Source organism: Megascapheus bottae, chromosome 2, assembly GCF_031878675.1.
Source record: "Megascapheus bottae isolate mThoBot1 chromosome 2, mThoBot2.hap1, whole genome shotgun sequence".
NCBI lineage: Eukaryota > Metazoa > Chordata > Mammalia > Rodentia > Geomyidae > Megascapheus > Megascapheus bottae.
In genome coordinates, this window is record NC_143510.1 from 58277520 (window position 1) to 58399415 (window position 121896).

General features: G+C 39.2%; 1 protein-coding gene and 1 pseudogene across 1 annotated transcript; both read right to left on the reverse strand.

The window, feature by feature from the left end:
* Positions 1–3946: 3946 nt before the first annotated feature.
* LOC150067163 (small nucleolar RNA U3) lies at positions 3947–4022 on the reverse strand (annotated as a pseudogene).
* Positions 4023–55593: 51571 nt separating this feature from the next.
* Wif1 (Wnt inhibitory factor 1) lies at positions 55594–120734 on the reverse strand. Its single transcript, XM_090353622.1, has 10 exons — positions 120581–120734; positions 119828–119967; positions 80487–80595; positions 71504–71644; positions 70386–70481; positions 69219–69314; positions 65993–66088; positions 60675–60770; positions 60016–60111; positions 55594–56402 (listed from the first exon to the last, which is right to left on the reverse strand). Exons 1-10 carry the CDS (start codon positions 120732–120734, stop codon positions 56281–56283), a joined length of 1146 nt encoding a protein of 381 aa, XP_090209748.1. The 3' UTR covers positions 55594–56280.
* Positions 120735–121896: the final 1162 nt, after the last annotated feature.

Genomic DNA, 121896 nt, shown 5'->3' on the forward strand with positions numbered 1-121896 from the left:
AAAAAGCTCAGGGATAGAAAGCCCCACAAATGGTGAAAAAATAAAAAGAGAGAGGGAAATGTCCCTTAGATATTTAAAGTATCATTTAGATACTTCATTCTCAATCTAGCCTGAACTGACTTATCATTGTATTTGAGGAAGTAAATGGTGTAGGCAAATCTCATGAACACAGACTACTAATTGTGCAAGTCTGAGTGGCTTGAGGATAGGTCTGGTGATGGTGGTTCAGGGCACAGGAGGTCCCTAGAAGGGAGGGGATTTGAAGAGGGCTCAGAAAAATGAGTGAATGTTTCCAGGAGAACCGCCTCATTTTGTGATTTTGCCTATGGCCAGCATGGTGAGAGAGCTGGCCTCAGAGAGCCAGTAAACCTAGTAAAGGAGGAGGGCATGTCGAGAACTTGGTGACATCTTGGGGCCATCATGGCAACGTGAACTCAACACGCAGATGATATTTCAGACAGGCTTCTTAAGGAAATGAGAGCCACAATTGCTTCTAGGGAATGGAAATGAATGGAAATGCTAGAGTGCTGGTTTTTCTCCTTAAAAAGAGTCTCTAATGTCTTACTTATAATAAGAATGTATTGATTTTACTATGTCAAAAGGCAAAAGGAAAGATAAATAGTCATCTCTTAGAGATTTTTAAAATATTAAAATTCTAGCTGAATACTACAACTAATAAAAGAGTGGAAAGATAGCATAATGGTTATTATCAAGATACAGTGTCCCCTTTTGCCACTGTGCTTTGCCTGTACAGCAGACTCTGTGTTCCTCATAGGCTGAGATAACAAGGAAAACCTTGCTTTTGTAAAATGCCTCTACTCATGACTATTTTTCTGTCTTCCATGTAAAATTTTGTTTAGTTTCCTTTTCCTTCCTTCCTTCCTTCCTTCCTTCCTTCCTTCCTTCCTTCCTTCCTTCCTTCTTTCCTTCCTTCTTCCTGATTCTCTTACTGTGATTGACTCCTATAAGAAAGGAGCTGTTTAAATCATATTTGCACATTGAGAGCGAGGGGTGGGTGCTACAAATAAGGTATTATGGTCTATGACTCTTTTTTTTTCTTTCTAATTCTCAATCTGCTTCTTTACTAGCATCTGTTGTTTAGTCTAGAAGACACTGAGCAAATGAGGCACCATGGTTTTACATAAGCATTAGTCCAATGCTTTCCATAACTGCAGTTTGTGTAAGAAAAATTGTGCAGAGCTGCAGTGACAGGAGAATTTCATCCGACAATTCTGGAGGGGCATTTTGCTTTCTTCTTCTCTCATCGGAGACTGTCACCCGGGAGAACTACACATGTGACCTGATTTGTACTAGAGAGGGTTTTGTTATTGTGGGGTGTTTCCCCTGCCCCCTTTCTGTCTGTCTGTCTCTCTGTGGTACTGAGGGTTTTAAACTCAGGGTGTCATGATAGCCTGGCACAGTATTCCTGAGCCATGGCTCACTGGTGATGTTAGAATAGGATCACAGGCGATCTGCTTATGATGCCATCATCGCTTGGTGACGACGTGATCCCATTATGGCTGGGATCACAGGAACATGCCACAGTGTTCAGCTTCCCTGCTGTGGCGATTAAGATCTTTTCTGTCTGGGCTGGGCTGGCAGCATAGCCCTCCAAATCTCTGCCATTTCTCTGTACAACTATAGATGGAGAAAGGGTCTTGCTAACATTTCTGTCCGAAGTAGCCTTGAACTCTGATCCTCCCATTCTCAACCTCCTCAGTAGCTCGGACTACAGGTATGAGCTACCAGCCTCTGAAAATGTTGTTATTGTCACAAATCAACACTTGTTTGGTTTCTTCTTAATTATAAGGTTAAAGCGCTCTTTCAAACTTGACAGGAACAACTCATTTCTGGAAAAGAAAATCTTCTTGTAAGTAAGATATAGATGTTCCACTAAAATTAAGAACACATAATTTTAAAAAGTAACAATGTCTATGCACACATGTAATCAACCCATTCAAAACAAATATGTTCTCCCCCTCCCCTTGTTTTGGTAGTGGGGCTTGAACTCTGGGCCTGGGTGCTGTCTCTGAGCTCTTCAGCTCAAGGCTAGAGCTCTACCACTTGAGTCACAGTGCCACTTCCAGTTTTCTGGTGGTTAATTGGAGGTAAGAGTCTAATGGACTTTAGTGCCTGGGCTGGCTCTGAACCCTGATCCTCCGATCTCAGTCTCCCAAGTAGTTAGGATTACAGGTGTGAGCCACCAGCGCCGGGCTCGTTCTTTCCCTTTTATAGAGGAAGCAAAGAAGTGAGAATACCTTTAGGAGCCATTGTCCAGCTGGGTCAATCCTTTTGTCTCATGCTGGAGACTCAAGATCTAAGAAGCCTGGATGCATTTTTCTGGAAAGCAGAAGAGCCTCCTGTCAACCAAGAATGCCCGCATTAAACCATTAAGTAGTAAGAAACAACCTGTCATAGTGCAGAACCACTTATATGTGGAGTTTATTTATTCCCCTAGGTAGGAGACACTTTTTGTAAAGAACCAGATAGGAAATATTTCAGGCTCTATACATTCTCCTCCCACTCTTCCTCTTCCTTTTAAAAACTTTTTTTTTATCAGCAGGATGATGTATAGGGGGGTTACAGTTACATTCATAAGGTAGTAAGTACATTACTTCTTGAACATTGTTACCCCTTCCCATGTTCTTCCCCCACTTTTCTTCCCCCAACCCCTCCCAAGTTGTAAGGTTCATTTCTAACACATGGTCTTGTGAATATTGCTGTTACATTAGTTCATTCTTTGTTCTTTGTCTCATCATCTTGTTTTTCCCCTTCCCTTCCCTAATTCTTTTTTAAAGAATTTATTAACATTGATTTTTACATCATATTTCAAATGGCATATTTAACAAACAAATATTCAAGAAAGGAGTCTCTATATACAATCACTGGCACTTAGATTTTAGAACATAATTAAAATTGGGCTGAGGGTTTGTATGTTATAGATACATATTAATCTATGTAATGAAACATTATATCTATACAGTCATAGATTTTTATGTCTATGTAGTTGTGTTTATATTTGCAATACCATGTCCATAGCATTGGGCACACAAATATTGAGTACTCATTTTTGTACTGTTTGCATCTGATAGCCACATATTAAGGATACCATGCACCTTTTGTTCCTTTGGTCTTGACTTGTCTCACTCAACATGATTCATTCTAGATTCATCCACTTTCCTGCAAATGCCATTATTTTATCTTGTGTATTGGCTATGTAGAATTCCATTGTGTATATATACCACATTTTCTATATCCATTCATCTGCAGTAGGGCATCTGGATTGTTTCCATCACCTGGCTATTGTGAATAGTGCAGAGATGAACATAGCTGAGCAGGTGTCCTTATCATATCTTGGGTTATGATGTTCAGGGTAGATGCCCAGAAGTGGTATGGCGGGATCATAGGGAAGGTCTATTTTCAGTTCTTTAAGAAACCTCCACACTGCTTTCCAGAGTGACTGAACTAGCTCACAATCCCACCAGCAGTGTAGTAGGGTTCCTTTTCTCCACAACCCCTCCAGCAACTGTCATTGTCTGAGTTCAAAATCTTGGCCATTCTTGTTGGGGTAAGGTGGTATCTTAGGGTTGTTTTTATTTGCATTTATTTATGACCATGGATGATGAGCATTTTCTTGTATGCTTTTCTGCCATTTTAACCCCTTCTTTTGATAAATCTCTCTTTAGTTCCTTTGCCCATTTAGTGATTGGTTTGTTGGGTTTGGGGGGATTAGTTTCTTGAGTTCCCTGTAGATACTGAATATTAAGCACTTGTCTGATGTATTATTGGTAAATATCTTTTCCCAGTTGGTTGGCTGTCTTTCTACTTTAGTGGCTATGCTTTTATCTGTGCAGAAACTTTTTATTTTTAGGTAGTCCCATTTATCGAGTCTCTCTCCAATCTGTTGTGACCCTGGGATTCAGTGCAGGAATTTTTTGCCTGTGCCTATGACAGTATGCTACATAATCGAAGGAGTTCCTCTAGTAACACACTATAGAAATGATCCCTGAAAGTATAGTCTTCTTAATTCTTTTTTAAAAGCACTTAAAAGTACAGAAATGTCAGGTGTTGGTGTCTCTTGTCTGTAATTCTAGGTACTCAGGAGGCTGGGATTGGAAAACTGTTTCCCCCCCTTCCCCCCCCCATCATGGGACTTGAACTCTGGGCCTGGGCACTGTCCCTGAGTTCTTCAGCTCAAGGCTAAGGCCCTACTCCTGGAGTCACAGTGCCACTTCCAGTTTTCTGGTGATTAATTGATGATAAGAATCTCATAGACTTTTTAGTGCCCGGGCTAGCTTTGAACCTCAGTCCTCAGCTCTCAGCCTCCTGAGTAGCTAGGATGAAGGATCACCTTTTAAATTCAGAAAGTCTGGACAGGAAAAGTCTTATCTCTTATTTCCAATCAACCAGTAAAAAGGTCAGAAGCCTGGTTCAAGTGATAGAGCACCAGCCTTGAATAATAAAAAAATGTCAACTAAGAGCTCCATGTCCAGAGTTCAAGCCTCATTACTGGCACACACACACACACACACACACACACACACACACACACACACACACACAAGTATAAAACTAACTTTAGCTCACAGGTCACATAAAAACAGCATAGGCTGAACAAATACAAAACAATTGCTACAAAGTACTCATAGCACAAAAATTGTATAAATGATGCATAAGTCATTCCTATTATTAACCAGCAAACTTGGAGGAGTAGGGAGATGATTTCTAGGCCCTGTAGGCCTACCATTCCATCAAGGAGCTAGCTGCACTGTGGTCTTTCCACCTTGGTGCTGAAGTAGTCACATGTCAACATTGACCTAATTGGCTTTCATAAAGCTGAATGATTTGTAAGTGAAAGCCAAAGTAATGCATGCAGCTTCTGGTAAATTTAAGTCCTTACAACCTCAGTCAGATTGTACTGCTGCTTTCCTTACCATGTCTCGGCTTTGTCATTTTTCACGCTAGCATTTATAACTAGCATGTAAAAAAAGTCTGTGTCCTTTGACAGAAAAATAAGCTCTGTGAAGGTAGAGGTTTTTCCACCTTTTGCTCAGTACAGGGTGTAACACAATGACCACTATACAGGAGCTGCTCCATGCTGTGGGAAGAGAGGAAAGAGGGCCACTCTTGTCCCTCTGTTGTCAGTTTAACTCTCTTAGTTGAACTCAGGCCACCTGCTTTGGCAGGTCCTGGAGGACTGTGACCTCCACCTAGACCACTGGTTTGGGGAACTACAGGTGAGCCTCTGGGTGCCACGTACCTTGGAGATACAGCCGTGTTTACCAGGCACCATGCTGGCTGTGATTGACACTGGTTCTTAGCGGCCCATAAGAACACTGGTGTCAGCTTTTACCTCCAGGTCTTTGATCCATTTGGAGTTAATTCTAGTGCAAGGTGACAAAGAAGGATCCAACTTTAGTTTTCTGCAGGTGCTTAGCCAGTTCTGCCAGCACAACTTGTTGAAGAGGCTGTCTTTCTTCCATTCTATTTTTTTGGCTCCCTTGTCAAAGATTAGGTGGCCATAGGTCTGTGGTTTAATATCTGGGTCCTCAGTTCTATTCCATTGGTCTTCAGGCCTGTTCTTGTGCCAGTACCAAGCTGTTTTGAGAATTATAGCCATGTAATAGAGTCTAAAGTTTGGAATTGAAATTCCTCCAGCGCTGTTCTTTCTGCTAAGAAGTGTTTTTGCTATACGGGGTCTTTTATTATTCCATATGAAATTTTGAATTGCCTCTTCTATTTCTTTAAAGAATGCCATTGGGATATTGATGGGTATTGCATTGAATTTGTAGATAGCCCTTGCCAAGATTGTCATTTTCATAATGTTGATTCTTCCAATCCAGGAGCATGGAGGTTTTTCCATTTCCTTAGTTCTGCTTTAATTTCCTTTTTTAGGGTTTTAAAGTTTTCATCAAAAAGGTCCTTTACATTCTTAGTTAAGCTAATTCCTAGGTACTTTATTTTCTGAAAACTTTACAAGAAGGAATAGGAGATACACTAGGTCTCCTTGGCACAGGTCGAAACTTCCTTAATAAGGACCAAGAATCACAACAAATCAGAGAAAGGCTGGATAAGTGGGACTGCATTAAACTGCAGAGCTTTTGTATGGCAAAGGACATAGCTAGTAAATTAATTAGGAAGCCTACAGAGTGGAAGAAGATCTTCACCAACCAAACAACGGACAAAGGCCTCATATCTAAAATATATCAACAACTCAAAAAATTGAATCACTCCAAAACTAATCTCCAAAGTAACAACCATCCCATTAAAAAATGGGCCAAAGACTTAAAGAGAGCCTTCTCTGAAGAAGAAACAAAAATGGCCTATAGACACATGAAGAAATGCTCCACATCTCTGGTCATAAAAGAAATGCAAATCAAAACAACTCTAAGATTCCACCTCACTCCAGTTAGAATGGCCAGGATCAGGAAAACGAATGACAACAGATGCTGGAGGGGATGTGGCCAGGAGGGATCACTACTACACTGTTGGTGGGAGTGAAAACTCATTCAACCACTATGGAAAGCAGTATGGCAGTGCCTCAAAAGGCTAAACATAGAACTTCCCTATGACCCAACAATTCCACTACTTGGCATTTACCCAACCATCCAGAATCTAGGGCATACTAAATCCACTAGCACAACGATGTTCATTGCAGCATTATTCACCATAGCAAAGATATGGAACCAACCTAGATGTCCCTCAGTTGATGAGTGGATCAACAAGTTGTGGTATTTGTACACAATGGAATTCTATGCTGCTGTCAGAAAGAATGACATCGCCCCATTTGTTAGGAAATGGAAAGACTTAGAAAAAATCATATTAAGTGAAGTAAGCCAGACTCAAAGGAACTTAGGCTCAATGATTTCCCTCATTCGTCATAATCAGTAGAAACCTTGGGCTCTATTAGCAGAGATCTCCAATAGAGCAAAACCTTGATACATAAGGCCATATAGTATGAAGCTAATTGAAAGGACCTCCAGGATATTGAAACAAAAGCTATATAACGAATGATTGTTGTCCTTATTGTACTATGTTATCCCTCATCTCCTTTGCTGTCCCTTGGTTATCTCATATTGGTATAGTATCTCACTTTGTTATCTGATATATTGAATTTATTTGTATTTGGTTATCTGACACTTGATAGGGAAGGGGGGAAAACCAATACGGGGAGTGGGTGGTGGGTGGGGGGAGGGAAATGTGTACCAAGACATGTGAAAGGGTATCAATGTATGTGAATTAATGCACCTCTATCTGGCAAATATCATGTAACCCTTTTATTAATTACAATAAAAATATAAAAAAATAAAATAAAATATCCTGTATCTATATATTAAAAAAAAAGAACACTGGTGTGTTTCTTGATCATGAGCTCTGGTTTCAAAGCATCCCTCAAAGTCTCATCTATTGAAGGCTTTTTGTCTCCAGCTTGTGATGCTCTTGTTAAGTTGGGGCCCTCTGGAGGGGAGTCAGGTTACTCTGGGCCTGCCCTTGAAGGGAATTACTGGTGAGCTGCCCCTTTCCCATTTCTCTTTTGCTATCATGAGGTGAGGAGCTTCACTCCTTCATACCCTCTTAGTGACCATGTTCTGCCTCACTGCTGGCCCCAAACGAATAGAGCAGGCCACCTGCGGCTGAAACCCCTAAAACCACGAGCTTAAAACAACCCCTTCTTTAGTTTGATCTATCCCAGGTATTTTTGTCCCAGTGGTGAGGAGAAATCAGATAAGTCAGGGTCGATTGCATTTAAGGTTTTGTGAGAACTGGCATTGAGGAAAACACATGCCTATTGTCTACATCATGATGTTCAATCCTTCAGCTCATGACAGGCTAAAGGTATGGCAGAAGATAACCTATTTGTGTAAAACCAGTGTCACACAATTGAGGAACCTTTGTTTCTGAGTAGACTTGATATATGATCCTTGACAGGAGCCAGATCAAAACCAAACTTGCAAAGACAGAGACTTCTTTCCCATCTCAGAAAAAGATGTGATGACCAAAAATGTTCAAGTAACCAATTATTCATATGGTGTATCTGGAGAGTGAAATTGAATTTTCCATCATTTCTTTTACAGACCAATGAGGCCTGCTTTTTACACTTGGACAATTTACAATTTTATAAGCATTACTGAGTGAAGAAATTAATAATGACTAAAGTATCCATTATCCTTGATAGATCAATTAGAATATTAACATCCACAAAGTTTCAATATGCCCAAGACCACACAGCTAGTAAGAGAGTGGTTACCTAATTCATTTTAGTAAATTAGATCAGGATTCCTTGCCTCCAAGAAAATATCCCCAAAAGGCAGTCCTATTGAGACCTTGCAAGTTCCCACTTCTGTTTCATTCCATTCCTGGTAGTCTCAAGGATAAAATGACTTCATCTTTGGATTTTGAAGACCTACCACAAAGCTCAGCACACCACAGATGCAATAAATATTTGCTAATAAAGCAACAAAAAACTCCTATTAATGTCTCATGTAAATTAGAGTTGACCTATTGATTATTTTTCCTTTGTATGGGGATAGAATACATTTATTTGAATAATTATTGTGATTTTTCCCATTTGCATTGATGGTACATCAATGGTGGATTTCCAAATTTGCTTAGTGCAAACTCTCTGGAGTCATCTTTGCCTTATACTCAATATACCATTAAGTGCTATTTACGCTTGTGTGTGTGTGTGTGTGTGTGTGTGTGTGTGTGTGTTTGCCGATTTGGGGGCTTGAACTCAGGGCATGGGCTTTTTGTGCTCAAGAAGAGCACTCTACCACATGAGCTACAGCAACACTACTTCCAGTTTTGTTGTTGTTGTTACTTAGTTAAGTGGAGATAAGTCTCATGGACTTTCCTGTGTAGGCTGGCTTCGAACCATAATTCCTAGATCTCAGCCTCGTGTAGCTAGAATTACAGGCATAAGCCACAGATGCCTACTACCACCTGAAAAAGCTGTATAGTCTGTCTAATTCTCATCACCTTCCCTGTGAGCACCCTGGTACAATCCACCATCAGCTTCTATTTGGATCCCAGCAACACCTTGCTAACGGCCTCTATCCCAAATGCAGTGGGTTCCCCAAACACCAGCCAGAATAAATCTTATAAAACACAAATCAAATCGCATGGGAACTATTTGACCTGCACCAAACTCTCCATCCTCATCCATGTCTTCAGACCTTATCTTCTATAACTCTCTATCTCTTCTTAGATATTTTTAATTTTAAAGAGATTGATAGTAGCTTCAGCTCTCTTTTCCTTTGGACACTACAACTTGGAATTTGTCTAGATCCAGTAGATTCTTTAGCTTATAAATATTCTTATTGTATTTTATTGCTTTATCTACTTATTATCTCAACTCTGACAGCATGTAAGAGTTCCTGGGGAGTGTTAAAGAGATACCTAGGGGCGAGTTCCATCTATAAATTTCTAAACCATTGGTCCTGGGCAGGGTTGCAATGTTGGGAACCAGTATTTATTTTTAACTCCTTTTGTAGTTGGATGTGGTGGTACTCATCTGTAACTTCAGCTCTCAGAAGCCTGCAGCAAGAGGATCAAGGTCAACATGAGTTACATGCTGAGGCACTATTTTTTTTGTTGGTTGTGGGGCTTGAACTCTGGGCCTAACAGCTGTCCCTAGCTCTTCAGCTCAAGTCTAATGCTCAACCACTTGAGCCACTGTGTCACTTCCAGTTTTCTGATTATTATTTGGAGATAAAAGTCTCACAGACTTTTATGCCCTGGCTGGCTTTAAATTGCTATTCTCAGATCTCAGCCCCCTTGGTAGCTAGGACTACAGCACCCAGCCTGAGGCACTATTTCAAGGCAAAGGAGTCCCAACCTACCACATGCAAGGCTCTGACCTGAATCCCCAGAACCACATAACAAAATGCCTTTCCAATGCTCTATTGAAGTATAATGGCATGAAAACTTCACATATTTAATGTATATAATGAGTTTGAGCATATGCACATACTCATAGAACCTGACCACAATAAAGGTAATGAATATGCCTACCATCTTTAGAACTTTCCCCATGCCTTTTCTTTATAGCAATATTTAACATGACATCTACTCTCAACAAGTTTTAATCTGCCTTATTGAGGTATTAGTGACATATAAAAAGTTGTAGATATTAAATGCATGTAATGCCAGCATTTGGATAAAGGCTTCTCAGGTGATTCTAGTGTACAGTTGGAACTAAGAACACTTACTGAATCCTTGCAAAATTACCTTCTGAAATATGTTTACATAGCCCCATGTCAAGCTCTGGGATAGCAGAGCCCTTTTATAGTTAGAGCTTTATACCCAACAGTGTGCTTGGGTAAGATTATTGCTCATCAATTATTCAACTAGGGGGCCAGGAATTTGGCCTAGTGGTAGAGTTCTTGCCTAGTGTGCATAAAGATCCAGGTTTGATTCCTCAGTACCACATACATAGAAAAAGCTGGCAGTGGTGCTGTGGCTGAAGTGGTAGAGCTCTAGCCTTGAGAAAGCCCAAGGACAATGTTCAGGCCCTGTGTTCAAGCCCCAGGGCTGGCAAAAAGAAAAATCAACCTAGGAATAAGTATTCCTAGGCGACTGATGCTTTAAAGACCCACATAGCTAGGTGCTGGCAGCTCATGCCTGTAATCCAAGCCACTCAGCAGGCTGAGATCATGGTTTGAAGTCTGCTTGAAAACTTCTTGAGACTTTTACATCCAATTAACTTCCTAAAAGCTGGAAGTGGAGGTGTGACCCAAGTGGTAGAGGATCAACCTTGAGTGATAAAACAAAGGCAGAGCTTGAGGCCCTGAATTCAATCTCAGTATGAGCAACCACATGTAAAAAGATCCACATAGCTGGACAAAGGTCAAACAGCTAGTAAATAACAAGATTCAGCCTACATTTGTTTCTACAAGCCAGCTTACATTGCCCTTATAATGTCTTGCTTAGCCCTTACCCTGAGAAGAGAAGGGGCCAGTACCTGACAAGGAAAGTGACTCTGAAGATAGATTTTTTTTATTTCACAACTGCTGGAGTTTTGACAAAAACAACATGTCTTTGTTTAGAAGAGTTAGAATTGAAAATGTTCCAGGAATATTTGCTGAGGCCATCTTTCAGGAGTAGAATAAATTAAGTTAAAGGAAAGAGTAATTTTGTTTCTCTCTGAACAGAACTGACCCATACTATATTTTAGGGGAAAAAAACCCCAAAAACTTTCTTTCAGAATTTCATTTTGTAGTAATTGAACCACAAGTTATTTTGAAGACAACACAAACCTATGTTTCCTGAGATGAAAGTGTATGCCACAAACCACAAGTTGATGTTTCATATATTATAATGTGGTACACAAGTGTGGCTATCTTTGTGAAAGAAGAAGGATTACAGAATAAAAGTAGAAAAAGAATGACACCATGAGCCAAACAGTAGAATCCATAAATACCTTTTTGTTTCAGACTGAATATGTTAATTTCCTCCTAAATTTCTAGACTGGAGCCCTAAATCCAGACCAATGTGGCTGACTTTACAGATGCCACAATTAAGGACATAATTAAAGTTAACTGAGGTCACAAAGGTGAGGCCTTGACACCAAAAGGTTAATTTCCTTACAAGAGACCATATTCAGCATATGCACACACGGAGGAAAGCCCACGTGAGGGCACAGCATAGACCAGCCAATAAGAAAGGCTCACTAGAAACCAATCAGCCAGGACTTTGATTTTGGATTTGTAGCCTGTAGAGCTTTAAGGAAATAAATTGTTGTTTTGTATCCCTCCCTACCCCCTCAGTTTATAGGCTAGGCAGTGACAACCCTAGGTATTTAGGTGGCTACATGGAATGAGCATACACTATTTTGTTAAGATTGCCAGGCTGTAATACTGTGCCAGAGACCCTTATTGCAGCTTATTACCAGAAACTTAACTGGAGAAAATTTTCATTAACTACTGTGGAATTTGTAGAAGTATTCCTAGATTAAATTTACCAAAGCAGATTAGTGTGACATACAAGTTAACCTGTTTGAATAGGGGTAGGATGTTGCAGAAAGAGAGCTCAGGGAAGGGATGACATTGCTCTCATAAAATGCATTGCACTCATAAACTGACAAGCTGAAATGAAACCCCTTTGTACAACTACTTCAAGATAATAAAAAAAAACATGGGGGCTCGAAGGGCCAATGGGAAACTGTCAATAGAATTATTCCCATGAGGAGATATGTATTTCATAGCCCAAGAGAATTTTGAATAATTGATTGAAAAATAATTAATATAGAATTTTTTGCTTATGCCCATCCAGATGTCAAAACTTCTTCATTTGCTTTAACTTTATTAATTTATTAGCCATTCAACCTTCTTTTGTGAATATATTGTATTGCTTTTGCTCCCTTGCCTAAATGTGAGTTTGCAATCTTTTCTTATTCTGTGGTTGGGAAATCAGTTTAAAATAAATGTTGAGAACTCAGGGTTTGTTGGAGTTTCTGCTTTGAGGATAAAGAACATGAAAGATCTTTTTTTCCCCAAGGAAAAAGCAAGAAAACATTTTTTGAAAGTGTTTTCTATGGGTCTAAGGAAAACCGGTGTTCACACAAGGAAGCCTTGACTAACTGAATTTCAGAGAGAAAGAGTCCTTTATAAATAAGCAGAGCCAAGGCAGCTTCTATACCAAGGCCAGCTTTCTTGTCTAGAATAAGTTGGTCCCATAGAGAAACTTGACAGGGTCAAGGAAATGAGCAGGGCTTTGAGCCAAGTAGGACTGTCAAGATAAGTTAGAGTTGAAAAAGCCCTAGAAAGATTGGACCAAATACAAGGCACAGCAACCTTCCTCCTGTCTTTTTCCAGGAAGGTAACAGCAAAGGCTGTAGAGTGAAATCATTTAGTCCTATGCATTCCTGAGTGTCTGGATTCCAGACACAACTGAAGATGAATCAAAAATGTATGAAACTGTAGCCCCTTCAGTTACTGAAAACACAGAAAGGCTGTGACTTGAGAGGCTGCAAATTGGGCTTGATCACATGCAATTTCAATTTTATGAAGCCTACGACCCATATCCAGCTTTATAATACTCTAAAACAAATATGAAGATCAGGTCATCACTCCAGTTGCCAAGAGAGAAGGACTGAGGAAAGAGGTATGCCCTCTGGAAAAGCCAACCAACCCAAACAAAACTAAATACCATACTTCAATCATCACTATTCTTTTATGTACAATCACTAGAATATAGGGAGCATTATGAAATGTGGTATATAGGTTTCATAATCAAGACTGTGGTGAGTAGAAAACTAGAGATTACATAGTGATTGGAATTAGTAGGTGGGGAGGGGGCATAAAACAATGGTTTTACATGCGTATGTTTTTAACTTTAGTGGGAGAAATGGATGCAATGAGTGAAAAGATTGAGTATTCAGAAGAGAACTGAAAAAGTGAAGAAGAATAAAATAGATTTATTTTTTTTTAGGACCAAACATACAGTATCAGAATAAAATAGTCATCAAATGGGCTTAGCATTAGCTACTATAGCTGGAAGGATCAGAGACCTTGAAGAACTGATATATTTACAGTTAATAACAGATGAAATAGACTTGGACTAAGTACTTTTTGAGCAAGAAGCTATTACTAGGGTAGACAAGAACATTTCATTGTGCAAAAAGAAAACAAGAAGAAAGACGATTATTCTAAATTTGTAATTGGCTTCAAAATATATATGGATCAAAATAGAAAAAAACAAATAGATCCACAATTATGATTGGAGTTCACAATACACCTCAGTAGTAGTTAAATAGCTAGCAAATTAGGAAGGATAGATAAAATTTGGAGCACTCATCAGCTGGGTGCAGTGCCTCATACCTGTAATCCTAGCTACTCAGGAGGCTGAGATCTGAAGATGGAGGTTCAAAGCCAGCCTGGCATTAAAGCCAGGGAGACACTTATCTCCAATTAACTACTAGAAAACCGGAAGTGGTGCTGAGGCTCAAGGGGGGTATGTCAATGGCTGTCCTTGAGCTAAAGAGCTCAGGGACAAAGCCCAGGCCTGGAGCAGGGTGATAGACTTAAGTTGAAGAGCTAAAGGCAGCGCCCAGGCCCAGAGTCCAAGCCCCACGACTGACCAAAAAAAAAAAAATTGAACCACTTGTCAATAAACTTAACTTGACATTTATAGATTACACCAAACTACAACATAATACTATTCTTTATCTGTTTAGAATGCTTTTTACTTTCAAGTGCACTTAGGATATTTACCAAGATAGAACACATGCTGGATGATGAAGAGAAGAGAATTCAAAGGACAGAATTTGTACAAAGTATGTTCTTGGAACATCATAGAAAACAATAACAAAGAGACATCTAGAAATATTGCCAAATATTTGGAAATTAAACAATACAGTTCAAAGAAGGAACTGCAAGGAGAACATATTTTACTTGAATTACAATGAACACACAACATATCAGAATATGTAGATGTAGTAAAGCAGTGCTTTAAAGAAAATTTAGTTTTAAATTTGAATATTAGGGGCTGGGAGTTTGGCCTAGTGGTTAAAGTGCTTGCCTAGCATGCATGAAGACCCGGGTTTGATTCCTCGGTACCACATACATAGAAAAAAGCCAGAAGTGGTGCTGAGGCTCAAGTGGTAGAGCTCTAATCTTGAGAAAGTCCAAGGACAGTGCTCAGGCCCTGAGCTCAAGCCCAGGACTGGCAAAAAAAAAATTTGAATATTAAAAAATAAAAGGGGCAGGGATGTTTGGCCTAATGGTAGAGCGCTTGCCTAGCATGCACAAAGACCCGGGTTCAATTCCTTGGTACCACATATATAATAAAAGCCAGAACTGGTGCTGTGGCTCAACTGGTAGAGCACTAACCTTGAGGAAAGCCCAAGAACAGTGTTCAGGCCGTGAGTTCAGTCTCCAGACATGGCCAAAAAACGAATAAATAAATAAATAATTAAATAAATTTAATTAAATAAAAATCAGTGCCCTCATCTTCCAGTTTAAGGAACTATGAAAAGAAAAGGTAAATTAAACACAAATAAAATAAAATAGAAGGAAAGGAATACACAATAGAAATTAATGAAATAGAAAACTGAAGCACAGGCTGGGTGCTGGAAGTTCTTGCTTGTAATACCAGCTATTCAGGAGGCCGAGATCTAGAGGGCTGTGATTGAGGCCAGCTGAGGCAGAAAAAAATCAACCCACTCCATCTTCAAACTAAGCAGAGAAAAGCAGGGCTGAAGGTAAGGAGTGCTAGCCTAGAAAGCATGAAGCCCTAAGTTCAAATCTCAGTACTGCTGAAGGTAGGAAGGAATGAAGGAGATAAAGAAAAATGAAGAAGCAATGGAGCCATAAATCAACTTATTGAAAAAATAAAACAATAAATATAACTATGATTAAGAAACTGTGATTAAACTATGATTAAAAAAAAAGAGAAAATACAAGTTGTCAATATCTAGAATGGCCCTTTGTCTTGTATATAAATGTATCTGGTTTGGGGAGGGGAGGGGGAAGCACAGAGATGGTAAGACAGAGGGTGAAGTAATTTAGCAGTGATACTCACCAGATACTAGGTTCGAAATCAACTATACAACCAGGGGGGTTGGGGTAGGATTGGTCAGGAGCGGGAAAGGTGGGAGAAAATGAGGGAGAGGGTGACACTGTTTAAAGAGAAATGTACTAAATACCTGATTTATGAAACTGTAACTTTTTTGTACAACACCTTTACAATAATAAATAAATAAAATAGCTCACAAAAAAAGAATGAAAGCTTTTATTGGAGACCCTATGATTTAAAGCAGTAGCAAGGAGATGTTGCAATGTGACTTAGAAGAAATCAACAAACCTCATGGGAAATACAAATGAACACATTTGACACACACACACAAAAAAAACAGAAAATGTGAATAGCTATATTTCTGTCACAGGAATTATATTTAAAAACTTAAAGCTCTCCCATCAAGACAATTCCAGGCCCAAATGGCAAATGCAGCCCATATGCTGAGCCAAGTCAGCAGAGAAGGAAAAATGGAGAACAGAGGGTGGATAGTGTATTTTTTAGGCATGGGGAGCAGAGGAAGAACTACCCTTTCAGATCCATCAGTTCAGTCCATATTGTATTATATTAGGAAACCTCTTAAAAGTAGGTTTTACAGTGCATATTGTTAAGAAACTAGGCCTTGCAGCAAGACAGCTTGCAATTGAATGGTTGTGATCGTTAAGTTACTTAATCATGGTGTCTCAATTTCTTCCTTCCAATTAAGTAAATTCATTTAAATTAAATTAAGCTAATTTAATCAATGTAAAGGACAAAGAAAAGTGCTTGGCTTCTGCTAAGCGTTCAATACGTTTTTAAAACTAGTTTTAACTATCTGCTAAGCTTTCAATAAGTTTTAACTATTTTTGAGGAAGCCATCCTTTCAAATCTATGAAGTTCGTTTTTAGAAGCTCACCAGGCAATGTAATATAGGAGACTCTTTGCTTTTCTATAGCTTGGGACATGTGGCATTTAAAAATCATCATAGGCCTAGTGTTAACTATGCCATTTGCCCCAGAAAATGATGTGTATGCATGTGAATTATAGGGCTCTCGTCTGAAACTCTAAACTATGTGTGCAGTCACTTTAATCATACAATATGCTTCCAAGAAGCTTGAGGTGTAAATTATGATGGTGACTAAACACAGAAAAGCTGCAGTTACCAAAAGCAGTAGCAGACTCACTGCACAGGATAAATGATGGGACAGTGGGTAGAGAATGCTCAGGAAGACCAAATGACAGGGAACTCTACTCACGACATGGTTTCAATTTCTCCAAATGCAGTTGGACATGGACCTTGTTAGCTGCTGGGGAGGGGGCAACTATAATTGGTCAGTTCTGAGTGGAAGGTGGTCACTGTGTAACTTTTCGCAGGCTGCTATTTAATGCAGTGTGGTTTCATTTCCTTAAATCAAAAATAATGGGGGAAAGAAGAAGCCCAGAGTGAAACCAGGGAAAGAAAGAAAGAATCAGCTCATGAGAGACTACTACTCACTAAAAGGCTTCTTTTAGGCCAGATTAAAAAAACAACAACAACTGGAATTACTAAATACTGTCTTTACATCAACTCCAGGGGAAACATATCACTACCCCATTACTGGGTGTCTGAGTCACAGCCATTACTTTCCTTCTTCTTGCTGATAGAGTTCCACGTTTCGGCACTTTAATCCCATGACCCCATTCCCCAGCCCCAGGGTTGATCCTGACAAGTTTTTGCCTCCCAAAGAATGCTCAACAGGGTCTGCCTGCTCTTAAACAAGAGACAATTCTAGTCAAAGAAAGGTGTTGAGAAGGCTGAGAATTCGGAGAATTAAGAAAAAGGTGGGCCTTCTGCTTCTGTACATAGTTATACAGAGGACACACGACAGGAAGCAGCCATGTTGTGATCTGGAGAGGAGCCAGCTTGAGGGAAGGTGGGCTGGTGGAGTGCATCTCTCTTTGGACTTTTGATGATGGACATTCTTGTCTAGTCCTTTGGAGGTGGGTTCTATTGCTTGTAGAAAAATCATTCTAATGATATTCTGCTTTATAGAGGATGAAAACACAGACACAGGAAGGTTAAGAAATCTATGTTTGCATGCACAGCAAGGCACAGAGATGGCAGCCTCTGCCTTTTACTAGGAGATATGGATCTTCTAAATAACACACATGTACTCAAATACATGTTATATAATATATATTATATACATATATAATTTCTTTTTTCTTTCCTTCACACTTAACTTTTTTTTTTTTTTTGGTCAAGGCCTAAGCACTGTCCTTGGGGCTTTCTCAAGACTAGAGCTCTACCAACTGAGCCACAGCACCACTTCTGGCTTTTTCTATATATGTGGTACCAAGGTATTGAACCAGGGCCTTCGTTCATGCTAGGAAAGCATCCTACCACTAGGCCAAAACTCCTGGCAAACTTAGCTTTTTAATACTAAAAACTCTAAAATGATATTTATTCATGTATCATTTAAAATTATTTATTGTTATTGTAAGGTATTGTACGCAGTTGTTACCATTACATAAGTCAGATAAAGGGTACGTTTCTTTTCACTTCTTTTGTCTACCTATTTTTATTTATTTATTTATTGCCTATCCATTTTTAGGTTATACTATTCATTTACTTTACGGTTAAAGTTCTTTTTTATTTTTAATTTCATTTTAATGTCACAGTGATATACAGAGAGATTGCAGTTACCTACATAAAGTAATAAGTACATTTCTTGTTACCCCCTCCCTCATTTCTCTCCCACCTCCCCTCCCCCACAGTCCCCTCCAAAGTTGTAAAGTTCATTTCCAACATAATGTCTTGTGAATAGGGCTTTTACACTATTTTAATTAATTAATTTATTTTTAAATTTTATTTTAATGTATAGAGGGGTTACAGTTATATTTGCCAAATAGAAGGTGCATTACTTCACAAACATTGATAACCCTTCTCATGTTTTTGTCCCCATTTCTCTCCCCTACCCCCTCTCCTCATCTTGTTTCCCCCTTCCCTATCCTATCTCAAATAAACAAATAAACATATATACAATATACCCCTTCTCAAGTTTTTGTCCCAACTTCCCTCCCCCAACCCCTCCCTTAATCTTTTTCCCCTCCTATTTCAAATAAACAAATAAACATATGTATATATATATATATAATATACCAGGTAACAAAGTCAGATACCGTAACAATATGAGATTAACCAAAGGGCAGCACAAGAGAAGAGAAAAAAATAGTACATTAAGAACAACAGTCACTGGTAATTAAGCTCTTGTTTCCATGTCCTGGAGCTCCATTAATTCGGCCTCATCCTATATGGCCTTATGTATCTAGGTTTTGAGCTATTGTAATCCTCTGCTAGGAGAGTCCTAGGTTTGTACTGGTTATGACAAATGAGGGAAACCATTGAGCCTTTGTTCCTTTGGGTCTGGCTTACTTCACTTCTAAGTTTAAGCTGTTAATATTTACTTGTTCTGTTGTAAGTCAGTATTATGATGGGACACCTAATATTGATTTGAGCATGTTAAACTTTGAGATAATGTTGCAATGTGTATAAGTAGTTGTTTCATAGAAAATTTTAAATTCTATTTAAGACCTCACAAAATATGAATTGAACATTTGTGTACCCCTTGAGGTCCACGGTAAAATACCCTTCTTAAACAACAACAACAAAAGCAAGCTATTTGAATATCTTTCTTTATTGCCAGTCCTGGGACTTGAACTCGGAGCCTGAGCACTGTCCTTGTGCTTTCTCAAGGCTAGAGCTCTACCACTTGAGCCACAGCACCACTTCTAATTTTTTCTAGTATGTGGTACAGAGAAACTGAACCCAGATCTTAATACATGTTAGGCAAGCACTCTACCACTAGGCCAAACTCCTGGCTCTATTTAAATATCTTTAGTTCTGAGATATATCTCATATATCTGAGTCTTATTTTGATGGGATGGCTGGGAATATGTTTTTTTTTTACCTTCTCCTCATTATCCAGATCACACAGATCATGGAATATATAAGATCTTTTCCTTCAAAAATTTGAAAATTGCTTTATTAGTCTATCCTTTAGGTAACATCCTGTGTTTCATCTTTCGTAGCTCTTTTATCTTTAGGTTGAACTTTAGATGATTTCTTCAGTTTGGGTTTTCAGTTCATTAATTCTTTCTGTAGCTGTGCATTTGAGTAGGTTTCAATAAATGTATTTACTGAATGTACTTACTGAATTTTCTATTTCTAGGACTTCTGCTTTGTTCCTTTCAAAATCTTCTTGCAGCTTAAGCATAATTTTCAGAATGCTTACTGAAATATATTAAGTATACTTCTTTGATGTTGTGATTCTCATGGTTCTGGAATCTGAAGTCACAAAGGACTTAATCTGCTCTTTGTGGTTTCTTTTGCCTATAGTTCTTTGTTTTGTGGGTTTGTTTTTTTTTTGTTTGTTTTCTTTCTTTTTTTTTTTTAAGAAAAGAACTTGTTTGTCGTTGCTTTTACTGGAAACTGTCCATTTTGGAGGATGAAGCTCTGTGAGCCTCTTCCAATATGAATTTGTACTTTTTTTTAAATACGCTGGAAGTCTGGTTCCCTGTAAACTAAATTCTTGCTTTGAGGTTCTTAGAACATTTACTTGGGATACATTTTGTTCTGTTTTTATGGGACTGGCTTCCATGGGAAATTTCTCAAGGCATTTTCTTCTTCTTCCTCTTTTCCCCTCTACTTAGCACTAATGTTTAAAGGCAATTCTTGTCCTAAGTATGCTATATCTTTTTACACAAATGTATTTTCAGTATGATTACAGTCTTGAACATATACATTTAAGATGATCAATTTTTTCCCCTCTAACCATTTTATTTCAGTGGGCACAATGGAAGTCAAAGGAGGAGGTGCTTAAGTTCCTGCTGGTAGTATGATTTGACTTTTAACTTGTAGAGAGACCCCGATGAGTTCCATGACTTAAGCTGTCTTGAGTCTGAAAACAGTTCACTCTTAGAACGTAAACGTCTTTTGGTTCAAACATTTGCTCATGCAGAAGTCTGACCTTTGAACCAACTTGAATGGAACAGAATAACAAAATACTGATTTTGGTAGAGCATCATATTTTTATAGTGTTTTACACATAGTAATCCAGACTTTGAGAACTGTATGGTGGTCAGTTGTTAATATATTTTCCTGGACATGAGTGAGATAATATATCTTTGCAGGATGAGAACAAGATTTTGACTGAATTGAATGGTTGTCCCGCTCATTCCTCCTGGAATGGAAAAGTGAGTGAACAGACTTGAGAGAGAAGTTTCTTTCCAAATTCTGGGTCCAGGAAAGAGACTGGAAAGAACTGCCCTGTATTCAGAGGAAATAAATTCTTAATACTAGCAATAGATTCTTAATTCTTTGTTTTTATTTTTAATCTGAGCAGCAATAGTCACAATTATTTTATACATGTAAGGGTTAGTGTGTAACTTACATATCTAAAAAAAAGATTTACTATGTACTACTATTTTAAAAACATGTTATAAGCATATTTAAGTCTGTTATATCAACAGCATGGGTTTATTGTCAACATGTTAGATTTTGCTATACTTTCACATGTCTTAAGAGTTCATTATACTTTCTTTTTATATTTTCATCATGATCCAATAATAGTATTTGCTACCTTTCTTAGATATCTGGGGAGATTGAGAAGGAAAAGAATTCTTTTTTAGAGCAAATCAGGTTAAAATAGTTATATCTTTGAAGTTCATTCAAATATCAGCCACTAGGTATTTGGTTGAGCTTTGTTTCCCATGGTCTTACTTGATACTTTTATGTCAAACTGACTTTTAAAAAGCTCATGTTTTCTTTTTTTCCATATTTTTTATTGTAATTAATAGAAGGGTTACATTATATTCACTAGATAGAAGGTACATTACTTCAAAACCATTATTACCCTTTCTCATGTCTTGGTCCCCATTTCCCTATCCCCACCTCTGCCCCTCATCTTGTTTTCCCCCCTTCCTTATCCGGCTTCAAATAATCAAATAAATATACATACAATATAACATAACAAGGTAAAATACTGTAACAATATGAGATAACCAAGGGACAGCAAAAGAGATGAGAGATAACATAGTACATTAAGGACAACAATCACTCATTATATGGCTTTTGTTTCTATAACCTGGAGGTCCTTTATTTAGCATCATACTATATGGCCTTATGTATCTAGGTTTTGCTCTATTGTAAATCTCTGCTACGAGAGCCCAAGGTTTCTACTGATTATGACAAATGAGGGAAACCATTGAGCCTATGTTCTTTTGAGTCTGGCTGTCTTCAATATGATTTTTTTTTTTGGCCAGTCCTGGGCTTGAGCTCAGGGCCTGAGCACTGTCCTTGGACTTTCTCAAGGCTAGAACTGTACCACTTGAGCCTCAGCACCACTTCCGGCTTTTTTGTATGTATGTGGTACCAAGGAATCGAACCTGGGTCTTCGTGCATGCTAGGCAAGCACTTTAACCACTAGGCCAAACTCCCGGCCCCAATATGATTTTTTTTAAAAGCTCATGTTTTCTTATATAGATGTCAACTTTTAGTATCCTTCTGAAATGTCCTTTTACAATTTTCTTGGATGACTGTGTATTATCCATTGCCCTACTATGATGAATTGTTTATCCAATAGGTGGTCATTATTAAAAACTTAATTTTCTGCAACAATTGTTTTATAACATGGAAACTTTTAGAAGTTACAGCTCCTGAGGAGGAAATATTATTCTAAAGTGTCATTCACTGAAGCCCTAAGGTGCATAAGATACTGTTTTCCCCCGTCAGGCAAAGATGGTGCCAGAGTGAGCAGAGTCCCTCCCTATAAATTTTAGGATGTCCCCAAGTTGCTCTCCCAATAAGCAATCACTCTAAATAAGAGTAAATATTATCTACTTGCTATGCCAACACAGCTTCAAGAGCCATCTTCCTCTTTCCAAGCTAATTATTGCTTTTAAGTTCTTATCAGACTGAATGTCTGCAGCAGGTGTGAGAATGTAGCTCAGTGGTAAAGTGTTTCTGTAGTATGTGTGAAGGCCTAGATTTGATCTTTAACACACACACACACACACACACACAGAGAGAGAGAGAGAGAGAGAGAGAGAGAGAGAGAGAGAGAGAGAGAGAGAGAGAGAGAGAGAAAGTAAAGAAAAGGGAAAGTTGTCTTTGAATTTTATGTAGTTGCCAGTGAGTGTTGCGATCAGGATGAGGACAATCAGCACTGTCTATGTGAATCTGGGATGGGAACAGAATTTGGTGATCAATCTTGAAGAGAAGGGGTGATGAGAAAATCATAAGAAGAAAGATTTGAGAGGTACAGCCAGTGTGTGGACATAGCTATGTATGGCTAGCTTCTGACTACACTCTTCTTCAGCATTCTTCAGTTGAAACCTCTTCCCTCTACACGCCACATGTATATTTGCACATATATACATATATATATGCACACATACATATACACACATATATATGTGAATGTGTGCTTATATCTATCCCTCCACTATCCATCCCTTCTTTTACTCTTCCACTGAGCTAAATCCCCAGCCACAGCGATCACTTTTGTCACATTGGAAGGAACCATATTCACCTTACATCGCCACATCATTCTTGGTAGCTTAGTGGGGCTGGATTTCTGGATGATGTGTTCACAATTGAGCCTCCTGATGTTAGCAGGCAAGTATAACTTTCTTCCCCTACAGAGCTTAGACTCTGTGCCTCACTACAGCTTCTCAAAGCAAGAACCAATGCTAATTGCACAGAGCTGGATCACTAGCTCAAATCCATTTGCCACCTTTTCTCCAGAGCTTTGCTAAGTAACCCTCCAGAAGGGAGGGTGTTAGGATGCTAGCTCCTGGCCGAGCTGTCTTTCCTAAAGTCTACTGCTTGTGAAGTCTCTGGGTTTTGTGGGGGAGGGTCGTATATTTCCATTCAAAATGCAGAGACTATCCTAAGATGAGAAAATGATCTGGAAGTCTTCATAAGAATGGGAAGGCAGCATCTTGGAGTCCGATGAACTCTCAGTACGTCAGTGCCACATCTGCCTGGTGTTGGATACCTCCTGATCATCCATGCATAATATCCCTGATGCTAAGTTGTGGGTCTTGAAGGAGATTTTATTTATATTGATGAAGTCACACAGAACAGCGATTAACTTTTTCTACCAATACCTTTACATTGTAGGCAACAGCCTCTCCCCTATAACCGATTTCAAAATGAGAAAGAAAAAGCAAAAGACAGCCAGTCTTTGTGCTGTGGCATCGATGCAGTATCCAAACAGCAGCTGAGGAGTTTCTCTGAAACTCTTCTGGATATCAGAAGGCATACTTCATACTTTGCTTGTTGCCCAGCAACTTGAAGATGGAAAACATATCGTTTGATTAATTAAAAGCAAAAGGTTGGAACTACTTACCTTTCCATTCTTTAATTAACAAAGCCCACAGGCCACATGAGGAAGTAATAACACTCATTATGTTGTGATGAAGGAGTGTGATGATTAAGTCCGATGGGACTCCAGGCACGATTCCCTTCAAGGCTTCTCCAAGATGTACCCTGAATATAGACAGATCCTTACTTGTTGAAGAACTCTCTCTCACCAGCCAGGACACATGCTTCTTCAGAGAGTACATTTCCTTTTTAAATTTTTTTTTCAAGGGGAAGACAAGCCCTTAAAACAAAAGGGTCATATTTTAATTAAGGCTCAGCATCCTTGCTGGAATTTCCTTTATTGAAAGAACACCTCCTTTGATTTGTATCTGTTGGTGTTAGTCTTTGGAACAAAAAAAAATGAAAAAGATGGATTGCTTGCAGGCAGAACTGTCTCATCTGAATGATCAAAGGCCATGCCAGCTGACTTATAAACCAACAAATGATTTTCTTATTGTCCCATAACTCATATAGGAAGCATCTTTTGAAAGAGCATCTCCAGTCCTCAGGCTGTGCTCACTAACCTTTATGCCTGCAGGTGGTCTCAAAGTGTTAAAGGAAATAAGGAACACTTCTACTTGCAGTGTAAGATCACCCTCTGTAGATCTGCCTGTACTCCACCCTTTGCTCCTGGGTCTTGGGCTCTCATGCCCAGAGTCCGAAGGGCTTTGTTGCCTGTATCACCAAGGCATCACTGAAATCTACGAGTTAAATAGCTTTCTGCTTTTGGAGCAGGTGAGATCTGAAATTTATTTGCTACTTGCTCCAGTGCTACGCCAGCACTGGAGATGTCTCAGCTATGGGTGTGTGGAAAAGAAGACTGGAATAGCAGGCTCACTTTTCCATTTTTAAGTCCATTCTGATGAGAGTAAAAAATCATTTCGTGCACACGTGTGTGTGTGTGTGCGTGTGTGTGTGTGTGTTGTAACAGGGGATTGAACTCAGGACCTTGCCACTGTCTCTGAGCTTCTTTGCTTAAGGTTGATGCTCTCCCACTTGATCCCCATCTCTACTTCTGACTTTTTTTTTTGAAATAGGAGTCTCACAAACTCTCCTGGCCAGGCTGGCTTAGAGACTTAATCCTTAGATCCTAGCCTCCTGAGTAGCTGGGATTCAAGTGTGAACCATCGGTCCTGGCTCCTGTTATGTTTTAAGGCTCAGAGATCAGGAGGAATTATTTTTCCCCAGAAAAAAAATAAAGACACCCCTAAAAGATTATTTAATTCTGTCCTTTAAACCTTGGAGTGAGCAGAAACTGAGTTTTTGCAAAGGTCAATATATACACTCCCTCCACCCCCGTAGCTCATTTGCTGAATGTCTATAGAGAACTCTTGTTTCTTTACATGAAGATTTTCACTCATCAAATTGATGGTATAATAAAGGTTAAACCTTTTAAGTTAAATGGATGCTAAATAAATGTTTACTTACATTTCCACTCTTGTTTTTAAGAACAAGGTGATTGAGTCTTCCCAGGAAATTTTACAAATGCTTGTGGCCAACTTTGGATGCCATATTGCAGCATGTCGTACATTTTATAACTTTTAAAGCGCCATGAGCAGTAGAAATTCTGACCCTTTCATGATTATCGTAGTACCAATAGCAATGCTATAATCTCTGCCATCAAAAAATCTCATGCTGCTAAAATTTCAGTTAAGATCCAGATTGTACAATCTTTTAAAATTAACTAAGAAAGCCACTTCAAATTCCATGATGTCAGTATTTGCATTTCCCAGCTTGGTTTACCTGCAGAGATGGAAGTCCTTCATGAATGAATACCTTCCATTTCTTTAGAACTGTGAGAACACTTTGGTTCCATGTAAAAGCTCCATCTCAAGTAATAAGCAGCTGGGATGTGAAGCTTGAAATCTCCCATCAAATCTAGTGTCTATTGGACTGAAACTCCCTGATTTACGGCACCCGTAACTCTATTCGTTATTGCCTCCCATCTGACTCCTCTAATCTCACTGTAATGTTTCTCTAATTCGTTCTCACACAACATGCAGCTCTCATCTTTCCAAGAGGACAGGAAGAATAAGTTTATTTTATGCTTTCTTAGATCCTCTGAGAAGCACATGCTAGAACAGGGTTATATATGTTAGAGTTTTAGTGAGCAGAAAGAAGGAAGTAAAAGTGATGGAGAGAACCTTCAGACAGCAATGCTGCTCTAGACTAATATAGGATAGTGTCATGTTGCAATGTAGTTGTCAGAACATTGCATGCTCCTGTGGGTAGTTTCCCTGCAGGTCTCGCCCTAACCTTTTGAGCCCCCTTTGCACTGGTGACCCTTTCCATTCTCATAACTCTACAGATTGCTTCTCACCTCAAAATCTTTCTGTTTTATTTTCTTTGGATGCAATACTTTTCAACTTTCCCAAAATGAAAACAACTAGTGCCTTCTTTTTCCTTCCAAGCTATACTATTGTTATTCAGTGTTGATTGCCTATCAGAATCAGTAAAGCCCACTTCCGGGTGAGTCTCTGCCAGCAGTTTGAAACTCAATTAGATCATGAAGGCTCTGACCTAATGAATGATTGAACAGACTGTTGGAAAGTGATGAAAACTATGGATGGTGGTGATTGACAGAGAGGTGATTGGAGATGTAGTCGTGGAAGAAGATATCTTGTCTAGTCCCTTCCTGTCTTCTGTTTGCTTCTGGGCTACCATGAGTTGAAATTGTGCTCCATTACCCCTTTCCCACAATGGTGGATGAAATCTCTGAAACCATGAGCAAAATAAACTCCTTATAGAATTAAATTGTTTATGTCAGGTATCTGACAATAGTATGAAGGTACCTAACACAAGTATAAGTAGGAGCCAAATTCATCAGGTACTTTTAGATTGCCACAGAGGTTTAGAGAACAGAGAGAGAGAGAGAGAGAGAGAGAGAGAGAGAGAGAGAGAGAGAGAGAGAGAGAGAGAGAGAGAGAGAGAGAGAGAGAGAGAGAGAGAGACAGAGACAGAGACAGAGAGAGACAGACAGACAGAGACAGACAGACAGACAGACAGACAGACAGACAGACAGAGAGAGGGAGGCAGAGGGAGAGAGAGAGAGACAAAGACAGAGACAAAGATACAGAGAGAGAGGGGGAGGGAAGGAGAGAAAGAGAGAGAGGCTAGTGCAGATTATGATTTTGGTGGCTTTTTCTAGTACCTGACATTGAACTGGTTAAAAATTATATATGTGTTCAGAATAGTCAGACAAAAGGAAAACGTACAGGTAGAAAGCGGAGAACATATTATAGTGTACTAGGTAAACAGGAGAGATGAGAAGACTGGATTCCTAAGCTTCTTAGAAGGAATGGCCTGGGTTTGTGTAGGGGAGTTTTTGAGTAGAAAGCAATGAAAAATTAGATTATAATTCATTATGAGAAACTTTGAATTTAAAGAATGCAGATGGGATTCCAGTAATTGTAAGAAGTAGAGATCTGCATAGTGTTTGAGCTGATAAGGGGTAACCAGTTAAGAGAGTTTTGGTCTTAATCACAGGAATCAATTGTTTTTGTCAGTCATGGGACTTGAACTCTCAGTCTGGGCATTGTCCCTGAGCTCTTCAGCACAAGGCTACCACCCTATCCCTAGAGCCATAGCGCCTCTTCTGGTTTTTTGTTGGTTAATTGGAGATAAGAGGCTCCCGGACTTTAGTGCCTGAGCTGGCTTTGAACCAGAATCCTCAGATCTCAGCCTCCTGAGTAGCTAGGATTATAGGCATGCATCCGGCTTAGAAACCAATTCTTACAGAATTAAAGCAGGAGGGAAACTAAAAGGATGTGGAATGTGTCTTTGTTTTCTGCTTCTGTGACACATTGCCTGAGGCTGTTTTGTACATAGAAAAGACATTCTACTCCCATTCTTTCTGGGTACCCCACAAGCCTATGTAGAAAGAGGCCGTGTTAGAGGGTGTCATGAAAGGAGGTTTATTTCTCACATTAAAGTTGAAATGAAACAGATTGATTTCTCATTGACATATTGACCTTCCTAAAAGGTGGTATGTGCGTGTGTGTGTGTGTGTGTGTGTGTGTGTGTGTGTGTGTGTGTGTGTGTATGTGTTTGACTCCACCATTAGAAAGCCATCAATTTTTAGCTTTCCAGATTGAAATTTGGGAAGAGAGAAGACTGGAAGCTGAGTGGCAGAAAATAGTGGAGGGAAAAAAGATTTAAGTAGGTCACAAAATTTTGGTCCAGGAAATTTACAAATCATAAATGCATTATGTCAAAAGCAAGGAAAAACTGTTTCAGCAAAGAACAGAGTGGAAAACCCAGACCAGTCAAGTGTCAAAACATTTGATAAAATGTCTCATGGGGGGGAGGGGAGGGAGGAGGGAAATGGGGACCATGACATGAGAAAGGGTATCCATGTACGTGAAGTAATGCACCTTCTATCTGGTGAATATAATGTAACCCTTCTATTAATTACAATAAAAATATATGAAAAAAATGACTCATCATTGAAGTTCCACACACTCAATTGTGTGGCTCCATCTCCCTCCAGGTAGCAAAACTCTTGCAACAAGAAGTCATTCTCGCAATGTCCTAAGCCCACGGAACTTCCTGCCATCTAACAACCACTGGATTTCCTTCTGTGTTGGAATGGATTCTCGAAAAGAGAGGTCATGAAATTCCATTTTCTCCAGCATCATGGCAAACTTTTGAGTCCATAGCAATGAAATCATCGCCTTAGGTTATCTGTTAATTCCTCTGGCTGAACATGAAGCCTGAAAGCCATCAATTATAAAAGAAAATGGGCTTGAGTATGACATAAAAGTAAACAGTGAAGGGGAAGTTGGACAGGCACAAGGTGAAGCTCTCCAGGGCTCGGGATCCTGCTTCTATGTAGTAGCCAACTCTGGCCTGTTAAATTCAGCAATCAGTTGCAAGAGACTCAGAGAAAATGCCAGACCAAGGCCATCTGTATATACACAATGCCATGTGTATATTGCCATGCAACCATCAACTGTGCAAGGCTGTTTTCTGACTAGCCTGAATTGTAGAATAAAACCTTTTAGTTCCAGTTAGAATAAAAGAAGACCATTTCTTAGTAATTCCTTTATGATGATGGCTCAGAGGGACCATAATGTTGGTTGAGTTGGTATATGAAACTTTTGTACTTTGTGCCTTACCCTTAAGGTAAGTCCTTAGGAAATCTGAGCAAGAATACGAAGGACATGTGAATAATTTTTGGCAGAGACAACTCCTAGACATTCCTTCAGTTTCCAGAGATTGTGGAAGAAGGAAACACTAGAGAGTAGTAGAGCCATCCAAGAATGACAAAGTTCAACATGCAAGAAAATAAATATTAGGGATGACAATTAGCTAAGGGGAAAATGAGCTCTAGAATTCATGAGCTACTCATCAAATAGAAATGAGCTTTTACTCTTAAATCTATTGAGTAAGAGAAGGTTACTTAGCAAGCCCAACTGTATTGCTATCCTGTTGGTAGAAATGATAACATAATATTTGACTTCAAGTTCTCATAAATGCAGTAGCATTCTATATAGTTGGCTGGTGCAACGATGCCAAGGGATGTCTGTGGCTTCTGCTTGGTTTATGGCAACTATGGTGCATGTGTCTTGGAAAAGACATTGGAGGTTGTTTTCTTTTGTTGTTGTTGTTTTTTCTAGCATTCTGTTCCCATCAAGATTAAATGACTTTCCTGGAATAACATAGCTCTTAAAGAACAGTGAGTTCGAACTTTGGGATTCAGCTTAGGGTATAAGAAGCCCAGAAGGACAGTGACACAAATACCACTTTTCAAATTTCTTATAGACCCATCAGAACACTGAGTTCCTGGCACAATCAGCTCATGAAATCTGTGGGAAAACAGATGCCTTTCTGGAGATATGGAATTTTAGCATTTGTTTCAAAGGATGGATCCCACTGTCAGCATTTTTAAACAATAGCTGAATGAATAATAAAGGAGCCACGGTTAACGTGGGATTCATAGCCATTCTTTCTATGAATCTCACCAAGTATTCTGAAAAGATTGGGGGTTGGATGATGAGAGTTCTAAGAAAGGTTTACTCATGGTGGGCATCTCAGAAACAGCTGCCGTCAGAGGAAAGGCCTATGTCCTCCCATCTCCCCTGTGAAGCAAATTCTTAAGTCACTACAATGGTGGTTTTACAACACTGGAGAAACCCAGGGCAACTGGAGGAAAGAAAATACATATGTCAAGAATATTAACAGAGGTAGAGATTTCTTTTTGATGAATTTCTTCATAAACTTGAAGCAGCAAAGGTAAGAGTTAGCGGACTTGAGTTAGCTAGGACAATAGGAACTAACTCATGCTAGCCCATGTGGTGGGCTAGCATGCCTAAAATCTTGAAGCCCTGGATTTGATTCCTCAGTACCACACAAACAGAAAAATCCAGAAGTAGAGCTGTGGCTCAAGTGGTAGAGTGCTAGTCTTGAACCAAAGAAGCTCAGGGACAGTGCCTAGCCCCTCAGTTCAAACCCTAGCATGGGTAAACAAGTAATTAAGGTTAGATTGAAGTTGTGCGAGTGAACTATAATGCAATATGACTGATGCCCTTGCAAGAAGAGATTACAACACAGACAGATAACACAGAAGCAGCTGTTCAGAAGCCAAGGAGGGGACTCTCAGAACAAACCAACATCAATTTCTGTTGTTTAAGACATCCAGATTGTGACACTTTGTTACAATAGCCGTAGCAAACTAGTTCCAAGAAGAAATCTTTCAGTGGTCTACAAGGGCCAGTTTCAACTCATTTTTTCCTCTTCTTGGTACTACTGCAGCCATACTGAGCATTTCAGGTGGGTACACCTGGTTTTGGAACCTATACCTAAGCCATTCCTGCTGCTTGGACTTCTCTGTTCTCTAAAAATACAAGTGGCAATCACTCCTCTTTGGTCCTTCCTTTCCTTGGTTCTTAAAGCCTTAATGTATCTGCTCTGTCACCTTGTAACATAAATGTCTTTATTATATTTATTTCTGTGTTGTAAATATTCTTTGCTCCTCACGATCCACTCTTACACTTACCTTTTGTGTTGCTGTAGGCCTGGTTTGTATTCACTCTCCCTTGGTCTGGCTACCAGAAGCACAACAAAGTATGTGTGTGTGTCAAACAAGGCCACACTAAAGCTACCAGTACAGCCATGTTCAAACCTGATGATTCTCAGCAGACAAATGGATCAAGAAAACATATATATATATATATATATATATATATATACAATAAAATTCCGTGCTTCCATCAGAAAGAATGATATTGTACTATTTGTAAGGAAATGGAAAGACTTGGAAAAATTATATTAAGTGAAGTAAGCAAGACACAAAGAAACATAGGTGGCATGATTTCTCTCATTTGTTGTAACTAGAAAGTGCATATAAATCTACAAGTAAACACAGTGGATGGTAAAAGACACAAAAAAAAATACGGGGATATATCTACTGCTAAAAAAAATGAATCTCTCCAAAACAAATCTTCAAAGAAACAACCATCCCATTAAAAGGTGGGCTAAAGACTTAACGAGAGACTTCTCTGAGGGGAAATAAGAATGCCTTATAGATACATCAAGAAATGCTCGACATCTCTGGCCATAAAAGAAATGCAAATCAAAACAACTCTGAGATTCCACCTCACTCCAGTTAGAATGGCCATTACCAAGAAATATAATAGTGGTTCCTCAAAAGACTAAACATAGAGCTCCCCTATGACCCAACAATTCCACTCCTTGGCATTTACCCTATTGTCCAGAAACAAGGACTTACTAAACCCACTGGCACAACGATGTTCATTGCAGCACTGTTTACCGTAGCAAAGTTATAGAACCAACCCAGATGCCCCTCTGTAGATGATTGCATCAAGAAGATGTGGTACTTATACACAATGGAATTCTATGCTGCCATCAGAAAAAATCATATTAAGTGAAATAAGCCAGACCCAAAGGAACATAGTCTCAATGGTTTCCCTAATTTGTAATAATTAGTACACATCTAAGACTCTCCTAGCAGGCGATTACAATAGCTCAAAACCTAGGTACATAAGGTCATATAGGATAAGACTAAATGAAAGGAACTCTAAGATATGGAAACGAGATCATTATCTTGTGTGATTATTGTTCTTAATGTACTGTTATTTCTATTCTCTCTCTTTTGCTCTTATGGTTAATCTCATATTGTTACTGTCTGTATCTGACTTTGGTACCCGATATATTGTATATATGTTTATTTGAAATAAAAAAAGGGAAGGGGAAAAACAAGATGATTGGGAGGGAATGGGAGGAGGGAAATGGGCACAAAAACACGAGAAGCGGTATCAATGTGTGAGAAGTAATGCACCCACTACCTAACAAATGTAGTCATAACCCTTCTACACATCATCCCAACAATACACACACACACACACACACACACACAAACTGGGATATTGTATATTATGCAGGTCTGTAGACATTCACATAGTGAGACCAAAGGAGGATATTCTTAGGAGAGGATCGCAAAGGTTTAGCAGCTATGTGCACAGGATCATATAAAATGTTATTTATAGACCCGAACTCCAAGAAATGGAAACAAGAAGTTTTATGTCATTTTGCATCTTGTTTGTTTTTTCACCTTTGACATTGTTTTTTTTTTTAATTTCTGTACCTTTTGTCTTGTATGTACGTTTATCTGGGGAGAATAAGGGAGAGCACAGAAATGGTAGGACAAAGGTTGAACTAATGCCGTAGTAGTGATAGTTACTAGCACATGTTGAAAATGAACTGCACAATTTGTGGAAGGGAAAAACAGGGAAAAAAGAAGGAAGAGGTGAAACTATTCAAAAAGACCTGTACTCATTACTGGAATTATATAACTGTAACCCTAATCAAGGTACATCATCTTTACAGTAACAAAAATAGAGTATATACGTATATATATATATATATATATATGGATGTGTGAGAGAAAGAGACAGAGAGATTAGAGTGTGTGTTTCACTATATTTCTCTGCAAAGTATATCAAAGAAAACCATACTAATAAGCATGTTGTCTTTGAGCAGAGAAAGTTCTAGAACTTACATTGGGATTGGGAGAAACAAGAAACTTGAGACTGACAGACTTTTAAGAACCCAGTGTGTTGACATCACTGTAGAAGAATGGTGGTCCGGCAAGACTGTTGCTGACTGTTGAACACTCAGAGAGGAGTGTTGACGAGAGTAAGAGGAGTCCTTGTTTGCCAGACTTTGAGAAGGGACTGCAAATAGTTGCCTGGTAAAAGCAAGTTCTCTGAAATTCATTTTTTATTGACAAATTGAACAGATTGTGATATCTATGAATTTTCAGGACTGCAGCAATCAATCTTGCTGTCAGTTTGTGGCAACTTTACATTCACCTCATTCTGCCATGTGCACTTTGCATTCTCAAGCCTCAATAGCAATGGCTTCCCCCATGGGGTCTTTTCCACAACCAGTGGTCATTAAGCTATGTACATTCTTATCTTTCTCTTCCTGCAAGAATGCAAGCTACACAAGGGCAGGGATTTATTCCCCCTGTTTTGTTCATAGATAAATACAAGTGCATAGGATAGTGTCTGGCATATAATAGATGTTCAATAAATATTTGTGGTTTGATTGATGGGCTCACTCTAGGATTCTTATCAGATAAAAGGTGGACAGGCTCAAATTTTTTGTCACTTTAATAGCAGTGGAATGGCTAAGATTTTACCTTTTTTTCTTACAATATCATCCTGCCCTAGATCAAGCCTTACTTGTTCCCTATAAAAGTTGTTATTAAAAGAAAAAAAAAGACCAAATCCAGTTCCTGCTTGGAACATTAAGATCCAACACACCCAGAAAGCAAATGCACAAATATAATGAAGACTTTGGTTGGTTGAGTTTCTCCTGTTTGTTAGATTTCAAACTCTCTCATCAGTGGTGGCAACCTTCTGAAAGGAAACTTTATTAACTGGAAGTTTTTATCGTGGTAAAATGCCATTGCATGCAGGTAGCTTTGGAATGACTACAATGTAAATGACAGTAATCATTCTAGAGAGACATGAACATTTTTAGGGTGCCTCGTGTGGCAATTAATCTCTGAAGGAATTACTAATATGGCCTCATTTTTAATATAGTCCACATTTTAAAAACCATCTATAAAGTCGATGTAATGTGTGTCTATTGTAACCAGTAAATCAATGCAAAAATATAAAATTAATAATTTCCCACTTTCTTCCCACCCAGTGGAGATGACGTTAACAGCTTGTATGCATTGTTTTCATGCCTTTATTTTCATACAGATATATGCCGGGCTATGGAATTTCTTTTCTTTTTCCTTTCCTTCCTCCTTTCTTTCTTTCTTTTCTTCTTTCTTTCCTTCCTTCCTCCCCCTGCCCCTCTCTCTCATACAAGTACTGGGATCTGAATTCTACCTCAGGCTCATTTGACTTTCTTGCTAATGGCTGGCACTCAACAACTTGAATGACATCTGCAGTGGCATTTTGCTGGTTAATTGGGAATAAGAGTCTCATGGACTTTTTTCTCCCCAGCTGGTTTTGAACTACAATCCTCAATTCCCAGCCTCCTGAGTAGCTAGGATTACAGATGGCTGTACTCAACCACTTGAGCCACATCTGCAGTGGCATTTTGCTGGTTAATTGGAAATAAGAGTCTCATGGACTTTTTTCTCCCCACCTGATTTTGAACTACAATCTGCAATTCCCAGCCCCCTGAGTAGCTAGGATTACAGAAGCTAGGACTGCAGATGTAAGCCACCAGTACCTAGATGAATTAGCTTATTTTTATGACAGAGCTTTATTTTTGCTGACAGTAAAGAACAACTTCACAATTTTTAATCAGTATAACTCATTCATTTAGATGAGTTGGTACGATCTCCTTTGACTTCTCTTAGTTTCTTTGGATATTCGCATTATTTTTGCCCTCTCCTTTTCTCCTTCTTTAGATGTGCAGAAACCTAAGAAGTATATGCATAGAGAGGCTACTTTTGGAATTGTCCAGGATCTTGTTATGGCTTTTCTGGGCTTTCTACAGACCCCTTTTTCTCTTGGGGGTAGTCCACCTTGAAGGAAAGCCAAGGATTTCTGGGGCAGCCTCTGCCTTGCTCCCTTCTTCTTACTGCAAGAGCACAGCTTCTGCTTCTTGTTAGAAATTAGCTTCTAAAAGAGACATTCGCTCTTCTTCTATGAGGGTTCTCCACATGGCCTTCTATTTCTTTAGACTATTTTCTTACATATTCAACAAGCATGGAACATGTACAATGCTCTAAGTATGATGCTATGCATCCAGGACCTATCGTTCACCCAAAGAAACCAACATTCCTGCATTTCAGAAGTTTCTATTCTAGTAGAAGAAAAAGGAAAGAAACAATACATGTACTAAATAAAGAAAGAAATCACATCGCATGTTAAAAGACCATTTAATCTTAACAAAGAAGGATAGGACAGGTGCAATGGAAAGTATGGGGTTGGAAGAGACCTTCACAGTTTACTCAGGGTAAGAGCTCTTCAGAAAGTGAGACGGAATGAAGTTTGGAGGAGGTATTCAAGCTGGTTCTATGGATATATAGGTGAAACTATATTTATGGTTTCAAGGACAAGCAAGAGCAATTGCTAAGACCAGTACACTTAGAGGGCCCCAATAGGAGAGCTTAGGAAAGTGGCGAGGCCCTAAGAGTCTTGTAGGGTTTTTGTTGTTGCTGGATTTATTGAGATCAAACTCAGGGTCTTGCCAATGCTAGGCCATTTATCTACTGCTGAGCTACAAGCTCAGCTCTACTGTTAAGATTATTGCTGTTGTGCTGGTTCTAGGGCTTGAAATCAAGGTCTGGGTACTGTCCCACTATCTTTTATCCCCTTCAAAACTGATGTTCTAGCCGGGCACAGTGGCTCACGCCTGTAATCCTAGCTACTCAGGAGGCTGAGATACTAGGATCAAGGTTCAAAGCCAGCCTGGGCACAAAAGACCATAAGACTCTTATTTCCAATTAACCTCTAGAAAATGGGAAGTGGGGCTTGGCTCGAGGGTAAGGCAGTAGCCTTGAACTGAAGAGCTCAGGGACATTGTGCAGGCCTAGTTCATGCCTCATGACCCACGGAAACCCAAAACAATACAAAGCAACAACAAAAACTGACTGTCTACCATTTGAGCCACAGACTCATTTTTTCTGATAGCTCATGGATTTTCCTGCCTGCACTAGCTTCAAACCTGGATCCTCAGGTCTCAGCCTCTTAAGGAGCCAGAATTACAGGCATGAGCCCCCAGTGTCCAGCTTAATTATTATTTGAATAATTTTTCCCATTAATTTTTTTTTCATTTCTTTAAAAAGCAAGATGTAGCGGAGTGCCAGTGTCTCACACCTGTAATGTTCACTACTCAGGAGATTGAGATCTAAGGATCACAGTTCAAAGCCAGCCTGAGCAGAAAGTTCCTGTGAGACTCGTGTCTTCAGTTCACTACTCAAAAACAGTAAGAGGTGCTGTGGCTCAGGTGGTAGAGTACTAACCTTTAACACAAAGATACTCAAGGATACCACCCAGCCCCTGAGTTCAAGCCCCATATCACCAAAAACAACAACAAAACAAGCAAGATGTATTAAGGGTTGTTTTTTTTTTTGCTATTGATATTAGAGACAGTAATTACTCCAATTTAAAATTTTATTTAAACTTCTTGGGGCTTGCTTCCTGATAGTGATCAATACTTAGTTCTGGGCTGTGGTGAAATATTTCTCGTTTACATTTAGATCTATGCAAGCTATCTTGGTAGAGTGTCAATGTGCCAGGTCAGAGCTAGTGATATCCACCAATTGAATAAGGCACTAGGAGATCATGTTCTGAAAGAGAAACAGCTTTTCAGGGTAATCGTGGAGCTTAGCTCAAAGGCACAGAGGCTCATGGGTGACAGATGTTTTTCTCTAAAAGAATGGCATTCTTGTTTAATACTTGAGTTTTGAGGGGCAGTTGTAAATGGTCATCCTGGAAATTCATTGGAGGAATTTGTCTGATGTACCACATAGAGACACATCAACTCATGAGAAATACTTTATATCTTTAAGTGTGAAGAGTTTTTTTTTCTTCACCAAATCTACTAAGGAGAAAATAAACAGGAGTCACTCCTGCCCAAGCAATTAAAATATTTGATCCCAAATCTTACCTCTTGTAAACTTTATTCAAGCAAAGCCTATTTTCTGAAGGGACAAGAAGCCAGGAACTGAGTCTATACGAAATTACTTCTGTGGGTCCGAACAACTGAGGAAATGTGAGGAACGTGTTGGAAAATGAGAAACTGCTCTATCTGTTAAAAATTAGTTTGTCTTTGTATTGTATATAAGTAAAATCTGCAAAATATCACATTTCTGCAAGGTGGATTAATGAAATTCTGAAACCATCTAAACATGATACACCTCTTGGGCAAACTCACATATGTTAAAATTGTTAACAGACATATTCCCATTCCAACAACTGTGTGTGTGTGTAAAGGAAAAGAATTCATGAAATGAAAGTAAGTCTTGACATGTGGCAAATCCATCAGATACGTGATAGATACTTTTCAGAACTGCATTTTATAGGGCAAGAGTGTTTATCCTCTTGTAGGATGGCTTGGGCTCCTCTGGCTCATAAGTTTAGTGAACTTTGCATCTTTGCAGCAGAACAAAAGTACAGGGGACCTCAGTGGGCAGTCTGTTTCTCTCTGAGCACATATTAAGTTTGCATTTTGAGCTATTTGCCTTTCCCCTACTTGAATACCATGGGGACCATTTACTAGAGCAGACTGCTTTTCTGTGTCTTTCTCTCTTGTCTTTCCATGTCTGCTGCTTGCTGGCTCTGCAGTAGTGTGGCAGTTGGCAAGAGCTGCAATGATGTTCCAGTAACCGAGCAAGCTATTAGAAGGGCCAAACAAATCTTCCTTTTTCTTTTCAGCAAGGATTTTCTGGCTTCTACATAGTCTTTTAAACAATGAACATCATGGAAAGAAACCAACAATAAGCCACTTCTTTCTTTCAGTGAAACAGACTTGAAGCATTCCCTGAACACATACTGAGGATACGATGTTTCAAAACTCAATACTGAAAGGATTGTGTTCGAGTGGTGCGGTGTCGTCCTTTCATCCATCCTATTCCAACACGTTCTGCTCTTCCCTGTTCTGTGCCCCCTGTCCTCTCTATAGCAAGACATATTCAGGCTCCAGACACACACATGGCTAATAGCAGAAGCACTTGGAAATTCCCACTGAGTTTCCGAGAGGCCAGCTTGGAGTGTTAAGAACTGAAGACACCTCTTCAGACATATTGGAAACAAATGACAGATTCATACTGGGGCTGTTAATAGAGTGGGAAATGAGATTTCTTCCATCCTGGAAACAAAACAGATTAGAGCAAAAAAAGTTTTTTTTTTAAATCCCTAAATAGATACAAAAAAAATAAGTGAATGAATAAGGCTAGGCAAGAGCTCAAAGATAAATCTGCACATGGATTCTGCAAGGGCAGAACCAGATGAAATACATTTTTAAGATTTTTTTTCTCAAACCCCTGAAGTTTGATGCTCTTGAAAGTAGCTGAAGAAACAGGAAAGGCATGGCTGCAAGTCATTTGGAAGCTGGGGGACTGGAAATGCTGGCCAGCTGAACTTATCTCGGAGATGGGAAATGAAGAACACACCCCCATGAAGCACCCAGGGCGCTGGCCTGGGCCCCTGTCAATCGAGACACCATGTGGGATCAATCTGAGGGATGATGATAAGTCCGTGGTGACGGTGATATTTCCCTTGAAGATCCTTCAGATTTGACACGGGTCTGGGATGGGGCAGGAGGGTGGAGGGAGAGGAGGCAGAGAGAAAGGGATAACTGGGGATGAAAGAGGGTAAGGAATATCAAACAAACCACAAGAAGACAAAAAAGATTGCATTCCTCAGAGCAGTTTCAACACTTCCAAAACAAGTAAGTTAGGGAAACCTCTCTAAATGTGCTGCCCTTAATTTGAGGTAGTAAGGGATGGGTTCCTTTGTGTTTTGCTTTCTGAAAGCTGGAATAAATTCGGCTGGGAGATTCTTAATATCTCAACTTACACCTAGGATAAAGTCGGTGTTCCTTCTACTTAAATGAAGTCATTTGTGGATTCCTACCACTGACTACTGTGTATCCTATGACATTCTTCCAGCACTTATGGACATGCTTTCTAATGTGGAACATGAGAATAACATGGGTGAGAAGATCTACCAGAAATCTTTGGGTTCTGAATAATGAAAATTAATATTCTCATCGATTTTGGCACTGCCTCAATGTTCTCTTTAAGGGGGAAACATCATGTAAAACATTTCCTGTATTGTGAGATGTATCTCTTGCTTATATTGGCTTAAAGGCATTGACCTACACTGATTGCATCAATATGAGTCCCCTGCCTTTCCCTTAAGTGTGTCATCTTTCTTTACTTCTGTTCTTCATATAAGCACTGATGAAACCCATGAAGCTCTTACAGAAATAATAGAATAAGAGGAAAATGAAATATCAGGCCAAAAGGAGAATATGATAATGGCGTGGGGAAGGAATTAAAAAGAGAAGAAATTATAGCCATCAGGAAAAACACTTGGTAGTCTTCAGGCTTGTAGAGAGTGGTTCCACCGTTCTGGGTTCAAGAGCTCTCCAATGACTCAAAAACTCTAATAAGAAGAAAGGACTGAGTTGTCTTGGGGACTTCTAAGCATGCAAGTTTTCCATCCAACTCATTTTCTCAGCTCAAACACTACTCACACTTGCCGTGGCACGAGATCTCAGCAGAAGATGGACACACAGAGAATTCCAGCATGCTTCATCTAATCTAAAAAAGGAAAGGAGTTGGATTTCACCAAGGCCCCCTGTTTAAACTTTTTGTGTAATTTAATGCCCAGGTCCACACCAAACTAAGGTTACTGCCACCCAGGAAGCATCAACTCTGCACTACAGAAAGCAGACCCAGGGGCCGGGAGTTTGACCTAGCAGTAGAGTGCTTGCCTAGCATGCACAAAGGCCCTGGTTCGATTCATCGGTACCACATACATGGAAAAAAGCCAGAAGTGGTGCTGAGGCTCAAGTGGTAGAACTCTAGTCTTGAGAAGTCCAAGGACAGTGCTCAGGCCCTGAGTTCAAGTGCAGGACTGGCAAAAAAAAAAAAAAAAAAGAAAAGGAAAGCAGACCCAGATAGCTGTCCAGGGCATGGCATGGGTATGGTATGATCCAGTCTCCCAGGAGCAGCAGCAGTATTCTAGATGAGCCACTACTTAGTTTTCCCCATTGAATCTCCTTAAAAAGTTAACCAGTTTGGGGCTGGGAGTTTAGCCTAGTGGTAGAGTGCTTGCTTAGCATACACGAAGACCCAGGTTCAATTCCCCAGTAACCACATATATAGAAAAAAGCTGGAAGTGGTGCTGTGGCTCAAGTGGTTGAGCGCTAGCCTTGCGGAAAGCCCAAGGACAGTGCTGAGGCCCTGAGCTCAAGCTAAGTGTTGTTGAAAGATGGTCGGGGGGAGTAATCAGGTGTCTATTCTCATACCTAAAATCCTAGCTACTTAGGAGGCTGAGATCTGAGGATCACAGTTCTGAGTATCACAGGATCAGGGTTCCAAGGAAGGAAAGTCCTTGAGACTCTTACCTCCAGTTAACCAGAGGGGAAATAAAAGTCAAAAATGGAACTGTGGCTCAAGTGTCAGAGGGCTAGCCTTTAGCACAAAAGCAAAGGGGCAGTACGCAGGCCCAGAGTTTAAGCTCCCAAATCGGCAAAAAATACATAACATTTAAATTTAAATTTAAAAAATAATGGGAATAGTTCATCTTGGCTGGGATTAAAAGGAGCATGCAAGTTTCTGAACACTATTGATTTGTGTGCTAGATACAAAAGTGAATTGTTTATGAAAATTCACTGAGCAAAATGAGCAGAATTCTTTGTGTGTGTGTGTATATATATATATATATTATAGTTCAGTTTTGATTAAAGATTTTCAATAAATAATGCCTTTTTTGAGGAGAGAACTTCTGTTTTCTTATCCTTTGCTTTCAGCACAATGAATATCTGTATCATAATAACTGTCTTGGATCGTGGTGCTGTCAGATGTGCTGAGACTTGACTTCCTAGTTTAGAGAAGGCCATTTTCTTGCCAGTGTCAATGGTGGAAAGCAGAAGGAGGGTATAGGTTCTCATTGTAAGAACACTAATTGCATTCCCAAGGGCTCCTCCTTTATGACCTAATCACTTGCACATGGTGTCAACCTCCTAACACCATCAAACTGGCTTGGATTTCAATGGATGCATTTAGAGGAGACACAAACACCCAATTTGTCCCAATAAATAATGAATAAACATGTGGTCAATGGAGACTAAAGAGAATTGCTTTTCTCTGGCATCTTGGATCCAACCATCTGTCATTGTCTTCAGAAATGTTGGCTTCTAAACAAGATGCCACTGAACATATATCGCTTACAGATGTCAGCTGGTGAAGCATCTCAGCAGGTTATTCTGGCAAAGACACTCGACAGACAGGTGTCTGGCTTTTTTGTGTTTTAAGTTGTCAAGCCTGGAGAAACCATTGCTAATAACAAATGGAGGGGAGGGGGGAAGAACTAAATCGAAAGACCCCTGCTGCTTGCAGGAGAACCGAAAGAACTGCTTTTGGCAGTCGATACTTTCTCATCCACCATGTAGAGAGAGAGTGGGCAGAAATCCTGATATTCCCAGATATTCTGTTATATGTTCAAATTATTGTGGTGGGTGCCAGAGGCTCGCACCTGTAATCCTAGCTACTGGGGAGGCTGAGATCTGAAAATCTCATTTGAGTTTCTCATAATGGTTCAAATTTGCAATTTTGTTCTCTGCTAGTGAGAGGTGAGTTCCATCATCTTTCATGCATTTGCTTATTTGACCCTCCACCATGTTCACAGCAGATCATTCTTATGTACTTCCTTCCTGTGCCTAAAATGATCACCTTGTCACCTGCTCATCTCTGACCACCTGTACTGCTTGCTCACCATTCACATGGGTTCTGCCACACTGGACTACCTCATGTGATGCTGTCCTCTTACTCCTGCTTAGACTTAGACTTTCATGAACTGGGTGGTATCCTTCTTCTATTTGTACCACCACCCTGCTGCCTTTCTATGTGAGGACCCCTTTTAATAACACTTAGCTGCTATACCCTGTGGCTTCCTTCTCTTCCTACTGTTGTGTGGAAGTCTACCTAGGTTTCTCCTTCCTAAGAGTTTTAGGACTGAATTATTCAGAAAGGAAAAGGAAGAAATAAAAATGGAAAACAGAACACTGGGTGAGTGAGGGAAGGAGTGACATAGTCTAAAAAGAAATGTGCTCTTCTTCTGACTTATGTAACCTCTTTTTCCATCACCTTTATGATAACAACTTATTTTTTTTAAATAATTGAAAGCGTAATGAAAGAACTTTCTCTTTCATTTTGACTCATATAAATGTGTTCATCATACTTGTTTTTTTTGTTTTGTTTTGTTTTTTGCCAGTCCTGGGCTTGAGCTCAGGGCCTAAGTCCTGTTGTTCGACTTTCTCAAGGCTAGAGCTCTACCACTTGAGCCTCAGCACCACTTTCAGCTTTTTTCTATGTATGTGGTACCAAGGAATTGAACCTAGATCTTTGTGCATGCTAGGCAAGCACTCTACCACTAACAGCTAGGCCAAACTCCCGGCCCCCATCATACTTGTTTTATAAGCTCATTATATTGCATTTAGTTGGCACATTCATGTCTTTTAATTTATAGATAAGAAATCTTTTCAAACCAATAAAGAGAGATACTGATTACTTGTCATAATTTCCAGAAAAACAAATTTACCATGTAAGTCTGATTTCTGTTTTAAACAAGCCTGGCCAATCAATACTGCTTGAGGACAATAACATTTTGTGGCAATTCCAGTACTATTAACAGAAGAATATGGCTTTGATTCATATTTTCTAATCAGGCAAATCAGTGGATAGTATTTCATGTCATTCATATTAGTACTTGGGAATCAGAGAACAGGAGGATTGTTGTTCAAAGCCAGCCCAGGCGAAAGCATCACGAATCTCCGTTTCAACCAATACAAGCTGGGTGGGGGAGAAGGTTTGTACCTGTCATCCCAGCTATGTGAGAGGTATAAGTAGGAGATTGTTAATCCAGGCCAACCTGGGCATAAATGTGAGACTCTGTTAAAAAAAAATACTTAAAGCAAAAAGCTTGGGTGTGGTGTCAATGGTAGAATGCCTGCCTGGCCAGTACACAGTTCAAACCCCAACTTGGCTCCCCTCCTCAAAAAAAAGTGAATTTAATATAAAACTTTGTTATTTTCCGCTTCAATTAACTGCAATTATAAAAATCCTAGTTGTTAGAAAATTGTGAAATAATTCAACTTTGGCTAAAACCCTAGATTAAACCCTTTGAAGTATAAGACTTAGTCCTCAAAAAATGCAATGCAAGAATTTCATGGAAAATATGAATTGAATGTAGCATTAGAAGAAAAGATTGTTTTTCACCAAAACACAATACCACCACTCTAATAATAAGCACCAGTAATCTTAGGTTTATTTTTAATTTGTGTGTGTGTGTGTGTGTGTGTGTGTGTGTGTGTGTGTGTGTTGCCACTATCATTGCCTTTTTACTCTGCCTGCCTGAGTTCTTTAGGACTGAACTTGAGATGTTTCTTGCAGAAAATGAAAACCATCTTGCCTCACTATGGCTCAGGCAAGAAACAAGTACCCCCTTCACCCAGAGTACCTACTTCCACAAAGTACAGGGTTATCTGTCTTCCCTCCTGATGTTGGTAATGTCTTGGGAGAGGAATAAGGAAACCAACTCAAAGGGAACTTGGCAAGGCCAGATTTTATTTCTATAGAAGGGCAGGCTATTGACAGAAAGCAGAGTAAGCAAGTCTGCTGGGCAGGGACTCCACCCAGGTTTTATTCCTAGGCGTTACTGCCCCCTTTGTTCTGATTGGTTAGAACTTAGGTTCACAATCTTCCACAACTGGCTAGTTTGAAAGAGATTACTTAGAAGTTTATCAGAACAATCAATCCAAACCAGGACATCCGGTCAAAGCAGAAACATGTCAGAAACAAAACAAAACAATTCTTCCTCAGCTGGTGCCTCACTGCTTGAGCCATATGTCTAGGCCCTAGAACAACGATTCTTACAACAGGCTGTGGCTTAGACTCAAATCACCTCTTATAAGATGGTGCCTATCCTTAACATGGTAGTGCTACATCAAGCAACTACTTTGACAGAAAAGACTCTAACTCCTACATTAAACTTAATGCAGTGACTGTCTCCAAACTGAGACCATGCTGAGAACTCAAACTAAATGCTCTATAGATAAATAAATGAACAATAACTTTGTTGCAGCCATCCTTGCTAGGAAAGACAAAACTTGAAAGTACTCTGGATCCTAAGAAAACAGTAGATTCCTTTAGGAAGGCAAAGCAAATTATTTTTTTTATTGTAATTAGTAAAAGGGTTACATGATATTTGCCAGATTGAAGGTGCATTAATTCACATACATTGATACCCTTTCACATGTCTTGGTACCCGTTTCCCTCCCCCCCACACCCCCCACCCGTCTTGGTTTTCCCCCCTTCCCTATCAAATTTCAAATATCCAAATACAAATAAATTCAATATATCAGATAACAAAGTGAGATACTATACCAATATGAGATAACCAAGGGACAGCAAAGGAGATGAGAGACAACATAGTACATTAAGGACAACAATCATTCATTATATGGCTTTTGTTTCACTATCCTGGAGGTCCTTTCAATTAGCTTCACATTATATGTCCTTATGTATCAAGATTTTGCTCTATTGCAAATCTCTGCTAGTAGAGCCCAAGGTTTCTACTGATTATGACGAATGAGGGAAACCATTGAGCCTAAGTTCCTTTGAGTCTGGCTTACTTCACTTAATATGATTTTTTCTAAGTCTTTCCATTTCCTAACAAATGGGGCGATGTCATTCTTTCTGACAGCAGCATAGAATTCCATTGTGTACAAATACCACAACTTGTTGATCCATTCATCAACTGAGGGATATCTAGGTTGGTTCCATATCTTTGCTATGGTGAATAGTGCTGCAATGAACATTGTTGTGCTAGTGGGTTTAGTATGTCCTTGTTTCTGGGTGGTTGGGTAAATGCCAAGTAGTGGAATTGCTGGGTCATAGGGAAGTTCTATGTTTAGCCTTTTGAGGCACTGCCACACTGCTTTCCATAGTGGTTGAATGAGTTTGCACTCCCACCAACAGTGTAGTAGTGATCCCTCCTGGCCACATCCCCTCCAGCATCTGTTGTCATTCGTTTTCCTGATCCTGGCCATTCTAGCTGGAGTGAGGTGGAATCTTAGAGTTGTTTTGATTTGCATTTCTTTTATGACCAGAGATGTTGAGCATTTCTTCATGTGTCTATAGGCCATTTTTGTTTCTTCTTCAGAGAAGACTCTCTTTAAGTCTTTGGCCCATTTTTTAATGGGATGGTTGTTACTTTGGAGGTTAGTTTTGGAGTGATTCAATTTTTTGAGTTGTTGATATAGTTTAGATATGAGGCCTTTGTCCGTTGTTTGGTTGGTGAAGATCTTCTCCCACTCTGTAGGCTTCCTAATTAATTTACTAGCTATGTCCTAGGCAAAGCAAATTTTAGAGCACTCTTCAAATGCTATCGGGATTCTCTTACAAAACTCATTTTTGTTGTTGTTGTAATTGTTCTTCAGCCCACATGTCTCATAGACTAAATTTCTACATTTCTCCAGCATTCCACAGGTTCTTGGCTATCCAAGGGTGAAATCTTGCTACAAATTGAGCTCTGTAGGAACTTAAAAGGAGCCAAGTCTCATGGGAAACCTGTCCTCTTGCTTGCCTTAAGTGAGCCTCCAGCATTTGAAGACATTAGACCCAGACACTAAAATGAAATTAATGAGAAGGGGCTCCCATGCCGGAGACTGGGCGCCTGGGATAGGAATGTGTCGTCAATGAGGCCAGTGAGGGTGTTAATGAGCTGTTTTACGTGATTCTGGCACAGTCAGCCTGCACTCCTAATTTTCTCTCAAGGTATCATTAAAATCAAATGATTCTCTTATTTTGAGTATCCACTTACACTGTAATTATTTTGGTCTTTTGTAGTGACTTTCGTGGTTAAATTAGGCAATTCTTCTCCCGCCTGTGTAGATAATGTAATGACTTTTTAATCATTTGTTTTCTACCAGCCAAATTGTTTCCATGATCCCATTAGAAATTCTTCTGTAGTGACTCCAATGGACTTATTGAACTATTGGTGACTGTCAAGCTGATGAACTGCAGGCTGCTTGCTGCTAAGTTCAGTCAATGAATATCAAGTACCTTCCATGTACCCTGAACCCTGAGAGAAACTAACAATTTTGACAGATGAGTACCTTTCCTGACATTCACTATTTGCCATAAAGAATACCATGTCATTAGGGTAGGTTTCAAATTGTATTTATTGTTTTGTTCTGATTATAAAAAATAAACATTAGATAAAATTATGAACATGCACAAATGCAAAATAATTCAGTCATGTAATTTAATGACTTAAGACCATTTTATATTTGAAGTATTTTCTTAGTCTTCATCTAATCCTCTATCTATTATCTATCATCTTTTGATTCAGAAAGTGTTTTAGCTCTTCCGGGCCTTTTGTGGTTCCACATAGATTTTTTTTGCTCTATGTGAAGAATGATATTGGGTATTGCATTACCCATCAAATTGATGGATATTGTAGTTTGCCTTGGGCAGTTTGGCCATTTTCTGATATTCTGCCAATCCACGAACGTGGGAGTTCTATTTCATTCCTTTTTCCAAAGTCCTGTAATTTTCATTGTAGAGGTCTTTTACCTACTTGGTTAGTTGGTTAGTTTTATCCTAGGGGTTTTCTTCTTTTCTTTTTTTTTTTTTTTGAGACTATGGTGAATGGAATTGTTCTCCTACTTTCCCTCTCCACGTTCTCATTGTTTGTCTATAAAAATGCTTCTGGTTTTGTGAGTTAATTTTTTTCTTTTAAAATTGCTAATGTCAAGGTGATATACAGAGGGGTTACAATAAGATGTTAGGCCATGAGGACATTTCTTTTTGGACAATATCACTCCTTCCCTTGCTCTCTCCCAGTTTTTCCCAACTGTCCCACTCACAAGTGATATAGTTCATTTTTCAACTTAGTGTCTAGTGAGTAGTGGGTACCACTGCCGCAGTTGTCCTCCATTTCTGTGGACTCCTTACCTGCCCAAAGACAGGTAAATGAACAAACAATACAAGAAGAAAACAAAAACAGCAATTAAAAAACCCTCTTGTTTCCATTTCCTTGAATTCACTTTGATAAATATTATTTTATACAATCAGATATATATAAGCATTGCACTTTTCTGTTCTTCTCCTACGAGTATCTCCTTTGGTCTCCTTGTGTGTGAATGTTTATGGCCCTGTATAATTGATCATGTTCTAGCTTTCCCATAAGTGAGTTCATTTTATATCCCGTTTCTTTGCCAAAGGTATTTGTCAGCGCTAGGAGTTTTGGGGTAGTGCCGGGAGTTTAGCCTAGTGGTAGTGTGCTTGCCTAGCATGCACGAAGACCCGGGTTCAATTCCTTGGTACCACATACATAGAAAAAAGCTGGAAGTGGTTCTGAGGCTCAAGTGGTAGAGCTCTAGCCTTGAGAAAAGTCCAAGGACAGTGCTCAGGCCCTGAGCTCAAGCCCAGGACTGACTGGCAAAAAAAAAAAAAAAAAAAAAAAGGAGTTTTGGGGTAGAGTCTTTAGGGTCCTTTAGATATAAGATCATATCATCTGCAAAGTATTTATTGAGTACCTACCTTGTTCCAAGCAGTGTGCAAAGAGCTGATATTTCCCAGAGCCTCCCTCACTGGATAGCACCTTAGCAACTTTATTGGAAATTGTATAGGGTCAAAGGAAAGGGTGGATAAGCTTTGATGCCACTCATCTTTGAGCAAGTTAGGCTCTGAGTCTACCAGGCCACAGGACTCTTGCCCCTTGATGGGACAAGGGAGAGTGAGCAACGAGTCTGTGAAGGGGTGTGGTTGAGGCTGGAACTGATTTTGCCTGTTGCCCTCCTTGAAAGATAGTTTTTCCATCTGTACTTGTCTGCCAGCCCCTGCTGATAGTTTTCTTTGTCAGTAGCATTCAAAATACAACATCTTAGCAGTAACCAATACATGCACCACCTGTCACATTCCAAATTCATATTTTTCCTGCAACTTTTGCATCATTCACTTTAGCTTAGCTTTGATGATCACTATTGTTCTCTTAGGAGAAAGGTGATTGCTGTAGAATTTGTATACCATGATAAACATGTAAGTTGCAATCACCACCAAAATCCAGTTTTGAAACAGTAAACCCTTTCTGCCAATTTTCAGACAAACTCCAATCTTCCTTTCACCCCTATCCACTATCCCCAGATAATCTGCTTTCTGTTTTTGTTGATTTGCCCTTTCTGACAGTGTGTGTGTGGGGGGGTGGGGGTGGGGGTGTCTGTGTGTGTATACGTATGTGTGTATTACTTTTTAAGTTTTACTTACGTTTTATTTCTTCTTTTTGCCAATACTGGGGTTTGAACTCAGGGACTTGTGCTTGTTCAGCTTACTTGTTTGGATGGTGCTCCACTATTTGAGCCATGACTCCAGACTGTATTTTGGTGGGTATTTGGGAAATTAAGTCCAGTGGAATTTTCTTCCTGTGCTGGCTTCAGTCCTTATTTTCTCAGATCTCAGCCTCCCAAGTAGTTAGGATTACAGGTGTGAGCCACCAGTGTCCAAATTACAAGATAAATATATATGTATACATACCCGCAACACACACACATCTTGCCCAAATTACCAGAAAATACATATGTATACATACACACAACACATGCATCTATCTCATTGACCTATCTACTATCTACTATCTATCATCTATCTATTTCTTTTTTAAATTTTATTTTGTTGGGGTAATATATGGAGGGATTACAGTTACATTTGTCAGCTATCTATTTCATCTACCTTTATTCAATTAGTGTGAAGTTCATTTATTTCTAAAGCTTCAGCCAGATTTTTGTTCCTTTTCCTCCATTGTTTGGCTAGACCATATTTTGTCTACTTAATTACAAGCTATGAACTAAATTTTAGGGAAAAATATCACAATTCAAAGACAGAAGGACATATAGGGACACATCTAGCTCAGGACTCACAATTTTCAGCATACTTGATATGATGCTAGTGAGTGAAAGAGCTGAAGGTTGCATCATTTTATTACAAGGCTACTATTCCTCCAGTTAACACTGAAATCACTGCACTGTTGTAATGGTGAACTTCTGTTCACCATTAAATGCACAACATTTCTGTCCTCCATCTAGAAGTGAGTAATATTCCAAATGCAACATAGATGCTAAAATTTATGAAATTACCAGGAACATATCCTCAAAGGCAGCTAGCTTAAGAAGTGCTTTACTTATACTTCATGTGATCCCTTTACTGCTGGACATTAGTTAAGTATTGCTATGGTTTGGCTATGGACCATGTGGGCACTGACCTGGTGAGTGCATTAATCCATTGGTAAGTTCATAAGTGGATGGATTATTAGGAGATGAGGCTTAATTGGTAAGAATAGGTTACTCAAGGTATAATTTTGTCCATTTTTGGACTTTGCCTAGGTATCTTTCTCTTCTTTTTCCTTTTCTCTTCTCCCTTTCTCCCACTTTTTTCCGTGTCTCTTGTCACTTTCTTTTCCTCCTCTTCCTCCTCCTCTTCCTCTTTCTCCTTCTCCTCCTCTTCCTTCTCCTCTTTTTTTCCCCCTCTTTCTCTCCCTGTCTCTCTCTTGTTCCTGGCTTCTATGAGGTGAGCAGCTTTCTTCCACCACACCCTTTCTTCATGATTTTGCAGCCTCCCTTCAAACCTATAACAATGGAATTGGCTGACTATGGGCTGAAACCCCCGAAACCATGAACCAAAAAATAACTCTTTCCTCCTTTAAAGTTGTTTTCTCTGACATTTTGTCATACAATAAAAAGAGGACTAAAGCAAATACTATGGAAATACATTTATTGTATGAATCTATTTATTCTTTGATGAATGAAACTAACTCCATGGTTGTAAGCATCTATCTAAAGTGTGAAAGCACTTGTAACAATGTGCTTTCTAATGCTTCAATAAACGAATAAAAAATCAATTTTTTAGAGGGAAAGTAAACAAATAACCTAAAATCAAGTGATTTACAATTTAAACCAGAAATTCTTTGTGTTGTAGGTTGCAAGTTTCAGTTATTCTTGGATTAGTTTCAAACAGACAGGAAATTAAAAATTCTACAGGAAAACATATACTAGTGACTCAACTACAGGGACTACTTCAAAGTGCTTAACTAGAGGTGTGCTCCCCAAAGTGTACTGGGTGCAAATTTGATTCTTGGAAAATGCTTTAGAGAAGGAGTGTCTTCGTCCAAATAAGTTTGGAGAAAGTTGCATACCATCCCTTTCTTATTGGCTCATGTAGTCATGTAATATGGGTCACAAGAAGCCACTGACTGGGTATGACTCCTCAACTTCCAGTTGTATTTGATCCCCAAATCTTATTTCTATTTCAGCACCTAACTTCTATTAAGACCTGATTTCTGTACCCATTTGGGGAAACAAATGTTCCTTATGACACAATTTTGGACTCTCCACATTAGGGCTGTTATTGCTTCTAGATTGCTTTGTTATCTTTAGCAAAACCCTAAGCTTTACTAAACCTTATCACAGATCTGCTATGAAAATTTCCACACAATATTTCTCTATAAAGTTTTGAATACTATTTTTGTGCTGGAATAAGGTTGGTTAGCAGAAATCTACTTCATTAACTCCCATCCTCCTCTTGCCTGCTAGGAATCTCAGTCACGCACATTGGTAGAATGTTGACCTTGGGTTGGCTTAAGGCCTTCATGTATGAGACTTGGTGGACATTCGGCCTAGCCTTGGAAACTCCACCTTGTTTCAATTTCAACCTGATAGTCTGTTTCAAAGGTTCCATTTTTCAGGGCACACTGCCACAATAATTTCCTTTGTTACATTGTTAGTGGCTTAACTTGTGTCAACTTGTCATGGAGTAACCTATGTTCTCATTGTCAGTGGTGGCTTCCACATGGAGTCCGGATGGCTGCAGCCTAAGGCTCACCTCTGTTCCTACGGCTAGAGCTGCCTCCTCAGTCTGGTTTTGGTTTAGCATGTAATCCAAATAAACAAGCCAGGGCAAAATATCCAAATAACTGGAAGCAAAGCAGCTTTGAAACTCCAGTAGACTGGTTGGGTTTAACTCAGGTGACATAAGCCAAGGACTCTATTTAACAAGGTATCCTGTGGACCACGTGCCCTTGGGCTGGCTTTGTGCTGGGAGGCAGTGTTTGTTCCTTACTCAAATCTGTTAGGTTGTGTTTTAACCTCAAATGTAAACTCATAGCAAAGAGTCATCTTCACAGACTTGCTTTTTAGTTCTGGGTGTTCCCATAAGTGAGGCAAGACTAATTGAGACTTTGGGAACATTTGTTTGGGGGGTTCTGGAAAGTGTCGTATAGCTCTTCATTGAGTTAAACTTGTATGAGATGAACTTATTTTCTGTCACAGGCATGACAACTCAGCCAGGTTCTGTCTTAATAAACAACAGCAGACAAAAGTTGGAAGAAACCAAAATAACCTTTCTCTCTCTCTCTCTCTCTCTCTCTCTCTCTCTCTCTCTCTCTCTCTCTCTCTCTCTCTCTCTCTCTCTCCCTCCCTCCCTCCCTAATGGCAAAAAGCATCTTGCCCTTGTGAGCTATCAACTTAAAAATATAATTGGTTTTTTCTTTAGCAGAAACTGAGGTTCAAAGAATTTGACTGATATGAAACAGAAAGCAAATAGATTGCCTCCCGCCAAGCTTACCCTTTATGTTCCTTCCTAATTTGGGGGCTTGTGATATTAATCTGTGTTTGTGACATTAATTTGGAAGAAATTAAGCAGTGGCAAACTGACTTAATGTGTTTGATGGCAAATGGTTCTTCCATTCTAAAGACTAGCTTACTGGAGTCAGCCATGAAAGCGAAGAACAGCTCACTTTGCCAGCACCTAAGCAGAGAAAGATGTTTACCATTTTGTCTAAATTTCCTTGCCAAGATTCATTATTCCTTACTCAAAATGCTTGGGACCACAAGGGTTCCTGATTTCAGACTGATTTTTAGATTTTAAGAGAGATGTAATGTGATATCTTGGGGTTGGAACCCAAGTCTAATTATGAAGTTTATGTTTTAGCTGAGTGCTGGAGGCTCATGCCTACTATTCTAGCTACTGAGGAGGCTGAGATCTGAGGACCCAGGCAGGAAAGTATATGAGACTCTTATCCCCACTTAACCACCAGAAAACTTGAAGTAGAGCTGTAGAGCACTAACCTTGAGCAAAAGGAGCTCAGGGACAGCATCCAGGCCCTGAGTTCAAGCTCCACAACCAAAAAAAGAGAAAGTTTTACATACATACCCAGAAAATCGGCTTTGCCTCCCAATTAGTGAGCTGACAGGTGAGCACCACTGCACCAGGCCTGAAGTAATATTTTAGTTCACTGGCACTTTGATTGAGATGTGTAACATGAGGTCTGGTATAAGATTTTTTCCATTGTGATCTCAGAGTTTCTGGAATTATTGGGATTCTGGGAATATTTGGACTTTTGGGGTTGGGGATGCTCACTCTGTACATAGGCAGAATAATTTGTTCCTGGACAGGGATGACCTCAGTGGGGTGTGTACTGCATGGTTTTATAGGAGTCTATGTAAAAAAGAATGACCTACCTGGTACAACACTCTGTTAGCACCATGGTTAAATTCCTGATAAGCTTTGAAAACCTCTCTGCTTTCATTCTTGGCTCTTTAAGTTACCTATCTGGTCCTAAAGTCTCTGCTTTTCCTTTTTCCCTTCTCTGCAATAGCTCCAGATCCAGCTACTGGACAATGTTCAACACAAGACTATTTATTGCCATATCCACTGAAGCAGAAAGCTAATTTGCAGAGTCAGTTGTGTTGAGTTGTGTTTGTGATGTTTAGAGCCCATAACCAACCATGGTTCCCTCTCTGAGGTGGTTGGAGCAGAGCTTAAAGCTAAATGTATGGTCTATCTCTCAGAGGTGTGCAAGGCTACTTGCGCTAAGCTCACTCCTTGGCCCATTCTGTGTCTGAATTTTATGTCCATCTCATTTTTCTGCATATTTTATTGTGTCAAATAGTATACATCTTTTCAAATGATCCTAATTCTTATTATTCTTATCCTAATTCTATTTTGCCAGTCTTGGGACTTGAACTTGGGGCCTGAGCTTGTCCCTGAGCTTCTTTGTGCTCTAGAACTCTACCAGTTGAACCACAGCACTACTTCTGGCTTTTTCTGAGTAGTTTATTGGAGATAAGTTTCTTCATGGATTTTCCTTCCCAAGTTGGCTTAGAACCAAAATCCTCAGATATCAGCCTCCTCAGTAGCTAGGATTACAGGTGTGAGTCAGATGTGCCTGCTAACTTAAATTCTTTCATAGGGATAGGTTATGAAAATATCTTCTTTGTTCAGGGGCAGAGCCAAGGCCCTGATTTTAAGCCCCAGGACTGGCAAAAAAAAGAAAGAAGGAAAGAAAGAAAACACCTTTTCTTCCATCACTCTCTTTTTTCCTTATAAGCTTCATAAAGTAACAGGACTGATTTCGTATCCCACAAAACAGCAATTATTGGCATTTATTTTACAAGCTGGCTTCCATTGTTGTGGTCCTACATAAATTGATGAAGTATGTATCAAAGGATATATTTTGGATGAAGATTCATAATGCATCTGTGTGGCCAGGGGGGAATCCATGTTCAATTTGCCAAATAATAAAAGCCATATTTTTCCATAAATAGACATCAACAGGAACATAGCAAAGAATGTCAACTACACATAGACTCTAAAAACTCAATGGCACATAAGTGGCTAATACTAAACCTCTTTAATAAAGCTTCAATGTGTATTTTCATTTAAAGCACTCAACATATAATTAGTATTACTCATGTATAATATGACTAATAACAAACCAATTATTGGCCTTAAACTCCTAAATGTATTTCTTATTGTCTGCCAGGCGTTTCCAATAAGATGTCCCACGGGCATGTTAAACTCAACATCTTCAAATGTCTTCCAAACCTATTGGTTTTTGCTTGTCTATCCTGTTTTGGTTCCTGTCTCAGTTCACATCACTGTTCTGAACCCTACAACCAGCTGTCCATCTGATCCCCTGCTTAGATCTGAAATCTGCTTTCAGTCCACCCTCTCCTCTCTATCCTTAAAGTCATTTCAGATCCCATCATCTCTCCACCTTTCCCGGAGGCATCCTGTGAGCTGTGTGTACTTCAGGGTCTACATAGCACTCCTTTTGAATATGTAAGATATCTAAGTGCCTACTCATATTTCTGTCTTCCTTTTAACATTTCTGGCATCTATAATGCACATGTTACTAGTGCTGTCCCCTGAATAAATAGTGGTTGTATGGAGGACCACTTTTTCACAAATTTTTAGTGGATTGTATAATTGAAATGACTTGGAGATGGACAACTTAGGTAAATACATATCATAGAATGGACACCATTCTATGAGTCATTCATTAGTTGATATAAATAAAGCATGTAGAATAAAGTAAGCACTCTATATTTCAGGTTATTTCTAGCAAAAAAATGGAGTAAATTAGTTGGTTATCCTACCTGGTTCTGGACCCAAATATGCTTTGTCAAGTCTGTCTGACAGACTTGACAAAGTCAAGTCACTGTCACTGTTGTCCAGACAGTGGAAGAAGAAAGCTCATCATACTACAGCACCATCACAAAAGACACATTCACTCTGCTTCCTTGACCACTTCTCATCCACACATCCTCTCCTTAACGTCCCACAACTCCTCATGCCCCATCCTATCACAAAACATCCCACAGACACACAATTAGAGTTATAATGCTTCTAATTCCCTTGGCAAAATGAGGAGCATAGCATATGTAGAAAGCTTAATCTCTAGGATGAGGATGTGGTGTCTTGTAGTCTACTGTATCTACTGAGAAAATTCAAGGAAGGAAGGAACAATGCTGACATTTTAAAGTCAGACAACATAGCTCCAAGCCCTTTCCAATACAACACTGTTGGGAGATAGGGCTTTATAAGCAGTGATTGGGTCCCGTAGGCTCTGCCCACATGAATGGATTAACGTTGGTAGGACAGGGGTGAGTTCATTGTCATAGAAGTGGACTGTTAAGCTCCATCTTTCTCTCATACTCTTATACTCTTTTGCCCTTCTGTCTTCTACCATGTGTGATGGCCCTTACCCGATGTTTCATTCCCATAATCCTGTATTCCTCAGGCTCTGAACAGTAACCAAACAAATTCATTTCCTTCATAAATCGCCTAGTCTTAGGCATTCAGTGACAGTGGCAGAAAATGAAGACAAATTTGTATTATTTTAGCCTGAGGAAATGATAACTAAGCTGAGAAGTGCCCTAACTGCGGTGCTATAGGCAGTTTGCAAGAGAATGTCCTATGGCCCAGCTTGCGTGGAAATGAAGCACTGGGAGGAAAGGATGAGACAAGGACAATGGCAGGGTTGGGAAATAGAATGTCTTATCTTTTCCATTGAAATATTAACTATCCTGAAAACTGCAACCAACTTTCCTGTCATATGATAGCAAGAATCCAAAGACCATTCCATCCAACACTGAGAAAACTAAAGCAGTAACCTTTATTTTATACATACAAACAGTATAAAATGTTTATTATGTAAGAGCTGTGTTTGTTTACAATATATTATGTTGCTTCAAGCCAATGCAAAAACTTCATACATTATATTCCTTATTTCATTGTGTTTACAATATATTATACTGTTTAAGTGCCACCACAACAGTGTAATTTCATTTTTAGTAGTGAGCTCTCTGCAATAATCATCAGGTCAAAACATATTATATGAAAGTTTAAAAATCAGAGCAATTATTAACATATGACAAGTACCTAAATATATGATAATAACATTTGAAATTTTGTAATTTCAGCACTACCTAACTGTCTGATGCAAACGTTTGTGATTTTTGCCCAATTTAACCCTCTAATGTTTTCCAGCCCCTCAACACCAGGAATACATTGTAATTTTGCAAATATCTGCGCACTACACACTGAAAGGATGAAAATTTTAACCTGATCAACTGACATAATACAAAGACCCGTCCTCAAGGACTAAAAGGAGAAAACCTATACTTTCATGCTACAGACATACTTAGAAAACTTAAAAGGAAGAGTAAACATCAGCTCGGTGATTTATAATGAAGCTAATAAAATTCAGGCCAGTATTCTTAAGTGTAATGAACATTATTTGAACCTTTAGCACATGAAAGGTTAACGAAGGCTATGAACTTGGTGTAACTTAAAACGTTTCCGATGCGGGAGTTCACCAGACGTAATTGGATTCAGGTGGATCCTGCCGCTCCTCGGGCTTTTTAAGTGAAGGAGTGTGCTGTCCAAGCCCGGCGCCTGCTGGCCTCAGGGCATGCGTGAGACTGGCTCCATACCCTGCAAAATTATTCACAGCTTAAAAGAAATGAAACTACAAAACAAGCCCTTCAGATTCTTCATTAACCATTCAAATGAAGTCCATTTTCCCTTTTGCAACCTAGGCTGGAAGACCACAGTGACCACAAAAAGCTACCTGAATGAAGAAACGTGGTGAACTTGACAGCTCTGTTAATAAAAACATAGCAAACCTGCCTGCCTCCTGTTGAACTCATTAAATGCTTTGGCTATTTGAAAACTCGTGTGCGTGTGTGTGTGTGTGTGTGTGTGTGTGTGTGTGTGTGTGTGTGTGTACTAACGTGTGCCCATGTTAGTACCCAGGCTTCAACTTGGGGCCTCATGTTCTTGCTAGGCTATTTCATGCAAGGTTCATCAAGGCTAATGATCTTGCACTGAGCCACATCCCCACGTATGGATTTCTGGTGGTTAACTGGAAAAAAGAATCTCACAGACTTTCCTGCCTGGGTTGGCTTTGAACTTCAGGCCACAGTCTCTCTTGAGCAGCTACAATGACAAACAGGAGCTACTTGCACTCAGCAAATAGAAACTCTTAGGGTTGGCTTTGGATTAATGGAAATGAACAGGTGGATGTTCTTCACCCAAGGGTGGGGAAGGATCTTCTGCTAAGCTTTCCACTGACCCTTCCACATCTGATCACTGGTCCATTTCATTGCTTCCTAAAACCAGCCTCAAATGTTGATGCTGTCTGCTATTCATATAGATCATGAGATCCAGTGTGCTTTGGCACTTACACCAAAAGGAATTTTCAAAGAACTAAAGACCTTCACCATATGTGCTAGAGAAAGAGTTGCGATTTGATCTGACTCCTTGTCAGTGAGATTTGTGAATTGTGCTCACAGACAACATCAATCCATTTCCAGCTTAGTACAAGTGCAATGTCATAGTAAGAGACCTCCCTTCCTTCTACTTGTGACCTTGTGACAGTGCTTGGGGTATGGTTCATTTCTGATTTCCTAAAGATGATTGTCTTGACAGCAATTAGATTTGATCTAACAAAGCGCTTCATATGCATGTATGAAACAGCATAATGAAATTCATTAAAACTGTCAAAAAGGTGGGAGGATAAGTAAGAGTAATAGATGGGATGAATTTAATTATATCATCATATGGATGTTTGGAAATACCACAGCAAAATCCCTTTATGCAAGTAATATGCGCTAATAAAAACAAATGAAAAAAATTACAAAACAATCTGTATCACTGTTCCTTTGCATCCCAGTTTGTTTCTTGTGGTTTCCAAATGCAAGCACACTGTTTCACTACGGAGAGCAGAGTACTTTGTTCTTGAATGTGTGCCTTTGAATTGTCAATATGTAGGCTAGTAGCTCATGGAACAGACAGAACATGAGCCAACAAAGCTCTGGAATAAATCCCTACCATGCCGCTTAACGTGCCACCCATGAAGCCCCACCCTCCCTGCTGGTGAAAGAAAGCCTAAATGGGATGTCTGTCTCCAGGAGTCTCTTCCCCACTGGGTGCCTAGGACCTCCCAACATGTCACCCCACTAGGAGTCTGTTCTGTGACTCACAGCCTCCTTGTCACCTCCCTCTAGTCAAAATATGTTTTATTCTTCCCTCTTGATTCTATTATGTAGACGACCACTGGGTAGCTTTCCAAGGTGGAAAACACACTTTCATTTGAATACAGAACCAGGCACCTTCTTGGCACATGATGCCTTCCTTAAGTAGGTATGCTGATGGTAGGTTAAGAATGTGGTCTCCAGTGGGGGTGTTTGGATGCTGCAGGCCTGAGAACTTCATTCCTTTATTGCTCAACTACAGGAGGCCCTCTCACTTGCCTTTTTGTGGAAGAGTGGCAAAGTGTCTTTGTCAGTGGGAACAATGTCAACTCTCTCATCACTCTTGGTGACAACTGAACCAGATGTGGTGCTCACATCTGGGATATATGGACTGCTGGCATACATGGTCTGACTCCATTCATCCCTAGGTTCTAAAAACTTGTGGAAAATTCATTTGATTCTGGGACAAGTCTTGGCGTCTGTCCATCTGAGGATAGCATAAAGATTTGGCTTATTTTTTACTCTAGAAATGATGAGTCCCCCAGGCTGAGGATAGTCATTCACAACTATAATTCCAGCTCATCAAGAGGTGAGGCAGGGCAATCACTGTTGGAAGTTAGCCAGAGGCAAGAGGCTAGGGGAGTAGCTCAAATAGTAGAATGCTTGCCTAGCAAACTCAAGGCCTTGAGTTCAAACCCCAGCGTGTTCCCCTTCTTCACCATCACCCCCCAAAAAAATAAAGAAGGAAAACAAGTGGTTATTCTCTTATATGACTTTTAGTCCAAAGATTTCTTCAAAAGTATGTCATACTGGGGATACCATCCACTCACAGGAACTAGTGAGGAGCCAGTTCCCAACTGAATGAAGCCCATTTAATTAGCCATCCAGCCACTCCACTGGGTAAAAAAATAAGTCAATGGCTTAGTGTAGCCTAGACCATACAGGCACTTATCTTAAAAACAATGTACATATATATATATATATATATATATAAAACTTCTTATGTTTCAGAATATTGTGTGAATATTATAAAAATAGGTACAAGCATTAGAATGATTTGAATCAAGTTGCTCTATGTCAAATACCTTTACAGGTAAATATCTATAATATAAACTCTTAAAACATTTAATAGTACAAAAAAAGAAAAAATTAATATGACCCTTTGGCATCGGAACTAATAATATTCACACTCACTGGGCAGTGTACACTCTTTGGAGACCACTGGTGTAGATCTGACATGACTGGCCAGGTAAACTTAAATCTACTATTTCTGAGCAACATACTCAAGTACTTCTACTACTGAAGTGTATTGCATGAATGAAATTTTCCTTTCCTCAAAGTGTAGTAGACAGTGGGCCATGCATATTGCTGCTTTACAGTTTCCATGCCTGTGGGAAGCTTCCCACAGGCATGGAAACTGTGCTGTTTTGTTCACATGCTACTTGGCTACCCCTCACAGGAAAGCTACTACATAAGCAAGGCCTTTCTTTCTCCTAACTGATGTGTCACCCATGCCTAGCTTTTTATTAAGCACATGGAAGACACCAGGCAATACACTGGCTTCATTTCATGTACATAGTAGTCAAATACTTTCTCACTACAGATAGTAATGGTATATTTGGTAATCACTGAGTTTGAAAAAAAAAAAGTTCTTCTACAGAAGTCTTCATAGACCATTTCTTTTCCTCCAAAGATTTCTCTTTTAAAACACTATTATTACAAGTCCATTGAAAGATTTTAAAAAGTAAAACTTACATTTTATGTGTAAGTTAGTAAGTCTTAAATTTTAAAACCATACATACTGGTTCTACAACTGATTTACAAAATTTAAAGGGCACTTTAATGGTCAATATGCTGTGTTATCAAATGAACCTGAGCTACTAATTTAACTAGAACGTATTTGTGGTGCTATTTGACAGAGCTGGTGACATTTAGCCATGATGTCTGACTTCACATTCTCAGGATTCTAGAGTCTGAAGAGGAGCCCATGGGGACAGCAGAAGAGAAATTGCTGTTAGTGACATAACAAACAGAGCTGAGTTAGGCTGGCTCCTTGGTAGCTTCCCACTTACTTTTATTGCAGTGTCTTCCATGCCAGCCTTCTTGACACTGGCATTTGTTGGGTTCATGGCAGGTTCCGTGGGCACCACAGCCAGGCTCGCAAACAGCTGGAAACAAAAGAGATAAAAGTTTCCTAAGATTTATTTTCTCAACAGAAATGTACAGCTACTTTACCTGTAGTTCTCTAGAATGAGTTAGTTTTGGGCCCCGTTTTTGTTTTTGTTTTTTGTTTTTTTCTGAAGTCATTCTCTAGCTCGAGACAATTTTAGACTCCTGGGAAAAGTCTTGAGTGATCTGAAACTGCATGTCAGATTTTTTTTCATTCCCCAAAGATTCTCAGTAGGATTTTGAAAGTGCTGGGTAAAAGAATTTTCTTTTCCTTAAGACAACCTAACATGGGTTAGATAAGACAAACAAACACAAAACAAAATATCCAGTTGCGTAGGTGTGTGTATGTAAAGTGTATGTGTATATGGATTCCCTATAGCATCTTTGGGCTATGGAAAGGAAATAAATACATTACTAAAGAAAGATCAACTGTGATACCCAAGGTAATATGCAGTAAGAATGGACCCTATATAGATAGGCAGGGTCTATTAGTAGGAAGTAGACTGATAATTCAAATCACGCCATACTCCAGATGGTCTGATGGTATGTGTGTGGTACTTACGCTTAGAGCAGAGGTCTCCTTGGTAACCTTTGGGGCACTTGCATTTGCTTTTACCTATGCATTTACCTCCATTTCGACAGGGTTGTGGGCATTTGCCTAGAACAGGAAAGCAAATAAGCAAATAGTTCAGTGCTTCCTTCAGAGGTAAGTACATATTTCTAAGGAATTCAGTGGGCTCTGAGAGATCACATGGTAATCATGACCATCAACTTTAGGTTCTAGCCTTAATAGTGTTTGACTTTCCTTTTGGGAATACTCAGGTAATACTATTACTTACTTAGGAGATAGACAGACAGACAGAAGTATTATCTTGTGTGTAATCTAGCTATCTATCTTGATACATATCTATAGATCCATATCTATCAATCAATACATGTCTCTCAATATAGTCTACATATATAGAGATATATACCTATCTATAGAGATATATTTATCATGACGTTTGGCTAAACCTCATGATCTGTTGGTTTTTAAAATTCAGAATCCACATGTCTTTTATTATCAACTTTCCTGAAAAGTTTTGTAGCCAAGTTCTTTCCACTTGATGATGGAAAACTGAATCAGGCTGGGAAATTACACATTTTTTTTACCTAGAAAGACTATTACATAAGGACAAATGTAATTAAGCTTAAACAAATATTTTAGTATAATCAGAGGCCAGTCCTTAGGAAGACAATATTGTTATAGATTAACTTAAATTTGTGACTCTATTTCACTGACAGAAAAAGATAAAAGGGCTTAAGATAAATTCCAACATCCATAATGTCTTGGTCTTAAAATGATGGGTATTTCAATTATCCCCAAAATTTTAAATTTTTCACCAAGAACAGTTTATAAAGAGAATTTTAAAAAGAGGCCACCACATTATTTTTATTTATATTGCAATATTAGTAATTTGTATGGCCTTTGATTTTTATGGCATTTTTTCTTTTCATTTATTTATTTTTAATTTATTGTGCAGGTAATGTATAGAGGGGTTATAGTTACATTTATCAGGTAGTGGGTGCATTACTTTTTGCACATTGATACCCCTTCTCATGATTTTGTCCTCCTTTCCCTCCCTCTACCCATCCCAATCCTCTTCCCTTCCCTATTTCACATAAACAAATAAATGTACATACAATATACCAGGTAACAAAGTCAGATATAGTAACCACATGAGATTAACCACTGCGGGGGAAAAGAGAAAAGAAATAACATAGTACATTAAGAACTACAATCACAAAGATAAACATCTTGTTTCTGTATCTTGGAGTTCATTTTGCTTAACCTCATCCTCTATGGCCATATGTACATAGCTTTTGAGCTACTGTGATCCTCTGCTAGGAAAATCCTAGCTATGTACTAATTATTACAAATGAGGGAAACCATGGAGCCTATGTTCCTTTGGGTCTGGCTTACTTAACATGATTTTTTCCCAAGTCTTTCCATTTCTTTACAAATGGGGCGATGTCATTCTTTCTGATGGCAACATAGAATTCCATTGTGTATAAGTACCACATCTTCTTGATGCATTCATCTACTGAGGGGCGTCTGGGTTGCTTCCATATCCTATCTATGTTAAATAATGCTTCAATGAACATTGCTGTGCTAGTACCTTTAGTATGGCCTTGTTTCTGGACATATGGGTAAATACCAAGGAGCGGGATTGCTGGGTCATAGGGGAGCTCTATGTTTTCTCTTTTGAGGAATTGCCATATTGTTTTCCAGAGTGGGTGCACAAGTTATATTCCTGCCAACAGTGTAGTAGCATTTTCTCCTGACCACATCTCCACCAGCATCTGTAGTTACTAGATTTCTTGATCATGGCCAGTCTAACTGGAGTAAAGTGGAATATCAGAGTTGTTTTGATTTGCATTTCTTTTATGGTCAGAGATGTTAAGCATTTCTTCATGGGCATATATTCTTATTTCTTCTTCAGAGAAGTCTCTAAGTCTTTAGCCCACCCTTTAATGGGATGGTTGTTTCTTTGAAGATTTGTTTTTGAGAGATTCAATTTTTTGAGCTGTAGGTACATTTTACATATGAGGCCTTTATCTGTTGTATAGCTAGTGAATCTGTGGGCCTTCTATTTAACTTGCTAGTTATATCTTTTGCCATACAGAAACTCTGCAGTTTAATGCAGTCCTATTTGTCCAAACTTTCTTTAATTTGTTGTTCTTCTGGGTCTTTATTAACGAAGTTTCGACCTGTGCCAAGGAGTCTTTGATCCATTTGGAATTAATTCTGGTGCAGTGACATAGAAGCATCCAATTTTAGTTTTCCACAGTACTTAACCAATTCTACCAGCATTATTTGTTGTTCTTTTGTGTGTGGGGGGGGGGGGTCTTGGGGCTTGAACTCGGCCTGGGAGCTGTTCCCAAGCTTTTCAGCTCAAGGCTACTGCCCCACCCTTCAGCCAAGCCCCACTTCCTGTTTTCTAGAGGTTAACTGCAGATGAAAGTCTCATTTCCTTTTGTGCCCAGGCTGGCTTTGAACCACAATCCTCAGATCTCAGCCTCCTGAGTAGCCAGGATTATAGGTGTGACCCACTGTGCCAGGCTCTTTTCTTTTCTCATGCAAATGTTTTGCCACTGAGTTCCATCCCATCCCTGTATGATCTTTTAAACTGAAGGTTCATTAAAGAGTCTTGGGATATCCTGGGGAGTTGAATAACAAGACAAAGGCAACATCTCTCCATCCATTGATCTACCCCCCACCCCCTCTAACATGGTTTACTTTAACAGATATAGTATATCTCATAGACAAGTCAAAGTGAAGTTAATCATTCCTGACAGAGTTCATGGTAAGTGAACATTACAAATGATATTAAAATGCAAAAAGAACGTTGTATGTTGTGAAACGTTCACAACTCTTTTACATTGTTGGAATGTAAAAAGGTGCAGCCCCTCTTTGGAAACCAGTCTGACAATTCCTCAAAGTTTCTTGCCTATGACACAACAATCCTACTCTTGAATCTATAAAAATATGACATCTTCACACAAGAAAACTGTACACAAATGTTCATATCAGCATTTGTCCATGACAGCTCTCATGTGGAAATAACCTGAATGTTCACCAATGGATGCCACAGATAAATAAAATGTGGTATGACTGAATATTAATTAAATGAATTAGTCACTGATGTATTTTACACCACTCATGAGCCATGGACACATTAACATGAACCTAAAGTGAAAGAAGCCAGATAATAAATGCCATGTAGCACATGACTCCACATATACGAAATGTTCAGAATAGTCAAGTTTATAGTGAAGGAGATGAATGATTGCTAGGATCTTGGGATAGGAGAATGGAGATGTGCTTCTTTTGAGGGTGATGATAGCTGTATAATTCTATCACTATATGGGATAATAGTCAACTTTAAAATGTTGAATTTTATACCTCAATAAAAAGGAAGAATATAGACTATATTTGTCTGTATACTTTTAGAGGTACCTTTTCAACTCATGACCCATTTCTAACTTTTGCTGGTAAAGTGGCTTCTGAAATGGAAATAGAACATTTTCTAAAACAATTTGAATAAAAGTGATGGTCAGATCAGTCAGGTAGAAACCCACAATTCTGGCCCAGTTAGGGAAAAAATAATAAAAGAAAGAAGCAAGAATAAAAAAACATTGCCTCTGCCAATGGAAAGTTCATAAAGTTAAGGACATGAAAACATACCATTACATGAAATGAGCCCCATGAACAAAGGACTCATAAAGGCAAATCTACTAAGTACGTACTGTCTGGGGTGAGCATGGGGAGAAAATTGAGGGGAATAAGTTCAGATATGTCTTTATCAGGAAAGGGTAATTAATAAGAATAGAAACCACATCCTGACAATTAATAACATGTTCTATGAAAACTTTAGAGGGCATTTCATCTGAACTCTATACAAGACAGTTACTTCATCTACTACTCATTAAAGCGCAAAAACCCACAAATAAATTAGAAGCTGCAGTTAAATAGGAACTTAGCATTATTCAATTTTGAATCTGCTACAACTTCGGAAACAATGTGTAGATCAAACACAATGATCTCTAGGTACAACATAGCAAGAAATGAGTATATCAACAAAGTCTCCTAAATATACATGGAAAGGACAAGCACTTGCCCTCTCAGTGGACACACATTCCTTTTGCTCCTTCCCTGAGCATGTCCTCTGATGCTATCTGTCAATCTAGGATGGCCTGGCTCACTTCTGAGTTTAAGAGAGAGGTAAAATAACTGGCTGAGGCATTGAAGTTGCAGATTCAGAACAAATAGGTTGGTATTGCCAAAACAATGATTCTCTGTTACAGTCTACCTTGAATTCCATTTTTCATATTAAAATATGACAAATATACAGTAAGGCAAAATGTATACCCATTCTAAGTTTACAGCTCAATAGTTTTTACATAAATAATCATGGGATACTTGATCAATTAAGACACAGAAAATGTTCAGTATCACACTAAGTTCCTTTCTGCCCCCTGTTATTCTCATTTTCATCTTATCCATATTAGCTTTACCTAGTTATGGTCAGAAATATAGGATCATGGCCCAGGAGTGTAGCCTAGTGGTAGAGTGCTCACCTAGCATGCACAAAGCCATGGGTTCTATTCCTCGGTACCACACACTCAGAAAAAGCTGGAAGTGGTGCTATGGCTCAAATGGCAGAGCACTAGCCTTGAGCAAAAGTGTCCAAGGACAGAGCCTAGGCCCCGAGTTCAAGCCCCAGGACTGGAAAAAAAAAAAGAAATATAGAATCATGCCATAGGCATTGTATGTGCACAGTTCTGTGTGCGACATGTCTGTGGGATTTACTTACACTATTCTGTGTGCTAGTCAGTTAATTTACTTATTGTTAATAATATTATTGTTTTTCATATTGCTTTCCCTTTCTTTGAGTCCCTTTTGTTTTTCTTCACAAAGGTTAGTAGTCATTTATTCTAAGACATCTGACAGCGAGTGACAGAAAACTTTGTCTTCTAGCAAGTAGACACAACTCAGTTATTTCAAAGCTCTAGACTTCATTTCCAGGTGGAAGCTATAGGCTTTGCATAAAGGAATGAAGAAACAACTAAGAATCAAACCTAATCCAATCTGAGAATATCTGTTGAGTCTCTACAGGAACTATCATTTCTTTGCCTTACCTTTTGCTGACATAAGTAATAAATGAGTATAGCTAGAAGAAACCATTGGCCTGAAGTCTTACACAGCTCGTCATTCTTCCTAGCTAAGCACTGACCAACTTATTCTGAGCTCAGACTTCAGAGATAAAAAGAGGGGTGAGATGTAGTTTCGAAGGTTTCCACCCTCCAAATAAGAGAATATAGAAAGTCAATACTCACTTATTTCACATTGTTCTCCCTCTAGTCCTGGAGGACAAATACATTTGCCAGGATAGAAACATGTTCCTCCATTAAAGCAGGTGGTTGAGCAGTTTGCTGTTAGAAGAAAGAATGAAGTGTTGTATCAGACTCTATTTCAAGTGAGTAATATTTCTTAGCTATCTATACTTGCTCATTTATACACCGCACAAGCCACTTTACAAATTCAAAACTTGTAACCAGTTATTTCAGTTACTTGAAGTAATTGGTTCAAATTATAATTACAATTACGTTTCCAGAATGTTATGTAGTATCATAGACTATCACATATATTATATTCCTCCTGCTCATAGGAGTTTATATAAAATGAAAAAGGGGCACAGTATATTAAGAAAATTTCAAATTTTTAAATGAAACCTGTGCAATTAAAGAAAAATGCTAGAAGTCCAAGAAAATAATTGGTTTAAAAATTAGATTAAAGGATAAAGGAAGAGCAACCAGGAGAAAACTTAAGTTGAAGTATAATGACAAGAATCCATAATACTAGGGTCCAGTGAGGGGAGAAACAGAAAAGAAAGCAGTAGACATTTTCAGAAGAAAAAAGACAAACTATAAATGCTTGGGAGATTCCATAGATAGGGATATAGTGGTAGCTGAGCTGCAGGGGATAAAAACTTAGATGAATTTTAGTGGGAGCCCAATTATTCTTTCCAAGTAATCATTCTGTGCTTCATTGTAAGCCCTCTGGCTTGGTGTCAGTTTCTAGTATTTTACTGCTCACTGGCACCTAAAATAGAGTGAGGACAGGGGAAGGAAATACCTAAAAGTAGACAATTGGCTCACTCTGTCGAGACGATTAAAATTAGAGCTTGGATTTTTAGCAGTTTCAGTTAAATGTCCTGTTTGTTCTTATCCCATACAAAACAGGCCAAACTTGGCTCTAGATGAACAAAAGCTGACGTGAGTTTCCAGTAGGAAAATGAGAAAGGAAATCCAAAGTTATAAGTTCGTGAGTTCCTGGTTGGAAATGAAGTTGAGCTAAAGTGTTCTATGAATATTATACTTTGTAAATGAAAAACTTTGTGTTCAAACTCATAAATGTCTCCCAATTTATAATAAGGCTATACTTCTTTTTTTTGGCAAAACCAAACATCTTGGTGGAGAAATGAGCAGTAGCATATCATTTTAGTATAGAATTTAGGATTTAGGACTTCGCACTTTCTGGGCTTTCTATTTGTTACTTGTTGCCAGTATTGCTAGGGGAGTTATTTGTGTGGGTGCATCCTGCACAGATCCCTGCTCTCTAGAAGGTGAGAGGAGAAAGTGTGAGGCCCAATGCCCATTTGGTCCATGCCCATGATTACTGCCTCTTAGTGATGTATAAAATGAAATAGTCTGGTTGCTTAATTGCACATAATAGAATTCAATAAACCTGGTTACATAACTTGGCCACACACTTTATGCTTGTGTTCTGTTTTACTATCTTGTCCAAGTTTTTCTACATTTCTACTATGGTTCCAGTGGGTACATCAAAGGCTGATGCACTGGAAACATGGTCCTCAAATGTGGCAGTGTGAGAAGTGGTAGCATCTCTAAGAAGTGAAATCTAATAAAAGACTGGTCACTGGGGCTACTATTCTCAGAAAGGATTAGTATAATTTTTATGGGAGCTTGGTTAGTTCCTGTGAGAGCAAGGTGTAATTAAAAGAAGAAGCCTGCATAAAGTTATAAGAAAATACACTGGGTGGTGTGCAAGTGTATACAAATGTATTAATGGACATATAGTAGATTCAAGGAAGAATTTAAATAGTGTAATGCTTTACAAAGGCAAAGTCAAAACTGAACAAAATAACCTGGGGAACAGGTACTTGAAAGGAGTGGAGTGGGGTCAAGGAGAGGGGATAAATGAGTGAAATGAGGGTGGATGCAACAAAAGCACAAATGTATATCCTACAAAATTAAGAAAATTGAGAGGGATGGGGTGGGAGGGATGGGGGAAAATGTTGAAAGGGATGACACTGATCAACGTGCACAGTATTTATAAGCAACCTTGCAAAATGACAATTCCTTTGTACAATGACTTAAAGATAATAAAAAAAGAAGAAGAAGAAGAAGCAGGGCTCTTGAATCTTTCTGGATTCCAGTTTTGCTATGCAATTACTCCCTCTCACAGGTATACCTTCAAGAAGAACTTTATTATACCCAAGCAGATGCTGATACCATGTTCTTAAATTTCCAGAACTCTGAGCAAAGAAGGCATCTTTTCCTTAAAAGCATCCAACCTTAAGTGTTTTGTTATGGCAACAGAAAATAGACCGTGCAATTCTCTTGCGCAATGAGCAGGCGACACTAAGCAACTTCCACTGGAGTTGAAGACAAATTGACAGATGCTTAACTAGCCATTTACAAAGGCTCATGGCTAGTGTACCAAGAGCCAATAAAATATATGGTTTCTTTCAATATGTAATGCTAAAGTCTAGCTCTAGGCCAATAATTTCACTATTTTTCAGCAGTTCCATATTCCTTTCAGGATAATAAAAGCATTTTTTTGTTTAGGTAGTAAAAAGATACAAAGAACAAGAGTGATTTCAAGAGACTCGGCTTGGTGTCAGTGGCTCACATCTGTAATCCTAGGTACTTAGAAGGCTGAGACCTGAGGATCATGGTTCAAAGTCAACCCTAGCAGGAAAGTTCATAAGTGCTTTGGCTCAAGTTGTACAGTGCTAGCCAAGAACAAAAGAAGCTCAGCCACAGAGACCAGCCCAGAATTGATGCCCGAGATTGGCAAAAAACAAAACAAAACAAAAAAAAGTGATTCTCTGAAGGATTTATTTTGGGGAGAAGGGAGTTTGCCAGTTCTGGGGCCTAGGCACAGTCCCTGAGCTTTTTTTATTTATATTTGATTTGTTCTTTATTTTTATTGTATTTTATTGTTGGAATCAGCTTCTTTTTGATCATGGCTAGAGCCTCAACTTCTCTTCTGAGTGAGTCCTTTTTTTTTCAATAGTTTATTGGAAATAAAATTCTCACAAAGTTCCTTGCCCAAGCTGGCTTGAAACTGGAATCATCTGATCTAAATTGGTCTCCTGAGTAGAGAGGCTTACCAGATGTGAGATTTCAGCTATTTCTGCAGGTATCTTCACGCTCAGGGATACACCCTATTTACAGAGTGATGGCATGAGACGCCTACTTATTGTGATGGAACATCTGAGAACTGAGAACTATGTTCTTTTAGAGACATTATTACCTTTGTCACAATTGACTCCATAGAATCCTGGTGGACAGATGCAGAAACCAGGAGTGACGCAGAGTCCGCCATTCATACACCGTGGTGTGCAAAGGGCTTAGAGGAGAGAGAGAAGGAGAATGAAAGAACTTGGATAAAAACCACAGAGGATTTTAGGGCAGGATCAGTTTGAATTGTTAATAATCCAACAATGGCAGGTTTTGTGATTCACTCTAAAATGTCTACTCTCCAGGGACACAAGATAGATAGATAGATAGATAGATCCTATTGTTGGGTTTTTTTAAACAATTTTTGGGTTATTAGAGTATTTTTCAACTATTCAGTTAATTTCTTGGGAATTTTTAATTCAGTCCATTTTGAAAGCCTAATTAAATTTTTCCCAGAATCATCTTGACTATGATGCATGTGGTCTTTTAAAAACTGTAAATATTTTCTTTCTTTCCTTTCTTTGGTCTTTCAATTCTGATATGTGTAAATTAAAAAAAATATCCTTGTTTCTTGAAGATGCTTATTCTGACTAAATAAACTCTTGGTATTTAAGCACCTTAAACTTAATATTCATTTTCTTGCTTATCTTTTTCATGTAATTTTCTTAGAAGTAATTTCCCCTAAATGAAGAATATATTATCTAAAGTATTTTCATCTTTCATGTACTTATAATAATGCCACAACTTGGGTATGGACTTAATTTGAATCAAGTCCTTTTAGTTGGAATAACTCCAAATCAATGGTGATTTGCAACCAATGGTAGATTTGCAAAGACAACTTAAGTGGAAAAGGGACCCTCCCTAAACTTTCATAACTTTATCCCCTACTATTGTATAAATAATAGTGAAAGGAAGGGAACCCCCCAAAACTGCAAATGTTGTGCCAAATTTCTCTGCCCATATTAGCCAAAGGAGACAGGATGTAGCAGAAAACCACTCCTAAAAGAAATACCCTCCAAAGCTCTTCACAGTGTTAGCCTTGAGTGACAAAGCTAAGGCAAAGCTTCCAGATCCTGAGTACAAATCTTAGTACTGGGGCGCGCACACACACACACACACCACCACCACCACCACCACCACCAATAACAATAACAACCACCTATACGAGGCTGCTATGTGACAGTGACATCCATGTTCACCTGGAAGCAAAATGGACCTCCTAGTTCCTCTGTTTCTTTACCTTTCTCACAGTGAGGCCCATAGAACCCATCAGGACATTCACAGACTCGCCGGTCATTGCAGAAGCCACCATTTCGGCACCCACCTGGGCACTCAGCTGAAACAGAGAGATAAGGCTTAGAGCACTCGTTTGGTATCATTTTGGGTATCTCACAGCCAGTGTGCAATATCAGTGGGCATTTTTATGCCAGTGCACCAATGAATGTTTACATTCATTTTTATGCCAGTGCACCAGCGACTGTTTACATTCTCTCCATACCGCCTGAATTTCACTAAATCCCCAGCAAGACTTTTTTTCTCTAATAATCCAACTTCCAATAGTAGGGGGTTTATGGAAGAAGGGAGAGAAAGTTTTATTTTGTTTTCTTTGTGCAGATCAATCAAAATATGGTGCCTACTTAAATTCACATTGAGGAAGAAAGAATGTTAATTTCTTTGGTGCTCATTTTCAAAGAGTCAGATGACTCTATGTGTGCATGTGTGTGCGCGTGTGTGTGTGTGTTTGCATGTGTATATGCCAATACTAGAGCTTGAAGTCAGGGCCTCATGCTCTTGCTTAGTTTTTCTGCTTGAGTCACAACTCCCCTTCCAATTTTGCTGGTTAATTGGAGATAAGAGTCTCAGGATTTTTCTGCCTGGGCTGGCTTTGAACCAAGATCTTAAGGTCTCAGCAATCTGAATAGCTGGGATTCCATAGGTGAGTCACTGATGCTCAGTGGGGCTGACTCTTTGTACATCTGTTCTGATTAGTTCCAGAGCTTAAACTCAGTGCCAGAAGGAGAAGGAGCCAGGCCTTCAAGCTTAGTGGGCATCAAGGACATGGCATCAAGGTGACCAAGAAACCCAGGCCAGGGCAAGAACCCTGACCATGGATGCAGTATCCCTAGGGAATTCCCAGCACTAGTGAGAAACGGGTAGAGGAAGATGCTTTGAAGGCACTGGAGTTCCTAAAATTTTAGATGGCATCCTTAAAGCCAGAGAAGGGGTGTCTTAGCTCTGTTACGGGGACCCCAGGCTCATCCCTCACTCCTTATTCCCATTGGTTTGTTTAATAATTATCCATAACAACCAGCTTTGGAAGCCTTCTTGGCCTCCTGCTGGATCACAAGCCGTGCATACCTTGTTGACATGTTTTAAAGAAGATGGCATTTTGTGGTGTCTGCAGGATGGTATTGCCTTCCGAATTCATCACGATGACGTTCACTTCAAATGCTGCCACCCCGTCCTGTTTACCAAGACATGGGAAACCAACCTGAACAACTATAAGAGAGAGCATAGGGGGAAATAGGTTAGAAGGTTCATTCTGACTACAGAACTCTTGAAAACAGGGACCAAGAATAAAGAAAAAAAAGTTCACATTTTGGTGACTTTCTTGTGCCTCTTCTAAATGAAGGGAATAATATGAATCACTTGATCTTTTGCCCCAAAACTGTGTTCCATGATGGGGAAGAACAAGGATGCACAGCTCTCACTAATTTGTACTCCACTCACACAGAAAATTGGAATATTCTGTTGATCATCTGAGTTTATGCTATCTTTCTGAAGACAGAGTCAGGTGCTAGTGGCTCATGTCTGTTCACTGTAGCGTCTCAGGAGGCTGAAATCTGAGGATTGAGGTTTGAATTCAATCTAAGCAGAAAAGTCTACGAGACTCTTATCTCCAAGTAATCGGCAAAAAGCCAGAAGTGGAGTTGTGGCTCAAGTGGTAAAGTGCTAACTTTGAAAAGAAAAAAAAAAGGTAAGTAACAGCACAAGGCCCAAGAGTTCAAGCCGCCAATCCCGGTGTGTGTGTGTGCACACACGTGCACATGCACATGAAATAAAAAGGAACAAATGAAGCATTAATATATTAATCAAGGTAAAACATTTTTGGACACCTTAACCATATAAAAAAGAGCTAGATATGGACATGTTACAATTTACAAGTACAACTCACAAACCACAGAAGCCTATTGGTTTATCTTTATTCTGTCTGCTTGACAGTGACAATGTATCTCTGAAAAACTCTTTCTATAACCCCAACTAGACTTTAACCACTGAGAAGATACTCTTCTCAGAAAGGAGATAGAAAGGTAAAAAAGTAAGGAGCATTTCATTTAATGAAATCATAGAGATGAAAATGCCAGTTCACAAGATAAAAACAAATTGTATCAATAAATATTTATTTTAAAAGGAAATACGGGAATTAATGGGTAATTAAAAAATAGTTTGCTTTTCCAAGGCATTTCTACTTTATTGCTTTGCAAAGATTTGCCTCTCACACATTCTTTGTGTATCTGTGTGAGTATGTACACATACCAGTCCTGAGTCTTTAATTCAGAGCCTAAACTCTGCCCCCTGAGCTTGTTCACTCAAGGCTGGTGCTATATATTTCAGCCACAACTCCATTTCTGGCTTTATATTTTTTGCAGGGTGGGGGGGGGATTAGTTAGAGATAATGACCCTTTATGCCCGGGCTGGCTTCAAACAATGATCCTCAGATCTCAATCTCTTGAGTAACTAGGATTACAAGCATCAGCTATGGGTGCCCTGTCTCTGGTGCATTTTCACATGCATTGGTAGGCCACTGAATGCTCTCAGGCATAAGAAGATGAAAGAACCTAAAAGTATACTTTTCCTGACACGGGCCTTCATCCAAACTTTCTTGGCTTCCAGGATTGTCTTTTTCCTGGAACTTATTCAGCATGGATTTTGCAGCCCACCCGACTTAAAAAGACACTTCTGTCCAATGTCTTCCCACTCAATTTTCAAGGCCCACAGGAAATAACACTTGCTGTCTATAGCCTTTCCAGACTTCATGACTAAATCATTTCACTTGTTTTTTTAATCTTACTGTAAAGGTGATGTACAGAGGGGTTACAGTTAAATAAGTCAGGTAGTATGTTTCCTTTTGAACAGTATCACCCTTTCCCATATTTTCTCCCAGTTTTCCCTTTCATAGCCCCCCTCCTCATTTCACTTATATAAAACCAGTCTAGATATGATGCCTGCCATACAATGGTTATCTTTGCTAATAATGAGATTTTCAAAGACAAGAACTGTACCTAAGCCTGGTGTAATCCTAGCTACTCAGGAGGCTGAGATCTGAAGATCAAGTCAGCCTGGGCACAAAAGAACCTGAGACTCTTATTTCCAATTAACTTCTAGAAAATGGGAAGTGGGGCTTGGCTCAAGGGTAGGGTGGTAGTAGGGTGGGAGCCTTGAGCTGAAGAGCTCAGGCCCAGGCAAAGTTCAAGCCCCATGGCCCACAATAAAAAAGAAAAAAGAGGGCTGGGAGTTTGGCCTAGTGGTAGAGTGCTTGCCTAGCATGCACGAAGACCCAGGTTCGATTCCTCGGTAACATATATATAGAAAAAAGCTAGAAGTGGTGCTGAGGCTCAAGTGGTAGAGCTCTAGCCTTGAGAAAGTCCAAGGACAGTGCTCAGGCCCTGAGCTCAAGCCCAGGTCTGGCAAAAAAAAGAAAATAAAAAAGAACCATACCTTATTTTATTTTTTCTAATAAATTTCATAATGATTTTTCTGCATCTACTATACTGTTTGCCACAAACTAGACATTGACAGATGTTTGTACAGTATGGGTCACATCCATACTCCTTTACATGTTCTAACAGACTTGCATGTGCACACAAGCATACACCTACACAAATACAACAGAAACTGAAATTCACCACCATGATTTTATTCAGAAAGAAAAAATTCCTAGTATATATCTGAAAAGGCACATGCAAAAGAAAAAATACAACAAAATAAAGATTCAATGCAATATCCAACAATATCCCAGTATCATTCTTTTTTTTTTTTTTTTTGCCAGTCCTGGGCTTGGGCTCAGGGCCTGAGCTTTGTCCTTGGGTTTTCTCAAGGCTAGAGCTCTACCACTTGAGCCACAGCACCACTTCTGGCATTTTTTTCTATGTATGTGGTACGGAGGAATCGAACGTGGGTCTTCATGCATGCTCGGCAAGCACTCTACCACTAGGCCAAACTCCTGGCCCCCCAATAGCATTCTTTAATGAAATAGAGAAAGCAATCCATAAATTCATATGGAATAATAGAAGACGGTGTATAGCAAAAACAATCCTCAGTAGAAAGAACAGCACTGGAGGAATATCAGTACCAAATTTCAGACTTTATTATAGAGCTATAGTAATTAAAAAAAAACAGCTTGGTACTGCCACAAGAACAGGCCTGAGGACCAATGGAATAGAACTGAAGACCCAAAAATTAACTCACAGACCTAAGGCCAACTAATCTTTGAAAAGGGAGCCAAACAATTAGGATGGAAGAAAGACAGCCTCTTCAACAAATGGTGCTGGCAGAATTGGTTAAGTACCTGTAGAGAACTAAAGTTGGATCTTTATATGTCACCCTGCACCAGAATTCATTCCAAATGGATCAAAGACTTTGAGGTAAAAGCTATACCCTGAAACCTCTACAGGAAGTAATAAGGTCACAACTTTCGTAATAAAGACCCAGAAACACAACAAATTAAAGAACGTTTAGACAAATGGGACTGCATTAAACTGCAGAGCTTCCGAATGTCAAAGGACATAGCTAGCAAGTTAAACAGAAAGCCCACAGAGTGGGAGATCTTCACTAACCATACAACAGACAAGGACCTCATATCTAAAATATACCTACAGCTCAAAAAATTGAATCTCTCAAAAACAAATCCTCAAGGAAACAACATCCCATTAAAAGGTAGGCTAGAGAGAGAATTTTCTGAAGAAGAAATAAGATTGGCCTATAGTCACATGAAGAAATGCTCAACATCTCTGACCATAAAAGAAATGCAAATCAAAACAACTTTGAGATTCCACCTCATTCCAGTTAGAATGGCCATAATCAAGAAATCTAACAACAGATGCTGGTGGAAATGTGGCCAGGAGAAAATGCTACTATACTGTTGGCAGGAGTATCAGCTTGTTCAACCACTCTGGAAAGCAGTATGGTAATTCCTCAAAAGACTAAACATAGAGGCCGGGAGTTTGGCCTAGTGGTTAAAGTGCTTGCCTAGCATGCATGAACACCCGGGTTCGATTCCTCGGTACCACATACATAGATAAAAGCCAGAAATGGTGCTGAGGCTCAAGTGGTAGAGCTCTAGCCTTGAGAAAGTCCAAGGACAGTGCTCAGGCCCTAAGCTCAAGCCCAGGACTGGCAAAAAGAAAAAAAAAAAAAGACTAAACATAGAGCTCCCCTATGACCCAGCAATTCCACTCCTTGGCATTTACCCAAATGTCCAGAAACAAGGCCATACTAAAGTTACTAGCACAACAATGTTCATTGCAGCATTATTTACCATAGCAAAGATACGTAACCAACTCAGATGTCCCTCAGTAGATGAATGGATCAAGAAGATGTAGTACTTATACACAATGGAGTTCTATGCTGCCATCAGAAAAGACATTATCCCATTCATAAGGAAATGAAAAGACTTGAAAAAAATTATATTTAGTCAAGTATGCCAGACCCAAATAAATACAAACATAGTATATATCTAGGCTTTTCTTAGCAAAGGATCACAATAGCTCAAAAAGCTACGTACATATGACCATAGAGGATGTGGCTAAACAAAATGAACTCCAGGATATGGAAACAAGAGGTTTATCTTTATGATTGTTGTTCTTAATGTCCTGTTATTTCTCCCCCCCCCATGGTTAATCTCATGTGGTTACTGTATCTGACTTTATTACCTGGTATATTGTATGTATATTTATTTGTTTATTTGAAATGGGGAAGGGAAATGGAGAAAATAAGATGATTGGGAGGAGATGGGAGGAGGAAAAGGGGGACAAAATCATGAGAAGGGGTGTCAATGTGCGAAAGTAATGTACCCACTGCCTGACAAAAGTAGCTGCCACCCCTCTATTCTTTACCCTGACAATAAAATACAATTAAAAATTTTAAAAAAAACAGGCAGAGAATAGACACTGTACACCCAGGAATCACAGAAATAGAAAGTCAAGTTGTGCTTCTGCGCCCAATCAGCATATGAGTAGTCAATCACTGTTACAAAATCCCCAGTGAAATGAGGCCAGTTGATGTGAATTCCAGTGCAGTCTAAGTTGTATAATCTAAAATGAGATGAACTAAAACAACTCCAGAAAAGGAAAACAAAGTAAACTACTCACTAGTCCCTATGTACACACCGATGAACAATTGAGAAACAAACGCAAACTTATTCTGATGGTTACTTCTTCTGCACTGAGAAGTTGCCTAAGCAAATGGCCTCATAATGAGATGAGAAAGGAAGAGGGAATTTAGTCTCCATACCACAGGGTTACAGAGTGCTCCATAACTAGAAATTACCCAACAACAAGGTGCATCGGTTCCTCGTGCCATCTTGACAGGCCAGTTACTTGTCAGTGGATACTGGTAATCTACTGAGGGCTTTTCATTTTGTTAAACAACTGGGGCAACCAGAAAGAGAATCCCTGTGACATTTAGCATCTATTCCCAAAATTTCTACAGAGGACTCTTGGTTACTATCTCTATGACAGAGATAGCAACCAAAGAGGCAAACCTTGGCTTTATGGAAACTATCCTTTGTTATGCAACTCAGTAATTTCACTGAACCACCCTGCAGTTTGTATTTCCTGTTTTTTTCCTCTGTAGATGCCAGAAGGCAGCCACTTCATAGTTGTCAAAGATCAAGAGTTTTCTTTTTTTTTCTTTTCTTTCTTTCTCTTTTTCATGCAATGTTCACGAATATAGGAGTCTTTGGGATAAAAGAAGAGCTTAGTAGCTCAGGGATATAAAATATCCCAGGAGAATAATGAATGCTAGCTACCTGGCTTCTTAAGAGCAATGACACACTGATTTGGTTATTTTTTAATAATTCAAGGTACTTTCATTGCTGCTGTGCTGACTGAGCTAATGAGCTAATGTACAACTGCCTGTGATGGTCTAAAATTCCCATAAAGTTTTTGCACCTGCATTTTTGCAAACAAACCCTGCATCTGCTTCCAGAAAATAATATGCGCGTGCTGCCAGGAAGGGAGTAATACTTGCCAATGTGCACATGTGTCCTGTGAGTTCAACACCTTGTCCCAGGAAAAGCTTGTTCTTTTTTTTTTTTACTCTTACCATGCCCCAAATATCATCAGCTTTTTTTTTCTCTGAATTGTATTCTTTTTAGAGATTTTACATGATTAGCAATTGATGCTTTACCTAAAAATGAACTATTAAGACATTCTCACTTCATCATGTTTACAAATTTAGGTAGCAGTATTTTTTAAACCACTTTAGATTATTTATTCTTCTCGACATTCAGTATTTCACCTCAGAATATTTTTTATTGTAAAGGTGATATAAGAGGGGTTACAATTACATAAGTCAGATAATGAGCATACATCTTTTTGAACAATGTCATATCTTCCCTTGTTATCTCCTGGTTTTTTCCCTCCTGACCCCCACCCACAAGTTGTATTGTTCATTTTCAACATAGTGTCTAGTGAGTATCATGGCTGCATTAATTTACCCTTTATTTCACCATTTCTGTGCTCTTCCTAGCCCTCCCCAAAACAGATAAGCTTACATACAAGACAAAAAATTTAAAAATCAAAAACAGCAGCAAAGATAGGGAAAACCCAAAACAAAAGGTAAAATAACAAAACAAAATATTGTTTCCATCTCTTGGATTTCATTTTGATAGGTATCATATTTTTAAATTTTGAAATGTCCCTAATTTATATTAATAAGTTGGTGGCAAATGCTTAAACATTAAGGAGACTTATCATTAAGGCATCATTTTATGCGACCACTTACACATAGCTTTTGAACCTTTGTGAATCCTCTCCTAAGAATATCCTCCTTTGGCTTCACTGTGTGAATATTTAGAGTCCTGTGTAGTTTATGTCCAAGTGTAATATTTTCATCTTTTACAATCCATTGTCTTTACTTATAGACTTAGAGAAACATTTTAATTACTACAAATATGGAAAACCATGCAACCTATGTTTCTTTCAGTCTAGCTTACTTTGCTTAATACAATTGTTTCCAAGTCCTTCCATTTCCTTATGAATGGGGCAATATCATCCTTTTGGAAGCAAGCACAGAATTCCATTGTTTATATATACCACCTTTTCTTGATCCATTTGTTTGGTGAGGGGTATCTGGGTTGATTTCATATCTTGGCCATGATCAACAACGCTGCAATGAACATAATTGTGCTGGTAACTTTTGTGTGGCCTTATGTGTGGTCATTCAGATAAATGCCTAGAAGTGGAATTGCTGGATCATAAGGAAGCTTTATGATTAGTTTTTTGAGGAACTGCCATACTGCTTTCCAGAGTAGTTGAATAATGGTGTGTAGCATCCCTACAATGCCAGCAGCTGTTACTGTTAATTTTCTTGATAATGGCCATTCTAAGTGGTGTGAGGTGGAATCTCAACATTGTTTTGATTTACATTCGTTTATGGCCTGAGATGTTAAGCATCTCTTCATATGTCTATTGACCATTTTTATTTCATCTGAGAAGTCTTTACTTTTTTAGCTCATTTATTAATTGGGTTGTTGTTTCTTTGAGGATTTATTTTTAGAAGGTTTAAGCTTTTGAGTTTTAAGTGCATTTTAGATATGAGGCCCTTGTCTGATGCATAGCTAGTAAAGATCTTCTCCCATTTGGTGGACTTTCTATTTATCTTGCAGAAACTCTCAATTTGATGCAATCCCATTTACTCAAAGTGTCAATATCTTAAGTAGAATTTCAGTAAGACATTTTCCAGATGCAAAAAGCAGATAATGCTGTTGATATATATGCTATGAAAATTAAATGAGAAATTTAAAGATGAAAAGTATAGTGGAAACTGAACAGATATAACTTTAATAATTAATTTTTAATTATTGTAATAATTGAAATGAGTTCTACATGTCTTATTTTTTTTTGCCAGTTCTGGGGCTTGATCTCAGGGCCTGAGCACTGTCCTTGGGCTTTCTCAAGGCTACAGCCCTATCACTTGAGCCACAGCACCATTTCTGGCTTTTTCTATATACATGTGGTACTGAGTAATCCAGCCCAGGTCTTTGTGCATGCGAGTAAGCAGTCAACCACTAAGCCAAACTACTGGCCCTCTATATGAATTTTAGTAATCAAAATTACAACAACTCAAAACTGGGAAGGAAATACATATTTATTTTACCCTTCGTTGTTTATTTTAGGAAAAAAAGAACAAGAAAAAGTTTGTATAAATCATCTTTTGTGTGTGTGTGTGTGTGTGTGTGTGTGTGCCTGTGCACTTGCATGCTGGTACTGGAAATTGAACTAAGGACCTTGCTTAGATTTTTTGGTCAAGGCTAGCACTTTACAGCTTGGGCCATACTTCCACTTCTGGATTTTAATTAGAGATAAAAATATAGTTGTTTTTCCTGCCAGAGCTGATTTGGAACTGTGATCCCTATATCTCAGCCTCCTGATTAGCTAGGATTATAGGCATGAGACACTGGCACCTAGATCTTACTATGAATCTTTGTCACAATCATGTGCCTATATTAAGATGCACTTATTATCTAAATATATCTCATCAGTTGTGTGTATTTTCTTTGTTTATAAATCTGGAATAATTTATAAGCTTGGTGTATGCTGGAGCTCTACTGAATTTTTTAGGAAATTATAAATTCATTATTTCTTCACTCTCATCCTAATACTTTGTCCTAAGAATAATAATTAAGTGGCTCTAAACTCAGGAAGGCATTTAAATCTTATATATTAGTGGATACTATTTGGATCCTAAATATTAGTCTCTTCATCACTCAGTTTGTATGTGTGCAAGCTTGTGCATGTACACGTGTGTGTGTGTGTGTGTGTGTGTGTGTGTGTATTTGGGCTTGACCACAGGGCTTGGACAGTTTCTTAGCTTTTTTCCCTCAATGTTTGTGCTGTACCAGTTGAAACACAGCTCCACTGCTGGTTGGTTGGTTTGTTTGTTGATTGTTTATTTTTGTAGTTAGAGGTAGGCATCTCACAGTATTTTCTGCTCCAGTTGTCTGACTTGTAATCCTCAGATCTCAGCCTTCTGAGTAGCTCAGATTACAGGTATGAGCCACTGGCAACCAGCTACCAATTGTATGTGTGACTCTTTCTCCACGGGAATGACCACCCACCTGATGCCTTGTGAGGCACGGTTCCCAGCAGAGGGACGTTGACAGTTGGATTGGCCATGATGCCTTTATCCAGGGAGCGCAAGGACAAGAATTCATAGAAGTATTCTGCCTACAACAAAAGACATTTGACAGTCAGTACCATGGAAACCAGGAAGAGTGAGAAGGCACTTCCAGTGCTCCTCTGTCTGATGGGAGCATGGCAACTTCCCTCCAGGAACTCTGCAACCCCTGACATCTTAATTCACTTTCTAGGGGTTATAGCTCTCAAATTAGATGCCCTGTTTGCAAAGGAGTGATTCCTTTAAGATGTGAAAAAAAATAGCCTAAACGACCACAGAAAGTGGCCTTTAAACAATATAATTTAGCTGTCATCTATGAAAAGGACTGAGAAATGCTCTTAGGGAAATAAGCAATGCTAAAATAGGTATTGACTAGCCCTTAGAAAATATATCTCCATGGCTTGGGTTATGTTTTAAATTCTTTTCAAACCTGAAGAGTCTTCTGATCAGAATTTGTAGAGCTATCACAAATAAGGGATAATGAAAAGCGCAGCTTATTATTAGCAAAAGAAGACATGGAAAGGCCAAAATTAAATGATCACAATATTCACATTTACTTTTCAGTCTTATTCACTTTGAAAGACCTATAGTAGTCCCGATTTAGTTATGGAGTGAAAAGCCTTAAAATGCATAAAACCATCACCACAGCATGACAAGAAGCCTTAAAACTTTACAATGTAAACCTCTTTATTTTCTCATTAAGTCATTAGTTGAGAAAAAAAATCTGGCTGACTCAAATACTTATGAAGGTCAAAAGTAGTGGCATACAGTCTCACTAGAGTTTTTGTTGTTGTTGTTGTTGTTGTTGTTGTTGTTTTCTGCCAGTCCTGGACTTGAGCTCAGGGCCTGAGCATTGTCCTTGGACTTTCTCAAGGCTAGAGCTCTACCACTTGAACCTCAGCACCACTTCTGGCTTTTTTCTATGTATGTGGTACCGAGGAATCGAACGTGGGTCTTCATGCATGCTAGGGAAGCACTTTAACCACTAGGCCAAACTCCCGGCCCCTCACTAGAGTTTTTAATGCTCGACTTTTTTATTAAAATGACATGCTGGAAATGATTTTTTCTTCATTAGGAATAAGAAACAATAATAAAGATCATGAATCCTAAACTCACAGTCAGGCAATCCCTCCTACAGAGATAACTCAAACTGGAACCAGTCAGTTAAACTAATTACATCAACCTGGGACAAATGAAGTTTTAAAAGAATGGAGTGCTAAAATGGTGGCTGTTCAGTAATCCTAGCTATTCAGGAGCCTGAGATCTGAGGATCATAGCTCTAGCCAGTCTAGACAAACAAATCGGAGACATTCTTATCTCTAATTAACCAGCAAAAGGCCAGAAGTGAAGGTATGGCTCAAGTAGTAGTATGTCAATCTTAAGTGAAAAACTAAGTAAGAGCAAAGAGACCCCAATTCACGCCCCAGTACCGAAAGGGAAAAGAAAGAAAAGAAAAGAAATAAAGAGTAAAAAAAGAGTAGGGTCTTTCTTATACACAGTATAAAATTTATTTTCTAACATGGAAGATACTGAGATGCATGGTAGATAGTCTAACAACTTTCTGCTTTAAATCATAGTATCAAATCTATTAATCATTTAGGACTTCATAAGAAAGATAGTAAGGCCATTTCAGCTGCTATAGGAAAGTTATTTTTGCACTGAGCTGCAAAACATTTCCTGAGCACTAAGCCAAGAGCAGCCTTTCGTTGACAAAAATTTGCCTGCATCTCCTTTGAGTTGTAGCCAGGATTTCTGCCTTGCAGGAAGATCCCTGAGAGTGGTTCTGTAGGTGAGCAAGTTTCAAGTGTTCGTTTGTAAAACTCATTCACTAAGCGACTCCCCAAGTACAAAAGGCCATAAGAGAGACCATTTCTTCCCTAGCTAAGAGAGGATGGATTTGAAAGGAGTCTGTGATGAAAGAAAAGCTGTCAGGAGAGGGGATTCAACTTGTAATGCATTCCTTTGAAAAGGAGGAAAACAAATAGTACTAATGTTCTTGCAAGAAAACTAATAGTATTAAAAGTGGGCCCATTTTCTCAAATCTAAGTGTCAAAAAGTATTTCTTTCTGCTGCATCTCTTTTGCTCAACAGTATTTACCATATCACATTTTCTTTTTTTTCCCTTTTTTTTATTGTATTTAATAAAAGGGTAACATGATATTTGCCAGATAGAAGGTGCATTAATTCACATACATTGATACCCTTCCACATGTCTTGGTCCCATTACCCTCCCCCCTACCCCCCTCTTGGTTTCCCCCCCCTCCCCTGTCCAATTTCAAGTAACCAAATACAAATGTATCCAATCATATCACATTTTCTAGTTGGTACTGTGAATGGTACTGTGTGGACACCAATATAATGAACTATATGTGAATTATTTATATTACCAAGTACAGTGATGACAGCAAGCAACAAAAGAAAATCCCACAACAAAAATATTTTATTAAGAAGGAAAGGAGCAAAACACCAAAATGAAAACAATGATGGATGGCATCAATGGTAGCTGTTTTTCCCTTTCTCTCTTTGTCAAATTTTCTGTATGTGGTTTCTAATGACATCAATGCATTTATTTAAAAAGAAGCATTAATCTCCTACCCTGCTTTCAGTTCTGGGTGGTTGATGACAATAGCAGCCATGTGCATTGTTCTCTGGGGCTGTGAAATAGTCTTCTTGGACTTCTACTGAGGGTGACCATTCATGTCACCATTTTCAGGTTTTCTTTAAGGCACAATCCACATTCAAGTAACTTCTGAATATCTCATTCAAAAAATATTGGTAATATTAAGAATGAGGAACTGAAACTATTCCATTCAGAAGTGAGAAATGCAACTTTAAGTTTATATTCAGGTTTCTGTATTTTCACACAAAGCAAGTGAGATCAGAGTTTGTTAGATTCAGTATCAGAAAGTTTTGTCATAACAGAATGCAGCTGGTTGGCTAATACTCTGATCTTATCAGTTACAAATTGCAAACTAATTTTAGAGTTCCCCCTTGAGTTCTTGAGAATCAGTACCATGTTTGTTTGTTCTTTTTCCTACTGCCACTCTAATTCTGTAGTTAAAACTGTTTCCAAGCAAGGGCGAGTCAAAATAGTATCTTCCTTGGATCTCAGAAAAAGGTAGTGGGTTGGACTAAAACCTTTTCTGTTTTTCCTTATTGAAAACAATAATTGTGCTTGAATCTCTGAGATACAGAATTTCCTTCATAGTCACTTTACTTTTTAGAAAAAAAATGGTTTCCCCAATTGTTTTTACTTGCTTCTGAAAACTTCTAACTACAAATCATTAGAAATCAGACAACTTTTTGTCTGATCTTGAAATTGGCTTTTTTGAAAGCTTCACTTGCCCTTGTTAAGAGATCTCTCAAAACTATCAACACCATAGAAGTTTTACAAATATATTCTTATGACCACAACACAGAGGGTAAATTTATCCTTCATTTCACTTAAGGGCTTAGTTAAAAAGTCATAAAATGCTTGGTGGAATGACTGGTAGACTCATGCCATATTCTTAGTTTTAGACAGAAATTTCCATTTTTTATTTGTAATATAATAAATATTCTAGACCCCAGTCTTTCCATTGGAAAAGCTTATTTGGAGGCAAATAAAACTTAAATTTTAAGCCAAAAAGAACAGAGAACTAACTTTAAATTTTGGCAATAAGTTTCACAAAGTGCAGATTTATTACTTAGATAAAAGGAAGTCAGTGTATGACCTGTAATAGAGAAGTTATATTGGAGAGTCTGAAACTTCTATTAGGAAAAAATACATTTTGTTTCATTAAGTGACATTAATGGAAATTCAGGTAGAGGCAAGTTGAGCAATTATTGGAGAAATGTATGAAAAGATGGCTTTGTATTCAAACAAAGAATGGGTCTATTCAGGAGAAGAATTCACTTCTAAATTAAGTTGCTGAAAAAAATTTTTTTTCATTGGCCTGGTTTTCCATGCAGTAAATTTTCTCTTCATGGAGAAGTATAAAAGACACCCAAATATTATCAACAGAGGAGAGCTAGAGGCCATATATCTTGCTTTCAATTGGCGTGGCTGAAATTAGAGCTGTTCCTTCCAGAATAGATGAAGACATCATTTAAGCAGCAAAACAAGACAGCTTATAAGGCCTTTGCTCTGATGTTCTTTGGGAGGGCAGACATGGAGAAGGAAAGCCAAGGACTGCATTCATCGTTTGGGAAAATGGGAGGAACCCAGCATTTCTCTTCTACCTTTGAAGTTTAAGTTTATAGTGTGTATTTAATCTACTACTTGCAGGAGTCTCAGAATTAAGAATCAGACTTTCATAAAACTTTGGCTCTCAAATATTTTTTTCTTTTTTTTTTAAACTTCAGTATGAGGAGTTGAACTTGGGACCTTATATTTGCTAGACTAGTGCTTTATCATTTGACCCGTGTTCCCAGCCCTTCTAAAGTTTTTTGTTGTTGTTTGTTTTTTGTTTTTGTTTCAGATAGGGCCCAGATTGGAGTCAACTAAAGTTCTGGTGTCTCCAATTCTGGAGAAGCTAGAATTGCCCTCATATGCCACCACACATGGCCTCATACCTCTCCTTCTATGAGGTCTGGAATTTTCAGCAGAGAAAACTAAAACATTTGAAGAATCTTGAGGCATTTATAAAACGCATGGAATCCAGAAGGTTTGAAATTTCAAATAATTTTGCTGCATATTCACTGTGCCCCATCACTATTCTCACATCAACTTCCTATTATTATAACTATCTATAATTATAGTACATGAGTGAGTTAAGATTGGCAGGGGAGAAGGTAGGAGATGTACTAAAGGAATACAAAAGGCCTCCTATGCTGTGTATGAAGGGTAAAATGATATCTATGAAAATAAACAAGAAAGGAAACTCTTGCAATGTTAAAGCTTTAAACAAAACAAATAAGCATGCCTGATGCTTAAAATAAACTGAGGTCTGAATGTCTAGACTAAAAATGGTCAGATCTCCCATTCCTCCTCTGTGTCCTGTTACCTCTCTGTAAAGCTTCATTCTTCACATTCAGAACTTAGTAACCTTGGATTGTGAGACACTGTTGATTCTCTGACCCCCTCCTGGTCTTCCCACATTTCCTCATTGGCTCTATTCCTTTAGCTCACCCCTCTAAGAAGCAGCCATCATTAAGGTAAAGCCTTTCCTCCTTTTCAGTGATATCACCTTTAAGGAACTTGGAAGATCTCACCAGCCCTCCTTCCTTTCTTCATCATATTCTATCAAAAACCTCATTTGCTCCTTCAGATTGTCATGCTGAGCAATAATGCTTGCCAGGGTTTGAATGATGTCCCCCAAAGGATCATGTGGGTGGGACTATTTTGGGGTGATCAAACCTGTGGAATATGGGTCTCCCGGGATGTCCTTAGATTATTGGGGATATGACCTTAAAGGGACTATTTCTGCTTCCCTATTTTGACTCCCTAGCTCAACATGGGAATTGTCAAGTTGACACACACACTACCCTCGATGTTCATGCTGCCTTTGCCAGGCTCCCCAGACAATGGAGCCACCCAATCTTGAACTTCCAAATGGTGATCTAAAGTTCTCTTATAAATTCATTGCCTTGCGTGTTTCATGATAAGTAATCGGAAGCTGACAGACACGGTGCTCCTCGAGAACTATTCACATGGTGGTCCTGAAGCACACTCTTTTACTATCTGTCTCGTGTCCATGCCCATACTCGTGGAGCCTACTTCATTGCCCTTCAACACCAGTGATCTCTTTACATCTTTTAACATTATTGCCGGGTTTTTTTTCTAATAATAAAAGTATCAAACCTCTGACATTGTCATTTCTTGTCTCTGTCTGATCTCTTTACAGTCACCTCCCCAAACGTTATCGTAGGCCTTGTTAGGATCTCTGTAGTTTGACTTCAAAATTCCTTTATCTCTTACTACTCCCCAACAAGGGTCATATCCTGGAGCTCAACTAGCCTACAGTGATGTTACAACCATGTGATTTCACCTCTACTGACCTTCACTAGATTTCAGCCATCTTGGCCCTAAAACATACTACCATGCATTACTATTCGGCAGTTTGCCTGTGTGTATCATGTTTTCTCTTTTAAATTTGGATTCCTTATGGCTTAAAATGCAATTGTGTATTTTTTTCCAACATACTGTTATAGACCTAACACTGTGAACCAGCAAAATATTTGAAAACATTTGCTGAATGAATAAAAAAATTCTAGGAGAAACATCCAGGAGGGTAAACCAAGGGCATTCCAGAACACATTGCTGTGGCACAATGGTATTTGCTTCTGGTTCTACTGACAGGCAACAACTTTCTGTTTTGGCAATTGCTATCTTATTTTTTATGGGTCAAAAGATTCTTTCTGACTTTGTTGTACAGCTAGTTTCTGTAGGGCATCTAGAAAATAGAGAATGCTTTGTAGGGGAGGACAGGGAAGAGGAATCAAGTAAACATTGATATTTAATATCCAGTCTGCCTGTAGTTTGTAACTGTTTTATGCATGTCGGGGCAAAAACCTTGGCAATAAGGCTGCCAGAAAGAATCTGAGTAGATAATACAAGCAAGGTCCAGTCCTGAAACATAATTTGTCCAGTGCTCTTACAGTTTATATTTACCACTTGACTCTAATCATTTTGCCTTCTATAAATTATAATGTGTAACTGCCTCTATGAAACTATGAGATACTGGTGGTGGCTTTGTCTCTTTGCTTTCATTCGCACCTAACTTTAAAAAGAAAAAAAAAATGGGCCAGGAGTTTAGCCTAGTGGTAGAGCCTAGCATGCATGAAGACCAGTGTTCAATTCCTTGGTACCACATACATAAAAAGAAAGCCAGAAATGGTGCAGTGGCTCAAGGGATAGAGCACTACCCTTGAGAAAGCCCTAGGACAATGCCCAGGCCCTGAGTTCAAGGCCCAGGACTGGCAAAAAGAAAAAGAAAAAGGAAAAAAAAAGCACAGTTTATACAAAGTATTTAATTGTTTCACTAGTCTTGAGTCAAACTGGCATTGAAAGGAATATTGCTTAAGGAGTGAATATCAATCAGCCAAGTTCTTCTGTTCTAGTAATCATTTTTATACACACGAAACAAGACCATAGCCAGTGGGCTGGGTTGAAGGAGTGAAGTTATTGGAATATAATGGTGACATTAAAACATAAAAGTTCAAGTAAACACATCCGGGACCATGTGAATTTTGTAAACTAAAACTGGCAGGTGATCACACAGTTTGGTTTCACATAAATTTGAAATTTCTAAGACATTTTCCTTTTTAGTCCTCATAGAGTTTGGAATCACCCTTAATCCTGCTAAATAGAAACAGACCTGCCTATCTGACAAATCATTTTAAAGATAGGGATGCCAACCGAGGGCTATATTGCTATTTGGTATTAAATGAAAGAAAAAGTTAGGTCTTGAATTTTGATTTATTTATTTTGAGGGAGAGATAACAGGGAAGTAGAAAGGAAAATTATTGGAAAGTGGAAAATACTTTTTTTCTTTTCAGTTTGTCTTAAGGCTGAAGAAAAGGAATAAGTGCAAAACAGTCTTCAAATCAAATATAGAGGTAGAAGTACTACTTAGTGCTAGTGTGCTTGTTTAGTATGTAAAAGCCCCTGGATTTAATCAGGAAGCAGTGAGGCTCCTGGAAGCTTCTATACCCCTTTACTCCACAAGCCTGCAGCACAATCCCTACTCCTTACAGGAAGCCTGCTCTAATTCAAGCACTTGCAGTATGGCAACCTATAAATTGGACAGTACCTAGAGAACAACATTGGGTATTTGCCATGGGGGAAAGTGGAGTGTCTGAGGAGAAAGAACTTGATTATGAGTGGTGTAGCTGGTACTTTAGAGACCAGCAACAGCCTAACAGGCAGTGTGTGAGAAGAATGTGAGAAGCCTGGGTACACAGCTACAAGGAAGCCCCCACAGTATAGTTTTTGCCCATAACTCCACATTAATAAGTCCAATGAGCACATTTCCCTCTGCATCTCTCCTCTCTTTTCTGTGCATTGTTTATTTCAATGATATTCTTTTCCTTTTTACTTTAAATATACCAGCCATCTCTTTGACATTCCAGTCTTCTCTTCCACACTAACTCTATTCTCATCTACATGTTTTCTCTCTACAACTGCAACTTAAAAAGAGTTCTTCATATGGGCTGTGTACCCTTAGAAAATCTGTAGCTCTTGCATGCAAACATAGGTGTCACAGGGGGAGTGAATCCTTTAGCTTGTACTGTATTCTGAAAAATTCAGATTCAAAGAAACATTTTCTGGGACAGGAGTTTGGCCTAGTGGTGGAGTGCTTGCCTAGCAATGCAGGAAGATGGGGTTCCTCGGTAGCACATACATAGAAAAACTAGAAGTTGTGCTGTGCACTGGGGCCTTGAGGAAAGCTGAAGGACAATGCTCAGTCCCTGAGTTCAAGGCATGGGACTGGCAAAAAAAAAAACAACACAAAAAAATGGGGGTGGTGGGAGGGAAATGGGGACCAGGACATGAGAAAGGGTATCAATGTATGTGAAGTAATGCACCCTCTATCTGATGAATATAATGTAACCTTTCTATTAATTACAATAAAAATATATGGAAAAAAAGAAACATTTTCTTCAATACTGATATTTCCAGGAAGTAACTGCTGATCCCCTTCTTGCTTCTGCTGTCCTCTCAAGGGAGGACTTATCAATTCTATGATTTTGATTCATCCTTATATTTCAGTGGCCTCCGAATTATTTTTTATGAAAGTAAGGATATTTTATTGTAATGTATAAAGGGGTTAGGTACAATACTTCTCACGCACTGATACCCCTTCTCATGTTTTTGTCCCTATTGCCCTCCTCTAGCCCGTCTCCTCATCTTGTTTTCCCCTTTCTCTTCCTATTTCAAATAAATAAATGTATATGCAATATACCACATAACAAAGCCAGATACTGTAACAATATGAGATAAACCAAAGGGCAACAAAAGAGAAGAGAAATAACATAGTACATTAAGAACAACAATCACACAAGGTAAAGCTCTTGTTTCCATATTCTGGAGATCCTTTCATTTAGCCTTATCCCATATGGCCTTATGTATATAGGTTTTGCACAATTGTATTCCTCTGCTAGGAAAGTTCTAGATGTGTATTAATTATTACAAATGGAAAATTTTGAGCCTATGTTTCTTTGGGTCTGGCTTACTTCACTTAATATGATTTTTTTCCAAGTCTTTCCATTTCCTTATAAATGGAATGGTGTCATTTTTTCTGATGGGAGCATAGAATTCCATTGTGTATAAATACCACATCTTCTTGATCCAATCATCTACTGAGGGCATCCGGATTGGTTCCATATCTTTGCTATGGTAAATAGTGCTGCAGTAAACATCGTTGTGTTAGTGGGTTTAGTATGTCCTTGTTTCTGGACGATTGGGTAAATGCCAAGGAGTGGAATTGCTGGGTCAGAGGGGAGCTCTATGTTTAGTCTTTTGAAGAACTGCCAGATTGCTTTCCATAGTGGTTGAATGAGTTTACACTCCCACCAATAGTGTAGTAGCGATCTCTCCTTGGCCTCTGAATTACTATATCCACTTTCTGTTTTCTGAGCTCCTAGACATCTCCTCTTGGACATAACATGTTGGAATAAAATTCTTTATCTTCCCACTTATCCTTCAATCACTTAAGAAAGTACTATGTGCTTAACAACCCTGTGATACTGGCCTGCCAGTCTTTTCAAACTAACTTTTATTAGGAACGCTCACTGATTTCCCAAATTTATTCCCTTCTTTTCTTCATACTGTTGACTCAAAATTCAGACATCTTCCATCCAAGCACTGGCAGTCGTCCCCTAACTTCATCTTAGCAACTCAAAGTCTTCTAGATTAATTCCCTTTAAGCAACTATAACATCCAGTCTTTCTTCCTTAATACCAAATGGATCACCTCACCTCTCTCTCTCTCTCTCTCTCTCTCTCTCTCTCTCTCTCTCTCTCTCTCTCTCTCTCTCTCTCTCTCACACACACACACACACACACACACACACACACACACACACACACACACACACACACACTCTTAAAGCCCTGTTGGCTTCTAATCCCAAGAAATGGTTTGGCTATAACTCTGCCACTGGCTTTGTTTACCAATCTCTCTTTATCTTGTTTTGCCTTACAAGTCCTTGATCCAGACAAGTCTTCTGTACAATTCTGTGGCTGAAATACTCACCCCTGCACTGAACTACCAAGCAAACTTTGACTTATTCTATAGAGCATCAACATATCCTGCTCGACATGCTTTTTTTTTTTTTACCAGTCCTGGGGGTTGGAACTCAGGGTCTGGGTGCTGTCCTTGGGTCTTCTCAAGACTAGTGCTCTAGCGCTTGAGCCACAGCACCATGTCCAGCTTTGTTCTGTGTATGTCATACCAGGGAATCAAACCCAGGGCTTCATACATGCTAGGTGAGTACTCTACCACTAGGCCAACCTCTTGGCCCCACATGCTTCTTATGTCCCTTTTCCCTTGTTTTTTTTTTTGTTGTTGTTTGCTTGTTGCTGTTATTGTTAGGGGGGGTATTTTTTTGTGGGTCATGGGGCATGAACTCAGCCTAGGTGCTGTCCCTGAGCTCTTCAGCTCAAGGCAGCTGTCCTACCCTTTAACCAAGCCTCACTTCCTGTTTTCTAGAGGTTAATTGGAGATAAGAGCCTCAGGTCCTTCACTGGCCCACTTGTAAGGAAATGGAAAGACAGAAAAAATCATATTAAGTGGAGTAAGCCAGACTCAAAGAATATAGGCTCAATGGTTTCCCTCATGTGTCATAATCAGTAGAAACCCTGGGCTCTCATAGCAGAGATTTACAATAGAACAAAATCTAGATACATAAGGCCAGATAGTATGACTAAATGAAAGGACCTCCAGGATCTAGAAACAAAAGCCATATAACAAGTGATTGTTGTCCTTAATATACTATGTTATCTCTCATCTCTTTTGCTGTCCCTTGGTTATCTCATATTGTTACAGTATCTCACCTGGTTATCTGATATATTGAATATATGCATATTTGGTTATTTGAAATGGGATAGGGAAGGGGGGAAAACAAGATGAGGGGTGGGGGTTGGGGGAGGGAAATGGGGACCAAGACATGAGAAAAGGTATCAATGTATGTGAAGTAATGCACCACCTATCTGGTGAATATAATGTAACCCTTCTATTAATTACAATAAAATATATGGGAAAAAAAAGTCTCAGGTCCTTTTGTGCCTGGGCTAGCTTTGAACTTTGTTCCTCAGATCTTAGCCTCCTGAATAGCTAGGATTACAGGCATGAGCCACCGTGTCCCGCTTGGTTTTCTTTGTTTTTTGGGTTTTTTGGTCGTGGTAGGTACTCTTGGCCTGGGCATTGTCCCTGAGCTTTTCAGCTAAGGCTACCACCCTACCACCCTACCCCTTGAGCCAGGGCGCCACTTCCCCTTGTCTTAATTATTGTACTTGCAGTAAATTCTTTTTGCCTTCACCATTAAAATTTCCCCTATAGAACGGGCTTATATTTGGTTTATTTGAATTTCCAAGGCCTAACACATCCTTTGTGGCTCAAAATCTGTGAAAGATGAATGCAAACTTTGATTCAAATCAATCATAACCTAAATATGTGTGTGTATGTGTGTGTGTGTGTGTGTGCCACCTTTTACCATGCTGACTCCAAGTCATAACGTTTCTGATTTCCACTGAAATAAAAACTCAGTAGCTACATGTTGGTGGCACACACTTGCATCCTAGCTACTCATGAAACTGAGACATGAAGGATCATGGTTTAAAGCCACCTTGGGTAGAAAACTCTGAGAGATTTTTATCTCAGTAACAGCCAAAAACCAGGCTTAATTAAGGGTCACTTATGTGGAAGAGCACTAACTGAGTCTTTAAGAAGGTATGACATTTACAAGACTAGTTGGAGATTTAAACATCAGCTATATATCTGACTATAAAGTCATTATTTTTATTAGCTTTTGACTTTTTTTAATTCTAGTGATACATAAGAAATATTTATGGAGGAAATAATGCCATAACATATTGTTTCAAAATTATTATACATTCTTCTGGGGGAATTAGCAGAGAGTATAGATGATACAAGATGGGCCATAAATCAATACTTCTTGAACCCAGGTGAAAAGTATATGGGGATCATTTTTCTAACCTGTCTATGATTGTATATATTTGAAATTTTCTTTAATATAAAACTTTTTTAAAATAAAAAAAGTTTCTAATTGGCTTCTGTATTCAGTTTTTCTTTTCTTCCCTCTTTTTTTTCATTTCTTGTCTTTATTTTTAGATCTGGGCCTGGGACTCAAACTCAGTACCTGCCACTGTCACTCACTGGCTAGTGCTATAATAACTGAGCCACGTTCAGTTTTAATCTTTAATTCATAGAGAATACAGTAGCCTAAGTTATTTTACATTTAATTATTCATAACTTTTCTAACACCTATCGCCCTTATTGTATTGATAGAAACATTTCTAATAATTAAGAATATGTATGTACACACACACACACACACACACACACACACACACACACACACACACACGGCTGGACCAGTGTTTTTTATTTCCTAAATTGTCTAGTATAGCATTACAGTTAGGCCAGGCAAGACCTTTGGAAGAGTTAAGTCTCTAGTACATAACTTACTGAAGGAAACAGAGCAACTGGTCCTGCTTAAATTCAATTCAATGTTTTATCCTATACAATAATTCCTTCATATCAGCATTTTCACAGAATAAACTTGCTTGCTAAGTCCAACATCCTTATAGTTGAAGTGCACCACACATGCTTATATTTCAAAAACTATATTTGCTTTTTATTGATCTCGCCTTTTACCCTAAGATTCCATTTCAGCTAACAGCTGTTACAATTGGAAACATTTTAAGTAAATTAATTCTAGATAACTAACTAAAACATTTTTAAGTGGAGATACAAGCAGAATACCATTTCTTCATTCACTCATCCAGCAAATATTTACTAAGACTATCCAAAAGGTGATAGGAGCCAGCATGCAGCAGTGAATGAAAGAGATAAAGTTCTTCCTTTCCACATGGTGAAGATTTAAGTGGACATATATGAAGTCATAAGTAATATGCTGCAGAGGCAGATAATAGAGATGGAAAGTAAACAGAGAAGAATGGTTTGGCAAGGATGCTCAGATAAGAGTACATTTCACCAGAGAGAGAGGGGGGAGGAGAGAGAGAGAGAGAGAGAGAGAGAGAGAGAGAGAGAGGGGGGGGGGGGAGGGAGAGAGAGAGGGGGGGGAGGGAGAGAGAGAGAGAGAGAGAGAGAGAGAGAGAGAGAGAGAGAGAGAGAGAGAGAGAGAGGAGGAGGAAAGGAGAAGAGAAGGGAAGGGAAGGGAAGGGAAGAGGAGACAGTGGGGGAGATAGTGCTAGTCCTATGGAGACCTGGGAAAAGGCACCATTGCAGAAGGACAGTTTACACCGAGGTGGGAGCACGCTCATGAATTAGGTTCCTAGCATGTTCAGGAAACAGCAAGCAGGCTGTGTGTCTGTACAGAAGTGAGTGGATGCCCTGGTTACCAGGAGCCAGCCAGAGGAGAATGATGTCTCTTCATAGCAAGTGTGACATTCCATGAAGGAACTCAGGAAAACACCCCATAATAACAGCATCCATTCTATACCATCTTTGGAGCCAGAGGAAACCCTACATCAGCAATGGGGCCCTTTTTGCTTCTTTGTCTTTTCCATGCCCCTCTACCTGCCCTGCCCAGCCCAAGGTGGCTTTAGTGAGAAAAGGACGATCCTGCTGCCTTCCAGAATGTAGCTCAGGGAAAGAAGTCTTTACATGGAATCAAAAATTCAATTTTATCAAGTGGACTGCAATGAGAATAAGGATAATATTAAAGTAAACAGAAGATGCATTTTCCCCCAGGCTAACTAGAAAAAAATTCTGAACTATTCAGCTAAAGCCCTAGGAAGAAAGCCTCATAGGATCATTGCAGGGCTGTTGTGAGGGAGAGGAAAGCTTGCTCAGTGTGATGACACATGGTGGCGCTATACATATGTGGTAGAGTACTTCAAAGTTCTTGTGTCCCTCTTTAAGGATTTTTAAGAGCCAAAGGGGAGGCACTGTATAGTATTTGTGGACCTCAGTCTTTCTTTGTTATCCACATACAGCTTGCCCAAATATTAGGACAAACCCCAACCCTTTTTTATTACTTTTTTTTAAAAAAAAACTTGTTTATTAAATTGCATATTGGGTTTCTCCTAAACTCCTCAGTACTTTAATTCCCTTGCTCTGGATTAGTCCCTATTAGTGAGCTTCCCTCTCTTATGGCCCAGTGCATGACAGTACTTTATAGTGAAAATAAGTGATTCTGAGACAAATGTGAGCAGTCACCATAGTTAGTCAAGCTGGTTCATTAAAAAAAAAAATCACATTAAAGCTGAATCAACTGTCATTTCATTAGTGATGACTGTTGGTCTGTGTGATGAGAGAAAGTTCACGCACGTGGATAGGTTGATCTGGCTCCCGGATGGTCTGGTATGTTGTTAACTCATACAGACTGATTCTGGCCTCAATTCAAACTTTTAAGCCTTTGTTCTCAAGGCTCAGAGGATAGCTTTGAAGTTCAGGATAAAGCTCTTCTAACACACCATTACCAAAGAATAACCTTTTGATTATGATCTCATGAAAGTATAATCCATAACTTACATAAGTTAAAACCGTGGCAAACACTGACGGCCCTGTAATTGGACCTTTATGAATTCCATATGTTACAATCTCGGTGTTGGTGAGCAGTCCTGAATAATACACATCTCTCTTCCCCAAGCACAGACAGTCAACTTTCATAAAAGGCTATGAAACTTTTCACAGCTACTGTCAGCCTAGAACTGTTTAGGCCCCTAAGCTTGGGGGCAGAGCCCTTATGAGAAGGATTCTTGGAAAGCTTAAAAGGATAAATAAATATTTCCCCCACATCTAGTAGATACTCACTTGTGCAAAGTAATTCAGCCAGAGCTAGTAACTTTTTATTTAATTGCATGGTTTGTGTGCTTTAAAAAACTACACCAGAGGATAAAAGACCTTTTTTCCCCAATAAATCATTCCAGTTAGAAAAGGCATGCTCTCAAGTAAAGTTCTCAAATGACTAGGACATGCCTCTGAAGCCATTATGTCATGATTTACAATACCTAAGATTTATGTTTACTCTCTCTCAAACCGCCCCCACCATTGCACTAAATTACATTATATTGGTAAGTTAAAATGCAAGTGTTTGGCATAGCTTAATTGTCTTTATTTTGGGGGAGAGAGTAGTCATCATGCAAGAAAAGATTTGGGAGTGAAAGTATCTAATCCAGGATGCTCTGTAGCAGAAGAAAGAAAGAAAGAAAGAGAGAGAGAGAGAGAGAGAGAGAGAGAGAGAGAGAGAGAGAGAGAGAGAGAGAGAGAAAACAGAGGTTTTGGATTTACACAAGGGGACAAAGAAAAAGCTTAAATTGAAGGAACAATTAAGGAAATAAAAGATGCCCAAGGAAAAAACATCAGTCTCATTGTTTTGGATAAACCTCAGATCCTTTTAAAGAGGTAAACCATATAAGGCCAACAGCAATAAATAAAATCGGACATATCATAGTATATCAAAGCAGTTAGTTTTTGCATTTGTCCCTTTCTCTTGCCATAGAGATCTGTAACTCCTCCCTCTACCCCACCTTCAGAGTCATCTTGGTCTGTCTTGTCACCTGATATGATGGATCTTTCTTTTGAAACATATTTGAAACTTGCAAAAACTAATTTGTGTACACTTCTAGACCTCTTAGCTCAAAATAGCCTGGTTAATATGACTTTTGTGTTCTACGTGTTGATATATTAGTGGCTTTCAAGTACAAATTCCTGTTACTGCTTTAGTGCCTCATTGTTCCCATCTTCATAAAAAAAATCTGATATCTGGCCCTATATTTCCTCTATAAGGATATAATTTCTAAGGACAGATACTGCAACTGTTTATCATTCTACTTCCAGTGGTCCAGTTTATTTTATAAAACTCACTATCAGTACACATATACTAAAGGATGATCAAAGACCAATAATCCCCAGGGGAAGTAGAATCAGGATCTTAAAAATTTTCAATTTGACTGCTTTTGAAGACTGTACCAATGAGCTCATTAGGGTTGTCAGTTGTGACAGAGAATGACAAGCCATATACGAAGAAAAGTAATAGATCAATAAAAAACCTGATGTATACAAATCAGCAAGGATGAGGTGAACTGAATCATGATTTGATGAATGGATGAAAACAAAAAGGCTCAGAGCTGAGTGTATCTTATTTACTTTTATTTTGAACAAAAAAAGATGACTAGAAATTACACATTGGTCAGCTGTTGTTGTGGCTTTTTGTCTATTATTATCCAGAAGAAAAACTTAAACATCAATTTACAGTCACAAAACACAAAAAATATCAGACTAAATTGGTGTCCTTTCTCAAAATAGAGGCTAGGAAGGAGAAAGGAGAGTCTCTCTTTATTTCAAAATCAATCTAGATTCCTTGACACATGGCATGTCTACTGACCAAATAGACAGCTGGGCATCTACCACTCTATGGCAGAGATAAACAATGTATTTATGAGCTATGGACTAAGACAGCCAGGGTATGTACTGGGTGGTATTTTGTTTAGGAAAGTATTGGAACACCAATCTACTACATATTAGAGACTGATACACATAAAATATTCATAAAAGCTGAAGCATTTCTTAATGTACTGCTCTGAAAGATAGAAATAGTCTAATGTTCTTAATTAAAATATGGCCACATGAAAACTAGCAGGTAATTTTATTTTTTCATTATCTTTACATAGTTATACAAGGAATTTTAATTCAGCCTGTCAGTTTATGAGTGCAATGCATCTTGATCAATGTCATTTCTCACACATTTCTCCCTATACCAGCCATCACCTCAACTGTCCTCGTTTAGAAGGTGATTTCCAGAGATGGGAAACCTAGTGGCAGAAACATACTGGAGGGGGGAAAACATGCCAATTCATGCTAATTAAATAGAAGGAAGAGAATAGTAAACTACTTTTAGAAGTGGTGGATTCTGAGAGAGAGGTGTGGGGAAGAAGAGCGAGGGAGACAGACAGACAGAATTTGTCTCCAAGAAAAAGTCAAAGTTTGGAAACAAATTAAGAGAACACAACAAAACCTAGGAGTCAGTACATGCTATGCTGATGGACTATTCTTCCTTCCCAGGCAATGGATAAAAGACAAAGTTAATCTATAAGCACATGTTTGAGAAACATGTCAACCAGAGTCAAACAACTTTCTTAAAGGCACTGAAAAATGATGCTAGTTTTAAAGCCATATAGTACTTATTAAAAAGTAGTTCAAGGCCGGGAGTTTGGCCTAGTAGTAGAGTGCTTGCCTAGCATGCACGAAGACCCGAGTTCAATTCCTCGGTACCAAATATGTAGCAAAAAGCCAGAAGTGGTGCTGTGGCTCAAGTGGTAGAGCCCTAGTCTTGAGAAAATCCAGGGACAGTGCTCAAGCCCTGAGCCCAAGCCCAGGACTGTCAAAAAAAAAAAGTAGTTTAATTGTGTCTTTTAACGCTCTTATCTGCAGATCCTATGTATCCTGTTGTACTTCCCATCACAGAAGTTCTCAGAGGGCTTCATAAACACACCAGGCTTCACTAAGCCTCTCTAAGGTAAAATGGCACATCAGACATGTTAAAGTCATTCTAGATTATGTGAGGAATCTAGTGGGAATTAGGCTGTATTTCCAAAGAGCACCCAGTCAAGACTGACCCAACACATCTTCTATGCTACCACCCACCATTAGGTACTTTCCATATATCTTGGACATTGTGCTGGAAAAATGCATCACGGCCAGATGAACTGTTGCCTACACAACTATTACGAACAAATGTTCGTGTGTGTGTGTGTGTGTGTGTGTGATAACACACTAACAGATCATTGGTCTTATCTAGTCTATCTACAGTAATTGTATTTCATGGAACTGGAGAGTTACAATGTGAAGATGTGGTATCTTCTCTCAGTCTAGAGTTTAAGATTGAAATGAAACAGAAAGCCCTGATCTGGCTTTCAAAAGACATTCTCTTTTGCTGGCTCTGTTACTAGCACTTTCTGGGATTTTCAGAACTCCATCACCATGTTCAATATTTGGTTTCTCCAACTGAAAAATATGGATGTTGAACTAGTCTTTACGAGTCTTTCTCTTCTGAGAATTCATAATTCTAAGGCAGCACTTATAAATTTCTTTCAAGGTTTAACATAGAATTCTGAGCCTTTTGGAAAATGCTGCACACATATTTTTGCAGAAAAAATGATTAAGCTCAATAGTTCTTAAAGTCCTAGCATGTTAGTTCAGTGCTCTAAAGTAACCTAAGACCTAATAAGAAATCTCAGACACATGTAGCAAACCTGGAAATTTGTTTTACAATATCCATGGAGGCATACTTTGCCTTTATCAATTCAGAAATTTTCCAAATAGATAGACACATTTTAATTTTTTTGCCAGTCCTGGGGCTTAAACTCAGGGCCTGAGCACTATCCTTGGGCTTTCTCAAGGCTAGAGCTCTACCACTTGAGCCACAGCATAGATTTTCTATGTATGCAGTAGTGAGGAATCGAACCTGGGTCTACGACTAGGCCAAACTCTTGGCCCAAAGATATGTTTTGATAACCAATAGTTGAGATGACTTCGAGTAATCCATTGGGGTGGCTGAGAAGGATTTCCCTTCATGGGATAGGCCCATTTCCCTTCTGTTTGTTACATGTTCACCCTGGGAGATTTTGCTTAAAGAAGCCATGTGATACTTCTGACTTTGAAGTGGTTACAAAAGATTATCAGCAGCAAAGAGATCAGCAGTTTAAAAACAATAATTCATGTCCACCTACCATAAACCCTCCCCAAAGGCAGACTAATCTCCCTAATCATTTGATTCCATACAGAGTAATTCAAAAAAGTTGACAGACACCTCAAAGGCTAAAATGTGTTTATTCAGAAATCACGATTCCTAATTCAAGTGATATCAGTTCTTTGGCTATTCACATATATTCTCTAAAGATTCTCCTATATTTATTCTTTTTTTCTCTTGAGTATACAGTTCTTGGAGCTCTGATGGGTCACTTCTTTTTATTTTTAAGGTGTGTATGTGGTGGGGTGGAGGGACTACTTGGGAACTGAGCCCAGGGCCTAAACATATCAGGCTATACACACCAGTCCTATTTTTTCCTCACCAGTTTTCCTCCTTTGACAAGCTATAGTAAATATGCCACTGCTGCTCTTTCAAAGGGCTACATTGTAGCACTGAAGACAAGACAGTCTGAATTCTGAGGATGGTCTATTTTCTGGTGCCACACTGTTTCTCTCTGTGACTAGTGAGGAAATAATACCCTAGAATGGCAGCAGAACACACAAACACACACACACACACTCATACACATGCACACACGTACTCATGCATGCACACACGTACTCATGCATGCACACACATACTCATGCATGCACACGAGGACACACACATGTAGAAGGCCAATATACAAAAATTCCAATTAGTATTGTTTCAAAGTATTTATAGACCAGTGTATTTAGGTAAATATGAAATATCAGAAGAGTCAGATTAAGTGTTCACTCATATCCATTAAAATCAGTACAGAATGTGCTGTACTGCCATGCTCAAAAGAAATGAGCTGTTTTGTTTTTAGAACACAATGAATTCTTTAGAAGCCTTCTATTGGTAGAAGTAGAATATAATTTGTAGAAAAATATAATATATAATGTGGTACTTGTCAGATGAGTCCTGGGCCACAATCAGTAATCATCTCTATGCCACGCCTCTTACCTTGAGGCACCTTCACAGACTCCTAGAAAAAGAATCACCCATCAGATACTGGTCTTCTTTCTTTTTCACTTCTCAATAGAATTCCCACTGACTTAAGCTTGGCATAACTAAACAAAAATGTAGGCACAAATCCTACATCAGTACCACTTGGAAAACTGTGTGTTCGTGCATCTAAGCATGTGTGTGTGTGTGTGTGTGTGTGTGTGTGCATGCATACCTGTGTGTACACCAGTACTGAGGCTTGAACTCAGGGTCTCATGCTCTTGTTTGGCTTTTTTCCCCAAGGATCTGCCACTTGAGCCACCCCACAACTTCTGATGCTTTGGTGGTGAATTGGAGATAGAAGTCTCACAAACTTTTCTGACCACACTGACTTTTGGGGCCAGGATCCTCACATCTCAGTCTCCTGGACATCTAGAATTGTCAATGTGAGATCTCAGTGGCTGGTTTTATTCAGAGTATTTTTAAGGCCACAAAGGCATACTAAAATGGTCATTCTGCTAGAAATATGGGGTAGCCATTATATGTCATTCAGTAATAACATGGCAAAAGCTTGTACAATCTTCTGGCTTTTTAAAAAAAATCAGAGCTTGAACTCAAGCTCTTATGCTTGCTTGACTTGTTTGATTGGCACTCTGTCACACATTTTGCTGGGGTTTTTTTTTTTTGAGATGGAATCTCTCAGATTTTTCTGCCTGCACTGGCTTCAAACCACAGTCTTCCACAGCTCAGTCTTGTAGCTAAAATGGGATTATAGATATGAACCACCAACATCTGGCATGATCTGGCATTTTGAGTCAGAAATTCCATGTCTGGAACTCTGTTCTAAGGAAGTAATCCTAATATGGAAACATTTTTATATATCAAATTGCTCTTCACAGTGTTACAATTGTGAAAAGTTAGACATAATCTAAGAGAATGTTTAAATACACAGAATTTTATGTATTAAAAATTAAGCATACAGTATATGTACTAACATGAAAAATCTTCGACTGCTTTTAAGAAAACAACAAAAGGAAAAAAATCTGTTACTTTACTAGAAGAATATCAAGTGGAAAAACATCAATGTATTAACATTTGCCTATTAGGTGAGCTGACCATATATAACTTCTCTTTTCCCAATCTTTCTCCTTTCCTATATTTTTCCAAAAGGTTTTAGAGAGTATACTAGTTTACAGTGGAAAACAAGTAATGGAAAAAATAAAACTGTCAGGATTCATAAAAAAAGAATCATTTATGAACAGGAAATGAAGAATGGTACACTAATAAAGGCCAGTTCGTGTTCCTGAGTGACTAATGGGTTTCGCAAGTTATAGTTACTACAAAGACAGCTAGTAACACAAAAACCTTTATTTTTACCAGGGAGACAAATCACAGATTCATTTCTCAGTTCTCTACAAACAGCCAAATCAGGACTAAGCATGAATATCTAGAAAGGCCTGCCATTTGAGAACAGTCTTAAAGGGAAAGGATATATTAATAGTAGAGCTCTCTTGCCTTTTTATCTTAGAGTTCAACTCTGTCAAGCTTATTGGGTAGGTTGCATGGACTGGAACCAATGTAATAAAAAAATTAGTAAAGTATAGTAGGTTTTATTATGATTATTCAGGCAAACAGTATTTTGAAATGTTAATGGTACTTAAAAGCTGCTTTATTATTCTTGAAAAGGAATCATATTGTCAGAACTGCTTTTTCTACTCTGATCTGAATTCAAACACAAAACAAAACAAAGGCGGAAATGATGAGCAATAATCAGTCATTAAAAAAAATCCCACATTTTACAGATGAGAAATAAAGTAAAATACTTGTCTGAGGTCCCAGATAGCGGGTGTGGGAGCCAGGCGGGAAGCCAGACCTCTCGAGGCCAGCTCAGTGTGACACTGAGTTCAGAGAGTGGGATGCCATTCACTTCTGCTGGAATCTGGGCATCTTGCCAGCACACTCCCAGCTTGGGATCTGGCAGACCATCTTTCTTGGCCTCATGACTCCCACCTAGCACTAACAGCTCATTAATACAGAGAGAAGAAAAGACCCCACTTTTTCAGTGTCTACTGTGTGTCAAGTACTTTGTACATATTATGCAACTGCATTTTGCCTCCACTGTAAATGGTAAATTAATGCTTTCCTTGAAGTACTTGAAGAACCTGAAGCCCCAAGAGTTTAAGTATCTAAAGATTTAGCCTGTGCTGCTGTGTTTGGATGGTATACTGGTCAGAGAAATTGTGCAACAGGGTGGGAAAAGAAACAGAGAAACACAGACCAACAGACACCCACACCCACAAAGAGATGATAAGCAATTGGCTTACATGCTTTTGGAAACTGACAAATCCTAAGATCTATAGTTGTCAAGCTGGAGTCCCAGAGGAGCCCATAGTATAGTTGGGATGCCGAGTGGATTGGTGATTCAGGAAGGAATGGTGTTTCAGTGTGAAGATAGCAAGGCAACAAAAATTTCTTTTTACTCACGGGAGGGCCAATCTCTTTTTTCTATTCAGGCCATCAACTGGTTAGATGAGGCTCAGTCACATGAGGATGCTTTGTTCAGTCTGTTAACCTAAATGTTAATATCATCCAAAAACATCTTCACAGGTATGTACCCACCACTGAATTTGACCAAATGTCTCGGCACCCTATGGCTCAGCCAAACTGACAAAATTAACCACCAAACCAGTGTGCTTAGGGCATGAACTAGAGGGAAGCTAAGCTGGGCCCTGTGGGGATAGCTTTACAGAGGCACTCATCCTCTAGCATGCTGATTACCCTCATTGTCCTGCCTTAGTTCTGACCCTCGATCCCATCCGAAAGGGTAGATTCCATCACCTCTCTTAACTTGCATTGTTTAATATTGGCCATACAACTTTCCACAGTTAAATATCATTCAAGAAAGCCATGTAATTATTTTTCTTTGGGCCAAGGACTACTCATGCAAATAATCAATTCACCCTACATTTAGCCATTTAAAGTTACCCCAAAGCAAGGTTGCATTCAAAAGTACATACAGTATGGATGGCTGAATGAACTTCACTGAATCATATTAATAAAAGTATGTTTTAATCATATCTGTAATACTAGCAACTCAGGTGACTGAGATCTGAGAATGGCAGGAAATGAGCCAGCCCAGGCAGGAAAGTCCTTGAGATTCTTATCTCCAGTTAACCACCAGAAAATCACAAGTGGTGCTGTGGGTTAAAGTGGTAAAGAACTAGCTTTAAGCAAAAGGGCTCAGAGACAGCACCATCTCTGAGTTCAAGCAAGATGGCCAACAAATAAAAGGTAGGTACAACTACAGATTAATGAATTAGAGGCAGTACTAACATACTAATTGCCTACTATATCCTCCTTTTATCCATACACCTCATCCCGCTGTACCCTGCCCTAGGTCAAATCTCAAAGAGATTTTGAGGCCTATTTCTAACAACAACCTCCATCTAATAGACAGTTTCTGATTTCCCTGATGCAATACTCTCCCTCTTCCTGCCTCTGCATGTGCCTCCAACTTGTCTTTGTTCTGTCACATAGCTATTCATAGTCTTGTCTACATTCCACAATGTTTTCAACTACATTTAGAAAACCAACTAAAGGATACTGAATTAAGTCAGTAGGACTTCACCAGCATTTCTAAGAATAAAATAGAAGAATAGAATCAAATGGAATTACAGAAAGACTAGGATAAAAGACAGAACAGAATAAAGTAGAATGACAGGATTGTATAAATAATTGAATAGGTGAAGGTGTTCCATATAGTAAGACAGGTAGTATTTGGCTCATGAAATGTTTCTATCCATGGTGTGGTGGTGGTGGTGGTGGTGGTATGTGTGTGTGTATTAGGCTGTGACAGAAAAAAAATGAACCTCTGGTAAAGGAGTTATTGTTTGATGAATATAGCAGTTTAGTTTTCCTTAATAGGAAGTAGGAAATCTCTTGTACAACAATGTGAATACAGTCAAAACTATCAAGCTGTCTCCTTAAAATGGCTAAATGGTAAGTTTTTAAATTATTTTCTTTACATAATTAAATATAATTTGATAATAATATATTTGTTATTGTGATCATGATCCAAATACTTGGAGAAATACTGTCCTAGTGGACTGAAGTTATTTAGAGCTTAAGAATTAATGTGATGCCATCTAGGACTCTCCTACCAGAGGATCACAATAGTGCAGATTCTAGATACATAAGATCATATAGGATGAGACTAAATGAAAGGATCCCTAGGATCCTTTATCTTGAGTGATTGTTGTTCTTAATGTACTATGTTATTTCTCTTCTCCTTTGTTGCCCTTTGGTTAATCTCATATTGTTATTGTATCTGACTTTGTTACCTGGTATATTGTATATACATTTATTTGTTTATTTGAAATAGGAAAGGGAAGGGGGGAAAACAAGATGACTGGGAGGGGTTGGGAGGGAAATGGAGACAAAATCATGAGAAGGTATCACTGTGTAAGAAGTAATGCACCTTCTCTCTGGCGAATGTAATTGTAACCCCTCTATACATTACCTCAATAATAAAAACAATAAAATAAGAAAAAAAGTATGTTTTAAGCTAATATTTGTAGTATAAATGTATGTGCTCCTGTTAACAAAACAATAAACTATCCCTTACTTCAGTTCATGGGAGCTATGCCAATTACCTACCCTTCTTGAGTTCATGATGCTGAGATATCCTAGAATAAGTAATAACAACTCTCAAATCAACCTTGCAGGTATCCAATAAACCAAGTGTGTTGAATGCTTGAACTCTGGGAAAGATCCAACCTGAAACTAAGTAGGTTTTTGTTAGTTCTATCTGGCATCTGAACTAGACCTTGGTTCAGATAATTTACTATCTCTGCAAATTAAACTTCCTTAGAAAAACCAATTTGGAGATAGGTATAGTGGGGCTTATGCCTCTAATCCTACAGGTTTGAGATGCTGAAATCAGGTGCTGTAAGAGGCCAGCCTGGCAAAAAGTTTACCAGATTCCCTTTTTAACCAGTAGCTGGCTTTAGTGGCTTGTACCTGCCACAAGCTAGGTTCGAGGCTGAGGAAGCATGAAGATGACCTGGACACAGTGGTCTACACCTGCTATTCCAGATATGGCAGAAAATGTAACAACAGGAGGATCATATTTTCCCCAGATACAAAGCAAAACTATCTCAAAATTTCCAGTGCAACAATGAAAGGATTGGAGGCATGGTTCAGCAGTAAAGAAACTACCTCGTTCGTATAAGGCCCTGAGTTCAAAATCTCAGTTCCTCCAGTAATAATAGCAACAATAATAATAATATAAAAAGAATACCAGTAGGCTCCATGTGTGAGACTTCTATAATTTCAGTAAGTATTTGGGGGTCAAATTTGAAGAAATGTAAAATTGTTAAAGAAATTAAGATGTTTGGCATTAAAGATGATTGAAAGGGGATCATATGGTCTAGTTTCCACAAAGACTCTGTTCTCTGGCTTCGGAGAACAAAGAGAAGGCTGGGGGCCAAGAATCTCAAATGTGACCAGTAGGAGCCTCAGTTGGGCTTTGGGGTTCAGCTGTGTCACTGGTTGTCCGTGGCACTCACAGGATGAGCAGCTTGCCTATGCAGTTGCTTGGCAGATAAGGGGAGCAAATGTCAGCCTTTGTACTAACAGATTGGAAGGCCTAACCCTATAGTTGGGGCCTGATGTCTATGGGATCATGTCCTGAACCTCAAGTCGCAATGTTGTCCTAAGGCCTGTGGCTTACAGCCCAACTTGACCCCATCAGTGCTGACATGGTGACAGCTTACAGAGCACTTGTCGACTGCACAGACCTGAGCGATATCCCCTCAATAGGAGAACTGTGGCAGCACATGGCAATCCAACTATCTCCATCCAGGATGGCTCTGTGGAGCCCTTCTAAGAACTCAGAATTAGCTGATGTTGGCTAGGGAACGAAAAGGAATAAACGACACAGAGGCTTTATATGAGCTGCAGAACAGTCAGCAAGCCTGAGGCCTTAAATGTAAGTAGGATAGTGCTCACATAAAACTAGACAAATGGAGTCTGGTAATACTCAGCTTACACTGGGAAGACAGATTGTGCTTCCTTATAAAGAGCTATCTATGATTAACACAATAAGAATACTTCTAAAACCCTGCTGTCATTAGTCCCCTGCAACTAGATAGGATCAATCAGAGGCTGAGACCACAATGCATAGACACGTGGGTGAAAAAGTAAACTCAGGGAACTGGATAAACTCGGCTTTTCTGCATCCTCTAATTATAGAGTGAAAGAAAGCAAAAAATAAATATATCAGATGTACATGGAAAGGTAACCCTAAACTTGATTACTATCTGAACTGGAGCAGTTGTTTAAAAGTGAGAAATATATAATCAGTATGTAACGAAATCATTCATATTTTACTGGCCTTGAGTTCTTGAGTATATCATGAGTTTGGATGCTATCAGGACTCTGAAGTTGAAGAAGTTTATCTTCCAGCCCACTAAGTATGTTAATGGGCCATTGAAATGAGTACCATAAAGATTACAATTGCCATCTGGGTCTGTTAGACACATGGCATTGGAAACTTCATAAATGGTTAGGTGGAAAATCTCCCAAAGAAGTAACTTTTACATTGCCACCTGCTGGCTATTGCTGTAACTGACAGCATAAAATACTCCAATCCTAATCAAGTTCTAGTTAGAAACAAGAATATTAATGGAACTCTTAAGTGTGGGGAATCACATAGCCTCACTCAGTACTCAAGAGTACCAGATCATTCTAAAAGTCTATAGGGAATGCATCTGGTATTATCTTAAGTGTGAGTTATCCCACATGGACTTTGACTTTGGCTGCAGATTCCCTCTGGCATATCCATGACTGATAGTGAAATCATCCTGGAAACAAGGTATGATAGCAAGCCTTGCAATGTAATTTTATTCAGCTTGATCTTCTCCTACAGATTTGCTTTTGCCTAGATGAGTTGATTTAGTCACCTTCAATAAATTAGTGAGCGATATTTATCATATCCACCTCCAAATTTTGATGGCAAATGTAAAGTAAAATTCACTCAATAGTTCAAGTATGTACAAGTTATGAAATCAAATAGAGCTTTTTTTTTTTTTGGTCAGTCTTGGGGCTTGAACTCTGGGCCTGGGTGCTGTCCCTGACCTCTTCAGCTTAAGGCTGTCGCTCTACCACTTAAGCCATAGAATCACTTCCAGTTTTCTGGTGGTTAATTGGAGATAAGAGTCTCACAGACTTCATGCCTAGGCTGGCTTTGAACCACAATCCTCAGCTCTCAGCCTCCTGCATAGCTACGATTATAGGCATATGCTACCAGTGCCTGGCTTAGAGCAACACTTCTAAGTGTACTTATTGAATTTTTATGGGGTACTAGGGTACACAATGAAGAGCACTAAGAATGCTATACAGATAATTTCCTCCCCCTCTCCCATCTCCTTTTCAGTACTTCTGCAGTACTTTCTCCATATTGAGACTATAAAATGTTCAAAATTGTATTGTTATTTTATGTCATATCTATTTCCACCCTGGGTTATGATTCTCTGAAAACAAGTTTTATATCCAACTTACATTTTTTTTTAGAGTTCAGCATAAGCCTTGCTGTTAGGTAGAAAATTAATAAACACTGAACTGAGCTCAACAGATAGAAAGAGGAAGAGAGAACAAAAGAGTGCTGTAAAGTCACAGTGCAATCATGTTCACTGCAGCACTACGCGTTATAGCCAAAGCATGGAATCAGCCCAGATGACCCTCCATGGATGAATGGATCAAGAAAATATGGTATGTATATATATATATATATATATATTATTCACACACAATGGAATCTTACTCATCCATTAGAAAGAATGATGTCATTCTTGTTTGTAAATAAATAAATAAAAGAAAGATCTGAAAGGGTATCAATGTATGTGAATTAATGCACCTTCTATCTGGCAAATATCATGTAACCCTTTTATTAATTACAATAAAAAATTTAAAAAAAAGAAAGATCTGGGAGGAAAAATATGTCAAATGAAGTAAGTCAGGCTCAGAGAGACCAAGGATGCGTGCTTTCCCTAATATGTAAAAGCTAGAGTTAACTTATAAAATTATAAGTAAATATATTGGGTGGTATGCAAGTATTAACTGAAATAGGGTAGATTCAAGGGAGATCTCACATAATGTGATTCCTCAGAGCAGCAAAGGCAGATTCAACAAAGTAAACTCCAGGAAGCAGGTACTTGACAGGGATGAGGTAGGGACAATAGGAAAGGGTAGAGAAATGAAGAAAGAGAGAATGCAGTCAAGAATTTAATGTATATCCTACAAAATTAAGAACAGTAAGGGAAAGGGTAAACAGGAGGTGTGGGTGACAATGTTGGAAGGGGTGACATCAATCGAGAGGCACTGTATTCATATGCCATTTTGTTAAATGGCAACTTCTTTGTGCAACTTGGCAACTTCTTTGTGCAACTACTTAAAGATAATAATAATAATTATTATTATTATCAATGATTTTCAAAAGAAGTATTATCTCTTCAAGACCAGTATTTCTACTCTTTACTCCATGTCTTGGTTTTGAAGTCAATTTTTGAAAGTATCAGACTTCATCATCTGGTGAAAAATACATCCAGTGTTCTGCATTTGCTCCTGTAATTATTTTCCTCAGTCAAGATATAATAATCCACCTAATTATATCATAGTATTCTTTGATTACCTCATTTCCATAAATACCTCAGTCTAATGTGTCTTGTCAGTTTTGCAGATAGGACTGTCATCTCCTTTTCCCCCTGCCCCCACTCTCTGTCCACTGCTAGCTACTTTCAGGCCTTTCTTGTTTTGGGGGTTTCTCAAGTAGCATTTCAGTTGGCTTCTTGTCCTTAGGCATGACATCATCATCCTCTGTCATCAGTGTACCCATAATACAGTATTATCTACTTTTCAGCAATTCTCCATTGTCTAGGAGCCCCAGTCAGCCCTAATATATAGTTTTCATTTTCCTTAAATTCAATTTTTAGATCCATATTTTCAATTCCTGTCCCATAACATTGAACACCACTGTTCAACTGTTACTTTCCATTGGGACCTCCTGGTGGGCTGTTCAGCATAGCTACCATATCCCAGACTTACCTGCTTTGTTACTCTCTGCCTACTCTACATCTTTCCTGGCTCACTTCACGTGCTACATCCCCAAGGGTCCTGTTTGCTATCTAAACAATTATGACTTTAGCCAAGCAATGGCAACACTCTCTGGCCTTACGTTCTTTCTCACAGCTCTTTCCTGAGAGCATTCATGGGAACCACAGGTAACTCCTAGGAAATTCTGTTCCACTCAAGTAAAAGTTTCTCTTCTGGGTGGGGGCAACTTGGTGCCAGGGAATAAAACCTGAAATGTGGCTGAATTTCAGCTCCCATTTACTCCTTTTGCTAGACTCTTATTATTATTATTATTGACACCACAGTCTTCACCCCAGATGATGGCTTCCCGAAGGAAGTTAGGGCCACACAAATTTGTATTTCCATGGCTTGGGACATAGTAAGCACTGATAAATGTTATTGGGTTTTTTGTTTTTGTTTTCACTTTGATTTTTGCAAGTTCTAGGGCTTGAACTCAAGGCCTGGGCATTGTCTCTGAGCTTCTTTTGCTCAAGGCTAATACTACTATTTGAGCCACAGCATCACTTCCAGCTTTTTCTTCTCATGTGGTACTAAGGAATTGAACCCAGGGCTTCATGCATTCTAGGCAAGCACTCTACCTCTAAGCCACATTCCCAGCCTGGATGTTGGTTTCTGGAAGAAATCTTCCACTCATGCCTCCAGCCTTTGTAACATCAGTTTATTTTTCTGCTTTTGCTAGGGACCAGTATTACATCAATATCCTCCTTCCTCTGCTTCTAGAGTAGCTAGGATTATAGGTATGGGTCAACCAATGACTGTTGATCATGTTTTATACCAACAGTAAGATTTAAGTTCTGACCAAAAAGCAAAGATGATCTTTATCTCTATTCTCTTGTTACTAAAAAGCACATACCCCCTAACTGGTCACTCTGACCCAGACCCAAGACACATGACTTCCCTGTAAGATTTTACTCTGGCAAATGAGTTTCAAAAGATGTCTGACAATCTCCAAGATTCTTTCCTCACCTTCATTCATGAAAACACAAAAAGAAGAAAGTGTACAGCCAACAAACAGTTAACAAGAACAAAAGAGCACAGAAAAATAACCATCCAGATGTCTTTGAGGAAAACAGGGGAAAAGAGTAAGAACTCTGATGTCAGAGTTTTAAACAAAATAGAATTTAATAAAGAAAACATAGAAACAAGCCTATTAAATAAGCATTTTAAATAAATATATATTCAATGTTCAACTTCTCATTCTTTAAATCAAAAGGGCCACTCATCAAGCTTAATTTCTATATTTTCATTGGACTTTGTTGCTATTTCAAAGGTGATATAGGAAACAAAAAGAGATGCCATGTGTTAGTAGTGGCTGTGGTACTGAGGATGGAACTCAGGGACAGGCACTCTACCATTTGAGCTATACCTCCAGCTGTTTTGTGAATGGGGGTTACTTTCAAGGTAAGGTCTTGCTCTAGGCCTGGGCTGCAATCTTCATATTTGTGCTTCCCTGTGTCTCTGGGCATTATAGGTACATGCCACTGTGCTTCCTCTGTAACCGGCACATGCTAACATGCTCAGCCACTGGTTGAAATGAAGTCTGTCCATTTTTTTTTTCAATGTGTGGACTGGCTTTGACCTATGATTTCCTGAGATCTCTCCTTCTTAAGTAGCTAGGATCACAAGCTTGAGGCATCACGCTCAGCTTCTTTTTTTGAATTAGTATAGTTTTATAAAAGTTTCTTTTTATGTTTTATTCAAAAGGTCTACATGCCATCAAGAAAATTACATGATTATTTCTAGCTATGTGCCCTAATCATCAAAAGAGGAAGACGAAGAGGAGGAGCAGGAGGTGCTGGTAGCTCATGCCTGTAATCTTAGCTACTCAGGAGGTTGAGAGCTGAATGGAAGGATTACAGTTCCAAGGCAGCCTGGGCAGAAAAGTCCTTGAGACCCACATCTCCAATTTAAAAAACTGAAGTGGAGCTCTGGTTCCAAGTGGTATAGCCCTAACCTTGAACAAATAAAACTCAGGGACAGCACCCAGGTCCCTAGAATTTAAGCCCAATGACAAAAAAAAAAAAAAAAGAAGCAGAAAAAAGAAAAATCATGACAAATTCTTCCAAGAGCTTAGTAATACAGTATTAAGAACTATGGAGACACCGGTATTTATCCACCACATCCAAAGATGTACCCTGGTTAAACATAAAAATAGTGAATGCTCTCCATTGCACATGACAGAGAAACTTCTTCGGGTTGTTCCTACTTCATACCCTTCTGTTCCAGACCCTTCCTTCATTGTTTAACCTCAACACCCTTCTATGGGTCTGTATTTCTTTCCAAATCAGGTTTAAAGTCCCTGTGATTATTTAAAGAATACCCCCGTTATAAGACCTCCAGACATTTGAACACCGTGAGCTCTCCATGTGGAAAATACTTTCCTCTCTGGCTGATCTGATTCATCCTTTGGGAATTAATTCAAAGACCACTTGCTCTGAGAGCTTAGTGAAGTGTTCCTGGCAGAAAAAGAGTTGCTTCCTTTGTGTTCTCAGCCAACGCTGTACTTTCTAACCTCATGTGAGCTATTAGTATCCTTGTAGTAGGTAGAAAGTTTACCTTTGTACCTCTTTGCTTCATTGTGTTTGTTGATTAAATGCTTGAGTCAGAGAGAAATATTGCATGGAAGAAAAAGCTCTCATCCTCACAGGGTCCAGGGAAATATAATCAAGCTATTCCTAAGTAACTTTAGCAAGTTGGCTAAATCATTACAGCAAAAGAAGTCATGATCTGATGAGCAATAGAAGAAAGGCTATTTACACCAAATTCTTTAATCTCCAAAGCTTTTCCTTGAAAACATTCCTCTTATTTATCAAGGATAGGTAAGTTAAATGGCTTTAATGCAAAGCCAAATACCTTATTGAATATCATTTTTTTCTCTTTCACCACAACCATTTAACATACTTGTGTTTATATTTCAAGTCTGGAATCACCAGAGAGGACAGGGGTGAAGGGTTTGTTTATGTGCTTTTACACCGCCATAGAAGGAAGATATGGCAGAGTTTACATTTATGCCATGTAAATCGCCATAGAACCAGATGTGGCTTACAAGGTACCTTGTAACTCATCTCCTTGAAGCAATAAAGCTGCTTTTTTTTTTCTGGCAAAACTTTGAGAAACGAACTGCTGTTTTCTATCAACAAATACAACAGATGGCTGGCACATGCCTGCTTGGCTCAATGAAATGGGTTCTCTGCAAAATTATTCTTTGATCCCCAGTGGCCTGTCCACAACATCACAATGCAAAAATACCACAGTAGAACACAATCTAAACATTAAAGTTTTAAAGCTGTTTCTTTTGATATGAGTACCTTATATGTATATATATATACACATATATACGCATATATATATAATGCCCACAGTACGTAAACATATTCACATTCCTTCTTTAAAACCATGGAGCAGAGGTCAGAAAACAAGGTATTTCCTTCATTCAGTGACAAAAAACCACACTACAGTACGATGGCAAACCCCAGGAGTGCAAAGATATGAAAACCACTTGAGCTGTAACTACCCAAACAATCATTAACTCCATTATGAAAAAATTGGGACAGAACAATTAAGGGATTTGAATAATAATAAGTATTACCATAACTTTGGGGTTGGAAAGATGTGTTTAAGGGTGTTTGGCAGTTCCTTTGAAGACAGAGAGGATATTCTCAAGTTAGAATTCACCCACAATTGTTTGTATTTGATTTTTTTTTTTTGACAAAGGAGAAATGAAGGTAAGGTGGGGTGGCAAGCAGAGGAAAGTTTTCAATACAGGTCTTCGGAACTCAACTAGTCCAATGGGAAACTTGAGATTTCAAACCTCAGCCAAAATGTAACAGGACCAGGGTTACATCACATCAAACACTACATTGAGAAAACAAGCATTATCATGATGGAATTGGATTCTTCCGCTGATATTACAGAAACACGTCAGTGGAACCATTCAGTTCTTTTTTGTTTTTAATAAAAAAAAATTAGCAAACACAGGAGTCAGCTGTAAGAGGAAAGGCCTGTTTCATATTTCCTTTCTTTCCAAAGGCAGTTTCCTCACGTTCAAGCTAAATTCAGATGGTACTGACCGGAATCATTCACAAAGACACCATTCTCCAGACGATGTTCTCAAGCTTTCTTTGTACGTGACACTTTGCTATGATTGCTATTATTTCAGACAGTTTTTGAGATTCAAGAAGCTTTGTTATTTAATACATAGGGAGATAATAAGGATCATAAATTCACTTATAACTATGTTTTGCACTTTATACACTATATTCTCAGCCTATTTCTTATTTTTAGGGTCATATGCAAAAGCAAAAAAGGAGCAAATTTCTGCACTTCATTCTGAGAGTCCTACGGCATACACATTCCTAGGACAGGAGACACAGTTCTTCTCTTCCTTTCTTGTATGCACAGCAAAATTCTGAACTTAGCTTTTAGGCATCTTGAAATTGAAAGGAATAAAGTGGCACCATTGACTTCTAGTGATTTAAAGAATTTTTTTTTGCCAGTCCTGGGCTTGAGCTCAGGGCCTGAGCACTATCCTTGGACTTTCTCAAGGCTAGAACTCTACCACTTGAGCCTCAGCACTATTTCTGGCTTTTTTTCTATGTATGTGGTACCGAGGAATGGAACCCGGGTCTTCGTGCATGCTAGGCAAGCACTCTACCACTAGGCCAAACTCCTGGCCCTGATTTAAAGAATTCTATACTTTATATCTCAGAAAAAGCTTTTTTCTAAGATCTGGACTTGTTGGTTCAGATAGCTACAGATTGCTTAGAGATCAGTGTGGTAGATTTGAAGTGAGTATTGGTTAATTATCTTCATCAAAGAATTTCTATGCCATACTTGTCAATTTACCCCAACCCTTGTCATCTAGCTCAGAAATCCCAGGCTTTCTCAGGGAGACTGGAAAGGATGATGGAAAGTTAGTACAGCTGTCTCGGCATAAATCCACCTCCACTGCCTAAAAAAAAATGTCAACATTAAAAGTCATGCCTCAGGCCCGGAGTTTAGCCTAGTGATAAAGTGCTTGCCCAGCATGCATGAAGACCCAGGTTCATTTCCTCAGTACCACATACATAGAAAAAAGCCAGAAGTGGTGCTGAGGTTCAAGTGGTAGAGTCCTAGCCTTGAGAAAGCCCCAGGACAGTGCTCAGGCCCTGCTCAAGCCCAGGACTGGCAAAAAAAAAAAAAAAAAAAAGTTACAGTCATAGTATCAGCATGTTTCTGCAAGTGATAGAACACACTATAGTTGTAAGATCAAATTTACATGAGCTTTATGAATAACCATCTATGTATAAGACATAAATAAAATGCTTTGCCCTTACACAAACTAGCTCATATGGAAATCAACAGTAGTATCCTAAAGTTAGAATTCAGACTTGTCTAACAAAACTTCTTGTTAAATTTTTACTTGAAAGCTATTGGTTTTAGGGAGTGTTATTTTCCAAATAAAATGTTTAATTAGTGCCTAATTTGGGAAACAAAAATGGTTGCTAATGGTCCTTGCCTGAGCCAGATTTAAGGAAAAAGAATAAGGCATATCCCACCAATGATTTAAAAATTGTATACAATAATAAAGGGTATTTGCCCTTAATTACCAAAAATATCCTTTTTAGCCTAAGCCTCTATTGCAGAAACTCCTCTCATCTAAAAGCCTTGACAATAAGCATGGCAGAATTCGAGTAATTTACATGGAGATATAACAATGGCAAAGCTGCCCATAATTTTTTTTCAAAAGCAAAGAAATTTCAGGAAGACAGCAAAGTCAAATAGTCTAATTTCAAGTAAGGAAGCCTCCTACAGCAAGGTTTTGAGAACCTTCAAATGAACTAGTGAGCTAGGCACCCACAGCTCACACCAGTTTTGGCTATTTGAGAAGCTGAGATCAGAGAATACAGTTCAAATCGAGCCTGGGCAGGGATGATTGTGAAATTTTCATCTCCAATTAACAACTAAAAGCCAGAAGTGGACCTAAGTGGTAGAGCATCAGCCTTGAGCAAAAAAGCTAAAGGACAGTGCCCTGTCTTTGGTCTTCCTAGATCTGATCATCCAAGAAAACCAATTTTTCTACTACTGTGTCAAATGATATGCGATATAAAATGACAAATATTGAGAGTATGTTTAATAATACAGAACATCATACAATTTTGACTCATGTAACTTGTTATATACATTTAATGTGTATGACAGTGATCTTTCAAGTGACAAATCAATTCACACTCATAGACAGAATGCAACAGATGTAGGTGGAAGGAGTATTTATACATTGGAGGATCAGATGTTGATCAGATAATTTTGCTTATGCCTGCCAGATGATTTTCTAATGGACTGAAACAGAATATACCATATGACAGACTATTCGATTTGTCATGAACATTTCAAAGGGATGTCTTAAAATATCCTTGTGATTATTTGCTATTATTGCTGGAGCTATAAGTTGTGTTGCTATATTCATTTATATAAACTGCATGATGAAGAACTTTCTTGAGCCTCAATCTATTTACTTTCAAGGTTATTTCCTTAGACTATGTCCTACCCAGATCAAATTGGCACAGCAATCTGTGTGATTTCATAATTTTTTGCATACTGAAACCATTTCCAAAAAATTTGCCTAGACAAGTTGCTGTAATCCTACCTACTCAGGAGGGATGAGATCTGACAATCAAGGTTCAAAGCCAGCCTGAGGAGGAAAATCCATAAGACTCTTGTCTCCAATTAACCACCAGAAAAAAAAATGGAAGTGACACTGTAGCTTAAAGTAGTAGAGCACTAGCCTTGAGTTGAAGAGCTCAAGGACAGTGCCCAGGCCCAGATTTCAAGCCCCATGACCAACAACAACAACAACAAAAGATTGCCCAGCTTGAGGCAAGAGAGTAAATCTTATTGTAAATTCTATTTGCACTTGTCTGAAGTAGACCAGAAGGTATATTTCAAATGGCCTCCAGCACAGTTTGGGCTACCGGACTAATAATTTATTGGAAGTAGATAACACCTTAGCTGCTACAACATCTTTAATCCTAAAGTTATTTTAATGTTGTTCATATGCTGCTCAACCACTAAAATATAAAATGCCTTTAATCTGATATGTGCTTTGGTGATGCATTGTTGAAGCACTTGGGTGTTTAATATCATTCAGATGAAATAAGTAGGTAATGGAATAAACTTTTCATTTTCCATGTTAATGTTTTGATGTGGTTTGGCTTTAGGCACAGGTGCTTTTCAAAATACTTAATTGGTATTGAAGTCATTATTTTTCCCATCTTCAAAATTTCCTGGCATTTCAAACCTTACAGTGCTAAAATCCCATAATTTTAGTGAGTAAAGTGAGTCATATTTAAATAAGATTTAAAAACATATTGCTGTTTGTTATCGTATAGATTTTACCCAATTCCCCACTTCTACTTTCTCCTGGAAGAAAAATAGACATCAAATTTCATGTTGTTACCTGGGATTACCTCTCCACGTAGACTGAACATGAAAAGAACAAGGGAACTAGGCTGGGAATGCAGCTTAGTGGTAGAGTGCTTACCTAGCATGCATAAAGCTCTTGGTTCAATTCCTCAGTACCACATACACAGAAAAAGCCAAAAGTAGTGCTGTGGCTTAAGCAGTAAATCACTAGCCTTAAGCAATAGAAGCTCAGGAACAGTGTTTAGGCCCTGAGTTCAAGACCCAGAATTGGCAAAAAAAAGGGGGGGGGGACTTAATGGAGCTGCTAAGCTTGTCCTGTCTAATGAGATGATAATTCATATGGATGAAACACTAAAAGCTTCATTTTTACTCCAGTCCCACTATTTTCTCTAATCCTGTACAGTCCCAATATTTTCGCTAATCCCAGACAAGGCACATTTCTGAGAATGTTTGATATGCCACATCATTTTGTACTCAACAATGTATCAATATCTGTAAACATGCTTGAGGTTATAAAGCAATAAGGAAGATAGAATAGAATGGAAGCCTTTGCTCCAAGTTCCATTCTTTAGGAGGCAAACTCATATGCAAAAGAGACGGAGGGGGGGGGGAGACGTAAAGTAGAGTTACTTCTATTTTCAATCTCTAACAACTACCAAATTCTTTTAGCTGGGAGGGAGGTCCAACCCAAGCTTCCTTCAGATGCTTCTGAAAGGTCATGAGTATTTGGTCAAAACACTTTATTAAAACTACAGTATTATTCATTCATCTAATAAGTGGTCCACCACAAGTAAAGATTCAGATGAAAAGAAAAAGAGATCATAAAATAGCCACCCATTGACTTATTACCAGTTACACAATATTCCAGACTTAATTGTTCATAAAGTACCTGTGGAAAGGACCTCACACAGAAGCCTCAGTGGCTCGTCTGCACAATGGTGTATTTGAATTTATGTACTTTCTGTCAAGAATTTCAGTGGATCCCAAACACCATGTTTTATTCAAAACATCATTTTTTTAAAACCACAGAGCAATGGAAGCATTGAGGGGTCTGGATTTGATCTATTTCAGAGGAGAATGTTAAAGAGAGTGAGTAAGAGAGAGGGAGAACAAATAAAGGGGGGGGTAAGGACAGAGCTAAAATGGTCATGCCTGTGCCATAACAAGCAATTAGTGGGAAACAATGGGGTTTCTCAACTTCAAATAGTTACTTTTTATAAAGTGTTTTCTTGATCACATTCTTGTTGAAAGTAGCCATCTCAGTAGTTAAAAACTAAAGAAAAACCCTGAAAATGTGACATTAATTATAAATTATAATGATTTTCACAGTGGACACATTTTTACCAACTAATGAGCCAAAGAAATTTATTACTTACCATTTGTCTTCTTGGATCTATTCTTCAATTGCACCATGAAAGCTAAACTCACATAAATATTTTGTTCTCTTTTATTTTTTTTTTCAAAATAAGAGGCCACTTATATTATCCTGAAAACATATAGGAGGAGTTTAGAGAGATCATGAAGATGGATGGATGGAAGGAGTGATGTACTGTATTTGTGAATTATATGTTGAATTGAAACTCATTTGTACAACTTCTTGAAAAAAAATATATAAAGGTAACACACAAAATATGCTCATGTGGTAAGGAATGGGAGGAATCCTGTCTAAAAATAGATGGTGGTTGTCATGTTCCATAGAAAAGCGTTGTTTTTGGTTTTGCTTTTTTGTCAGTCATGGGGCTTGAACTCTGAGCCTGGGTGCTGTCCCAGAACTCTTTTATTCAAAGCTACCGCCCTACCCCTTGAGCCACTTCCAGTTTTCTAGTGGTTAGTTGGAGATTAGAGTATCACGGTCTTTAGTGCCCCAGCTGGCTCTGAACTGAGATCGTCAGATCTCAGCCTCCTGAGTAGTTGGGTGGGAAAGCTTTTTTTTTTTTGCCAGTCCTGGGCTTGAGCTCAGAGCCTGAGCACTGTCCTTGGACTTTCTCAAGGCTAGAGCTTTACCACTTGAGCCTCAGCACCACTTCCGGCTTTTTTCTATGTATGTGGTACCGAGGAATTGAACCCGGGTCTTCATGCATGCTAGGCAAGCACTTTAACCACTAGACCAAACTCCCGGCCCAGGAAAGCATTTTAAATGGTAACTTAAAACATCAGCAAGCTACATTATATTATATAGCATTTGAATATGACATAGACATTGAATATAATAGTCTATGACCTATCAGGAATAAATAGCAACCATGTTCCATTGGATAACATTCAACATATGGTGATTATGATATCAAAAATACTTATAGACTTTAAAAATTTGCTATAAAATATAGATAATGTCAATTAGTAGGTACTCTGGGAAAAGAGTTCTAAACACTATGTTAAGTGTTAATATGAAAAAACAGTATTATTGGTATTTAAGATATTTATATTTTCAACAACCTCAAGACACTTAGTCTTATCAAAAAGCAAGTGATCTTAGGCCATTGCTTACCCTTCTCTGTTGAGAATCATTTATGTGATAACTTTTTATCTTTGTAACTGTCCTGGGGCTTGAATTCAGGGTCTATGCCCTGTCCCTTAGCTTCTTCCCTCAAGGCTAGCTCTCTATACTTGAGGCAAATTCCACTATTAGCATTTCAGGTGGTAAACTGGAGATGAGAATCTGGTGGACTTTCCTGCCCAGGCTGCTTTCAAACCAGGATCCTCAGATATCAGCCTCCTGAGTAGCTAGGATTACAGATGTGAGCCACTGGTGCTTGGCTTATGTGACAACTTTACTTCAAAACTGATTCTTGACTGTCTTGATAACCAAGGGATAAGTTACTCTTGAAAACTGTAAATTCATCACACTATACACTATGCACTATTATTTCTATTTGTCATTAAGCAGTAAAGAGAAATCTGAAGGGATACTTTCCCCCACTCTCCTGTGAGCACAGCTTACCTGCCCTGCAGCTTGCCAGGTAAAATTCATGGAGTGGATATTGACAGGAATTGCAGGCATTCTCTGTTGTGCTTTTCTGAAGTCATGTGTAAAGGGTGCCATTTTCCCCTCGGAAACAATCAGGATATCTTCTTCAAACCCTGTTTTAAAATCATAAACAAAACCATCAAGCCAGGCGGACTTGAAATATTCCAAAATAGAAGTTTTCGCGTGGAGCAAGAAGTGAATAAAAAAAAAAACACGGAAAAAGAGGAAGAGGAAGAAGGAGGAGGAAGAAGAGAAGAAAGAAAGGAAGAAGAGAGGAAGGAAGAAAGGGAGAAGGAGAAAGAAGAAGAAGAAAAGAAAAAGAAGGAAGGAGAAGAAGACCACGGAAAGAATTCCTAAGAGATCCCTTCTTTTCTCAGAGCACCTGTCCGGGTCCCTTTCCTCCCAATACGGATAAGAATGATGTTAACAGACACTTGTGCTCAGGAACATACACACATACATACACGCGCGCGCGTGCCCGCGCGCACACACACACACACACACACACACACACACACACACACACACACACACACACACACCAGGAGTTCAGCGGCTTGGAGAAGTTGGGTTTCTTTATCTTTTTCCATGAGTGAGAACTTCACACGTTTCCCGACCCCAAATGAAAAGGGCGGGCTGGCAATCGCCCGGGGACGTTGAACTTGGAAGCCGGGTCCCCCCGGGGGTCGAGCTCGGGGGAGAGGCCGGCGGGGCCGCGGGGCTTACCTATGAGCGCGCGGGCCTGGCGCGCGTCGATCCACAGGTACAGGCTCTCGGGCTCGGGGGCCGGCGCGGCGCCCGCCCGCAGCCGCAGGAGGCCGGGGAGGATGCTGCACAGCAGGACGGCCGCCGCTGCGGGGAAGGCGCCTGTGGGGCCCATGGCCGGGGGTGGGGGTAGGGGTGGGGTGCAGACTCCTGGGGCCTCGCCTCTCCAAGTCCCGTGCCGGGAGCTGGGAGCAGATCGCACTCGGGCGGCGGGACGTGCGAGCCTCTACCTCGGGTGGGTGCGTGCGAGGGAGCCTGGGATTCCGGAGGAGGAGGAGGGAGCGGGAGGAGGGAGGGAAAGGAGGGGGAGGAAGGGGGCGTGCTGCAGACGCGGGCAGCGCCGGTGGAGGGGGCTCAGGGCGGGAATGGCGAGGCCGGGGATTGCCGAGCCTCCTCCGCCCCCCCTTCCCCTCCCGCGGTCGGGGTCCCGTACAGCCCCGGCGGGAAGGGCTGCGGCGAGCGCCGGGCGCACCGGCCGAGCGGAGACCTGCGGGACGCGGCCGCGGGGGCCACCCGGGGGCGCTGTGGGGACGCGCGGGGCGCGGTGGGGCCCGGGAACGCGAGCGCTCTCCGCGCCGCGCCAGGTGGGCTGGTGCGATGGCGGGCACTGCAGGGAGAGAAGCGCCTTCGCGCCGGACCCACGCTCCCTCTCCCGGCTGGGACCCGAGGCCCGAGCGGGTGGGTGTGTGGGAACAGAACATGCTGGGCTCCGTCGGGCGCTAAAGACGATGGTGATGAGGACACCCCTATTTCTCCGTACCCCCCCCCCGCCCGCCTCACACACACACACACACACACACACACACCCGGGGCTAAGGAACGACGCGCCCAGCGCCTCTGGTTCTCGCGCTGCGCCCGCCAGCGTCTCCGCTCTGCCGCGCGCGCGCGCGCCTGGGGACTGAAAATCCACCCGGGACTCCGGGGTGGCCAGGGTCCCGCCAACGCAGGACACAGGGTCTCAGGACTTGACCGCCAACGCCTCTGTCTTCCTGAGAGCCCAGCGGGCCTGGAAGACTTCCCTTGGAAAAGGACCAAGGGTGAACACACGGCACAGCAGAAATCACAAGACTATCATAGTTGGAAATGAACTTCACAACTTGGGGGTGGGGCGGGGGGAGGGAACATGGGAGAAAAATAGGGGAAGGGGGAACCACGTTCCACTAGAAATGTGCTCAGGACCTTACTATGTAACTGTAACCCCTTGGTACATCACGCTGACAAATTAAATTAAATTAAATTAAAAAGAAAAAAAGAGTTCCCTTGGTCCTAGGTAGTAT

Coding starts and splice junctions, on each gene's coding strand:
- Wif1 (XM_090353622.1), bottom strand. CDS start 120,734: ATGGGCCCCACAGGCGCCTTCCCCGCAGCGGCGGCCGTCCTGCTGTGC. Junction 69,315..70,385: donor TGGGCCTCACTGTGAGAAAG/GTAAAGAAACAG, acceptor CTCTCCTCTAAG/CCCTTTGCACACCACGGTGT. Junction 60,112..60,674: donor AGGAGACCTCTGCTCTAAGC/GTAAGTACCACA, acceptor TTTTGTTTCCAG/CTGTTTGCGAGCCTGGCTGT.